Source organism: Macrotis lagotis, chromosome 7 (genome assembly GCF_037893015.1).
Source record: "Macrotis lagotis isolate mMagLag1 chromosome 7, bilby.v1.9.chrom.fasta, whole genome shotgun sequence".
NCBI classification, from domain to species: domain Eukaryota; kingdom Metazoa; phylum Chordata; class Mammalia; order Peramelemorphia; family Peramelidae; genus Macrotis; species Macrotis lagotis.
Genome location: NC_133664.1, coordinates 201,792,767 through 201,919,677, shown reverse-complemented (window position 1 = coordinate 201,919,677; position 126,911 = coordinate 201,792,767). Strand labels below are relative to the sequence as shown.

The 126,911-nt window shown below is 38.0% G+C and overlaps 1 protein-coding gene and 1 long non-coding RNA gene across 7 annotated transcripts; both read right to left on the bottom strand.

Annotated features, from left to right (window-relative positions):
• Positions 1-11,237: 11,237 nt before the first annotated feature.
• Positions 11,238-102,248, bottom strand: PEX5 (peroxisomal biogenesis factor 5). 6 transcript variants are annotated; one of them, XM_074194531.1, is made up of 17 exons: positions 102,151-102,248; positions 101,697-101,899; positions 101,571-101,606; positions 101,028-101,160; positions 100,681-100,812; positions 88,982-89,087; positions 88,003-88,093; positions 85,469-85,579; positions 85,150-85,242; positions 84,694-84,813; positions 73,582-73,725; positions 72,945-73,015; positions 71,516-71,728; positions 70,770-70,935; positions 66,186-66,343; positions 65,844-66,022; positions 11,238-11,446 (listed from the first exon to the last, which is right to left on the bottom strand). In XM_074194531.1, exons 2-17 carry the CDS (start codon positions 101,838-101,840, stop codon positions 11,253-11,255), a joined length of 2,091 nt encoding a protein of 696 aa, XP_074050632.1. In that variant the 5' UTR covers positions 101,841-101,899; positions 102,151-102,248; the 3' UTR covers positions 11,238-11,252. The 6 variants fall into 6 exon arrangements, with proteins under 6 accessions (XP_074050632.1, XP_074050633.1, XP_074050635.1 ...); XM_074194534.1 differs by lacking the exon at positions 11,238-11,446 and adding an exon at positions 59,778-62,064 and having other exon boundaries at positions 65,802-66,022; positions 102,151-102,247; XM_074194535.1 differs by lacking the exon at positions 11,238-11,446 and adding an exon at positions 59,778-62,064 and having other exon boundaries at positions 102,151-102,247.
• Positions 45,318-46,822, bottom strand: LOC141493961 (uncharacterized). The gene is made up of 2 exons (XR_012470365.1): positions 46,370-46,822; positions 45,318-45,616 (listed from the first exon to the last, which is right to left on the bottom strand). It is a non-coding gene; the product is annotated as an uncharacterized LOC141493961 (long non-coding RNA).
• Positions 102,249-126,911: the final 24,663 nt, after the last annotated feature.

The window sequence follows — 126,911 nt, the reverse complement described above, 5'->3', positions numbered from 1 at the left end:
CGGACGCCTCAGACACTTAATAATTACCTGGCTGTGTGGCCTTGGGCAAGCCACTTAACCCCATTGCCTTGGAAAGAAAGAAAGAAAGAAAGAAACAAACAAACAAACACAAAAAAAGAGGAGAGATATTTGGTTGAATCCCATTCTTGGGGATGACCGAGATTAACCTTTCTAAGAGACAAGGGGTCCAAATTGCTCCTGAACTTTGGGTGACTTCTGTGTCTGGGGTGTTATATTAAAATTGGAAGAAAGGTTTTCCTGGCAAATCAGTTAAGGTCAAAGTCACATACATTTTTTTCAATAGCACGCCAAGGGAAATAGAAACTACATCTGTGTTAAAGGAATGAGAGGGAAGGAGGGAAGAAAGAATAGAGGAAGGAAGGAAGGAAGGAAGGAAGGAAGGAAGGAAGGAAGGAAGGAAGGAAGGAAGGAAGGAAGAAGGAAGGAAGGAAGGAAGGAAGGAAGGAAAAAAGAAGGAGAGGAAGGAAACTTACTACATCTGAAAGGTAGAATAGGTACAAGAAGGTCCAATGAGAGCACATCCCAAGGTTTTTTCGTCCTGTAAAAGATAAGTACACATCAATAAGTCCTTGCTTCATCAGCACATATACTTTAGAACAATGTAAAAAAGAATTAGCATATTCATGAAATGTTCCATATTTTTGAGCTTTATAAAACAGATGAAAGAATATATCAATAGGGAAGAAAGGGTGATGAGATAGACTGGCATAGAATAGATGTGCTTTAGTACAAAGTAGAGAAATGAGTTGGTTGGTATCAGTCTGGGAATTAAGACAAGACATTAGAAGTCAAAGAGAGGAGAAACCATGGGTATTGGTGAAAATAAAGACTTGTAATCATAGATCCACCTGATAGCGAATTGACCAAATTGTCTTAATGTACCAGAAGTGGGAATGAAATTTGTAGACCAAACCAAAAAATGCAAAATCAAAGGGATCTGTGGGACAGGATAGGAGACAGTTTGAGGAAAGAAGAGAAGCCAAGATTAAGTTAGCAAAGAGAGCTTCCTAGAAGTATTGAAATGTACAAAATATGATGAAAGACCAAGGTATTCTTACTGAATTTGATCGCTGATTATAGTAATGATTAGAACACTGGATTTTGGAAAGAACAAATGATATGATTCTATTACCAAAAATCCCATAGAAAAGAACCAAGTGACAGATATTTATTATATTAGGTTTGAAATCTATCATTTAAGAAGTTCTTTGCTTCTTCTTAAATAATTTGCATGAAGTGAAGGAAACTCCTATCAGTTGGGTAGTGATTCTTTAGTTACAGCTTCATGGTTTCAAACAACTGATCTTCTCATGATCATTCTCATAGCTGTGACTTAGACAGCTTAATATCATTTTCCAACCAGTTATCCATTTTTTTACAAAAATTACTTATTATCAAGTTGTGCTTACAAAAATTTTTAAATGCTATTTTAAAAGTTGATACATATTTTAACCAAACATAGGGAAAATTTTGAGATACTGCTTGGTGCTCCCCTATTTAATCATTAATGATTATCTGTCACTAACCTTGAATTTATTCTTCCATATTGCATATAATGCTTCTTTCTTTAAAAAAGGGAAAAAAGTGTCTTCCTCCTAGGCCAAGTTTGATTATTTCAATTCCACAGCATTCATTTTTAAAAATTTTAGTAAATAGTATTTTTTCCAATTACATATAAAGATGTATTTTTATAAGATAGATATATTTTGAGTTTCAAATTTTTTTCTTTCCCTCCCATTCCCCCTCCCCCAAATAGTAAGCAATCTGACATATGTTATATATGTGCAATTCATATAACTATATTTCTATATTAGTCATGTTGTGAAAGAAGAAACAAAACAAAAAGGAAATGTCACAAAAAAACAAAAAGCAAAAAAATGAAAATAGAATGTTTTGATCTATATTCAGACTCCACAGTTCTTTCTTTGCATGTAGATAGCTTTTCCATCATGAATCTTTTTTTTCTTATTTCAGATCATTTATTTTCTTTTTTCTTCACTTTTTAAAAATTTATTTACACATTACTAAAATAATCTTGTTGTAAGAGTAAACATAATCTCCCTCCCCCCACAAAAATAAAAAACTTCACAAGAAATAAAATAAAAGAGAAAAAAAAAGTCCGATACTACCAAGCTCTGTCACATTCTTTATCATAAGTCCATCAGAGAAGTTACTTCCATATTTTTTCACATATTTTTGCTGTTGCTGCTTGTAATTCCCTCCATCCATTTCTCCCCACTACCAATTATTATATTTTCTCTCTCCTTTCACTCTGTCCTTCTTGAATAGTGTGTGGGGGACAGCCAAATGGAGCAGTGGACAGAACACCAGCCCTGGGGCCAAGAGACCCCAGGTCTACATTCCCCCCCCCTCCCCAGAGGACCCAGCATCCACCCAGCCCCCATGGTCCTGGACAGGCCATCCAATCCCACCACTGTGTAAAAAGTAAAAAAGAAAATGTGTTATATCTGAGCATCCACTCCCATTATCTACCCTCTCCTCTATCCCCTACACCTCCCCTCCCCTCCCTTGTCCCCTTTCTCCCATCCCCTTTCTCTCTTTTCACTTTCCTCTTCCATACCATTGCAAAAGCTATTTCTTGACTCTTTTACAAGAAATATCTTGGTCTATTCTACCTCTCCTTTCCTTTCTCCCAGTGCATTTCCTTTTCACCCATTGACTCCATTTTAAAAATATATTATTACCTTCAGTTCAGCTCCCTCCTGTGCCTTATCTATCTAAGCTCCTAACTGCTCTAATAAATGAGAAGCTTCATATGAGTATTGTCAGTATCATCTTCCCATACAGGAATACACACAGCTCATCATCATTAAGTCCCTCATAATTTACCCTTCCCATTCACTCTCTCTGTGCTTTATCTGAGTCCTGTACTTGTTCATCAAACTTTCATTTCAGCTTTGGTCAATTCAAAAGGAACATTTGAAATCCCCCTATTTCCTTGAAAGTCCATCTTTCCCCCTGGAAGAAGATGCTCAGTTTTACTGGGTATTTGATTCTCTGTTGCATTCCAAGCTCTTTTGCATATTCCAAGACCTACAATGCTACTAAATCCTGGATAATCCTGATTGTAACTCCACAATATTTGAATTGTTTGTTTTGACTGCTTGTAATATTTTCTCTTTGACTTGGGGAGTCCTGGAACTTGGCTATAATATTCCTGGGGGTTATTTTTTTTTAATCTCTTTCAGTAGGAGATAAGTAAATTCTCTCAATTTCTATCTTGCCCTCTGCTTCTAGGATATCAGGATAATTTTCCTGTAGAAATTCTTTAAAGATGAAGTCAAGGCTCTTTTCCTGATCATGACTTTCAGGCAGCCCAATAATTTTTAAATTGTCTTCTAGTTCTGTTTTCCAGATCCATTGTTTTTTTCAATTGCGTTTTCTTTTGGTTTTTCATTCTTTTGATATTGTTTTATTGTGTCTTGATTCCTCACAAAGTCATTGGCTTTCTTTAGCTCCATTCTATATTTGAAGTATTTGTTTCCTTCAGAGGGCTTTCCATCTGTCCAATTCAATTCTGCTCAATTCTGCTACTTAAAGTATTTTTCTCCTCATTAACTTTTTGAACTGTTTTATCCATTTGATCTAAACTGGTTTTTAATACTATTTTCTTCAGCATTTTTTTGGATCACCTTGAATAAGCTGTTGACTTGGTTTTCATGTTTTTCCTACATCTCTCTCATTTTTCTTCCCAATTTTTTCTTTACCTCCCTTTCTTGATTTTCAAAATCATTTTTAAGTTCTGAAATAACCTGAGGCCAACTTCTATATTTCTTGGGGGATTTATATGGAGAAGCTTGGACTTTTCATCTTCTGAGTATGTGGTTTTGTCCTCCATGGGACCAAAGTAATTGTCTATGGTCAGGTTCCTTTTTTCCTGTTTATTCATTTCCCCAGCCTGTGCCCTGGTTTTGGGATGCTTCCTGAGTTTTTGAGTATTATTGGGACACCCTTGCAAGGACCTCAGTTCCTTGAGGTCTAATGGGAGGCTCTGACTGCTCTCCTGCCTGTGCTCTGGTCTGTGGATGACCACAAAATTATTCCTCTGCCCTGGGGCTGTGAGGAAGGTCCTTGCACTATGGTAATGTGGGTTCCAGACTGCAACCAGGGTCTGAATATGGACAAAGCACCAGAGTCCTCTCCCAGAGCCAGAGGAGAGACTTCAACAGTCTCCCCCCACCCCCTTATCTTCCATGGCCTGAGCACTCTGGAAGCAGCTGCCAGGCAGCTCCCTATTGAGTGGTTCTGTGTGCCTGCTTCCATTTCCTGGGATCTGGGCTGAGCTGATGAATGTGAGTATTCTGAGGAGGACCTGGCCTAGGCTTTGCATTTGCTCTGGCAGAGATTTCCCCACTGATCTTCCAAGTGGTACTTGGTGTTCCCTGGGTTGGCAGGTCAGAAAACTGCTCCTGCTGCCAGGAGCTGGTACTCCCTGGGACCCAGGCACCCTGCAGGCTGTTCCCAGAAGAATGGAGCTCCTTCACTCTGGCAATATTTCTGGCTGTGCTGCTGCCACCCTCCACCTCAGTGGAACAGAGCTTTCCCAAGATTTTCCAGGTTACCTTGGGCTGGAGAATTGCCTTACTGGATCTTTCTGTGGGTTCTGTCTCTCAAAAATTTAATTAGAGACATAATTTTAATATTTTTGTAATATTTTGGAGAGAGCTTCTAGAAAAGGCTGTTCTCATGCCACCATCTTGACTCCACCCTCCATCATGAGTCTTTTGGAATTGTCTTTCATCACCGTATTGCTGAGAAGAGCTAAGTATCATAGTTGATCATCACAAAATGTTGCTATTACTATGTATAATATTCTCTTAGTTCTTCTCATTTAACTCATCAATAATTCATGTAAGTCTTTCCAGGTTTTTCTGAAATCTGCCTACCAATCATTTCTTTTTTTTTCCTGGTCCATCTTTTTTTTAATTTATTTTTTTATTCTCATTTTATACAATTTTTTTTACATTAATAAAATATTCTTGTTTACAAGTAAACAAAATACCCCTCCCCCCATGAATATAGATAGACTTGCTTGGGCGAAAAAAGTAAAGGGGAGAGAAAAAAAATTAAAATTAAAAAAATAATAGTAATAATTGTAGGTATGGCCAGGTGGGCGCAATGGACAAAGCACCAGCCCTGGAGCCATGAGCACCCGACTCTCACATCCAGCCTCATAAACCCAACAATCACCCAGGACATGTGACATGCAAGCCACCCAATCCCCACTGCCCTGCAAAAACCAAAAAGAAGAAAAAAAAAGATCCAAAATAAAATAAAATAGTAATAATAGTAGGGGTGGCTGGGTGGCAGACAGAGCATTGGCCCTTGAGCCAGGAGCACCTGGGTCCAAATCCGGCCCCAGACACCCAAAGATCGCCCTGTTATGTGGCCCCAGGCAGGCCACCCAGCCCCACTTGCTCTGCACCCTCCCCCAAATAACAATAACAAAAAAATGTGCTTCAGTCTTTGTTCCAACACCAACAACTCTGTCATGGGTGGATCTCATTCTTTATGATAAGTGCATCACAAAAGTTACTTCCATATTTTTTCCAACGTTGCCATTGCTGATTGCAACTCCCTCCTTTCTTATTTCTCCACTACCATGTACTCTATTTTCTCTCTCCTTTCACTCTGACTCTGCTGTAGGGTCGCTGAGTGGTGCAGCAGACAGATCCCTGGTCCTGGGGTCAAGAACGCCCTGAGCCTCCATACCACCCCTTAGGCCCAGAATCCACCTGGCCCTGTGGTCCTGGGCAAGCTTTCCAATCCCAGCCCCTTGCAAGAAGTAAAAAAGAAAATGTGTTATATCTGACCACTCTCCCCCCATGGTCCATCCTCTCCTTTATTCACATCCCTCCACCCCTTCCCCCTGCTCCCCCCTCCTTCTTACTCCAGATGTCTATACCCCATTGAGTATATTTGCTGTTTCCTTTCCTAGCCATCTCTGATGAGAGCAAAGGTTCCCTCATTCCCCCTTGCCTTCCCCCCTTCCATATCATTGCAATAGCTCATTGTAATGAAAAAAATCTTATTATGTGGAATATCTTGGACTATTCCCCCTCTCCTTTTTCTTTCTCTCATTCCATTTTCCTTTTTTCTATTGACTCCATTTTTACACCATATTTTATCTTCAAATTCTGCTTTCTCCTGTGCTTCAACTATAAAAGCTCCCTCTACCTGCTCTATTAACTGAGAAGTTTCATATGAATATTATCAGTATCATTTTTCTATACATGCAGTTCATCCTCATTAAATCCCTCATATTTCCCCCCTCTCCTCCAATCTCCATGCTTCACCTGAGTCCTGTATCTGAAGATCAAACCTTCTGTTCAGCTCTGGCCATTTCAAAAGGAACCTTTGAAATTCCCCTGGTTCACTGAAAGTCCATCTTTTTCCCTGGAAGAGGACATTCAGCCTTGCTGGGTAGTTCATTCTTGGCTGCATTCTAAGCTCTCTTGCCTTCCGGTATATTGTATTCCAAGCCCTATGAGCTTCCAATGTAGCTGCTGCTAAGTCCTGTGTGATCCTGACTGCAGCTCCACGATATTTGAACTGTGTCCTTCTAGCTGCTTGTAATATTTTCTCTTTGACTTGGGAGTTCTGGAACTTGGCTATAATATTCCTAGGGGTTGGTTTTTTGGGATCTCTTTCTCAGGGGGATCGGTGGATTCTCTCCATTTCTATTTTGCCCTCTGCTTCTAGAATATCAGGGCAATTTTCCTGTAGTAATTCTTTGAAAATGATGTCAAGGCACTTTTCCTGATCATGACTTTCAGGTATTCCAATAACTTTTAAATCATCTTTCCTAAGTCTGTTTTCCATATCAGTTGTTTTTTCAATGAGATATTTCACATTTTCTTCTAATTTTTCATTTTTTTGGTTTTGAAGTATTGATTCCTGATTTCTGGTAAATTCATCAATCTCCCTGAATTCTATTCTTTGTCTGAAGGATTTGTTCTCCTCAGAGAGTTTTCTTATCTCTTTTTCCATCTGGCCAGTTTTGCTTTTTAAAGCATTCTTCTCCTCAACTGTTGAACTGTTTATCCATTTGACCTAAGCTGGTTTTTAGCATGCTATTTTCTTCAGCATTTTTTTTTGGATTTCCTTGACTAAGCTGCTGACTTCATTTTCATGTTTTTCCTGCATCTCTCTCCTTTCTTTTCCCAGTTTTTCTTCCAACTCCCTCATTTGGTTTTCAAAGTCTTTTTTGAGCTCTGTCATAGCCTGAGCCCAATTTCTGTTTTTCTTGGAGTCTTTAGATGAAGGAGCTTGTGCTTCCTCATCTTCAGACTGAGTATTTTGATCCTTCTTGGGCTCATTTGCAAAATATTTCTCAATAGTCTTCCTCTTATTTCTCTGCTTGCTCATTTTCCCAGCCTGGTCCTGGTTTTGGGGTGCTTCCTGAGCTTTTGGGACACTCCCACAAGGGTCTCAGTGTGTGAGGCTCTGTCCTCCCTCCTGGTCTGTGAATGACCATAAGCGCCCCCCTCTGCCACGGGGCTGAGGTGGGGGGCCCTGTTGTTCTATGGGGGGGGGGTGTAGACTGGGATCAGGATCTGAATGTGGTCAGAGCCCCAGAGTCCTGTTCCAGAGGCAGAGGACAGAGCTCAGCAGTCTCTCTTCACTCCCCTCCCTCAGCTCAATGGGCTCATGCCCTGGGGGCTCCCGCTTACTGGCTCAGCCTGCTTCTGTTTCCGGGTCTGGACTGTGGAAAGACCAAGCTGCTGGCTGTGTGCCCTAAGGGCTGGGCTCCATGTGCTCGCTCTGGCAGAGGTCCCCCGCTGTTCCCCCACTTTGTGCCTGGTGCTCCCTGGGGTGCAGCTCAGGAGACCCCCCCCTGCTGTGAGCCTCGGCTTCCAGCACCCTGGGGCTGCCTCCAGGAGGCTGAAGTTCTTTCGCTCTGGCAGGCCACCCCTCCGGCGGGCTGCTCCTCTGACCCGGGAGCAGAGCCTTTCTGCTCTTTTCCAGGCTACCTTGAGTAGGAGAACTGCCTCACTGGGTCCCTTTGTGGGTTCTGTCTCTCGTAAGTTTAGTTAGAGTCCTTAGCTTATGAGTTTTATCAGAGAGCTCCTAAGACTCGATCCCTTCTTCCTGCCAATCATTTCTTATAGCATAATAGTATTCTAATATATTCATATACCACAATTTGTTTAATTATTTCCCAATTGATGGACATTCCCTCAATTTCCAATTCTTTGTCACACAAAAAGAGCTGCTATAAATATTTTTGTACTGATAGGTACTTTCTCCTTCCTAATGATCTCTTTGGGATACAGATCTAGTAGTGGAATTGCTGGATCAGATCAGCTGCCCTTTATGTATAGTTCCAAATTGCTCTCAAGAATATCAGATTAATTCACAACTCCACCAACAGTGCATTAGTGTTCCAGTTTTCTCACACCCCCTTCAACATTGATAATTTTCCTTTTTTGTCATTGTAGCCAGACTGTTAGGTATGAGAGGTTCCAAGAATTTTTTATTTTTTATCATTTTAGTCACTGTGGTACCTCAGAGTTGTTTTAATTTGCATTTCTCTAATCAATGGTGATTTAGAATATTTTTTCATATGACTATAGATAACTTTAATTTCTTTATCTGTAAACTACCTGTTCATATCCTTTGTCAATTGGAGAATGACTTTTATTCTTATAAATTTGCCTCATTTGTCTTCATATTTGAAAAATTAGGCCTTTATCACAAACATACAACATCCATTTTTGTTTTGTTTTTCTTCTTTACATTATTGTAGTCACTGGTTATATTCTTTTACTGTTTTGTTCACTTTAGTCTGTCTTAATTCATATAAGTTGCCCCATTTTTCCTCTATATTCACCATATTCATTGTTTCTTGCAAAGCAATATCATATACATTCATATGCCAAAGTATGTTTAGCCTTACTCTAATCAATAAATATTCACTTTGTTTCTTATATTGTGCCACCATAAAAAGTGTTGCTACAAAAATTCCAGTGTTTATAGGACCTTTTTATATTTTACCTTCTTAAAGGTATGCTCATTAGTATGATCTCTGAGTGAAAGGGCATGGACATTTTAGTCAATTTTTTTTATCATAATTCTGTATTGTTTTCCAAAGTATTTTGGTCAATTTTCAACCCCAGTAACAGTGTAGTAATGTTTTTGTCTTTCTATATCCCTTATGATATTGACTCTTTTCATTTTTTTTTGCCAACATGCTTGATATGGGTTGAAATTTCCAAGTTGTTTCATTTTCACTAGAACACTGTAATTCACTTTAAGTTCCATCCTTTCATGGCTTTATTACTTTCCCAGAGATTATACTTAATCTCTGAGATTTTAGGACACCTTAAATTAAAAATCACTGGGTTGCCCCTAGAATTGAGATTTGAAATGGACCTTAAACCATTTGACATTCTTTTCTAAAAAGAAGGAATTTTCCAATATTCCTCCTCCTGACTCCATTCTCATTCCTGAAATAAATTTCCCTTTCACTTCCACCTATTAAGATCCCTTGCTTCATACAGTTCAACTTTCTCTTCATACATGACCTTACTTCATACAGTTCAAAATTCTCATCTTATATATGAGGAAACTGAAACCTAGACCCAGGATCACACAGTAAAGTAGCAGACTTGGAATTTAAGTCTAGCTCATATGATTTCAAGTCTAGCACTATAACAATTACACCATGCTGCCATGTCTTGCTTCTCTTGTAACCATAAGTGGCCTTCTGTGCTCTTAGGGCAAAGAGATGGTTTTTGTTATTTTGTTTGGTATTTTACTATCTTCTCTTGCTTCTTTCCTCACAAGATCAGGAGAAGAATAAATATTATAGTCTAGTAGTAAATATTTACCCATACTGGGTTAGACCATTTGGCATTCTCTTTTCAAAAGAAGTAATTTTCCAAAATTCCTTCCCCTAACTCCATTGTCATACATAGAATGAACTCCCTCTTCTCCTCCACCTATTAGGATCCCTTGCTTCCCTCAAGGCTCATCTTAAGTGCTTTTGTTCAGTCATTTTTTTCAGTCATGTCCAATTCAACATGACCCCATTTAGAGTTTTCTTGGCAATTTAATGGAGTGGTTTGCCATTTCCTTCTCCTGCTCATTTTACACATGAAGAAACTAATGCAAATAGGATTAAAAGACTTGCCTTGGATCTCACAGCTAGTAAGTGTTTGAGGCTAGATTTGAATTCAGGAAGATGAATTTTCCTAATTCCCATTTTAGTCTCTCTCTACTGAGTCACCTAGCTGCCCCATATACTATCTATATAAACTGATTCCTTCAACTGCAGGGACATTCCCATCCCAAATTGCCTTATATTGACTATATACATATTTTGCATGTATCTATATGTTTTCTGCAATAGAATGTAAAATCCTTGAGGAAAGGGGCTACATATAATATTTATGTATTTGTATCCACAATGTCTGGCACAAAAATATTATCAATTCTCAATTGACAGATTGATTTACAATATCACCCTTACATGTGATCAGAAACCAAAAGGAGTCTGATTGTTAACTATAGTATTGACTACCCTGTCAATGGAGACTGCAATCCTTCTGTGCCTCAGCAGATAGTCTCCATGAGTTGCTATGTGCAAAAAAAAATTGATCACCAAGTGACCAACTTTCTAGGGATGAGCTGCTGCTCTTAGCTAGGTTTTTCCATTGATGACAGTAAACAAAGTCTTGGAAGCTTGGTTGTATTTCCCAGAGCTAACACTGAGTTAGCCTAGTCTTAGAGAACCCTCTTATCACCATATTAAGATCAAGCATTGAAATAGGACCTTAGTGGAAAACATTGTGTTTATTTAATACAATGGTTTCCTTAGTAACCAAAAACTTTAATAGTTAGCCCAGATATAAATTTAAAGGTTAAAAAATCTCAGTTTATTATATATCATACACTCTCCTAAAGGGTCAATCACTTATCCAAAACAAATAATCTTAAGTCAATGTTTAAAGAGGAAACTTAACAAGTTTTTAAGCAGAGATTAGAAAATGACTTCACCACACATCTAAAACAGAGTAAAGGAATATAACAGTTGGTGTTCTCCTCTAGACCTCTGACTAAACAAAGCTAAACATAGTAAAAGAGTCCTATTCATATCTGAAATAGCAAGAGACCAAGGCTAAATTTATTGTGGAACCTTGTCCTATCCTGTAATTTTTAAGATACATTAAGAAAGACATAGGCAAGAAAAGTGTGATCAAACATACCTACCCTATACCATGAAAAGTATTATACCTTTTGCCAAAAGATAACAAGTCATTTCTAAGAAAATATAATAAAGTTTCCGTACTTACTTTGATATTCTTAAGAACACTCAAGCCCTCACAGGTGCTACTAGTGCAGTCATTTACCACAGCAATTGGAAGTGTGGAGTAGTGGTATTTGATGGTCACATTTATTTCTGTCATCCAGAAATGGGGAGAAAAAAAGCCAGAAAATTAATGTCATTTCCAGTCACTAATATTTGAAGACAGCAAAGTTTTTGCTGGCCAAAATACAACACCAAAGCTAATGATTTTTATTAGAGGTACCAGCCAGATGAGTAGAGGGAAAAAGATTTTAACCTGGTTCCCTAAGCTTTTATTAAGACTCAAATACATTTGAACATCAAATAAAGCAGATAACTGGTTGGGACAAATGACTGATTCAGGTCTAGAAACAGGTAAATAAAAAGATTTAAGCTTTAGTCTGTGGATATTTTACCTGAATTTTGTTAGCTGTCAGAGACAAAGAGACCTATATGTTGCCCTTATCAGAGAGGCTTTCTAGTCCTTACACCCTAGTAGACTGGAGTTAAGAAGACTGGCAGAGGGTAGACATAAAGCCAATAATATGATACTGAGAAGCAATCTATGAGCCCACTAGAGTGATATATGTAGAGGAGAAAAGAGATGAAAGAGACAGAGACAGCCAGATGTCCAAAAAAACTGCACAGTACCCACCTAGGAAGGAGCAAAAATTCAACATAACACCTAGAAGCAGGATCAGCAGGTAGCTATCTGAAAGCAGTACGATGGCATCACCAAAAGATATCTGCTGCTTTGCAGTGTTAGAGGTCTGAGCCTTGTGTCCTGGCCATGTGTGATCTTTATGGATATAAGTCTTTCGTGGTTTTTATGAAATCAGCCTGCTCATCATTTCTTATAGAACAATAATATGTCTCTAGGTTGGTCTAGTTAAAGTAAAAACACTGATAGGGACTTGTGAGCTTTGGTTTTAAGTAGATAACAAACCATGATATAACTTGAACTTGGGGGACCCATATATGATTGAAAGTATACTCAGTGTTAATAGTTCTAAGATTTACTACTTGGTCAATAATCCTGGGGGAAAATGGGTGTCAACTATAAAGATTAGGAATCAAGACCATAGACAGAGGAATTATTTGTAGATAACAGTTACTGTGGAAAATAATATGGAAATTTAATGGACTGAAAAATCAGTATGAGTCAACAGTTTAACATGGTGTATAATTTTTTAATAGCATTAGCTTAGTTCAATGTCTCTCTGAAAGATACATAGTGTCTCGAATAATAGAGGATAGTTCCATACTTTGCCCTATTTGAACTGTATCTGACCTAAATATCTTAATTTGTAAATTATGATTCTTACCTTCTACAAATCTCTTTACTAACTTCCTTGCATGTCATAGGCACTTAATAAATGATAACTGATTCTCTGGGCACAACTGATAATTACATAACAATGTTAAAATAAAAAAGGATCCTAAAGTTGGCATCAGAATACCATTTTGTAACTGTGTCATAATTCCTTCCTATAATAAAAGATCTGTAAAACACCTTTATCAGAAAGAGGTTTTCTATTCACTATTCCCTAGCAGAACAGAGTTGAGATGGCTGGAAGCACAGAAATGTGAAGACAATAATATGGCAGTGGAGGCAACTACAGCAACAATACACTTCAGGTAATGTAGTAGAGAACAAAGGAGAAAAAGGAAGAGAGGGAGAGAGAAAAACACACAGAGGGAAAGAAACAGAAACAGAGAGGCAGACAGAGACTCAGACAGGTAGTTAATGATGTTTACTAGCTGTGTGACCTTGAATAAGTTATTTCATCTCTCAGGTCATAATTTCCTTATCATAAATCTACCTTAAGAAAATGACAGAAAAATCTTCCCCGTAAGTGGCATTCTTTCTTTGCAATTCCATTTCCATTCAGCCTTTGTACAGCCTGTCTTCTATACATGGTGTACTCTCCTTCCTCATCTTTGCTTTTCAGGTCAGATCAAAATCTTTCTGGTCCCCTCAAGATATTAGTTCTCCCTTAGCCCCCATAAATTATTATGACTTTACTTTGTACATATATTTATATTTATAAAGTAGGGTAAAGTTTCAATCCAGCAAGGGTTGTACTCTAAAGCCTTCATATATTGTCTGCTCTTTGTAGGAGGTCTCCAAAGTAAACAGATCTGTTCAAGTTATAGGTATAAGGAAGAGATATCAGCAAACTGGGTATGTTTCTTTGAGGTAAAGATTGCCTCCAAGGGCTGGACTGATTGGGCTAAAATTCCACAATGGGGATTGTTGCCTCTTCTTTTGTAGACTCTCTCCACTATAGTTTCCTCTACGATCCACATACATACCTCCCCTTCATTCTGTCCTGAAGGGGGAGGGGCAGCAAGAGTCATGAGGATGAGAAGGGAAAAGGAGGGTAGATTCACATTTCTCCTCTTATCTATCTCATGTTCATGTCTGTTTACTCAATGGAATAGTGGGCACTAATTATATTATTATTTTTTCTATTTTATTTTTATTTTTTGCCAAATGCCCTGTATTTGAATTGTCTTGTTAATTTAGTGAGTATGATGCTATTCCACTTTAATTGTCCAAGTATATATTGTTTCCCCCAATAGAATGCAAAACTTTTGAGAAAAGGAATTATTCTGTTTGTTTTTGCCACCCCAGCTCATGAGTATATATCCCTGGTCCTGGGACATCATGGGCATTTAATAAATGCAAATTAAAATGAACTTCTGGGCATATTCAAGCTAAAACCCAATAATTACACAATAATCAATAATTCAGGATGTACAGTTATCTCAAAACTATAGAAAGTGCATTCAATGCTATAAAAATAACAATAGCAAATGAATGAAGTTTCTTTATATCAAATGTTCAGCCCCCAAGGATAAAAAATACAATATCTTTTACCAGTAAATATCTAAGGAAGAGTCCCAAAGAAAAGGATATTTTGTACCCTTGACTGGTACTTGATTTTTCTTGATTGATCTACTGAACTCAACAGGTAACCATGTATACTTTATCTTCAAAATCAAGCCACAGATTTTTTTTCTTCTCTAAAAGAACACAACATCTCTCTCTCTCTCTCTCTCTCTCTCTCTCTCTCTCTCTCTCTCTCTCTCTCTCTCTCTCTCTCTCTGCCTTGTGGGGGGAAGCCTATTAAGATCTTTTTTTCTTTTTTTCTTGAAGAAAAAGTTTTGGTATATGGAATGTCATTCTTGGAGAAGGGAGGGGAGGGATACAGGAGCAAATGTAGGTGATATAAAAACAAAGACTATCAAAATAGATTATTCTAAAAAGGAAAATATCTATAAAGTCAGGCATATCATGGTCATGTCTCTACTGTACTATTTCTTAGAGCATCTTGTTACCTATGAATAGGTCTTTTTCAGATAGAACTTATATGATCAGTTTTTTTTTAATTAGCCTTCCCCTATGGGTTTGCTATGTTGGGACAAAAATATCATCAGGGATTTAGAAAAATTAGCGTAAGAAAAAGAATAGGTCAGACATAATTCTTGGGAAGTTACTTACAGCCTAGATCATAATGCTAATAAGGGAAAAATGGAACAGATTCTTTCATTGTATATTTACCGTCTTTAAGAAGTTCTTGCACCTTTTCCATGCTCTTGTCCATAGCTGCAATTAAATTTTCCAGTGGTTCCGGGAAGGCTGAGTTATTCATCATCAATACACTGATACTAAATTGGTCTGGCCCACAAGTTTCAGGTAACTTCCACCCCCATCCCTGGAAATAAAGGAGGAAGGGCCATAGAGCCAGACCCAGCATTAATCTCTTCATGACCCCCTCACCTCAAGCCCATTTCTCTTGCACTCAGAATTTTTGGACTTCTAAAGAAAAATGGAAATCTAAAAGGATGATTTCCAACTGGTTCCCTCAGTGAGCTTTACTCCACCCACCTCTCTGGCACTGCCCAACATTCACTCCCAGGGCTCAGAGAACACATATATTAGCAAACTAGGAACAGGAGACTCAGAATGGAAGAAGACAAACCAAAGTCCACTCCATGTGTTTGCTCATAAAAAGGTCAGAATCATAAAACAGAACAATTACTTGGGCCCCATCCAATAAACTTACACTATATCAATAGTAAGTGGGAAAAGGGAGGGGAGTATATGATGAGAAATGCAAAAAGGGAGGGAAGGAGGGCCTTTTACTTTGGAAAGGAAATAAAGGTCAGTGGACTTGATGGAAGCATAAATATATTAACTTCCTAAGTCTGGTCATGGATCCAAGCCTAAATCTTAATTTCATGGTGTCAAATAGGTTGCTTATAATAGAGATTTTCTTGCCAAGATATAAAATATGCTGGTCCCTGTCTCTTAACTGATATAACAGCAAAAGGAGAAAAATATGATTCAACCAATGTGAAACAAAGGATGATGTAGTCAGAGAAAAGCTTAAAATCTGTACTTTCTTTTCCCTTGAAGTATGATAGTTTTCCTTTAGACAGATCTAATTCTTCAAAAAATATTTTCTGGGGGGTGGCTAGGTGGTGCAGTGGATAGAGCACCAGCCCTGGAGTCAGGAGTACCTGAGTTCAAATCCGGACTCAGACACTTAATGATTACCAAGCTGTGTGGCCTTGGGCAAGCCACTTAAACCCATTTGCCTTGCAAAAACCTAAAAAAAAAATATTTTCTGGAATGTTGAACTAAAATATGCCTTTCTCAAACATCTACCTATAAGTTCTTCCTTCCACTGATAAGCAAAATAAATCTAATACTCTTTCAGAATAATCCTTCAAATACTTATAAATTCATATTAATCAAGAAAAATGCTGGACCTGGAGTCATACATATAGCTTCAGATACTAATAGTTGCAGGACCCTGGACAAGTCATTTAACTTCTGTCTGTCTCAGTTTCCTCAACTGAAAAAATAGGGATAATAATAATAATCCCTATTTCCCAAGTGATTATGACATTTAATAAATGCTTATTTCCTTCTTTGCTATCCTCAAGCTATATATTCTCCTGCTTAATGTACTGATGTGTGAAAAATAATAACTAATAAGACACTGTATGGTTTGCATAGTACTGTCCTCACTGTAATCACATGTCACTGACATTAACCTCCTCACCTTTATCTCTTGCCTTCCATCATTTTCTCTGGTTGTCCCCTATGTCCAGAACACTCTCCTTTTTAGCTCTGCCTCCTGAATTTCCTGACTTGTACTCCTTTACAGGAAGCCTTTTTTCAATGCTTCCAAATTCAAGTGCTTTCCTTCTGTTAATTATTTCCTATTCAACCTATCTTGTTTTGCATATATTTGGTTGCATGTTGTCTCTCCCATTAGATTTTCCTTTCCCTCTTTGCCTCCTCAGTCCTTAGAATAAAAAAAAGTTTATTAATTTATTGATGTGATTGGTAAAAGATGAAATGACTAAGGAAACAAAGGTTCAATGTTCCTATCATGTCAACTTATTAATCAATACATGGCAATTGTCCAGCAAATCAACAGTGCATTGTCCCAATTTTTCCAATCCTTTCCAACCTTTGTCATTTCCCCCTCTATCATTTTAACCAAACTGATAGCTGAGAAATGATATCTCAAAGTTGTTTTAATTAGCATTTCTCTAATCCACAATGATTTAGAGCATTTTTCATATGAATATATATATATATATAGTTTTGACTTTTCCTTGAAAAGCTTACATGTTCATATCCTTTGACCATTTATCAATTGGAGAATGACTCATATCTTTATAAATTTGACAGGTCTCTTTAGAATTAATATATGACACTCTTATCTGAGAAACTCTGCATTATTTTCCCCAAATTTTTGCTTTCCTTCTAATATTGTCTAAATTGATTTTATTTGTACAAAAATTTTAATTTGATATTAAAATTGTTCAGTTTTTGCAATGCACTCTATTTCTTGTTTATTCATAAATTCTTCTCAACCACCTGATAGTTAATATGTTCTATGTTCTTGTATTTTTCTTATGTTTCCCTTTATATTTAAGTCATGAATTGATTTTGATCTTATCTTGGTAATTAGTATAAGATAGTGTTCTATACTTAATTTTAGTCAAATTGCTTTACAGTTTTGCCAAGAATTTTTGCCAAATTGTGTACTCTTATCTCAAAAGCTTAAATCTTTACTTTTGTCAAATGCATGGTTACTGTAATCATTTACTATCATATATTGTCTGTTCTATTCCACTGTTCCATCTTTCTATTTCTTAACTGGTAAAAGGTAGTTTTGATAATTACTGACTTTTAATATAGTTTAAGATATGGTACTATTAATCTCCCTCCTTCGTATTTCTTTCATTAATTCATTTTTTATTCTTGACCTTTTTAGAATGAATTTTATTACTATCTTTTCTAGTTCAATAAAATAGTTTTTGGTAGTTTAATTGGGATGGTATTGAATAAGTAGATTAGTTTAGGTAGAATTGTCATTCTTAGTAGCAGCTAAGTGGTACAGTGGATAGGGCACCCATCCTGGAGTCAGGAGGACCTGAGTTTAAATTGAGCCTCAGACACTAAATAATTATGGCTGTGTGACCTTGAGCAAGTCACTTAATCATTTTACCTCGCAAAAAAAAATTGTCATTTTTGTTACATTGGCTCCGTCCACTCTTTTTTTTTTTTTTTAGATTTTTCAAGGCAATGGGGTTAAGTGGCTTGCCCAAGGCCACATGGCTAGATAATTATCAAGTGTCTGAGGCCAGATTTGAACTCAGGTACTCCTGACTCCAAGACCAGTGCTCTATCCATTGCGCCACCCAGTCGTCCCCTACTCTGCCCACTCTATTGTTTAAATTTGACTTTATAGAAAATATTTGATAATTATGTTCATTTAGTTCTTGAATTTGTCTTGGTAGATATACTCCCAGGTATTTTATACAGTCTACAATTATTTTAAATGAGGTATATCCTACTATTTTTCTTACAGTGTTTTGTTGGTGATATATAGAAATGCTGATGATTTTTTTATATTTGGCTACATTACTTAAATTATTCATTTTTAAAACTAATTTTAGTTGAATCATTAGGATTTTCCAAGTATAACATTATATTGTCTACAAAGAGAGATACTTTTATTTCCTCATTGCCCATTCTGATTCCTTCAATTTTTTTTTTTGCAAAAAAATTGACTAATAAGTGTCACATGTCTGAGCCTGGATTTCCTTACATTTCTTCTTCTTCTCTTACTGCTATTGCCAATATTTCTAATACAATAGAAAATACTGGGCATCCTTATTTCACTCCTGATCTTATTGGGAAAGCTTCTAGTTTATGCCCTTAACAGATAATGCTTGCTAATGGCTTTAGGTAAATGCTTCTTATTATTTTAAGGGGAAAATTCCATTTATACTTATGCTTTCAAGTATTTTTAACAGGAATGAGTGTTACATTTTTTTCAAAAGTTTTTTCTGCATCTATTGATATAATCATATTATTTTATTACTTTTGTTTTTGACTTAATCGATTATGTTAATAGTTTTCCTTATGTTAAACAATCCCTGTGTTCCTGGCATAAATTCAACTTGGTTACCATGTATAGCTTTTTTGATATATTGTTGTATTATATTTAGTAGGCAATCTGGCTAGTATTTTATTTAGAATTTGTGCATTCATATTCATTAATTAAATTGATCTATAATTTTCCTTCTCTGTTTTTACTGTTCCTAATTGAGGTATCAGTACCATATTTATTTCATAAATGGAGATTGGGAGAATTCCTTTGCCTATGTTTCAGAATAATTTATTTAATATTGGTATTGAATAATCTTTAAATGTTTGGTAGAATTCACTTGTAAATCCATATTATGTGGATGCTTTTTTCATAGGAAGCTCATTTATGAACTGTTCGATTTATTTTTCAAAAATAAATATATTTAGATGTTCTATTTCCTCTTTTTGATTAATCTAGGCCATTTATATTTTTGTAAATATACATTCATTTCACTTTTAATACTAATAATTTGGTTTTCTTCTCTCTCTTTAATCATATTAACCAATGGTTGAGGCAAATTCCCTGAATTCAGAAAGAAATGGCCCCATCCTTCCTTCAGGAGACTTTAAACAATCAAAGGAGCATGATCAACCAAGATGAAGTCAGTTTTCAGATAAGACATATGCAAATGTGAGAAAATTCCCTGTATCAATCTTCAGATCTGACTGGATTTATGATCAGCATAGTTAATGTCCTTTGTTTAGGGTCTCTAAGCAGCAAGGAGAGATAATCCGTCTTCCTAGCTATGCATAGCTAGATTCAGTTCCCTCAATTGAATAAAGTTTTCTCACAAGACAGAAGTTGTACTAAACCCATAATTTACTAGAAAGAGAACTAAGCTAACTCCAGAACTGAGCCACAAAAGAGAGTCAGCATGGTTCATTCAACTCACATAATTAAGCACTTGCTGTTCTAATTCCTTCAGATTGCTCAAGGTTCAGTAGTAAAGAAATTGAGGGTCAGAGAATGTAAGTGACTTGCTCTAAGTCACACAGATTTAATTGACAAAAGCAATATTTGAACCCAAACCTTCTGTCTCCCTGTTCAGTTCTATTTATAATACAGCAGGTAAAACATAAAAATAGTCTATGGTTCTCTTTTTGGTGGATTACTGAGTATTGTGTTTAGTTGTATAACAAATGTATAACAAATAATTGGTAAATGTATAACAAATAGTTCTCCAAACAAAAGCAAAAAAAAATAATATGCATATGGCACCCTTTAAGTTCGATCTACTTTAATAACATTTTCTCCATTACTTTCTTATGATTAAACAATAAAAACATAATAAGCCAAGCATTTGTCAATTCCTAAGGTGTAAATGTTCACACTGAAAATTCACTATTGATTCTAGGCAGTTGATTTGAACTAACTCCAACACACCTCAACTTTTTTTTCTGTCTTACCTGCTGCCTTCTAGAATTCAAAATTTAGATATTTTGTCACTCTTCTCCTCACCCCATCCTTTTTTTTCAGAGTTCTCTTAATCAGATCTTTCAGACTCCAAACTTCACAGTTCTCACTCTTGACTGTCACTTCTATAGCATAATATAATAAAAATAGAACTAAACTACAAGACAGGGAATCTAACCTCAATTTAATACCTAATGATCTTGAACAAGTCATAAGTCACAGGATCTTCATACTGGAGGGGTCACTGAGGTCAACTCACTACTTAATGGATTGCCTCTTCAAAATCATTGACAAGTGTACAACCATTCTTTGCTCAAACCCTTCCTGAAATTTGCCATTTCATGAGGTATGTAGCTGTCAAGCATATTGGATTTAATTGCTTTTCCTCAAACAGATTTTCATATATGTGAGAATAGCTTTCATATTCTCCATTATAACATTCTCCTTTATAGCATTTTTCACTTTATTTTTCTTGGAGCTTTTACCAACATAGCTAATATGGAAACATTTTTACATAATTTCACATATATAATGGGTATCATATTTGATAAATTCTAATTGGTAAGGGAGGCATTGAACAAAAACAGCATTAAGATCAGCTACTGTACTATTTATCTATTTAAACTGAAAAAACTACAAACCAAGACTAAAGTAGGAGAGTTGGCACACAACTTTTTGTTTCTAGAAGAATGTGCACTAAATGCAGCTTCTGAGGTTGAAATGCAATAGAGTATGGATTGATTCTCTGTAGCTTATGCTAATTTTGACTTAACAATCAAAATCAAGAAAATACTATCCAGTCCCACATCATTCATATGTGGATCCATCAGTTAGAGCAAATAGAGAAATTCTGAATGCTATAGATAAACTCATTCAACTTGGCAGTATACTTTCCAATACACCTAAGTGATGAGGTTGATCCACACATTGCCAGAACAATATCAATGTTTGGGAAACTGGGAAAGATGTGGAAGAGAAGAGGTTTTAGATTGCCTACCAAACTAAAGGTCTACAGAGCTCTTCTGTTGACTTCAATATTCTATGCCTATGAAACCTGTACAGGATACCAGCAACAAACCAGAAACCTGACTGAACCGTCAAGCATTCAAATTCTAGTGCAAGAAAGTGCAACTCCATTGGACTAGCAATGTAGTCTGAATGCCAATGGACCGCTCACACAAGGTAAGTGCTCTCATGAAGATTGAAAAGAGTGATCCAAGGACATCCTCAAGGTCTCTCTGAACAACTTTGGAATCGATTTTGAGAAATGAGTGATGCTGGCACAGGACCAACTAGCATGGCATGCCTGCATCAAATGTATTATGCTTTTTTTTTTAGATTTTTCAAGGCAATGGGGTTAAGTGGCTTGCCCAAGGCCACACAGCTAGGTAATTATTAAGTGTCTGAGGTCGGATTTGAACCCAGGTACTCCTGACTACAAGGCCAGTGCTCTATTCACTGCGCTCCCAAAGGTATTATGCTTTAAGAGCAAACAGAATTGCAACAGCAGAAAGGAAACATTAAGTTGAGCAAACCTAGAGATGTCACCAAATGGACTATTTGTGCCTGACCTGTGAGAGAGCCTTTCATGTTCATATTGGACTGATCAGCCATAGTCAAACACACTCTATCTTGACCCCAATATTGTGATGTCATTGATTTCTTCAAGTACAAAAGATAAACAACAAAGTTTGTTTGTCTATGTCTCACTTAAAAATCAAAGACAAATGAAAGAAGTTTGCACAGACAAGATAGAGGTCATAAGAGAAGAGAAAGAGGGAGGGGTGGGTATAACAAAAATAAAGACACTAACTGTAGTCATCTTAGAGTACACAAGAGAAAAGAACAAATGCTTAGCCCAACACAATGCTTGCCTCAGTATTATTTATATATATATATATATATATAGATATATATATATATATATATATATATATGTTTACTCAGTAGATATTTAATATATATGCATGTAAGACACACAAATAATTGTATTGTCATTGAATGAGAAATTTCAGATCATGGAAATGTTCTTTATGGAACTATTTCAAGAAAAGTACAGAAATCCACATAACCAAATACCAGAATAAACTAACTAGAACAGTGACCTAAAAGTAGTTTTTAATTTAATGGGAACACGGGACAAGGTGAGCCCAGTCCTTAGAGCATGTGCTACCTAGGGCCAATTCAAGTGGAACTTTGGTGAGCCTGAGTCCAGAAACACAGGAGGGTCTTCCCCCACCCATCTTCCATTCTGAGCCTGAAGATAAGCTGTAACTTATTCTTATCAATTTACTGTGGAGTGATAAAAAGTTACTTAATTGTGGGTTGAGTTAAGACTTATATGAAAGGTTCACATATAAACTCTGCTTCCCTGGTGGCAAATGAGAAAAAAATTGCTATAAGCCTCTGAGTTGGAGAAATAAAAGCAGCAAAAGAAGCAGCAGGGGGGTGGCTAAGTAGAGTAGTGAATAGAGTCAGGAGTACATGAGTTCAAATCCAGCCTCAGGCACTTAATAATTACCTTGGGCAAGCCACTTAACCCCATTGCCTTGCAAAAAAACGAAAAAAAAAAGCAGCAGGTAGTCATTGACTCCTTACTTCCCCACCCAAACACCATGTGACTATAAATGCATGATATCACTGCTTCTGTATCTGTTGTGCTTATTCTTTCCTAATCTTAAATGAATGAGTATCAGAGTTACAACCATGTGAACTTCATGGGCTTGGAAGAGCTGTCAGAGTCTATAACAGTTTGCCCATAGCCATAAAAGCCAAACCTGATCAGGAGAAATGTAGGATGATAACTAATCGAGATGGGCAGATCAAATAAGGGTTTCAGGGAAATGGGAGAGACATAGTCATGTTTCTAGGCAGTAAAGAAGTAGGTAAAGAGATGGAATATTAGGGAAAGAGTAGTAACTTATTGGAAAAGGTGGGATGGAATGGGATCACTGGTACACATAGAGAGTTTGCCATGGCAAGGAGAAGGGCTACTTCTTCATGTGCTACAAGGATATAGGAGGAAATAGTGGGGAAAAGGCTCTAAGTGATGCTAATTGAGTTTATGTAATACAAATTTGTAGTTAAACCATTTAGCATAGTTTCTTCATTCAGGAGAATGTGGAAAGCCTACCCTTATTTTGAGGATATACTTCAGTTCTTGCTGAAGCTGCTTAGTAAATATACCTTGGTTAGAGCTAATTGCAGGACAGGTAGGTGGCACAGTAGATAGAATACCATGCCTGGACTCAGGAAGACTCCTCTTTCTTTGTTCAAATATGGCCTCAGATATTATTAAATATATAAGAATATAAATCATTACTCAATTGATATATGATGATATGAATAGGCAGTTTTCCAATGAAGATTCAAAATTATTTATGATCATGTGAAAAAAATGCCCTAAATCATTGTTGATTAGAGAAATGCAAATTAAAATAACTTTGAGATTTCATTTTATATCCATCAGATCAAATAAAATGATTGAAGGGGTAAGTGACAAATATGGAAGATGATGTGAAAAAATTGGGACAATAATTCATTTTTGGGAGAACTGTGAACTGGTCTAATCATTTTGGAAAGCAATCTGGAATTATGCCCAAAGAGTCATTAAACTTCCTATGCCCTTTGGCCCAGCAATACCTCTACTAGATCTGTTTCCCAAAATGACTAGGGAAAAAGGAAAAGAATGTTCTAAATTACTTATAGTAGCTCTCTTTGTGGTGACAAAGAAATGGAAATTGTAGGGAGATCCATCAATTGGGGAAGGGATAAAAAATTGTAGTATGATCATGATGGACTACTGTGCTGTGAGAAATGATCTTAGAAAAACATGAATAGACATGCATGAAACGATGAAGAATGAAATGAGCAGGATCAAAAAAACATTGTATTACTAGTATCATAAAGTAATAATTCAGAATTATTTTTCCCAACTATATGTATTTGATAATCTAAGTGAAATGGATGAATATTTACAAAAATATAAGTTGCCCAGGTTAAATGAAGAGGAAATTAAAAACCTAAATAATCCTAGCTCAGAAAAAAAAATCCAACAAGCCATCATTGAACTCCCTAAAAAAAAAATCCAGGGTAAAGGGTTTCATAAGTGAATTCTATCAAACATTTAAGGACCTATTGGTTCCAATTCTATTTTGGAAAAATAGGTAAAGATGGAATTCTGTTTAACTTCTTCTATGACACCAATATGGTGCTGATACCTAAACCAGGAAGAGTCAAAACAGGGAAAGAAAATTATAGATCAATTTCCCTAATGAATATGGATGTAAAAATCTTAAATAAAATCTTAGCAAAACAATTACAGTAAGTTATCACTAAGATAATACACTAGAACCAAGCAGGATTTATCCCAAGAATGCAGAGTAGTTTCAATATTAGGAAAACTGTCAGTATAATTTGACTATATCAATAACAAACCTAACAGAAAACATATGATCTTATCAATAGATGCTGAAAAAGCATTTGACAAAATACAGCACTCATTCCTATTAAAAACACTAGAGAGGGGGTGGCTAGGTGGCATAGTGGATAAAGCACAAGCCCTAGAGTCAGGAGTACCTGGGTTCAAATCTGGTCTCACACACTTAATAATTACCTAGCTGTGTGGCCTTGGGCAAGCCACTTAACCCTATTTGCCTTGCAAAAACCTAAAAAAAAAAACCACTAGAGAGCATAGGAATAAATGGATTGCTCCTTAGAATATGAAGCAGTATCTATCTGAAACCATCGATAAGCATTATGTGCAATGGGGATAAGCTAGAGGTATTCCCAATAAGATCAGGGGTGAAACAAGGATGCCTGTTATCACCACTAGTATTCAATATTGTATTAGAAATGTTAGCTTCAGCAATAAGAGAAGAAAAGAAAATTGAAGGAATTAGAACTGGGAAGGAAGAAACAAAACTCTCACTCTGCAGGTGACACATTGGCTTGCCCAGAGAATCCTTAAAAATCATCTAAAAAACTACTAGAAACAATTACTTTAGCAAAGTCACAGGATATAAAATAAACCTACATAAATCCTCAGCATTTCTATATATTACTAGCAAGATACAGCAGCAAGAGGACTTCTGGCCAAGATAGCGGAGAGAAGACAGGCACAGTTCTAAAGTTTCCTGATCTCTTCCCCATCTATCACATGAAACAAACCTCTTAAAAGAAATCTGACTCACAAAACCCAGAAAGAAAAGCCAGGAGAAAGAACATCTACCTCAGGATTTCTCTCGGGCAGCAGCTTTGGCCAAATTTGGGTGGGTGAATCTGGGCTCAGAAGGAGGATCAGCCCCGGATCAACCAGATTAACAGCTGCATTGAAACCAGGAGTCAGAGGGCCCCAGAACAGGACCTGCTGGATGAGAGGTGGGGCTGGACGACAGGGGCTTGGGTTGGCGGGGCAGCAGAGGCGCTGGTGGTGGTGCTGTCCCCCTGGAGCTTGGGGACAGGGCTGGGGGGAGAGTTCTGGTGCAGGAGAGCTGTGGACACCATCCCTGGGCTCCTCTGCTCTGAGGAACTCTGAGTCCCTTTACAACTCAGACCTCTTCCCAGAGCAAACAAATGCAAACTACTTCTGCCTCAGGCCCAGGTGTGTGAGCAGAAGAAACAGCCCAGCTGAGGAATGACCTCAGGCCAGGGTAAAGCCCACCATTGATTGAAGGCAAAAGAATTCAATAGCTCCAACTCCTCCCTTCAAGCAAAGGGAGAAGGCCTCAGCCAAGGTCACAGAGACATTCCAGAGAAAGCAGCCAACACCTCCTACTGGCCAGGCAGAGAAACTGCACTCAGGGAGTAAAGCCTTTAGCGATCCCAAGCCCCGGTGAACCATCCCACCCCCCCACAACTCAAGGTCTTAGCAAAATGAAGAAGGGTCAGCGGAAAGGTGGATCCATAGAAAAATTCCTGTAAGGGAAAGACCCTAACTCAGAAAGACCTGGAACCTCTGAGGAGAATACAATCTGGTCTCCAGCACAGAAAGACTTCCTTGAAGAAATAAGGAAAGAGCTTAAAAATTTGGGAGAGACAATTAATACCTTGCAACAAGAAAACAAAACCTTAGAAAGTACAATTGGACAAATACAAAAGGAGAATAAATCTCTCAGATCATCAATTGGACAACTACAAAATGAGAATAAATCTCTCACAGCATCAATTGGACCAATACAAAATGAGAATAATTCTCTCAGATCCTCAAATGAGCAAATGCAAAAAGAAATTAATTCTCTCAAAACCTCAATTGGTCAAATGGAAAGCTCTTTCAAAAGTAGAATTGACCAATTGGAAAAGGAGTTGCAAAAGGTTAATGAAGAAAACTCCTCCCCCCAAAAAAGAATGGAGTCTACAGAAACTAATGACTCCATGAGACAGCAAGAGTCAGTTAAACAAAATCAAAAAATAGAAAAAATAGAAGCAAATGTAAAATACCTCATCAACAAAACCACTGACCTCGAGAATAGATCGAAGAGGGGCAACCTGAAAATTATAGGACTTCCTGAAAACATTGAAGAGAAAAAAAGCCTTGACTTAATATTACAGGATCTAGTGTTGGAAAACTGCCCTGATATCATGGAATCGGAGGGCAAAGTAGTCATTGAAAGAGTACATCGATCCCCACCAGAAAAAGATCCTAAAATGAAAACACCAAGGAATGTTGTGGCCAAACTGCAGAACTATCAAATAAAAGAGAAAATGCTGCAAGCAGCCAGAAAGTAATAATTTAAATATCAAGGAGCCACAGTAAGGATCACGCAGGACCTGGCTGAATCAACTTTAAGGGATCAAAGGGCCTGGAATGAGATATTTCGAAGAGCACAGGAGCTTGGAATGCAGCCAAGAATCTACTTTCCTGCAAAGCTGAGCCTACACTTCCAGGGAAAAAGATGGACATTTAATGAAATGGAAGAATTCCAAAAATTTCTGATGAAAAGACCAGAGCTAAACAGAAAATTTGGACATCAAACAGGAGGTTCAAGAGACACATGAAAAGGTAAAAAAAGAAAGGGGGGGTGGTAAAAGGGAAAAAAAATGCAATCCAGTGAGTTGAAACTGGCTAAACCCCAGCATGGGGGTAAAAAAAAAAGATTCTCATAAACCTTGAGAAATGTAACTCTAACAGAGAGAATACACCTAGCCAGAAATGATGGACATTCATGACCTATCCATGAGACTGTTATCTAATGGGATGTAATTGTCTTTAACCCCACTTGGGAGAAAGACTCTAATAACTCTCAGGAATTTTGACTTTATTCGATAGAATATACTGAACTAGAAGGGACAGACACTCAGAATTTTCTATGACTTAGAATGATCTTAAAAAACACTACCTCCTTAAAAAGGTGGACAGAAAAGAGACTGGAGGAGGGAGGGGATTGAATGGGGGTAAATCTCATTACGCTAAGAGGTACAAAAAACCTATGGTAATAGAGAGGAAGAAGGGAGCAGAGGAGAAACACCTGAATCTTCTTCTCATCAGACTTGGGTTAAAGTCAAACTACACATACTCAGTTAACTTATAAAACATTTAACCTTTCAAATACTAAAAGGGGAAAAGGGGAAGGGGGATGGAGAAAGGGAAGGGGAGTGGGGGGAAAGGGGGGGAAATAACAAAAGGAAGGGAAGGGAAAAAGGGAAAGGGGAAAGAAAGGGGAGGGTGTGATATAGGAGGGCAAACACACTGAAGGGGGTGGTATTCAAAAACAAAATACTGGGGAATATGGGTGGAAAGGGGGAAATATACAAACAGAGGGAAGATAGCACAGAAGGCAATAAAGAATTAATAATCATAACCTTGAATGTGAATGGGATGAACTCTCCCTTAAAACATAAGCAATCAGCAGAGTGGATTAAAAACAAGAATCCTACAATATGCTGCTTACAAGAAACTCATTTGAAGCAGAGAGATACATATAGAGTAAAGGTAAAAGGTTTGAGCAAAATATATTTTGCCTCAGCTGAAGTATAAAAAGCAGGGGTAGCAATCCTTATCTCAGACAAAGCAGCAGCAAAAATAGATAGCGTTAAAAGAGATAAGGAAGGAAACTTTATCCTCCTAAAAGGTACCATAGAAAATGAAGTCATTTCAATATTGAATATATATGCACCCAGTGGGATAGCACCCAAATTCTTAGAGGAGAAGCTGAAAGAATTACAGGAAGACATAGACAGCAAAACTCTACTAGTGGGAGACCTCAACCTCCCACTCTCAGATCTAGATAAATCGAATCATAAAATAAACAAGAAAGAAGTTAAGGAGGTAAATAGTTTGTTAGAAAAATTAGATATGGTAGACTTATGGAGGAAACTGAATGGGGATAGAAAGGAATATACCTTTTTCTCTGCAGTACATGGAACGTATACAAAAATTGACCATGTACTAGGACATAAAGACCTAATGATCAACTGCAGAAAGGCAGAAATAGTGAATACATCTTTGTCAGATCACAATGCAATAAAAGTCATATGCAATACTGGGCCAAGGAGATATAGACCGAGAACAAATTGGAAACTGAATAACCTCATTTTAAAAAATGAGTGGACTAAAAAACAAATTATAGAAGGAATTAACCATTTTATCCTAGATAATGATAATAATGAAACAACATACCAAAACCTATGGGATTCATTCAAAGTGGCTCTCAGGGGATATATTATAGCTCTAAATGCTTACATGAATAAATTGGAGAAAGAGGAAATCAATGAACTAAACATGCAACTAAAAAATTAGAGAAAGAACAAATCAAAAATCCCCAATTAAATACCAAATTAGAAATTCTAAAAATTAAAGGAGAAATTAATAAAATCGAAAGCAAAAAATCTATTGATAAACAACTGGTCATTTTGATTTAAAAAAGGAAGAAGAAAACTAAATTGCTAGTATCATAAATGAAAAAGGTGAACTCACCACCAATGAGGAGGAAATTAAAATAATAATTCAAAATTATTTTGCCAAACTCTATGCCAATAAATTTGATAATCTAAGTGAAATGGATGAATATTTACAAAAATTTAAGTTTCCCAGGTTAAATAAAGAAGAGATTAAATACCTAAACAACCCTGTCTCAGAAAAAGAAATTCAACAAGCCATTATTGAACTCCCTAAAAAAAATCTCCAGGGCCTGATGGATTCACAAGTGAATTCTACCAAATATTTAAAGAACAATTGGTTCCAATCCTATGTAAACTCTTTGGAAAAATAGGGAAAGATGGAACTCTGCCTCTTTCTATGAAACCAATATAGTACTGTTACCTAAACTAGGAAGAGTTAAAACAGAGAAAGAAAATTATAGACCTATTTCCCTGATGAATATAGATGCAAAAATCCTAAATAAAATCTTAGCAAAACAATTACAACAAGTCATCACTAGGATAATATGTTATGATCAAGTAGGATTTATTCCAGGAATGCAGGGTTGGTTCAATATTAGGAAAACTGTTAGTATACTCAATTATATCAACAACAAACCTATCAGAAACCATATGACCATATCAATAAATGCTGAAAAAGCTTTTTTTCAGATATTTAAATTTATTTATTTATTTTTTTATTCTCATTTTGTACAAATTATTTTTACATTAATAAAATATTCTTGTTTACAAGTAAACAAAATACCCCTCCTCCTCCCCCCATGAATATAGACTTGTTTGGGTGAAAAAAAGTAAAGGGGAGAGGAAAAAAATTAAAATAAAAAAATAAAAGTAATAATTGTAGGTATGGCCAGGTGATGCAATGGACGAAGCAACAGCCCTGGAGCCATGAGCACCCGAGTCCACATCCAGCCTCGTAAACCCAAAAATCACCCAGCCGTGTGACATGCAAGCCACCCAATCCCCACTGCCGTGCAAAAACCAAAAAAAAAAAAAAAGAAAAAAAAAGACTCAAAATAAAATAAAATAGTAATAATAGTAGGGGTGGCTGGGTGACAGACAGAGCATTGGCCCTTGAGCCAGGAGCACCTGGGTCCAAATCCGGCCCCAGACACCCAAAGATCACCCCACTATGTGGCCCCAGGCAGACCATCCAGCCCTACTTGCCCTGCACCCTCCCCCAAATAATCATAACAAAAAATGTGCTTGAGTCTTTGTTCCAACACCACCAACTCTGTCATGGGTGGATCTCATTCTTTATGATAAGTCCATTACAAAAGTTATTTCCATATTTTTCCACCATTGCCATTGCTGATTGCAACTCCCTCCTTTCTTATTTCTCCACTACCATGTACTCTATTTTCTCTCTCCTTTCACTATGACTCTGCTGTATGGTTGCTGAGTGGCACAGCTGACAGATCCCTGGTCCTGGGGTCAAGAAGCCCTAAGCCCCCATACCACCCCTTAGGCCCAGAATCCACCTGGCCCTGTGGTCCTGGGCAGGCCTTCCATTCCCAGCCCCTTGCAAGAAGTAAGAAAGAAAATGTGTTATATCTGGCCACTCTCCCCACCATGGTCCATCCTCTCCTCCTTTATTCACATCCCCACCCCTTCCCCCTGCTCCCCCCTCCTTCTTACCCCAGATGTCTATACCCCATTGAGTATATTTGCTGTTTCCTCTCCTAGCCATCTCTGATGAGAGCAAAGTTTCCCGCATTCCCCCTTGCCTACCCCCTTCCATATCATTGCAATAGCTCATTGTGATAAAAAAAAAAATCTTATGTGAAATATCTTGGACTACTCCCCCTCTCCTTTTTCTTTCTCTCATTCCATTTCCCTTTTTTTTTCTATTGACTCCATTTTTACACCATATTTTATCTTCGAATTCAGCTCTCTCCTGTGCTTCAACTATAAAAGCTCTCTCTACCTGCTCTATTAACTGAGAAGGTTCATATAAGTATTATCAGTATCATTTTTCTATGCAGGAATACATGCAGTTCATCCTCATTAAGTCCCTCATATTTCCCCCCTCTCCTCCAATCTCCATGCTTCACCTGAGTCCTGTATCTGAAGATCAAACCTTCTGTTCAGCTCTGGCCATTCCAAAAGGAACCTTTGAAATTCCCCTGGTTCATTGAAAGTCCATCTTTTTCCCTGGAAGAGGACATTCAGCCTTGCTGGGTAGTTCATTCTTGGCTGCATTCTAAGCTCTCTTGCCTTCCGGTATATTGTATTCCAAGCCCTACAAGCTTCCAATGTAGCTGCTTCTAAGTCCTGTGTGATCCTGACTGCAGCTCCATGATATTTGAATTGTGTCCTTCTGGCTGCTTGTAATATTTTCTCTTTGACTTGGGAGTTCTGGAACTTGGCTATAATATTTCTAGGGGTTGGTTTTTTGGGATCTCTTTCTCTGGGGGATTGGTAGATTCTCTCCATTTCTATTTTGCCCTCTGCTTCTAGAATATCAGGGCAGTTCTCCTGTAGTAATTCTTTGAAAATGATGTCAAGGCTCTTTTCCTGATCATGACTTTCAGGTATTCCAACAATTTTTAAATTATCTTTCCTAAATCTGTTTTCCATATCAGTTGTTTTTTTCAATGAGATATTTCACATTTTCTTCTAATTTTTCATTTTTTTGGTTTTGAAGTATTGATTCCTGATTTCTGGTAAATTCATCAATCTCCCTGAATTCTATTCTTTGTCTGAAGGATTTGTTCTCCTCAGAGAGTTTTCTTATCTCTTTTTCCATCTGGCCAATTTTGCTTTTTAAAGCATTCTTCTCCTCAATAACTTTTTGAACTGTTTTATCCATTTGACCTAAGCTGGTTTTTAGCATGCTATTTTCTTCAGCATTTTTTTGGATTTCCTTGACTAAGCTGCTGACTTCATTTTCATGTTTTTCCTGCATCTCTCTCCTTTCTTTTCCCAGTTTTTCTTCCAACTCCCTCATTTGATTTTCAAAATCTTTTTTGAGCTCTATCATAGCCTGAGCCCAATTTCTGTTTTTCTTGGAGTCTTTAGATGCAGGAGCTTGTGCTTCCTCATCTTCAGACAGAGTATCTTGGTCCTTCTTGGGCTCATTTGCAAAATATTTCTCAATAGTCTTCTTTTTGTTTCTCTGCTTGCTCATTTTCCCAGCCTGGGCCTGGTTTGGGGTGTTTCTTGAGCTTTTGGGACACTCCCACAAGGGTCTCAGTGTGTGAGGTTCTGTCCTCCCTCCTGGTCTATGAATGACCATAAGCGCCCCCCTCTGCCAAGGGGCTGATGTAGGGGGTGCTGCTGTTCTCTGGGGGGGCCTAGACTGTGGTCAGGATCTGAATGTGGTCAGAGCCCCAGAGTCCTGTTTCAGGGGCAGAGGACAGAGCTAGGCAGTCTCTCTTCACTCCCCTCCCTCAGCTTAATGGGCTCATGCCCTGGGGGCTCCTGCTTACAGGCTCTGCCTGCTTATGTTTCCTGGATCAGGGCTGGGGAAAGATGATGCTGCTTGCTGTGTGCCCTGAGGGCTGGGCTCCACATGCTCACTCTGGCAGAGGTCCCCTGGTGTTCCCCCACTTTGTGCCTGGTGCTCCTCAGGGTCCAGCTCAGGAGACTCCCCGGCTGTTGTGAGCTGAGACCCCCAGTGCCCTGGGGCTGCCTCCGGGAGGCTGAGGTTCTTTGACTCTGGTGGGCCACCCCTCTGGCGGCCGCCTCTCCGACCCCAGGGAGCAGAGCCTTTCTGCTCTTTTCCAGGTTACCTTGAGTAGGAGAACTGCCTCACTGGGTCCCTTTGTGGGTTCTGTCTCTCGAAAGTTTAGTTAGAGTCTGTAGCTGATGAATTTTATCAGAGAGCTCCTAAGACTCTATCCCTTCTTGTCCTGAAAAATCTTTTGACAAAATACAGTATCCATTCCTATTAAAAACACTAGAGAGTGTGGGAATAAATGGACTGTTCCTTAAAATAATTAGCAGCATCCATTTCAAACCATCAACAAGAATTATATTCAATGGGGAGAGGCTAGAGACACTCCCAATAAGATCAGGGGTGAAACAAGGGTGCCCATTATCACCACTACTATTCAATATTGTATTAGAAATGTTAGCATCAGCAATTAGAGAAGAAAAAGAAATTAAACGAATTAGAATTGGGAAGGAAGGGACAAAACTCTCACTCTTTGCAGATGACATGATGGTCTACCTAGAGAATTCCAAGAAATCATCCAAAAAACTACTGGAAACAATTAGCAATTTTAGCAAAGTTGCAGGTTATAAAATAAACCCTCATAAATCCTCAACTTTTCTATTTATGTCTAGCAAGAAACAGCAGGAAGAGCTAGAAAAAGAAATCCCATTCAAAATAACCTCAGACAATGTAAAATATTTGGGAGTCTATTTGCCAAGACAGACTCACAATCTTTTTGAAAACAATTATAAAACACTTCTCACACAAATTAAATTAGATTTAAATAACTCGGCAAATATCAACTGTTCATGGATAGGTAGAGCTAATATAATAAAAATGACAATTCTACCAAAACTAAACTATCTGTTTAGTGCCCTACCAATCAAAATTCCAAAAAATTACTTTAATGAGTTAGAAAAAATTGTAAGTAAATTTATATGGAGAAATAGAAGGTCAAGAATTGCCAGGAGCTTAATGAAAAAAAGTGCAAAAGAAGGTGGCTTAGCCCTACCTGACCTAAAATTATATTATAAAGCATCAGTCATCAAAACTGTTTGGTATTGGCTAAGAAATAGAGTGGTGGACCAGTGGAATAGACTAGGTGTAAAAGCATGAGACGATTATAGTAATCAGCTGTTTGATAAACCCAAAGAGTCTGGCCATTGGGATAAAAACTCCCTCTTTGATAAAAATTGCTAGGAAAATTGGAAGTTAGTATGGAAGAAACTTAGATTAGACCAACACCTCACACCCTTTACCAAGATAAGATCCAAATGGTTACAGGACATAGACATAAAAAAACAATCCTATAAGCAAATTAGAAGATCAAGGACTAGTCTACCTGTCAGATCTATGGAAAGGGGAGCAGTTTATGACTAAGGAAGAGTTGGAGAACATCACCAAAAACCAATTAGATGATTTCGATTACATTAAATTAAAATGGTTTTGCACAGATAAAACCACTGTAACCAAGATCAAAAGAAATGTAGTAAATTGGAAAATAATCTTTACAACTAATGATTCTGACAAAGGACTCATTTCTAAAATATACAGAGAACTGAGTCATATTTTTAAAACAAAAAGCCATTCCCCAATTGACAAATGGTCAAAGGATATGCAAAGACAATTTACAGATGAGGAGATCAAAGCAATCCATAGCCATATGAAAAAATGCTCTAAATCATTAATTATTAGAGAAATGCAAATTAAAGCTTCTCTGAGGTATCACCTCACACCTCTCAAATTGGCCAATATGACCAGGAAGGATAATGATCATTGTTGGAAGGGTTGTGGGAAATCTGGGACACTATTACACTGTTGGTGGAGCTGTGAACTCATCCAACCCTTCTGGAGAGCTATGGAACTATGCCCAAAGGACAACAAAAATGTGCATACCCTTTGACCCAGCAATACCTCTACTGGGTCTATACCCTGGAGATGAGGAAAAAGAGTAAAAACATTACTTGTACAAAAATATTTATAGCAGCCCTGTTTGTGGTGGCAAAGAATTAGAAATCAAGTAAATGTCCTTCAATTGGGGAATGGCTTAGCAAACTGTGGTATATGCATGTCATGGAACACTATATTGTTCTATTAGAAACCAAGAGGGACGGGATTTCAGGGAAACCTGAAGGGATTTGCATGAACTGATGCTGAGTGAAATGAGCAGAACCAGAAAAACACTGTACACCCTAACAGCAACATGGGAGTGATGTTCAACCTTGAAGGACTTGCGCATTCCATCAGTGCAACAATCAGGAACATTATTGGGCTGTCTGCAAAGGAGAGTGCCATCTGTATCCAGATAAGGAGCTGTGGAGTTTGAACAAAGTGCAAGGACTATTCCCTTTAATTTAGGAAAAAACAGATATCTTATTGTCTGATCTTGTTACCTCTTAGACTTCTTGTCTCTTCTTTAAGGATATGATTTCTCTCTCATCACACCCAATTTGGATCAAGGTACAACATGGAAACAAAGTAAAGACTGACAGAGTGCTTTCCGTGGGGGAGTGGGGGGAGGGAAGCAAGATTAGGGGGAAAATTGTAAAACTCAAATAATATCTTTAATAAAAATAAATTTAAAAAAACAAAAAAAAGATGCAGCAGCAAGAGCTAGAAAGAGAAATCTCATTTAAAATAACTTCAGACAATATAAAACACATGTAATCCCTAGGGTAAGGGGGGGAGGAAGAAAACAAAAAAAAGGGGGGGGAGAAAGTTACATGATAACTTTATTATATATTTAAAAGGAATAGCAAATTATACATGATAGATTGATAGGTTCATGTGCAAACATCTTTTTTTTCCTATTCTACTATGTTTTGGGAATGCTTACTTTATTTCTTAAGTTCAGAATAAAATTTTTAAAAATCCTTAAAAAAAAAATGAAAGAAAGAAAAGGAAGGAAATGGCACACCACTCCAGTATCTTTGTCAAAAAAAAATTCTCAATGCAATTCCAAAGAGTTGGACAGAACTTAATTAACAACAAAGCTAATTGATGTCAACTGATTTGTTAAGTATAATGAGGAGATATTAACTGAGCAGATTGATATAGGGGAAAATATACTGGACTGAAGCTAGTAAGAGTCAAGTGTCTGAGGCTGGGCAGCTAAGTGGCACGGTGGATAGAGCATTGGTCTTGAAGTCAAGAGGACAGGAGTTCAACTCTTACTAGCTGTGTGACCTTGGGCAAGTCACTTAACCCTGATTGCCTCACATCCAGGGCAATCTCCACTCATCCTGATGCATAACTGGTCACTGGACCCAGATGGCCCTGGAGTAGAAAATGAGGCTGGTGACTTTGCACAGTACCCCCTCACTCAAATCTAATACATGTGCTTGTCATGGCATCACCTCCCTGATGTCATGGTCTTCTTTGAAAATGAAGGACAAACATCAATTTTCCACAAATCAATCAGAGGGAAAGGACTTATATGTACAAAAATATTCATTGCAGCATCTTTTGTTATAGCAAAGAACTGAGGTTCTTTGGGGGTTTCCATCAAGTGTAAAATGGATGAACAAAATGTGGTATATGATGTAATGGAATAGTATTGCACCATTGAAATAAATGAAGTCCAAGAAACCTTGGAAGAATGGTATGAAATGGTACAGAATGAAATGAACAAAACCGGGAGAATCATTTATATAATGAAATTATTTTTAAAAGCTAGGAATTTTGAAAGATTTAAAAACTGTAACCAACTATAGCTCCAAAACACTGATGGTTAAGTATACTTCCCACCTTCATAGCTCCAAAACACTGATGGTTATGTATGCTTCCCACCTTCAGACAGAGAGATGATGGCCTATAAGTGCTGAATGAAACATTTTCAATTAGGACCAGTGTACAGATTTGTTTTGCTTGATTGTACTTGCTTGAGATAATGTTTTGGGGAATTTTTTGGTAGGAGAGGGGGGTCATGGAGGAAGAGGCACTGTCTTAGAGTCATCTTAAAATTCAATAAGCATGGTATCTCTGTCTTTATCTGTCACCAATAATGATTTTAAACATCTTGGCAAGAACAGATTTCTCAAGGCACTCCAGTAGAGATTCTCCCCCTGCTAATTTATTGTTGTCCAGTCATGTCCAACCCTTCATGGCCCCATTTGGGGTTTTCTTGTCAAAAAATAGTAGATTGGTTTTCCATTTCCATCTCTAGTTCATTTTACATATGAGGAAACTGAGGCATTAGGGTTAAGTTATTTGCCCAGGGTCACATAGCTAGTAAATATCTGAGGCCCTGTTTGGACTCACAAATGAGTCTTCCTATCTTCAGATTCAACATTCTATCTACTGTGCCTCCTAGCTGCCCCTAATTTCTATTGAACCACTAATAGCTACTCTTTGAATTTAGTCATTCAACCATTTCTGAATCCATCTGATTGCATTTGTTAGGGCTTATTTTGTATTGGGAAATTGCCTATTTGCCTAACTCAAAAGACACAACAGTATATGAGGTACTGAGCAAAAGGCCCACAATAAATGTTAACCTGTTCACTATACCTAGAAGTCTGGAAATTGAGTCAAGAGAATTAAGACTTAAATTTAGAAATTCAAACAATGAATAAACTTTGGGACCCTTTTCTTGATTTTGCCATACTAGTTATCTGTTATGTATTGATGCTCTTAAAAAAAAAGAACAGAGTTAAGAAGAGAAATTCTCTGGGTATAAGGAAGGAAAAGAAGAGGGGCAATGGGGAAAATTATATATTTGTGATTAATAAGTAGAAGTATATACAACAAAAAGAAGGGTATATAGGGGAGGGAATGGCACTTGAACTTTATTCTCATCTGAACAAGCACTCACACAAACGCAAAATTATATACAGAAATATATTTCACCCAATAGGGAAACAGGAAGCAAAAAGTTTTAGGGAAAGGGAGGAGAGATTAATCAGAAATAAAACTAATTCTTAAAGAGGGAATCAAGAGAACAGGATAGAAGCAAATACACAGTCAACAATTATAACTATGAATCTGGGTTTTTTTTGCAAGGCAAATGGGGTTAAGTGGCTTGCCCAAGGCCACACAGCTAGGTGATTATTAAGTGTCTGAGACCGGATTTGAACCCAGGTACTCCTGACTCCAGGGTTGGTGCTTTATCCACTTCGCCACCTAGCCGCCCCATAACTATGAATCTTAATAGGATGAACTCACCCATAAAATGGAAGAGGATAGCAGAATGAATCAGAAAACAGAATCCAATAATATGTTGTTTAGAAAAAACACATTAGGGGGCGGCTAGGTGGTGCAATGGATAGAGCACTGGCCCTGGGGTCAGGAGTGCCTGAGTTCAAATCCGACCTCAGACACTTAATAATCACCTAACTGTGTGGCCTTGGGCAAGCCACTTAACCCCCATTGCCTTGCAAAAAAAAAAAAAGACAGAAAAGAAAGAAAAAACACATTAGAAACAGAAAAGCAAAAAGTTTAAAAAGGTAGAAAGTCTAGACCAGAATGCTTTAGCAGAAGTAAAAAAAAAAAAAAAGTAAGAGAAGTCATTGTAAGTTCAGAAAAAAGCAAAAATAGACTTAAATAAAAGAGACAAACAAAACAACTGCAGTTTACTGAAAGGTACCATCAGTAATGAATTAATGTTGATTCTATGGCATGGCACATATATTCTTTTAATTTTAATTTTTTTTTATTTTTTTAGATTTTTCAAGGAAATGGGGTTAAGTGGCTTGCCCAAGGCCACAAAGCTAGGTGATTATTAAGTGTCTGAGGCCGGATTTGAAACCAGGTACTCCTGACTCCAGGGTTGGTGCTCTATCCACTGTGCCACCTAGCCGCCCCACAGCACATATATTCTTAAAAATTAAATGAGTTACAGGGAGAAATATAAATAGAAATGAGAAGAGGAATCTCAATTTAAACCACTCTGAGACATAGATAAATGTAACAACAACAATAAAAATATAAAAATATTTGAATAGAATCTTTTAAAAACTAAATATGATATAGATCTTTGGAGATAATTGAAGTCAGTATACTGATTTTTCAGGTATGTATGACACTTTCACAAAAATGGACCATATATTAGGACTTTAAAACATCACAAACAAATGGAGAAAACCATAAATATTAATTACATCATAAATATGAAACACCCATCAGAATGCAATAAAACAATATTCAATAAAGGACCTTTAAAGCAAAGATTAAACATTCATTGGAAATCATAAAGAATGAGTAGGGAAAGAATAAATCATAAAATAATCAATAATTTGATTATTGAAAACAATAATGAAATGACACGACATATCAAAATTCAACCAAAGCAATACTTAGAGGAAAATTTGTAGTTGCAAAAATTTTATCAATAAAAAAAGAGCAAATCAATGAATTGGTCATCCAACTTAAAAAACTATAAAGCCAAGAAATTAAAAACCTCTAATTAAATATCAAACTAGAAATCCTGAAAATCAAAGAAGAGATTATCAAAACTAAAAGTATAAATAATTATAATGCATAATTCTAAGATCTGAGTTTTTGGAGAAAATAACTACAATAAAATAGATAAGCCTATAGCTAATTATTTTAAAATGGAATAAAAATAAATTACCAATATAAAAATGAGAAAAGTGAGGGGCAGCTAGGTGGCTCAGTGGATAAAGCACCAACCCTGGAGTCAGGAGTACCTGGTTTCAAATCCGGCCTCAGACACTTAATAATTACCTAGCTGTGTGGCCTTGGGCAAGCCATTTAACCCTATTTGCCTTGCAAAAAAACCTAAAAAAAAAATAAGAAAAGTGAACTCACAACCAATAAGAAGAAAGAAAAACAATTATTAGATCCTATTTTGCCTAATTATATGCCAAGAAAATGCAATTTATGTATATATAGATGTACAGCTAGGTGGCAGTTAATGTGAGTTTGAAAATGTAAAATTTGATTTAGTGCTAATTTTAAATGATTAGCAGTTGGCATGTAAAATGAACCATAAATCAATTACTGTGAATCACATGAGCTTTTTCACTGTTTTAATATGTTGATTCTTGATCAGTCAGCACTTGCCTATCATCTTACATGGATATTAACACAACCAACAGTTGTTTTATTTTTAAGAGCCCTTACTTAACAAAATAGGCAAAAGGAAGAATGTTTTAGATAAAAACATTGAAAGCACAAAAAAAGAAGAGACTTATAATTACATTAGAACAAAAATGTGACATGCAATTGAATGGCAAAAATGTAGTCATAGTAACTCTAAAATAAAATGAGACATTGGAACACTTAAATCTACAGTACAGAATATAATAAAGCTTGTAGATGAGGTTAAAAAAGATAAAACTGTATTAGCTTTATGTAGTTTGCAAACAACTACAAGAAATAATGTTACATCGATAAAAATGGAGCATCTTTTACCTAGATGTATTGAAGACTGCAATCAAAAAACACTTAGCAGAGCAGTTATTCTAGCAAAAGCTTCAAGTTGATTTAAGGCAGTGAAGGAAAACAGAAATGAAGAAGATAGGGAAGAAATATTTTTCTACAAGTATTGGTTGATTTGATCACATTAAAAATCAAGTTTAATTATATAATATTAAAGTTACTAAAGAAATGGCCTTGGCAGATGAGGTTGTGGCAGCTAAAATATTCTGATGTTTTGAAGAAAATAATAAAAGAAGCTGGATACCCTGACCAAAAAAATTTTTAGTGTGTATGAAATAGGATTATTCTGGAAAAGAATGTCTTCCAGAACTTATATTTCTAAGAAATAAAAAACTCGATCTGGATGTAAAGTGTCAAAAGATTGCCTAGCACAGTTATTGGGAGATAATACAAAAAAGGATTTTAAATGGAAACCAATGTTTGTTAATCAATCTCAAAATCCTTGAACTCTGAGAGACTATAGGCATCAATCACTTCCAGTTCTTTGTAGACAAATAGGGAAAGCATGGATGATTAAAGCTATATTCAAAAGACTAATTTTTTCCCAGTTATTTTATCTAAGTCACTGAAAAATATTCAAGGACAGTGGTATTGCATTTAAAGCACTGCTGATTTTAGATAATGCTCCAGGTCATTCAACTATACTTGGTTCATCATGTGAAAATGTGAGCATGCAAATTCACAAAGATGTGAAAAAAATTCTTTACACCTACCAGTGTATGTATGAAGATTTAAAGAAAGAAAGAAAAAGTTCAGTCTACATAGCTAAAATATTTTTAGTAAAAATAATGACATATTTTATTGTCAGTGTAGGCTTATTTTTAGGTATGGCATTCAGTAATTTTTAAAATTTTGCTTTTTGTAGTTACTTTGTTACTTTATAACATACTGGAATTAGAAATACATTTTTCTCATTTTTTACTATTCTATTAACAAACAAAAACATATTAAAATCTTTTCAATGTATTTTTTCCATTGGGTTGGAACCTATTTTATATATAATTAAAATCTGAATAAATCACATTTGAATTTACACTAATCCAGTTCTAGTAATGTGCAATAAGTTCTCTGTTCTCAATTTTCAACTACTCCTGAAGATTCTAGGGGTAGCTGTGACTGTATCTTCTTTAATGCAATTAGCTCTGCCTACCATTCTGAAGTGGTTCCCCCCACACACTGTTAACTGCCAGTAACCATTACCCCAATTCCATTAACCAATAAAACTTAGCTTTCCAAAGGGACATTTATTTTGAAATATTAGCAAGAAAAGAAATATAAACTCACCACCATCATGGTGTATATATCTGAGAACCATCTCCAACTCCATGAGAGTTGAAATCACTGAGAGACAGGAGAGAGCCTGAAGGGACAGTTGCAGGATGGGCAGGAAAGTGATACAAGGAAGATGACAGAATCTGAGCAGATAGATAAGTAGGAAGAAAATCAAGAAAGATCAATAACATGAAAATTCAAGGAAGCAAAACCATTGGAAGAAATTGCTGCAGAAATGAAGAAGGATGAAAAGAGTGAAAATGTGTCTTGGTAAAAATTTGTGACGAAAAAAATCTAAGGCAAAAAGGTCTGAGCTTTATTTATTATTAGCAGGGCCAGAAGTTGTAATAGAATAGGTCAATAGAGTTTCAGTGACTAAGTGGCTACAGAAAAATCTTACAATCAAAGCAGTTTTTTGCACAATTTGGTAATTGCATAAGGTCCAGTGACACAAACAGATCTATAATATTGGCTTATAAGAGAGGCAAAGATAGACTATGCATCACACTGATTGGAAAGAGGGGCCTCCAGCATACAAAAGCAATGGGAAAAACAGAGTTGAACAACATTCTTTGGAAAGTCCCAAGATGCCACTTGTCTTGCCTGAAAACCCCTATAGTGAGATATTCAAGACTCCTTCAAAATGATACCAAAGAAAGGAGCCAGAAAGCTCCAGATTGATAATATAAGTAGTTTAATAATCAAAGTGGGATACTCACATTGGAGAAGTATGGTGGCAGCAATAAAACAACATACTCATGCAGACACCCTTTCCCAAAAATACCCATGGTAATTATAGAAAACAAAAAAAAAGAGAGGAAGAGGTATAACATATGTTAGTGTGGATTGACTGATATTTTGGAGTTTAGTCTGCTCAGCACTGGGCTTGGGTCCCAGACATCCAGGTGCCATATCAGTGCTGTTTGGTCTGGAGTCCCAGGCATGCAAGACATTGTTCTGGTCACTGTGGTCATGCTCCAGTCAGTGTGTTTTCTTTTGATTAATATTAATCTTGATTTACATTATTCATGGTTTTCACTATTAGAGATTTTTGCTAGGAAACACACATTATTCTTGACTTTTACTGCTTAAGGAATTCACATCATGGTTTTCACTGACAAAGATCCCATGCTACTCAATACTGGAGAAACCTAGTGCTGAACAAAATATCTCCTGACCAAGTTGATTCATTCACTAATTATCTTCCTTATCTCCTTAAAGAGAAAGGACCACCTTGTAGCCTCTAAAATTAGGGTTCCTAACGCTTATAAATTCTACAGCTGAGGTCTTAACAAGTAAATCCATAAACATTAATTTCAGTGATTATTCAAAAACTCAACAATCAGTTTCACAAAATGCTTTGGCATTGGTCAATGACCTCATTGGTCATTAGGAGTGAACAGTTTCAGTCCAGTGATGAGGCTGGAGACCAGATTACAAAGGATTTGATAAGGGAGGGACAGGAAGTGAAGGCAATGAGTGTGTATAAAGCTTTTTCCATGAGTTTGGCTATGAAAAGAATAAAGTTCTAGGTAATAATTAAACGGAATTGTCCAAGAAAGAATTTTTAAGGATGGAGGTGATCTGGACAGATTCATGAGCATCAGTTGAGAATGTACTAAAAACTGAGAGAACTGAGACAATATGGAAATGGAGATGATGGGGGGGCAAATTGACAAAGGAGATGGAATGGGATGGGATGATGAACACAAGAAGAATAGCATTACTGATGAAGATCATATCCAATACTGGGATGAAAAAAGTGTTGTTGTTGAGATGAAGTGAAATGTGGAATGGGGGTTGGGGTCACATTGTTGTAAAAGGATCTTGAAATGGATGGTTTCAATTTGTTCAGTAAAGTATATGAGGTGAAAGAGTCCTGAGAGGGAGGAGAAAGGAAAATGTGAGTGGCTTATGGAGAGAAAAGAAGGTTTGATACAGCTATCATGGGGACTAAGAAAGAGAATCAATTAAGAAAGAGTAAAAGAAGTCCCTGAGCAGTGGAAATCCAGCTCAAATTCAATGACATGAATTTGTAGCGAACCACTTTTTAAAACTTCTTTTATGGGGGGTGGCTAGGTTGCACAGTGGATAGAGCACTGGCCCTGGCGTCAGGAGTACCTGAGTTCAAATCCGGCCTCAGACACTTAATTATTACCTAGCTGTGTGGCCTTGGACAAGCCACTTAACCCCATTGCCTTGCAAAAAACTAAGAAAAAAAAAACTTCTTTTGTTTTCCCTTTCTTTCTTATGTTTTTTTCTTTCCCCTTAGTTCCTTTTTTTAAACAATTTTACTTATTTAAGACAATGGGGTTAAGTGACTTGTCCAAGGTCACACAGGTAGACAATCATTAAGTACTGAAGCTGGATTTGAACTCAGGTCCTCCTGACTCCAGGGCTGGTACTCTATCCAGTGTGCCACCTAGCTGTGTCCCCCTTTCCCCTTAGTTTTAATTCCTTTTTTATAACTTGACCACAGTGTAAATATGTTATACAGAAATGTATATGTACAATTTTGACCAAACTGTTTGCCACCATGGGGAGAGGTAGCAAAGGGAGAATGGTGGAAAAACATGGAACTCATCAATTTGCAAATGGATGAATTTTGGAAAACTACTATTGCATGTAATTGGAAAAATAAAATAAAATTTCGATTAAAAAATTTTTTCATTGATCCTTAAATAGGATTGTAGTAAACCCTAATGTGTGACTTCATTCAGCATTATTCAGCAGCAAGAGCAGAAGAGGCAGATAGTGGATGTGATTCAGGGTTGAGGGTTGGTAAGGCATGAGGAGTGAGTTGTAGGACAAGAAGGCAAGATGTGAGGGTAGAGGACATTATGAAACCAAGTTGTCAAAATTAGGAACAACTTCTCCAGTGCCTTGTCAGGGATTCTTAAATGCTGTCTGTAGAAAAAAGAAAATGCATTTTAATTTTTTTTTTAGATTTTTGTAAGGCAAACGGGGTTAAGTGGCTTGCCTAAGGCCACAGAGCTAGGCAATTATTAAGTGTCTGAGACCAGATTTGAACCCAGGTACTCCTGACTCCAGGGTTGGTGCTTTATCCACTATGCCACCTAGCCACCCCTGTTTTAATTTTTAAAGGTCCTCTAAGGCTAGTTAGGTTTCAAGTAAAGCCCAGATTGTATGCTACCTATTTGGGGATCAGACTAGCTAAATTCAGAAGGGTTTATTATCAAATTGGCTACAGGATGGTCTATTATTTGGCAATAGTTGGCACAACAATTCTTAAAAATCTATCTACTAATGTTTAATTTGATTAAATATATTTGTAACAGGTGTTTTGTTTTTCTTCCTTTCTCAAACTGATGGAGAGATGGAGGTAAAGAATGTATATCTGAAAATAAAATAAAATTTATTTGATAAAAAGAAAACAATCTACTAAACCAGAATGTTTTTAAATTTATTTTTGTTTCATTAACTTTTTTATCTATCTGACAAAAGACAAGAAGAAATCTTTATTTCCTCTCAGTTTATAATTTTTAAATGCATAAAATACATAGGATTATGAAGGAAAACAATTATGTTGACATATAATTATTAAACTTTAAAAAATTCAAATATCCCAAATTAAGAATCCTTTATAGAATAGAGTTGTGTTGACCAAAGGAAACAGCCTCATATCATGGATCCTTAAAGCATTGAAGGAAGTATAAACTATTTTGACTATCAGTGATGAAATCAGGACAACTCTGCAGTAATTGTAATATGGGATATTTCTGCAAGTTCCAGGTGTTTTAAGATATGGTCATTATGAGTTTATCCTGTCCATTTTACTTTCTAAATGTGGTAGCAAAGGCATTCCTAAACAAGTGTTATGGAATAAATTAGCATCCACAAGAGGGAGAAGGAAAGAGAAAACACACGTAAAAATATGTATATATGTATAAATTTATACCTATAATGATTAAATAATTTTTTTTCTGAGCTTCTAAACATCAAATAATTGAATACATAAGATTAGCATGAAGAAGATGGCAAACAATATCTACAGCATTTATCAGTCTAGATAGTCTTATCAAAAGAAAATCAGGTTAGTCTAGAATAACCTGCTCTTGAGGATACCATGATATTTCTTCTGCTCTCTTCAAGTCTGTGTTCACTACTGTGTGATTCTTTAGCAATAGAGACAAAGGCTGAATTCTTGAGAAGCTTAATCTTGCAAGTTCTTGCAATCTTAGAGAAGTAAGATTAAAAAACATAGGAAACAAAAGTGAATAACACAAGACATTATGTAATTACATACTAAATTTTATAGTTGAAAGTGATATGGAGGGGCGGCTAGGTGGTGCAGTGGATAGAACACTGGCCCTGGTGTCAGGAGGATCTGAGTTCAAATTCAGCCTCAGACACTTAATAATTACCTAGCTGTATGACCTTGGGCAAGTCACTTAATCCCACTGCCTAGCCAAAAAAAAAAGTGGTATGGGAGATCAAAGAAGGATATAAATGATGAAAAGAACAATGAAGAAAACATCACAAAGACAAAATTTGAACATCAACAATAAAACTTAACAAGTTAAAAACAGAAGTGGCAACAAAGTCATCTAATTTGACTTTCTAGCTGGCAGATTTAGAAATAAATATTATAGACATATATATTAAATAATTAAGGAATTAATTTCTGTTGGTCAAACATGAAATAGAACTGTTATAGACAGTTCAAAATTTTAATTATACTCACTAACCCCCTTATATTTTCAACAATGGGCATATTAGAAAGGGAAAAACAGTGTCATCTCCCTATAATTCTAAGGGAATAATAGGAATAGGAGAAACACTGAGGAAAGAAATAGATGTGAACTAGGAAAATGCAATTCCTATGTCCAATCCCAAAATATCTCCCTCTGGCCACACCTATGTCATTCTTCCCCCAAGAACCTTTTTCCTTCCCCAAATACATCAAATAACTGTCAAACAGGGATATACCAGAGCCAGCTTGAACCTTCTGGAGAGGTGATTGTCAAATTTTTTCAGGATGAGTATTTACACCTCATAAATTTGTAAAAAATGTTAAAATCAGGACTTGATTTACTGCTTTGCTGATTGCCTAAGAAAGTGATAAAGAAAATGTTAACAATGTAGGCTAAACTTGAAAGCATGTATCTTGTATGTAATTTTTGTTCCTGAGAAGCTGATTTTTAAACAACTATTTACCAAAATACCCTGCTATCAGGTAAAGAGGGGAAAAGTCCGAAGATAGAATGAGAGTCACAGAGAACACATAAGTAGCACAAAGGATTGTAAATTCCATGAGGGATTATGTCTCATCTAAACTATGCATTTCCTCCAGCATCCACTACTTTTTATCCCAATGGATTTAAACACTTCTCAACAAATAAAATTAGATTTAAATAACTGGGCAAATATCAACTGCTCATCGATATTATGAGCTAATATAATAAAAATGACAATTCTACCCAAATTAAACTACTTATTCATTGCTCTACCAATCAAAACACCAAAAAAAATCACTTCAATGAGTTAGAAAAATTGTAAGTAAATTCATATGGAGAAATAAAAAATCAAGAATTTCCAGGGATTTAATGAAAAAAAGTACAAAAGAAGGTGGCTTAACCCTACCAAATCTAAAATTATATTATAAAGCATCAGTCATCAAAACTGTCTGGTATTGGCTAAGAAATAGAGTGGTGGATCAATGGAATAGACTAGATACAAAAGAGAGAGCAGGAAATGATTATAGTAATCTGCCATATGATAAACCCAAAAAAATCCAACTCTTGGGATAAGAACTCTCTCTTTGATAAAAACTGTTGGGAAAACTGGAAGTTAGTATGGCAGAAACTTGGATTAGACCAACATCACACACACACTATACCAAGATAAAATCTAAAGGGTACAGGATTTAAACATAAAAGACAATGTTATAAGCAAACTAGGAGATCAAGGAATAGTTCACCTATCAGATCTATGGAAAGGGAAGCATTTTATGACCAAGGAAGAGATACAGAGCATCATTACAAATAAACTAGATAATTTTGATTACATTAAATTCTGTAACCAAGATCAAAAGAAATGTAGTAAATTGGGAAAGAATTTTCACAACTAATATATCTGACAAAGGACTCATTTCTAAAATATATATAACTAAGTCAAATTTATAAAAAAAAAGTCATTCCCCATTAACAAGTGGTTAAAAGATATGCAAAGGCAATTTACAGATGAGGAAATCAAAAGTCATCCATAGTCATATGAAAAATTGTTCTAAATCATTACTGATTAGAGAAATACAAATTAAAGCATCTCTGAGGTACTACTTCACACCTCTCAGACTGGCCAATATGACCAGAAAGGACAATGATCAATGTTGGAAGGGATGTGGGAAATATAAGATAATAACATTCTTGGTGGAGCTGTGAACTCATCCAACCTTTCTGGAGAGCAATTTGGAATTATGCCCAAAAGGCAATAAAAATGTGTATACCGGGGCGGCGCCAAGATGGCGACAAGAAGGGATCAAGTCTTAGGAGCTCTCTGATAAAATTCATCAGCTAAGGACTCTAACTAAACTTTCAAGAGACAGAACCCACAAAGGGACCCAGTGAGGCAGTTCTCCTACTCAAGGTAACCAGGAAAAGAGCAGAAAAGCTCTGCTCCCTGGGATTGGAGAGCCCCCCCCCCCCCCCGCCTGAGGGGGTGCCTGCCAGAGCCAAAGAACCTCAGCCTCCCGGAGGCAGCCCCAGGGCGCTGGGGGTCTCAGCTCACAGCAGCCGGGGAGTCTCCTGAGCTGTACCCCAAGGAGCACCGGGCACAAAGTGGGGGAACAGCGGGGGTCCTCTGCCAGAGGGAGCTCCTGGAGCCCAGTCCTCAGGGCACACAGCAAGCAGCATCATCTTTCCCCAGCCCTGATCCAGGAAACAGAAGCAGGCAGAGCCCGTAAGCAGGAGCCCCCAGGGCATGAGCCCATTGAGCTGAGGGAGGGGAGTGAAGAGAGACTGCTGAGCTCTGTCCTCTGCCCCTGAAACAGGACTCTGGGGCTCTGACCACATTCAGATCCTGACCACAGTCTAGGCCCTGCCATAGAACAGTAGCCCCCCCCCCCACATCAGCCCCTTGGCAGAGGGGGGTGCTTATGGTCATTCATAGACCAGGAGGGAGGACAGAGCCGCACACACTGAGACCCTTGTGAGAGTGTCCCAAAAGCTCAAGAAACACCTCAAACCAGGCCCAGGCTGGGACAATGAGCAAGCAGAGAAACAAAAAGAAGACTATTGAGAAATATTTTGCAAATGAGACCAAGAAGGACCAAAATACTCAGTCTGAAGATGAGGAAGCACAAGCTCCTGCATCTAAAGACTCCAAGAAAAACAGAAACTGGGCTCAGGCTATGATAGAGCTCAAAAAAGATTTTGAAAATCAAATGAGGGAGTTGGAAGAAAAACTGGAAAAAGAGAGAGATGCAGGAAAAACATGAAAATGAAGTCAGCAGCTTAGTCAAGGAAATACAAAAAAATGCTGAAGAAAATAGCATGCTAAAAACCAGCTTAGGTCAAATGGATAGAACAGTTCAAAAAGTTATTGAGGAGAAGAATGCTTTAAAAAGCAAAATTGGAAAGATGGAAAAAGAGATAAGAAAACTCTCTGAGGAGAACAAATCCTTCAGACAAAGAATAGAATTCAGGGAGATTGATGAATTTACCAGAAATCAGGAATCAATACTTCAAAACCAAAAAAATGAAAAATTAGAAGAAAATGTGAAATATCTCATTGAAAAAACAACTGATATGGAAAACAGATTTAGGAAAGATAATTTAAAAATTGTTGGAATACCTGAAAGTCATGATCAGGAAAAGAGCCTTGACATCATTTTCAAAGAATTACTACAGGAGAACTGCCCTGATATTCTAGAAGCAGAGGGCAAAATAGAAATGGAGAGAATCCACCGATCCCCCTGAGAAAGAGATCCCAAAAAACCAACCCCTAGGAATATTATAGCCAAGTTCCAGAACTCCCAAGTCAAAGAGAAAATATTACAAGTAGCCAGAAGGACACAGTTCAAATATTGTGGAGCTGCAATCAGGATCACACAGGACTTAGCAGCAGCTACATTGGAAGCTCGTAGGGCTTGGAATACAATATACCGGAAGGCAAGAGAGCTTAGAATGCAGCCAAGAATGAACTACCCAGCAAGGCTGAATGTCCTCTTCCAGGGAAAAAGATGGACTTTCAATGAACCAGGGGAATTTCAAAGGTTCCTTTTGGAATGGCCAGAGCTGAACAGAAGGTTTGATCTTCAGATACAGGACTCAGGTGAAGCATGGAGATTGGAGGAGAGGGGGGAAATATGAGGGACTTAATGAGGATGAACTGCATGTATTCCTGCATAGAAAAATGACACTGATAATACTCATATGAACCTTCTCAGTTAATAGAGCAGGTAGAGAGAGCTTTTATAGTTGAAGCACAGGAGAAAGCTGAATTTGAAGATAAAATATGGTGTAAAAATGGAGTCAATAGAAAAAAAGGGAAATGGAATGGGAGAAAGAAAAAGGAGAGGGGGGAATAGTCCAAGATATTTCACATAAGATTTTTTTTATTACAACAAGCTATTGCAATGATATGGAAGGGGGGAGGCAAGGGGGAATGTGGGAAACTTTGCTCTCATCAGAGATGGCTAGGAGAGGAAACAGCAAATATACTCAATGGGGTATAGACATCTGGAGTAAGAAGGAGGGGGGAGCAGGGGGAAGGGGTGAGGATGTGAATAAAGGAGGAGAGGATGGACCATGAGGGGAGAGTGGCCAGATATAACACATTTTCTTTCTTACTTCTTGCAAGGGGCTGGGAATGGAAGGCCTGCCCAGGACCACACGGCCGGGTGGATTCTGGGCCTAAGGGGTGGTATGGGGGCTCAGGGCTTCTTGGCCCCAGGACCAGGGATCTGTCTGCTGTGTCACTCAGCATCCATACATCAGAGTCATAGTGAAAGGAGAGAGAAAATAGAGTACATGGTAGTGGAGAAATAAGAAAGGAGGGAGTTGCAATCAGCAATGGCAATGGTGGAAAAATATGGAAATAACTTTTGTGATGGACTTATCATAAAGAATGAGATCCACCCATGACAGAGTTGGTGGTGTTGGAACAAAGACTCAAGCACATTTTTTGTTATGATTATTTGGGGGAGGGTGCAGGGCAAGTAGGGCTGGATGGCCTGCCTGGGGCCACATAGCGGGGTGATCTTTGGGTGTCTGGGGCTGGATTTGGACCCAGGTGCTCCTGGCTCAAGGGCCAATGCTCTGTCTGCCACCCAGCCACCCCTACTATTATTACTATTTTATTTTATTTTGGGTCTTTTTTTTTTTTTTTTTTTTTGGTTTTTGCAGGGCAGTGGGGAACGGGTGGCTTGCATGTCACACGGCTGGGTGATTGTTGGGTTTACGTGGCTGGATGTGGACTTGGGTGCTCGTGGCTCCAGGGCTGTTGCTTCATCCATTGCGCCACCTGGCCATACCTACAATTATTACTATTATTATTTTTTATTTTAATTTTTTTCTCTCCCCTTTACTTTTTTCGCCCAAACAAGTGTATCTATATTCATGGGGGAGGAGGGGTATTTTGTTTACTTGTAAACAAGAATATTTTATTAATGTAAAAAAAATTTGTACAAAATGAGAATAAAAATATAAATTTAAAAAAATGTGTATACCCTTTGATCCTGCAATACCACTACTGGGTCTATACCCTCAAGAGATCATGAAAAAGGATTAAAAAAATCACTTGTACAAAAATATTCATAGCCTCCCTGATTGTGGTGACAAAGAATTGGAAATTGGGTGAATGTCCATCAGGGCATATGTACATTGTGGAACACTATTGTCCTATTAGAAACCAGGAGGGATGGGAATTCAGAGAAGCCTGGAAGGATTTGCATGAACTGATGCTAAGCAAGATGAGCAGAATCAGAAGAACATTGTACACCCTAACAGCAACATGGAGGTGATGATCAACCTGAATGGACTTGCTCATTTCATCAGTGCAATAATCAGGGACAAGTTTAGGGTATCTGTGATGGAGAATACCATCTTTATCCAAGGAAAGAATTGTGGAGTTTAAACAAAGACCAAAGACTATTACCTTTAATTTTTTTTAAAAAAAAGTTATCTTATTATGTAATTTTGCTAACTCTTATATTTTATTTTTTCCTTAAGGATATGATTTCTCTCTCAATACATTCAATTTTGATCCATGTATAGGATGGAAACGATGTAAAGATTATCAAACTGCCTTCTGTGGGGAGTAGGGGAAGGAAAGCAAGATTGGGGGGGAAATTGTAAAATTCAAAAAAACAATTTAAAAAAAGAAAAAGCACTCAACTTGGTGTCAGAAGAAATGGGTTTCTATCTGAAATGCATCCCTAACTGATCCTGATCTCATGGTTTGCTTTATTACCTATTAAAGAATAATAAATTCTACTCCAACTCTTTTAACTCTGTGTATCTCATTTTTAAATGTGTTTCTTGTAAACAGCATGCTGTCAAATTCTTTTTTAAATCCATTCTGCTGTTCATTTCTTTTTTATGGCTTCATCCTATTCACTTGCAAAGTTATAATTACTAGTTCTGTATTTCCCTTTATCCTATTTTTATCTCCATTATTCTTCTCATGCTCTCTTTTTATTCAATCCCTCTTCATGGACTTAATTTACTTCTAACCACTACCTTCCTAATCCACACTCTTTTTAAAGAAGCCCTACCTTATCCTTTCCCCCAACCCTTATAAAATTCCCTTCCTTATCACATCCCCTCATCCTCCTATTTCTTTATAAATTTAGAAGTCTTTCATACTCTTCCAGATGCATATGTTATTCCCTCTTTAACTTAGTTACAATGAGAATAAGATTCTAGTACTACCAGTCTTCCAATCCCAACTACTTACAGTGTAAATTTTTCTATTCACATCTGGTTGCTCATTTCATTATCACTACTCAATTTTAATTTTTTAGATTCATCCCATCCTACTCAAATCAATCCCAAGCCTTCTAGCTATCTTTCAAAATACCCATATAATAATATTTTTAAGAGCACAGATAACATTTTCCAACATAAGTCAATAGTTTGACCTTATTGAGTTCCTTATAATTGGTCTTTATGCTTACATTATGTTTCTTCTAGAAATTATGTATCAAATTTTCCATTGAGTTCTGGTGTTTTTGACACAAATGCCCAAAAGTCTTTCAGTTCATTAAATATTCATTTTTTTCATTCAGGATTTTAAAGTGGAAGCTACTAGATTGTGTTATCCATAGTGCAATAGTATTTAAATTGATTTTTTTTCCTTGTTACTGGTAGTTTTGTCTCCTTGACCTAGGAGCCTTGAAGCTTGGCTATGGTATTCCTGTTGCATTTTCATCTTTGGATCTCTTTCAGGTGGTGATAGATGGATTTTCTTTTCTATTTCTATTTTACCCCCTCATTCCAGAACTTCAGGAAAATTTTCCTGAATGATTTCTTATAATATTATATCTAGACACTTTATTTTAATCATAACTTTCAGGTAGTCCAATAATTTTTATATTGTCTGCTCCTTTGATGACTTGTTTTTGGGTTTGTTTTTTTTTTTTTAGGTTTTTGCAAGGCAAATGGGGTTAAGTGGCTTGCCCAAGACCACACAGCTAGGTAATTATTAAGTGTCTGAGGCCAGATTTGAACTCAGGTACTCCTGACACCAGGGCCAGTGCTCTATCCACTGCACCACCTAGCTGTCCCATGACTTGTTTTTCTAATGAGATATTGTCTTCTCCTTCAATGACTGTTTTTCTAATGAGATGTCTCACATTCTCATTTTTTTTGTTTTTTTGATTTTGTTTTATTATTTCATGGTATTTTATAATGCCAATAGCTTTTTCTTGTCTAAGTCTAGTTTTTATGGAAGTATTTTCTTCCTTGAGTTTTTGGATCACTTTTTTAAATTGATTGACTTTCTTTTTCCTTATTTCCTTTTATTTTTTTCCAATTGCATATAGGTTTCAACATCTATCTTTTGTAAGATTTTGTAAGATCTTATTGTAAGATACTTCTCTTTCTTCCTTTCCCCTTCCCCTTGACAGTGAGTAATCTAATATAGGTTATACATGTGCATTATGTTAAACATACTTCCGTGTTAGTCATGTTGTGAAAGAAGAAAAAGAAAAAAGGGGGAAAAGATGATGAGAAGGAAAAAAACAAGTTTTAAAAAGTGAAAATATTTCTGTTCTGCAATCAGATTTCATAGTTCTCTCTCTGGATATGGATGGTATTTTCCATCACAAGTCTTTTAGAATTGTCTGCAATCACTGTATTGCTGAAAGGTGCCAAGTCTATCACAGTTGATTAACACATAATGTTATTAATGTCCACAATGTTCTCCTGGTTCTACTTATTTCACTCAACATCAGTTAATGTAAACCTTTCCAGATTTTTCTGAAATCTACCTACTCACGGATTTTTTAAAAATTTAAATATTTTGTTTTCCAACTACATGTAACAGAACCATTTTTAGCCAATCTTTTTTTTTGCAAGGTTTTGAGTTTTACAATTTTTCTCCCTCCCTCTCTTCCTTCCTCCCTTCACCTGAAAGAAAGAAATCTGACATGGGCTCTATATTTATAACCATGATAAACATAGATCAATATTGAACATGTTGCGAGAAAAGAATCAGATCCAAATGAAAGAAAGCATTAGAGAAAAAAATGACATAATTGAAGATAATTGTTTTGGTCTTCAGTTAAACTTCACAGTTCCTTCTTTGAATATGGATAGTATTTTCTATCACAAGTCTTTTAAAATTGTCTTTGATTATTGTACTACTGAAATAAAAAACTCCATCATGGTGGATTATGACCCTATGCTGTTGTTAATATTATAATGTTCTTCTGGTTCTGTTCATTTTACTCAGCATCAATTCATGCAAATCTTTCCAGGCTTTTCTGAAATCCTATCCCTTATGACTTCTTATAGAATAGTGTTCCATCACATACATAGATCACAATTTGTTAGACATTCCCCAACTGATGGACATCCTTTCAATTTCCAATTCTTTGCCACTACAAAAAAGTTGCTATATTTTGTACATGTGATCTTTCTAACGATCTCTTTGGGATGCAGATCTAGTAGTGGTATTGGTAGATCAAAGAATATGCAGTTTGAAAGTTTCCAAATTGCTTTCCAAAATGATTGGATCAGTTCACAACTCCACTAACTGTCCCATTTTTTTCCTCATTCCCTCCAATATTTATCATTTTCCATTTTTGTCATATTAGCCAATCTGGTAGGTATGAGGTGGCATGTAAGTATTGTTTTAATTTGCAGTTCTCTAATGAATGAGAATTTTTTCATATGACTATAGTTTTAATTTTATCATCCAAAGATTGCCTATTTGTATCTTTTACTCATTTTTTTTAGTTTTTTTTTTTGCAAGGCAAATGGGGTTAAGTGGCTTGCCCAAGGCCACACAGCTAGGTAATTATTAAGTGTCTGAGACCAGATTTGAACCCAGGTACTCCTGATTCCAAGACCGGTGCTTTATCCACTGTGCTACCTAGCCGCCCTTGATGTTTGTTTTTCATTCTGTTTTTTTAGATTTTTTAAGGCAATGGGGTTAAGTGGCTTGCCCAAGGCCACATGGCTAGGTAATTACTAAGTGTCTGAAGTCGGATTTGAACCCAGGTACTCCTGATTCCAAGGCCAGTGCTCTATCCACTGCGCCACCTAGCCACCCCTTCTTTTACTCATTTATTAAGGAATGACTTATATTCTTATAAATTTGATTCCTCTACATATTCTAGAAATGTCTTTTATCACAAACACTAGCTGTGAAAATTGTTTCACAGCTTTCTGCATTCCCTCTCATCTTAGTTGCATTGGTTTTATTTTTACAAAACCTTTAATTTTATGTAATAAAAATTATCCTAGAATTTTATAATGTTCTCTGTCTCATCTGGTCATAAACTCTTCCCCTCTCCATAGATCTAACAGATGAACTATTTGTTCTCCTAATTGGCTTATGGTATCACCTTTACCATCTAAATCATGTACTATTTTGATCTTATCTTGCTATAAGGTATGAGATACTATTCTATACCTAGCTTCTGCCATATTTTCCTGTTATCCCAGCAGTTTTTGTCAAATAGTGAGTTCTTAGCCCAGAAGCTAGAGTTTATCAAACAGCAGATTACTATAGTCATTTACTGTTTCCTTTATGCCTAATCTATTCTACTGATCCAACACTCTATTTCTTAGCCAATACCAGACAGTTTTGATGATTGTCAATTTATTGTTTTTATATCTGGTAAAGCAAGGTCACCTTCCTATGAATTTTTTTTTATTAATTCCCTCAATGCTCTTGACATTTTGTTCTTCCAGATGAACTCTGTTACTTTCTGTTCTAGGTCTATAAAATAACTTTTTGGTAGTTTGATTGATAGGCACTGAATAAGAAATTTAATTTAGGTGGAATTGTCATTTTTATTAATTTGGCCTACCCATGAGCATTTTTCCAACTGTTTAGAACTTTGTGTAAAAAGTATTTTGCAATTGGGTTCACATATTTTCTGGATTTGTCCTGGCAGGCAGACTCCCAAGTATTTTATGTTGTCAAAAGTTACTTTACCTGGAATTTCTCTTTCAATCTCTTGCTGAGCTTTGTTGGTAATTCATAGAAATGCTAATGATTATTTGATTGACCTTCTTTTAATAACAGTCTTGATTTTATTCACTTATTTTTTTCTAATTTTTTCTCAAACTGCCATTTGATTTTTGAAATCCTTTTAAAGTTCTTCCAAGAACCCTTTTAGGGCCTGTGATCATTTGATGTTTTTCATTTGAAATAGGAGAAACATTTTTTTTAAAGAGAGGCTTTTTTGATGGGGGGGCGGAGCCAAGATGGCGACAAGAGAGGATCCTCTCTTAGGTGCTCTCTCTTAAAACTTGTAAGCTGGGCAGCTAGGTGACACAGTGGATAGAGAACTGGCTTTGGAGTCAAGAGTACCTGAGTTCAAATCCAGCCTCAGACACTTAATAATTACCTAGCCGTGTGGCTTTGGGCAAGCCACTTAACCCCATTGCCTTGCAAAAAAAAAAAAAAAAAAAAACAAACAAAACTTGTAAGCTAAGGACTCTAACTACATTTTCGAGAGTCAAAATCCACAGAGGGACCCAGTGAGGCAGTTCTCCAACCCAAAGTAACCTGGAAAAGAGCGGAAAGGCTCAGCTCCACAGGGTCAGAGGGGTGGCCCACCAGAGCAGAACAAAGGAACTTCAGCCTCCTGGAGAAAGCCTCAGGGTGCTGGAAGCTGCAGCTCACAGCAGCAGGGGCAGTTTCCTGATTTACACCCCAGGGAGCACCAAGCACAACTTGGGGGAACAGTGAGGGACCTCTGCCAGAGCGAGCACGTGAAGCCCAGCCCTCAGGGCACACAGCTAGCAGCTTGGTTGCAGCAGCCCAAATCCAGGAACAGAAAGCAGAAGCCAGTAAGCAGGAGCCCCCAGGGCATGAGTGAAGAGCTTAGGGAGGGAGTGGAGAGAGACTGCCCAGCTCTGTCCTCTATCCCTGGAATAGGACTCTGGGGTTCTGACCATATTCAGATCCTAATCACAGTCTAGGCTCCCCATGGAACAGCAGGGCCCCTCCACCTCAGCCCCCTGGCAGAGGGGGGAGCTTATGGTCATTTACAGACCAGGAGGGAAGACAGAACCACACACACTCAAAAGCTCAGGAAGCATCCCAAAACCAGGCACAGGCTGGGGAAATGAGTAAGCAGAGAAAAAAGAACACCACTGAGAAATACTTTGCCTGTGATCCCAAGAATCAAAACACTCAATCTGAAGATGAGGAAGCACAAGCTCCTGCATCTAAAGACTCCAAGAAAAACAGGAACTGGACTCAGGCTATGACAGAGCTCAAAAAAAGACTTTGAAAATCAAGTGAGGGAGATAGAAGAAAAATTGGGAAAAGAAATGAGATGCAGGAAAAACATGAAAATGAAGTCAGCAGCTTAGTCAAGGAGATCCAAAAAAATGCTGAAGAAAATAACATGCTAAAAACCAGCATAAGTCAAGTGGATAAAACAGTTCAAAAAGTTATTGAGGGGGGTGGCTAGATGGCGTAGTGGATAGAGCACTGTCCCTGTAGTCAGGAGTACCTGGGTTCAAATCTGCTCAGACACTTAATAATTACCTAGCTGTGTGGCCTTGGGCAAGCCACTTAATCCCATTTGCCTTGCAAAAAACCTAAAAAAAAAAAACAGTTATTGAGGAGAATGCTTTAAAAAGCAGAATTGGCCAGATGGAAAAGGAGATAAGAAAGCTCTCTGAGGAGAACAAATCCTTCAGACAAAGAATAGAACTCAGGGAGATTGATGAATTTATGAGAAATCAGGACTCAATACTTCAAAACCAAAAGGATGAAAAATTAGAAGAAAATGTGAAACATCTCATTGAAAAAACAACTGATATAGAAAACAGATTTAGGAGAGATAATTTAAAAATTATTGGAATACCTGAAAGTCATGATCAGGAAAAGAGCCTTGACATCATTTTCAAAGAATTACTACAGGAAAATTGCCCTGATATCTCAGAAGCAGAGGGCAAAATAGAAATGGAGAGAATCTACCGATCCCCCAGAGAAAGAGATCCCAAAAAACCAACCCCCAGGAATATTATAGCCAAGTTCCAGAACTCCCAAGTCAAAGAGAAAATATTACAAGCAGCCAGGACACAGTTCAAATATCATGGAGCTGCAGTCAGGATTACACAGGACTTAGCAGCAACTACATCAAAAGCTCGTAGGGTGTGGAATATAATATTCTGGAAGGCAAGAGAATTTAGAATGCAACCGAGAATCAACTACCCAGCAAAACTGAAAATCCTCTTCCAGGGAAAAAGATGGATTTTCAGTGACCAGGGGAATTTTAAATGTTCCTGCTGGAATGGCCAGAGATGAACAGAAGATTTGACCTTCAAATACAGGACTCAGGTGAAGCATAGAGTGGAGAAAGGGAAAATATGAGGGACTTGATGATGAACATGTATTCTTGTATAGAAAAAATCATACTGATAATACTCATATGAACCTTCTCATTTAATAGAGCAGGTAGAGGGAGCTTTTATAGTTGAAGCACAGGAGAGAGCTGATTTTGAAGATATGTGGTGTAAAAATGGAGTCAATAGATAAAAAGGAAGTGTAATTGGAGAAAGAAAAAGGAGAGGAGGAATAGGCTAAGGTATTTCATATAAGATTTTTCTTTATTACAATGAGCTATTGCAATGATATGGAAGTGGGGAAGGCAAGGGGGAATGAGGGAATCTTTGCTCTCATCAGAGGTAGCATATATACTCAATGGGGTATAGACATCTGGAGTAAGAAGGAGAGAGGGGGGGACAGGGGGAAGGGGTGGGGATGTGAATGAAGGAGGAGAGGATGGCCATGGGGGGAGAGCGGTCAAATATAACACATTTTCCATTTTACTTCTTGCACGGGCTGGGATTGGATGGCTTGTCTGGGACCACAGGACCGGGTGGATGCTGGGCCTAAGGGGTGGTATGTGGGCTTGGAGCCTCTTGGCCCCAGGACCAGGGATCTGTCTGCTGAGCCACTCAGCTACCCTACAGCAGAGTCAGAGTGAAAGGAGAGAGAAAATATAGTACATGGTAGTGGAGAAGTACGAATGGAGGGAGTTGAGATTAGCAATGGCAATGGTGGAATAATATGGAAGTAACTTATGTGATGGGCTTATCATAAAGAATGTGATCCACCCACGACAGAGTTGGTGGTGTTGGAACACAGACTGAAGCACATTTTTTATTATTATTTTTGGGTGGGTTGCAGAGCAAATGGGGCTGGGTGGCCTGTCTGGGGTTGCATAGCTGGGTGATTGTTGGGTGTCTTAGGCCAGATTTGGACCCGGGTGCTCCTGGCTCAAGGGCCAGTGCTCTGTCTGCCACCCATCCACCCCTACTATTATTATTACTATTTTATTTTATTTTGGGGTTGTTTTTTTTTTTTTGGTTTTTGCAGGGCAATGGGGTTGGGGTGGCTTGCACGGGGTCACACAGTTAGGTGATTGTTGGGTGTATAGAGCTGAATTTTGGCTCAGGTGCTCCTGGCTCCAGGGCTGGTGCTCTGTCCACTGCACCACCTGGCCATATCTAAAATTATTACTATTTTTTTAAGTTTTTTTAGTTTTAATTTTAATTTTTTTCTCTCCCCTTTATTGTGCATGGGGGGGGTATTATGTTTACTCTTAAACAAGAATATTTTATTAATGTATAAAAAACATTATTTGTACAAAATAAGAATAAATAAACACATTTAAAAAAAAAAGAGTGGCTTTTTTAACTTCTCTATCTTTATCCAAGTATAAACCCAGGTCTTTTCTAACCCCATAGTAGCTATCTATGGTCAGGTTCTTTCTCCTCTACTTACTCATTTTTTAAAAGTGATTTATTAAGGTCAGGTTCCAGTCCCAAGTTGGGGTGGGGGTGATACCTCAGGCTTCAATTTTTTCATACCGTTATTTTCTAAGCACTGTCTGGGGCCAAACCTTTGGCATCTCTCTGCCCCGAGTCAAAATTCGTCGAATCATTCCTGTTGGGCATCCCCTCAATTTCCAATTCTTTGTCACCACAAAAAAAAAGCAGCTATAAACATTTTTGTATATGCGGATCTTTTTGGAATGTTGATCTCTTTGGAATACAGTTCTAGGAACCCCAGTCATGCTGTCACCACAATTGCTCCCTGTGGTCATCAGCTTATCCCTGTGCATTGGAACTGAAACAAGGACTCTGCTCTCCTGCAAGTATCCATGGTTAGCAGGGTCTCTGCCCCTCTGCTACCACACTCACTGGGCTTGTGATTAATACTTTTCGTTGCCCACAGCAAGGAACCTCATCTGGTCAGCACAAATGGGCCTGCAATAGCAGATAGTCCTTCAATCTTCTCCTATTCACCTGTCCAAGCCCCATGCTGTTCAAGAGGTGTAAATTTCAGAAGCTGAGGCTACCGCCAGACCCATTTGCCCTCAGGGTTTATTTGTTGATTCAGAGGTGTTTCCCTGGGGGTACTAGTATTTCAATTAGGCCAACCTTCACCCCTGGAGATCAGGTCTTTCCTAAATGCCTCTCAAGTTATTTTAAGAGAAATGTTTTCCCTAATTCTTAATTCTGTCACTCAAAGTTCACTTTGAGGAGATATTTTATATTGTTTGTGGAAAAAATTTGGAGAGTTTGTCCTTTCTACCATCTTCTGACATCTCAGTTTTTTGAGACAGAAAAAATAAGAATGGGAATATTTGCACTCTACAACTCACACGGTTGAAGTTTTGTTTAGATAAAGAACTTACTATACAATAACCCTGTGAAAGACAGTTCCAGGTGCTCTTACTGAGATGCCATTTAATATAGGCACATCATTATTCCAATTAGATACCTTTCAATAACCAAGCCGCTTTCTATTTGCAACCCTCATGTGTGTGACTCTTGAAGGATCTGTGTAGATTCTGAGGGATTTTCTATTCATTAGGCTCATTTATTCCTCCCCAGACAACTTTTAGGTCTGATGCCACTCTTCCAGCAACTATACAAGTTTGCAAGACTAAAGTTTCAATGAAAGAATGTCAAAGAACAGAGCTCATTTCAGAGTCCGTAGGAAATTACAATGTCGGCCAGGACTATAGTCTTGGTCACTTATCATATTGCCCTGGGAAGGTATCTTCAGAGATACCCAGCAACATTTCCTTTCATAGCTCCTCTGGCTAATCAACTGGCAACATTGCCTCACATTTCTACAGTTTTCTTCAGCTCTTATCATATGGCTCCATCATTGTCCCTCCGCTCGTCACCCATGTAGTACTTCATTCTTCTCCACACTGCTTTGCAGTTTCTAACGGACAGTGTCAGATATTTTCTGCTGCTCTAGTAGGAACCTAATTGTATGCTCTCAGCTCCAAGATATCACTGGTCATTCTTTTTCCCAGGGAACCAGTTTTCCATCAAGCCTTCCCTCTTTGGGGAAGAGCACAACAAAACTTCTGTGATTGTTGGATGCATTTAAAATTCAAAATCACCTCTAGAACAAAAATGGAATATCTCTCTTTCCAAGGAGGAGTTGCCTCAGAGATACATGCCCAGCTACTAGGATCACAGATTTAGAGCAGAGAAAGGCTTTAGACATGATAAGAATCTTTACCATCTTACCTTCCAGGAGTGGAAGGGAATATGCAGGTAGCCTATGGCTTTTTAGATCATTGCCTGGGTTTCATTGAAGATAGTAACATCAAACTGAATATACACAGTAAAGTTTTTTAGGGTTTTTTTTTGCAAGGCAAATGGGGTTAAGTGGCTTGCCCAAGGTCACACAGCTAGGTAATTATCAAGTGTCTGAGACCGAATTTGAACCCAGGTACTCCTGACTCCAGGGTCAGTGCTTTATCCACTACTGTCACCTAGCCACCCCTATACACAGTAAATTTGAGAGTTCAGTTCACAAAAGCTATAAATCACAAAACTATCTTCTAACTTTAGTATCAGAAGTATTGATATTAGATAAACTGTAGAAAGAGTACAATATTCTTATGGGAAGTCTTGGAATGATAATACTCCTGATCTTGTCCCCTTATGAGCCTTCCCCACCTAAAAAAAAAAAAAAGAAAGGGGTAAAGTGTGTGAAAAGAAATATGAATTATCCTCCAAAAGATACAACCAGAGACCCCTGTTCCAAGTTGTAAATGCTCCTACTGTAACCATGGTAAAGGAAACCAAACCTTGAAATGAAGGCATTTTTATGTGGCCAATGTAGCTTGCTTCCTAGGTCCACTGTCAACAATATATATAGCCAACAATACAGATGGTTTAGCAATGGAAGTTATTATCAAAGTCTGTGGACAAAGGTCATATGGAAAAGTAAATACCTATAGGAGAAACTATATATAGATATTTAAGGTTCCTAGGTAATCATTTTTCTCTCAGGTGACCAACAGGTTTTTTGTCTTAGCTTGTCTGAATCTATGAATCTGAACTATGGTGTTTCTCTTTCCTTTTCTTGTGTTTCCTGAACATTCCTTCAATTTATATGTTTGTATGTATGTATGTATGTATATCATTAAATATTTCCCAATTTCACCCAAAGAAAGTTTAACATTAATTTTTTAAAATCTGGAGTGCCAAATTCTTTCCCTCCCTCCCCTCCCATTTCCTCTCCTTAAGAAGACAACGTATCAATTACATATGTGATGACTTCGCTATGTCTTCTTTTACCTTATGGGTTCTGCCTGAACCCATAAGGTAATCTCTGTGATTTAGACTTCAACCTGGTAACCTAATCCCAATTCCTGATTTTCAAGCAAAGGGAACAATTTTAATTTTTGACCCAGGACTCTATAGCAATTCATCTTAATCCTGTTATAGTAATTCCCTGACAGCAATATTTTTAGAAAGAAGGTGGCAGTAAATGAACCTGCAGACCCTTAGTCAAAAATGTTAATTTAGGTCATGCTGATGACCAAAGGAAAACTAATGCCATGACTCTAGGTATCTGCTGCTGCTTAAAGTCAGGAACTGTTAAGGCTTTTTTCTTTGTTTCCTCAGGGCTTCCCATAGATCCTGGCAAATGATAAATGCTTACTGATTAACATTGCTTTCCCCATGGCAAGAAACCCAGAGCAACTAATTGGTCATCTGATAAGCAACAGATCTTTTGAAAGGAAATTGTTTTCCTACATTTTACATATTAAAGAACTTGTAGAAAGCCTATTTCCTTTTAAGAAGGTTACAAGAAAATTAAAAACACTAGTGTGCAGTAAATTTGAGAGCTGAAAGCATTATTAGCTTTGTTGTTGGAGTTATAGGGAGGGGGACCATTAGGGAGAGATACTGCTTTCCTGAAAGTACATGGTCCCAGGCCTTATGGATACAGTTTTCCAAGGCTTAGTCAGTAATCAGCAACACAGGTTGACACTTTAATAAAAGAAGTTATTACTTTAATAGAAGTATATCAGTCCACTGGGGCCTGTTCTGCCTCTTTAAAAAAAAACCCATTCCATTTGTGTTTTTTTCTAAAATGTTTTAAAATGTTCAGAGTATCTAAATCCCAGTTATGCAGCAGGAAGATGACCACTGTGACATAATATAAAGAACCATTGACAGAGTCTAGATCTTTGAGTTCTAAGCTCAGTATCTGCTATTAAATTAGGTGTGTAACCTGAAGCAATTTAGATCACTTTGATAAAATTCAATCCTTTTCTGTAAAATGAAAGGATTGGACTAGATAATATCTGAAATATCATCTAGTTCTTACCATGCTATTAAATGAAAACAAATCTATCACTACCCCTCCCCCCAACAGACCAAAATATTTATAGCAGCAATTTTTGTGATAACAAAGAACTGGAAATAAAATAGATCCCTAACAATTAGGGAATGGCTAAACATGAGGTATACAAATGGAATGGAATATTACTGTGCTAGAAGACATAGCCAATGGGAATAGTCAGTAAATATTTAAGAGACTACTGAGGGTGGGGGTACTGTGTCTGGGAATACAAAGACAAAAGAGAATTTCTGCTTTTAAGGGACTCACAATCTAATGGGAAAGACAACATGCAAACAACTATGAACAAAAAAACCCCAACTAGATACCAGATAAATAGCAAATAGTCAACAGAGGGAAAGCACTAGAATTAAGAGAGATTGAAAAAGGCTTCCTGTGAGAGATTGGATTTCAGGTAGAACCTGAAGGAAGCCAGGAAGATGAAATAAGGAGGGAAAGCATTCCAGACACCAGGGATAGTCTATGAAACTAACTGAAGACAGGAAATGGAGTGTCTGGATCTAGGAAACAGCAAAGAGCTGGTCATGAATCAAAGTATATGAGGGAAGGGCAAAGAGAAGATGTGAAAAGACTTTCCATTACACTTGTTAGAGCCAAAACTATAGGAGAAAACAGCTAGAACAGCTTTGTCAGTTGTACCAGCTGGACCTTCAGGATTAACCCTCCTTTGGGAAATACTATCCAGATCAATTAAGTCTTATTTACTCAAGGACTCAGTGGATGACCTTAGAGAAAGAGAGCATTCTAGGACTCACAAACCCAATCTTTCCCTTGACCCAAAAACCCCAAGAAGTAGGTAGAAATTAAAGTTGCATTAATTTCATTTATTCTTCATACAAATATTTTACAATTTTATTTAAAAACATTTTTTGACAAAATCATATACACATATTTATACAAAGAAAAATAAAATTCTGGGATAGAACCTAGAGAGCAAGGTGGTTTAAAAAAACAAAAAAAATTAAAATGTCCTTTTTCTGATCATTAAGTCCTAATTAGAGGGTTTTAACCATCATTTCAGGGTGTGGGGATTGTTGCCCTACCCAAGGGGCCTTCCAGGAGCCTTCCAGACTTTATCTCATAAAAATGTGGCAGGGGTAGGAAAGGAGGAAGGAGGAGAAAGTTGCTTTTCTTCCCCACTCCCAGAAGCAACCAATGAAGTGAGAAAATGGGAAAACAGTCACAGAAATATACTGCCACACCCACACTTTCTAGGAATTTGGCAAGATCTCTACTCCTAGAACCTGTTCCCAGGGAAATTGCCAAAGCCCTTCTAACAACCAGGCTCTCCCTGGCAGCCCATAGAGTTGGACCCAAGTCCAAGCACTCCTCCCAAATGTCTGCCTGCCCCTTCTCCCACACCCACTAAAGTGCTCTTATTAGAATCCATTTTATACCTAGAATGAAATCATTTTACAGGCCTACTCAACCCAGAGGACATAGGAGCCTGAGGTTTGTTTTTTTTAAAGCAGTCTTACTATGAACAAACCAGTGCATGCAATCTCATGCTCATTTCCCCTCAGCCAGGGTAGCTCAAAAGGAACACAGCTGCAGAAAAACCATACAAAAACTTCACCTCCACTGGGCCAAACATAATGGGAACACTATCCCAGAAATATTTAGAGATTGATGGTAGAGGGAGAACCCATTATTCAAGGTCTGCAATGCTACAAACTCCCAGTAAAAGAGACAGAAGTTGGTGGAAGGTCATTTCACCTTTGATAGATTCTACAGTAAGTAATTGCAGGTAAGGGGGGGGCCACCCTATTATGATGAGCCCTACCCAAGTGGCAGATCCAAGAAGACAGGGCATGATGATCAGAGAGATATATAGCTTGATATGAAACCTCTAATTGCCAAGAGAATCCAGGAAAAAGACAGGCTCAGTTCCCCACAATTAACTGGAAAAAAAGAATATCTGACAACCTGCCACCTCCTGAGAAGCCGTACCGCATGTGGTTATCAGCCCACCCCCTGGGGAGGCCCTTTGGGAGGGAGGGAGTCACAGCAGGAGCGGGGACCCCTCAGAGAGAACACTCACAGGGCAGCCCATCCCATTGTCACTGGGGCAGGCCAAACGTACGAAGTAGAGTGGGAAGATCCCGAGCATCTGCTGCCCCATAGACATCACTCTGGCCCAGCATAGACAGTGCCATGCGCAGAGTACTCCAGATATTCTCTGACATGGCTCCTCCCTTGCCCCGGGGACCTCGGCTTTTCTGCTGCATGTTCAATGCCTCCAGAAAGTGTTCCACAGCTTCTCTATGAGATAAAGAGCAACAACTGGCAGAATGACAAGGAAAAGAGACCAAACTGACTGATTAATGTTGGCAAATCACACAAAAGAGCTGGTCGCCACCAATTAGAAAAAAATGGAAGTCATGCATTAGGAGTCCAAAAAAGTTGGGTTATGATGGGCTCTTACCGGTGAGCCCCAAGATTAATGCAGCTTATTCCCAAGTTATAGCGGGAACGGATATAGCCAGGTTGTAGCTCCAGGGCCCGGCGGTATGCAGCCACTGCTTCTTCACTCTGATTTCCATTAGCCAGGGTGGCCCCCAGTTTATTCCATAGCAAATAGTCCTATAGGCATGATAAGGTGGGAAGTACAAGGGAGGAGAAAGAGATAGCAAGAAGTCATGAGATCAGAACTAGTTCAAACTCTGCTCACTCTTTATGTAATCTCATTGCTCTCTGTCATTTCCTATGCAATTGCTACCTCCACCCATAGGGCAGAATATAAACACCTTATACTAGCATAGCTAAGAAGATCTGGGACTGGAAATGACCTTAAGGATCATTTAGTCTAATTCCCTAAATTTACAAATGAGGAAACTCAGACCCAGAATTTAAGTAACTTGTCCAAAGTCATGCAATTGAATGTCAGAGTCAGTATTAGAAAGCAAATTTCCTTTCCAAATAGTGATTCTCTGTATTAAAGATTTTTTTAATTTGGGGGGGTTTATTTTATATTATTACAATAATTTTGTTAAAAGAGTAAACATAAACCCTCCTCCCTCTCCAAGAAGATGAGAAACCTAAAGAATAGTGAGAGAGAAAAAAATGTACTTCAGTGTATGTTCAGATTCCAATGACTGTCTCTGGGGTGAGTTGCTTTCTTTATCATATAAGTCTACTGGAGAAATTGCTTCAATATTTTTCCCACAGTTACTATTACTAGCTGTATTCCCCTCCACTCTTTTCCTCCCCACTCAAATTTATTCTTTTCTCTCTCCTTTCATCCTGGCCCTGTGCAAAAATGTGTTGTATCTGAGTACCCTCTCCCACAATCTTCCCCCTTTCTTCTATCACCTATTTTTCCCTTCCCTCCCCCCATTTCCTCCTTATCCCATCCCTTTCTTCTCATTTTTATCTAGGGTAAGATAGCTTTCTATACCCTATTAAGTGTGTATGTTATTTCCTCTCTGAGCCATTTCTGATGAGAATGAAGGTTCATTCATTCCCCCTTGCCTTCCCCATTGAAAAAAATTTTTCTTGACTCTTATGTGAAATATCTTAGCTCCTTCTTCCTCCCCTTTCTCTTCTTCTCAGTATCTCCCTCTATCACCCACTGACTCCATCTTTTTACTGTATTATACCATTATATTCTGCTCCTTCCTGTGCCCTGTCTATATATGCTCCTTCCAACAGCTCTTATAAATGAGAAAGTTCATATGAGTTATCAGTATCTTTTTCCCATGTAGGAATACACAGTTCAATATCATTAAGTTCCTCATAGTTAGTCTTTCTCATCCACCCCCTCTATGGTTTCACCAGAGTCCTGTACTTGAATTTCAAACTTTCTGTTCATCTCTGGTTGTTTCAATAGGAAAATTTGAAAGTCCCCTGTTTCATTGAAAGTCCATCTTTTCCCTTGAAAGAGTATGTTCAGTTTTGCTGGGCAGTCGATTGTAAACCAAGATCTTTTGCCTTCCAGAATAACATATTCCAATCCCTAGGAACCCTTAATGTAGATGCTGCCAGATCCTGTGTAATTCTGACTATGAAGCCATGGTAGTTGAATTGTTTGTTTCTGGCAGCTTTTAGAATTTTCTCTTTGACTTGGGAATTTTGAAATTTGGCTATAACATTCCTGGAGGTGATTGATGAATTCCCTCAATTTTGATTTTACCCTCTGCTTCTAGGATCTCAGGGCAATTTTGCTGTATTATTTCTTGAAAAATGAAGTCTAGGCTCTTTTCCTGGTCATGACTTTCAGGTAGCCCAATAATTTTTAAATTATTTCTTCTGAAACTGCTTTTGAGGTAAGTTGTTTTTCCAATGAGATATTTCACATTTTCTTCTAATTTTGGCTTTTTTTGGAAGTTTTATTTCTTCCTGATTTCTTGCAAAGTCATCAGCTTCCTTTAGTTCCATTTTGCATTTGAAGGAGTTATTTTCTTCAGAGAGCTTTTTTATCTCCTTTTTCAGCTAGCCAATTCTGTTTTTTTAAGGCATTCTTTTCCTCATTTGCCTTTTGTTTTGTTTTTTCCATTTGGACTAAACTGGTTTTTAACATATTATTTTCTTCACTATTTTTTGCTAAATTAAATTGAGTTTTACTTTAACTTTTGGAGCTCCTTTCAATGTGTAATCAGTAGGTTCTGTCTATCTTTTTTTGCCCTCTAGTTCTAAGGCAGTCTCTAAGGTTATTTTTTAAAATTATGGTTTTCTGAGTCTGGTCCTTAAATTATTTCTCCCTGATCTATTTCCTAGATGAATTAATTTTTTATATCAAATATATTTTCTTCTAACTTTTGATCTTGTTCCAATAATTCTTGTCCATATGGAATCATGGTGTCATTGATTTCTGTTTGCTTTAGTCTAGGTTTTCAGGGAGTTTGTTTCTTGCATAAAGTTTATGACTTTCCCCCCTCTAAGCTCCTGCCAATTCTTTCCTTCAAAGTTTTTCTTTCATTTAGCTTTTGTTTCATTTCTTCTAGGTATTTGTGTGGTCCTTCTCGGTCCTTTGTGTGTAATTGGAAATCTCTACATTTGAGATAATTTTTTACACTGAAAGGTATTTTCTCTCATTTATTCAGGTTCCTCCCTTCCTTCCCCTCCCTCATGATCTTCAGGAGGGCTTGTTGGTCTTTCTGCACTGGCACTTGCACTTTCTCACTGGGGTTAGACCACCTTGGATCACTGAACCTTCAAGTTTTCTCTAGTAATTTCATTCCAGTATTAGGGGCTAAATCAAGCCACGTGCAACAGGACTTCCAGAATATGTCTCTCTACAACCTGGCTCCAATCAAGTCATAATTCATCCTATTCTCCCTTCGATTCCAACCAACAATGCCCAAACTTGTCCTGATCTCTCCACACATCAGTCCTCTAAATGAAGAAGTTCATCCCAATGAACTTTTGTATCTTCAATTTTCTTGATCTCTCGACAGTGTGTGACACTGCTGAAAGACCCTCCACTTCTGATATTCTCTCCTCCTGGCTTTTCTGTGATATTATCCATGGTTCTCTTCCTTCCAGCTCATTTACATCTCAACATGTATGTCCCTCAGGGCTCTGACCTAAGGCCTCTCTTCTCCTGGCAATCTCATCAGCTCCATTGGGTTAGACTATTAATAACTAGACAGGTAATGCTTGAACCTACTTATTCTTTCCTTAATTCCAGTTCCAACAAATCAAAGTACCTACTAAATATCTTAACATTCCAAAAACACTTCAACCTCAATATATTAAAGATTCTCTATCTTACCTTCTAAACCTATTCTTCTTTAATTTCTCTATTTCTGTAGAAAGCACCTCCTTTTTCTCAGTCTCTCAGGTTTGATGCTTAGAACTCTTCTCTCTTCCTTAAGCCTCATATCTAACAATTGTCAAATTTTATTAATTCTTATTCCACAATATGTATATATCCCCTTCTCTACTTATCTAGTAACCACTCTAGCCCCTATCACATCTCACCTGGACTACTGCAACAGACTATCAATTGGGAGTCAGTCGCCAGCTCATTCTCCACATAGTTGCCAAACTGATATTCTCAAAGCACAAGTTTGCCTGTTACTCCCTTGTTTCAGCAAGCTTCAGTGGCTCCCTATTGCCTCTAAGATAAAATAAATTTCTTCTGTTTTGCACTTAAAGCTTTTATGATCTGGATCCAGACTACACATCCAGGTTAAGTGCACACTAATCCCCAGTCCTCAGGTGATTTTAAAGCCAAACTGGTCTATTTGCTGTTCTCCATACATGAAATTTTGGCTCCCATCTTCACCTTTGCACAGGCTTGGAATGATTTTCCTCCTCACTCATGTATCTTGGAATCTTCAATTTTCTTCAGTACTCTGTTCAGGTGACTTCCCCATTTATAACTGTGAATATATATGGTATCCTTCCAGTAAAATGTAAGCTTCTTGAGGAAAGGGACTCTTACTTTCTTGTTTGTATTCAATCTAAGCACACAGAAGGTGCTTAATAAATGCTTGCTAATTGAGTTATTTAAAATCCTTGTCCTCTGAGACCCAATTTTAAAGCCTCCCAAGTCCATAAACTCTTCCTCTATTCCCCCAGTGATCTCTCCTTCCCTGAATCTTTTTATGATCCCAAAAAGTACATAGAGACATATTATAATTAGTCATCTCCATGTGCCACTACCTTCTAGCTCCCTAGATCACAGTTTTAGGTCTGAGAAGCACAATGACATTTTTTAAACTTTTATGTCCCCAGTTCTGGCATAACAACTCATAAATGGCAAGTACTTAAAATGTTGGTTGAATTTTATCTTACATACATAATGTTAATATGATAAAGATGAACAATTCTACAAGACTCAATGATCAGTCAGGACTCTAGAACTGAATTTCTTCTCTTCTCCCCCTCCAACTCCGATTCCCAATATGGTTTTATGATTCTGAATGTGCACCTCATTTCTAGCTCTCCCAAATGTGGAACGTGGCAAGTCATACATCATGACTTCAGAATGGTCCCATATGGGTCCAGGGCTGGCCTCACATTGCCTCATACTACCCCCTTTCTCCCCTTGTCCTGGGCTCACATTTGGGCGAACACTGAGGGCAGCAGTAAAACAGTCCACAGCCTTGTCATACTCTCCACTCAGGTTGAAAAGGACCCCCAGACCACACTGCACATCAGGGTCAATGGATGAAGGATCGAGTCGTACAGCTGCTAAGAACAATTCTTTTACCTCCACAAATAAGGAACTGGGAGATGGAAAGAAGAAAGGAAAAATTAGAAGGGCATAGCAACCTTCAGGTAACCTGATCCCATTTCCTAAGCACACCCAAACTGACCAAAAAATTACCCCTCTTTCAGCAAACTCAAAATCTCTTTTCATTCTAGCATCTTAGTATACAAATTAAACTTCTTATTGTTACATCTAAAGTTTCCATTCTAACACTGAGACCTTGGATCTCAATCTCCCTGATATTCCAATTCACTATTACCAACTAGAAGAATCAGAGAATGTTATATATGGAACAAACCTTAGAAATTATCTCCAGGGTCTGTGAACTTTTTAAAAATGTTTTTAAATAACAGTATTTCAAAATATTTCATTTTCTATATAATTCTATACGTTTTGCTTTATGCATTTAAAAATATTATTCTGAGAAGTGGTTCAATACAGGGAAAAAAGTTAATAATCCCTGATCTAGAACTAGACCCTTCCTCATTTAGGTCCAAAGAAAAAGGGCCTGCCTTGTACCTTCTCAGACTCTAATTCATCATTTCTCACCCCCAACCCTAGCCTACCACACAGCTTCAACAGAAGCTCACACTCACTCAGACAGCAAAGAACCCAAGATGCGCTTGCTTGGACCAAGCCCTGCCCCACCATCTCCCTCCTCAACAGGTGTCACCAGGTGAGCATAGGCAGGTGCGTATCGTAGCCAGTCCCGCAGGGTCTCACATGCCTGGCGCTGTAGGGATTCATTGGTGAAGCTCACAGCCAGTGCCATTAATGCTGTCAGATTATCTGGCTTTAGCTCTAGACACCTGTGGTAAGGTGGGGATGGGGAAGTGGGTGGGAGGGGTGAGAGGGGAAGAAGACAGAGAGAAAGCTAAGGGGTTGAAAAAGTAAATTAGCCCAAATATCTTGGTATAAGCTACAGAATTAAGTTTTGCACAACCAATCCATACCAGTGACCACTAGGCATCAAAGCCTGGGATATATACCAACACAGATGCATGTTACCCGACCAACTCAGAACAAAGGGTTCTCTAGATTGAAGACTTTAAGGTATTAAAGAAACATTGGTTCGTCCTCGAGGCACAGGTCTGAGAAGAAACTGGAGCTTTGGAGAGATTAGCTGGGGCCTCACAATGACATGGCCTTATGTGGGAATGGAATCAGTTCCCTTCCAGAGCAATGCAACATTCACATTAAGTGATTCTTTTTACATCTTGAACTATTCCCAAATGGCTATAAGCAATACTATTACTAGGTCAGTATCCCAAAAGGATCCAAAAAAAAAAAAAAAGGGAAAAGGGACTTATTTATACAAAAATATTTGTAGAAGTTCTTTTCTGTGGTGGAAAAGAATTGGAAACTGGAGAGTGGCTGAACAAATTATAGTATATTAATGTAATGGAATATTATTATAGTGAGGAAATAATGAATAGAATGATTTCAGAAAAACCTGGAAAGACTTACATGAACTAATTTAGAATAAAGTGAGTAGAATCAGAAGAACACTGTATATAGTAATAGAAATATTGTGCACTGAACAACTATGATTGACTTAGATATTCTCAGCAATACAACGATCCAAGACAATCCCCAAAGAATTTATGATGAAAAAATGCTATTCACCTCCAGAGAACAAATTGATAGAATCTGAATATAGACCCAAGCATATAACTTTTCACTTTCTGTCCTTCTTTCATTCTTTTTTTTTTTTTGGTTCAAGTTTTCTTACACAAAATATGTAAATAAGTTTTACATGACTGAATGTGTATAACCTAAATCAAATTTTTTACCATCTTGGGGAAGGGGGAAGGGTAAAAGGGAAACGTAGAATTTGGAACTCAAATCTTAAAAAAAAAAAGTTTAAAATTGCTTTTAAATGTAATTGAGGGGATAAGGGGGAGTATTATTTTAAAAAATAAAAAGAATGTAATCTTTTGAAGGACCAGAATTAATTCAAGCAGCTTAGGTCTGGGCTCTCATCATTATAAAGGATTTAAATGGAAGATCATTCATGGTACTCACCTTCGAAGGGCACTGATAGCCAATAGTTCTTGTTCATTCTCTGCTTGGGTGGTACCAAGGTACTGCCAGGCCTGTAGGGAGGTTAAAAAAAGCCCATAATTTTTGGGTCTACCCCTAATATGTGTCTTGAGAAGTAGGTAAGGATTGAAAAACTTTTAATTTTATCATCCTACCCTTTTCCCTTAAGCTCTAGTCCAAATTAGTCATCCATGAACTCTTGAGTGCAGATTGAAGCATACTTTTTAAAATTTTATTTTAATTTCATTTAATCTTTATTTTTAATTTAAATTAATTTTATTGGATTTGTTTTGCACGTGTGTTCAGCTAATACGGAAATATATTTTGTATGATTTCACATGTATAGTAGATATACTGTTTGCTTTTTCAAGGGATGGGGGAGGGATGAGAGGGAAGGAGAAAATTTAGAACTCAAAATTTTTAAAAATGAATGCTAAAAAAATTTTTACAGGTCATTGGGAAAGATTTAACAAAATGAAAATATATTTCAAAATAAGAAAATGTGAAATATATTTCAAAAAAAGAAAATGTGAAAGGCAAAAAAAAGAAAAGAAAAAGAATCATCTACCTGTCACCCTACCATACTCTAAAATAGGGCTCAGATGCACATGTCACTTACCTCCATGTGCTGAGGATCCTGCTGTACTGCTGCCTCAAAGAGAAGGACTGCATTTGGCAGGTCCCCCTCCTGCAATCGCAGCAATCCCTCTGCAAATGGCTGGGGATGGTCCTGAAGTGGGTTCTCTTCTTCAAACTGGTATCCCTAGAAAAGAGGTAGAGGAATGGGATGGAGAGGCCCAACTCTACTGGACAGCTAGAAGCAGTCTTGTGAGGGAAATGCTCTCAGGCAGAGGAAAGAGGTAGAGAATCTAACTGGAAAAGAAGTTTGAAGGTAAGGGCCTTAAAGGAGTCCTGACAGAATAGCCCTGGGAAGTGCTTGCTATATTCCCAAGGTCCTCAAGGAACTGAAATTGCTGTTCTTGGTGAAAATCATTCATGATTGCAGGATCATTCAAATTGAAGAATTTAATTAATTTAATTAAAGAAATTTAGATATGGAGAGAACTCAGTGGTCTCATCTAGTTTTACTCATTTAACAAATAAGTAGACATGCAAGTCTGGTCAGCAAATCACCTATGGATTAATGGATAACATAAAATTATTCTACTAGGGTTATTAGTGCTTGGGTAGAAGTAGATGAACCTCTTTTCTTTACGCCATTTTTATAAATATTAAGAAAGCTTTTAAAAGTTTTCCTCATGTGAAGGCTTTGCAGTGAACAGGCAAGGGTGGGGAATTTTTGATGAATGCAATTTAAGAGGTTTAGTGTAATAATCCACCTAAGAGAAGAGCCTCTAGTAACAGAATCATTAAAATGGCTTATGTGCCTTTGCTGTCATCTGCTGGCCATGAGAAAAAAGCAAGTTGTTTTGTGCAAGTTAAACATTTTGCAGTACATCTGGCTCTACTTCAATGATTGGCCTGAATTTTTTCATCCCTGCCTTTCTACTAACACTGAGACTTGTTTCTGAAACAATGATTTCTGGGTCCAGATCAAAGATTATTCTTAGATTTAAAGTTGGAAAGAACGTCTCAGTGGTAGTTCTCATTTTAAAAATAAGGAAACTGAGACTGAAAGATGTTAAGGAACTTGTCAGTTCAAAGTTAGAAAGTATCAAAACCAGAAAGTGCTCTATGGTACCATTCTGTATTTTTGACAACGGTAGTCTCAAAGTCAGGGAGACACCTGTTCACTGTGTTATGAGCTATGAGCAGAATCATAAAATGTGAACAAAACTTAAAAATCATCTAGTATCAAGCCTTGTTTTAGAGTTGAACTGAAATCCAGGACAATAAATTAACCTTTTAAGGTCACACAATTAGTAAATTTCCTAATGATTATAACAGTGCAAAAGTGGAATGAGCTGCCTCAGGAGACTGCAACCCCTTGTTAGAGATTTTCAGAAAAAAGCTGAATGACTATTTCATAAGTATTTAATAGCAAGGATTTCTTTTCAGGTATGTATTGTATCATATGGTCACTGAGGTTTTTTCCATCTCTAAAGTTCTTGTATGGGTAAATGTTTTCCCCTCTTTTTTATTTCATTAAATATTTCTCAATTACATTTTTAAAAAAAGTATGGTTCAATTTGTGTTTAGATGCCATTAGTTCTTTCTCTGGGGATGAAGAGCATTTTTCCACCTCCAGAGTTGTCTTGGATCATTATAAAAAGATTTAAGTCATTCCCAGTTGTTCATCATACAATGTTGCTGTTACCGTGTACAATGTTCTCCTGTTCTGCTTGCTTTGCTTTGCATGAGTTCATTAAGTTTTCTCAGGTTTTTTTTTTTTTCTGAAACCATCCTGCTCATCATTTCTTATAGTACAATAGCATTTCATCACAATCACATGCCACAACTTGTTTAGCCATTCCTCAATTGATAGGAAACCCCTTTAATTTCTATTCTCTGCCACCACAAAACAAGCTGCTACAAATATTTTTGTACATATAAGTCCTTTTCTTTTAATCTCTTTGGAATACAGATCTAATAGTAGTTTTCCTGGGTCAAAAGGTATTCCCCCCAGTTTTAAAGTCCTTTGGGTATAGTTCCAAACTATTTTTCAAAATGGCTGGACCAGTTCACTACTCTACCAACAGTGTGTTAATGTCCCAGTGTTTCCACACCTCCTCCATTTGTCATTTTCCTTTTCTGTCATATTACCCAGTCTGATAGATGTGAGCTCAGAGTTGCAATTTGCATTTCTCTAATCAATAGTGATTTAAAACATTTTTTCAGATGATGATATAGTTTTGATTTCTCCAAATGAAAATGGCTTGCTCATATACTTTGAACACTTATCACTTGGAGAATAAATGACTTTCATATAAATTTGATTCAGTTCTCTATATATATTTGGGAAACATGGTCTTTTATCAGAGAAACTTGCTGTAAAAAATTTTTTTTAACCAGTTTCCTACTTTCCTTCTAATCTTGGCAGTACTGATTTTATCTGTACAAAAATCTTTTTAATTTGATGTAATCAAAATTATCCATTTTATAAACTGCAATGCTCTCTATCAGTAATGGTCAAACATTTTCCCTGTATCCATAGATCTGACAAGTAAAATTTCCTATGTTCCCCTAATTTATAAAGGGTTATGCTATAACACTTTTAAGTCTAAATCATTCAATTTTGACCGTCCTTGGCATACTGTGTGAGATATTGGTCTATACCTGATCTTTGTCAAGCTGCTTTTCAGTTTTCCCAGCAGTTTTTGTTAAATAGTCAGTTCTTGTCCTAAAAGCTTAGATCTTTGTGACTATCAAAAGCTAGATTGCAATGGTCATTTACTAGGTGGACTGGGAAGCTAATCTATTCCACTGAACCTCTACTCTTATTCCTTAGCCATACCAGATTGTTTTGATGTACCACTTTGTAACACAATTTGAGATTTGACACAGCTAAGTCACCTTCTTTCACATTTCTTCATTGATTCTCTTGATGATTCACCTTTTGTTCTTCCAGAAGGATTTTGTTTGTATTTTTTCTAGTTATATAAAATAATTTTCTGTTAAGTTGATTGGTATGGAACTGAATAAGCAAATTAATTTATGTAGAATTGTCATTTTATCATATTGGCTTGATGTACATAAGAAATTAATATTTCTCCAATTCCAACTCTAAGATTTTTTTAAGTCTATTTTCCATTTTGGGAGGAGTGGTGATGATGGTTCTGTGAAACTCTTCTCCAGAGACTTTTTTGGGGGTAGAATATTTCAATCACATTGAGCAATTAGAGAATGAGATTCTACAAAGAACCTAATAGTTAGGATATCTGGGTTCTAGTCTGAGCTATCTCTAATTAGTTGCCTCACATTGGACAAATAATTTGATCTCAGATAGCAAATACTAATATCACACTATCAGGATTAGAACTTGATGCCAGGCAGTTATCATAAAGGAGAAGTCAGACTCCTTCACAATGTGATAATAATAAAAATACCAAAAGAACTTTACTGTTTATTATGAAGATATGAGCTGCTTTCCTCCTATTACACCATAAAAAACTGTTGAAAAAAAAACTTTTCCTTACATTTTAGAAAGCACTTTTTTGTAAAGAAGTAAAGCCAAACCATTAAACATTAAAATTCCAGGCTCTTTCCCTAGTCTTTCCAACTAGGACCTGTAGAGTGATTTTTATGAGATTCAAGGTATCCATCCTCCTCTCAGGCCAAGGAATTTCAAAACAAAACACCTCTGACAGAAAAATCAGATTCAGTTGAGTGCACACCCCAGGCAAGTTGTCCTCACAGCTCTGACACTTTCAATGACTGGAAGCTATTGAAAGAGAAAAAGCTCATTTATCAACAACTTTTTGTGTACATGGTCAGTCACAATCATCCCTCCTAGTGTATATCTAGTCTCCTTGAGTCAACTTCATTTCCTATTTTCTTTGAATAAAACCAGCTAAAAACTTTGGCAATCTTCCAACTATTTTCACCAATCCTTTAATTTAGTGACCAGTAGCTAAGGGTCCCACAGGAATACATGTCAGAAAACATTCAGCCAAGGACAATGGTGGCACTAATTTTTTTAGGTCTTTCACAATTCCTGAACCTGGTAGAGTATGGGCATTTACTAGGTTTGTCCAGATCATTAGTTTTAAAATACTACCTTCTGCTTGTTTTTGAAAGGTTTTTAATCATTGTATTTTTTCTATCAGGAGACTTCTGGTTTCTAGATTAAGAATTCATGGCCTCGGGGCGGCTAGGTGAAGCAGTGGATAAAGCAACGGCCCTGGAGTCAGGAGTATCTGGGTTCAAATCTGGTCTTAGACACTTAATAATTACCTAGCTGTGTGGCCTTGGGCAAGCCACTTAACCCCATTTGCCTTACAAAAAATAAAAAATAAAATTTAAAAAAATTAAAAATTAAAAAAAATTAAAAAAAAAAAAAGAATTCATGGGCTGGCCCAAAGCACAGAGGTAAAATGAACCAGTAGTCACAACGGAAGAACTCAGTATAATGATGGACATTTCTTGTCATATCCTTGAATACTGCCTGTCCTTCATCTTCCTTCTTCCATTCCAGAAGGATCAGTCCCAATCCTACTAAAGCTTCTCCTACTATCTGACCACCCTTTCTCAGACTTCTTTGCTAGATCTTTATCCAGGTCATGCCCTAACTGGAAGTGTCCAATAGGGTACAGTCCTAGGCTCTCTCTTCTTCCTCTATACTACTTTACTTAGCCAAGTAAACTCAACTCCTATGAATTCAGTCATCTCTATGCTAATGATTCTTTATTTTTTAGGTTGGGTTTTTTTTTTGCAAGGCTATGGGGTTAAGTGGCTTGCCCAAGGCCACACAGTTAGGTAATTATTAAGTGTCTCCAAGGCCATATTTGAACTCAGGTACTCCTGACTCCAGGGCCCGTGCTCTATTCACTATGCTACCTAGCTGCTCCTATGCTGGTGATTCTTAAATCTTCTTATACAGACTGTCTGTTGCTCCAGTTTTGCAGTTTTTTTTTAGGTTTTTGCAAGGCAAATGGGGTTAAGTGGCTTGCCCAAGGCCACACAGCTAGGCAATTACCCAGGCACTCCTGACTCCAGGGCCGGTGATCTATCCACTGCACCACCTAGCCACCCCTAGTTTTGCACTTTCAACTGCCTTTCAGACATTTCAAATTGGATGTCTTAGAAGCACCTCAAACTCAACACGTCCAAAACAGAACTCACAATCTTTTTTCCTAAACCCTCCCTCTTTCTAACCTCTCTATTATTAGTGAAGGTGCCACCATTCTCCCAGTCACCCAAGCTCACAGGTGCCATCCTCAACTACTCATTCTCTCTCACCTTCCATATCCAATCTGTTGCCAAGGCTTATTAATTATCCTTCATAACATCTCTCCTATTTGTTCCCTTCCCTTCTTCAACACTGCTGCTACATGCTGGACCTGTCGCAGTCTAACCCCACTCCACTCAGATGCCAAAGTGATTGTCCTAAAGCACAGAATTAACTGTCAGTCCCTCAACTTAATAAACATGAGTGGCTGTAGGATATCAGCTCCAGGATAAATATAAAATCCTGTCAGGTCAAATCCTTTAAATATGACTCTGCCCCTTCCAGTTTTTCATCTAACTTTCCCTCCCAATGCCCCCACATATACTCTTTGATCCAGTGACTGTTATTTCTCCAATCTCCCCATTCTAAGCATTTTGACTGGCTGCACCCCATGCCTGAAATGCTTTCCCTCATCTTTGCCTCCTGACTTCCCAGGTTTCCTTCAAGTCCCAGCTAAACATCCCTTCTTTCATACAAATCCTTTCCTGATTCTACCTTAATTCTAGTGACTTCCCTCTACTGTGTCCACTATCTATTCTATGTACAAATATCTATTCTATGTACAAAAGAAATGATTATTTCTCTCTTGCATTTAATAAACTAATTACTGAATATGGTCAAGGATTTTTTTCTAACTCTTTTCTACTTCCTCATCCAGAAATCAATCAGTGTGGGAAATCTTTCTCAAAGACTGATCCAAGTTAAGATCTAATCTAAGACAGAAAAGAGATTCAAAGTTTAGGTAAACCAGTAGATTCTTGCTTATTGTGTTTACTCATACAAGTCTGGCTAAAGGTAAATTCTTCCTTTTGTCAAAACAGGTGATATGGAAATGATGTCTCTTCGACAAAGAGTTGGATGACTCACATAACTCCAAGACACTCATCAGAACATTGTATACATTAACAACAACATTGTGAGTTGATCAGCTATGATGGAAGTAAGCTCCCCTTAGCAGCTCTGAGATCAAGGACAATCCTGGGAGACCAATTATGGATAATGAAAAAACACAGAATCTGAAAGTATACTAAGTCCATTTTTAAAAAAAAATTATCTTTTGTTTTTCCTTCTTATATCATAGTTTTCTTTCTTTTCCCTTAGTCCTAATTCCTCTTACCCAAAATGACTAATATGTAAATATGTTAAACACAAATGTTCACATATTAACTTTTACCAGATTGCTCACCACTAAAGGGAGGTGGGGGGAAGGGAAAGGAAGGTGGTAAAAAAATGTTTACCTTAAAAATTTGCAATCAGATGAAATGTTGAAAATCTACCATAGCATGTAATTGGAAATATAAAATAAAATATCAATTAAAAAAAAGAATGAGCTCACATCTCATTATGATAATCCTTTTTTCCCTAATTGTTAATCAATCAGAGTTAATTGCTACAACACCCACTTTTCCAAGAGCATAAAAACTGTGAGTCTGCCACCATGAGGGACCTTGGTGTTTGAGAGTACTACTGACTTCTTTTATAAATAACATGCTAGCTTTACTAATAGAATGATTAATTACCCAGAAACTGTTCTCGAACTTTTAAATCATTACAATTTGTATATTACTGTTTAAATGTTGTCTCCCCCATTAGACAGTGAGTTATAGGAATTGTCTTATGCCTTTCTTCATATTCCCAGCACTTAGCACAGTGTATCAATTGGCTGCTCCTCCTAGAGGGAGTTTATCACTTGTTTCCACCATTAGGGTTCCCTTATATGTCTCTTCCTAAATGTACCTTAGAGTGCCTGTTAATTTAAGCACTGACTATTTAAATCTATTTCTCCTTCGAAGCTGCTGTTTACATGTGCCAGCAACAAAATGTAACCAGACAGGTGGTAGCATTCTGTCAGAGTACCCTCACTGTCTTCTCCTTTTTTTCATTTCTCCTACTTTCTCCCTTATTCTTCCCCTCCTCTTCTTTTTATAGGCCTCTTTCTCCTGAATTTATTCCTTTTTTTTACACTGATGTGGTACTTTACCAAGAAAAAGAAAAGGAATTTCAAGATAGGTCTTGTTTATGGCCTTTTTGATAGCAAGCAACAGCAACTCTTAAAAGTTTTAGGGAAGTAAAGTTCCAGGCTCAGGCCAAGACCCTAGAAGAATGATTTAAAAGCGTAAAGGCTGAGATAAAAAAAAGCTCTCTATAAATGGAATCTAAGACTGTACTTCAGTTTATTTCAGCACTACTTTTAAGTAGAAAGGAAGTTCTCCAGTCTCCAGCCCTCTCAGCTCCTCTTCTGGAGTAGAAACTTGGTACCCTGCTCTATACTGCAGAACCCCTGGTTATCACCCTAACTGAATGAACCATATTAACCCAGGCATCTCCAGAGAAATGGGCTTGAAGACAGATTACTAAAATTGCCAGTGAGGAATGAAATTCCAGGTAAAGCTTCGAGAACAGAGGAGAGTCAATTCTGGCTGCAGTTTTAAGGTGAGGGCAAGCAGGATTGTAAATAAAAACTTCCACTGATTTATTATAAGGAATCTTCAAATTTCCCTTTGAAAGAGGAAGGGATTAGATTTTGGGATTAGATTTATTAGTTTTCCCCCCTCTTCTTTACAACAAAGGAGAGAAGAATTAGATCTATCCTATCTTGCCTTCCTTCCCTGAGCACAGAAAGCTTTGTGCTGCTAATGGCCTCCCATACCTTATTGCTCTGGAAAGTCAGATGAATGTGCAAGTTCCTAAGAGAGGTCTCTTTGAGGGCAAGCCTTTCTACAATAAAACTTAGATGGCTTTCACATTATTTGAATGGCTTTATTCAAGGATTTAAACATAGAGAGAGGTGAGTGCCTTTCTATAAAACTCTTAGTCCAGTGCCCAAGACATGGTATTGGTTTAAAAGAATGGAAGAAAGTAAATAAGGGTAGAGAAGCAACAGTTTCTAAAGTGACAATGTGATGAAGTGGTTTTTTTTTTTTTACAAGATACACTAACAGCTAACAGGTCTTAAAAATGTTTCAGTCAAATACTTTGTAAGTCCTCTAATTCTGTATCTGTGTAAGAATATCAATGTTACTGTTTAATCTTTTTTCCTCTCTTGCTCCCAGAGATGTTCCTAGCTCCTCCCCCACATAAGCAGACGGAATGGATCGCTATCCATTTTCAAACAGCAAATATATACATGCTAGAGTTTGGCCATGGTTTGCTTTCTTGGGTTGAACACTTCTGTCTTTTGTTGTTGTTCAGTCATGTCTGACTCTTTGTAATTCCTATGGACCATATTGTCCAAGGGATTTTCTTGACAAAGCTACTGGAGCAATTTGCCATTTCCTTCTCCAGTGGATATTTAGATAAACAGACTTGCTCAGGATCACATAGCTAGTAAGTATCTGAGGCCAGACTTGAACTCGGGTTTTCCTGATTCCAGGTCCAGATTTCTATCCACTGAACCACCTTGCTGCCTCCTAGTCAAACAGGGTTAAGTGACTTGCCCAAGGTCACACAGCTAGTGTTTGATGTCAGATTTGAACTTAGGTCTTCCTGACTCCAGGCCCAGAGCTCTGGTCATCTAGCTGCACCACTTCTATCTCAGAGTGTCAAAATGAGGAGGGAGAAAGGGTTCTAAGGAGTGACACTGGTGAATTCATTTTGGAGGGAAAGATCTGTGTCCTTTCTCTCTACCTTTCCACTGTGAATCCCCACTTGGGAAGAAATATAACCATAAAGGAGCCTCTTCTTAATTGTCTGACCACTCTTTTGCTGGATTAGCATCCATATTCCTCTCCCCAACTGTTATACTCTAAAGTTCTGTCTTGAACTCCTTTTATTTCTGTAAAAAAGGGGTCCTAAGTGAACGTAAAAGAAATTCAAATAACTATTTCAATATAATTGGTTTCCTTTGTGTATTTTATTTATACATTTAACATCATTATTCTGAAAAGGGGTCCATTTGTTTCACCAGATTGCCAAAGGGATTCATAAAATAAAAAAAAGGTAAGAACTCCTGTTCTGCTTTCTCTTGATGACCTCTTATGTGTTTTAATTACATCTGGAGAAGACTCCTGGATTCTCTTATATGAGCTCTAGTTCCATACTATCTCCCATATGTTCAACATGTATTATTCCGTATGTCTTTTGGATGCTTCCACATGGATATCCTATAGGACTCTCAAACTCAACATTTGCAAAACAGGACTTATTAGTTTTCACCGAAGTCTCTCTTCTGAATTTCTCTGTTTCTGTTAAAGGCACCAACGCATAGGCTCACAATTTCTGAGTCATCTTCAGCTCCTTCCTTGAGTCAATTAGCTGCTAAATCTTATCAATTCTACTCCCACAGTATCTCTATCAATAATGCCCTTCTCTCTATTCACAGGGTCACCATCCTAGTCCAGGCTCTCATCACCATTTAGTTAGACTATTACAATCTCCTCCTAACTGGTCCCTCTGTCGAAAGTCTCTCTCTAGAATCTATTTCTAATCTCTTTCTCACACATACACACACATAGATGCCCAAATGACAGTTCTAAAGCATAGGTCTGACTGCTCAATGTTCCTGCTAAGAATAAATAGAAACTCTTCTGTCCTTTCCCAACCTCTTTCCTGACCTTAGCACACATTTTTCCCCATGAAGTACTCTGTCTAGCCTAAGTAAGTCACCTGTCTTCAGTTTTCTCATCTGCAAAGAGGCAATTAGAATACCACCTGCCTTGCAGAGTTGTAGTAAAAACCAAAGAGCTCAAACTCTCCACATATTACTCTCTATGACAGAGATATAGGTAAATAAGGATTGCTCTGAAAATGTCTAGAGGTCTTCATGGATCATAAATGCAGCATGAGTTACCTGGTGATATATGGCAGCCAAACCCAGCTCCTCGAAGCCTGAGCAGCATTGAAGGTCTAGCCTCCATCCAGAGGGAGGCCAGTCCTTCTGCACTGTCATAATCAGACCACAACTAGCCAGCACTGTGCATGGAGGCAAGAGTCATAGTATATGAAAGATGCTAAGATATTTGGGAACACCCAAGAAAGGTGAAGAGCACTTGGACTGTTAAAAGGCTTTGAGAGAAGACAAGAGACATGACAGCTGGTTTTGGGTATTTGAAAAGCTGTGATATAGAAAGAGAATAAGATTTCTTCTCCTTGGTTTCAGAAGGCAAAGCCAGGAGCAGTTGAAGCTATCCCAAACAGGAACGGGCTGCTTCAGGAGGTAGTTTTGTTCCTCATTGGAGTGCTTTCAGTTGAGGCTGAAAGACTACGTATGGGATACATTAAAGTGGAAAATTTACTCTTGTGTGTTGAAGCAGATGACTACTGAGATCCCTTACAACTCTAAACTCTGTTTTCACTGCAACCCTCATTAATTAATAAATACTAGCTTGGTTGGGGAAGCAAGCATCTGAAAAAATGGGATTAGAATGGGGGAAAAAACAATTTTAAGTATCTGGGATCAGAGAGTTAGTTAGATGTCTGAAGACAAGAAGATAAACTATCATCTACCAACCTCTGAATAGGAAGGATTCACACAATTTGATCTTATCATTCCTTCGCTGATAGATATCTGCTACCCACTCCTGTGAGAGGGCCCTCCTCCCCTAAAAGTCACTGGGGTCAACAGGCCATAGATCAAGGCTTCAGTCTTCTGCACATACCTGTTTTGTTTCAAGAAAACTGCATCCTTTCTGAAGCCTGAAACCCCAAACTAGATACCTAAACTGTCCTAAATGGTGCCAAATGCCATATATTGACAGTTTTGATCAAGCAGGATGATAGACTCAAGTGACAATTCAGTATTTGTGATTTTCCATTAACGAATGATTATGAAGATTCACAGGAAAATAGTATTTGCAAAGTATGTACTTGAATAGTTTTCTTTTTATCTCCAGTTTGAAGAGAAGACCAAAAGAGAAAAGGACACCAGAGAACAACTGTTCTTACTTTATCATAGGAGGAAGAAGTGAGGTCATCATAGTCAGAGAGCCAAGGATGGGCCTCAGCATCCCGTTTTGCCATCTCTTCCCATTCTGCCTGCAGCTTGTCCCAGAAGTCAACATCGGACTATAAGAAGGTAGGTGAGGGGAGAAAAGGAATCAATTATGATGGTCTACTGGAAATCTATCTTCTAAGATTATTTCCTAGGAACCATCCTATTTGGTCTTACCTTCCCACTGTCTCAGTTCTTATCCACAGAAGAATTCCTCTAGTAAAGGTCCATGGACTTTTTAAAAAAATATTTTCTGTTTCTCTATAATTGGTCTCCCTTATAAATTATGTATTTTGATTTTAATTTAAAAATTGATTTTAATATAAAAAGTTAAAAACATTCTAAGAGAAGGTCCATGGGTTTCACTAGACTATAGCATAAGAGGCCTTGCTCCTGGCCTCTGCTCTCACCTCTACAGCTGACTTAGCTCTTTCAAATTCTGTATCAAGGGCAGGTACATTCGCTGGCCGTGTAAACTGGTCCACCCAGGCATCTGATGTGCCCTGTGAGAAAGAAAGGGTAGAAGGCCAATCAATGTTCTACCACACACAATTCTTTAACTTCTCAAAAGGCCCTTCAAGCTGAATACTATCAAGTCCCACTGCCACCCACGCTGGGGGCAGGCACTGACCATCCTCTTCCCACCTGGGCTAGAGAACACTGAGTGGAAAACCATAGCTTGGAGTAAAAGCTCATTTGGAGCTGGACTGGGCTGTGCCGGGGGCCTACCTGCTGCTGTACAAACTCTGCTGCCCACTGTTCTGCCTGCTCCTGGCTGGACCCCGAATTGGTATCCAGGGACACCCGCCCCTCTCCGATCTGCCGCACGAATCGCAGGAACTGGGGCACAGAGACACACACAGGCCACTAGGGAGAGGACTGCCACGTGTGTGCCCTCAACCATGGCTGAAAGGACCCTGCTCACTTCCTTCTCCTGGAATACACCCAGCTCTAGGCAAGTTATGATAAACACTCCGAAAGGCCACTAAGAACAGAAAGGAACCTCAGGCTCTAAGGCTGGGGGAGAGCAGGGAATAGGGGCAGTGGAGGGAGCTCCAGCCCAGAGGCAGGGCCTGACTTTGTTACTAGTGGGACAAAGCACCAAACCCCTATTGGGGGGGGGGGGGTCAGTAGGGTAGGTCTCAAATTCAATCAACAACCATTCCTGTCCCAAGAAGCTGACATTCTTCTGTGGGAATAGAATGTGAATTCAGGCAAGAGATAAAGATGATCCAAGGTGAAGGAAGGTCCTAATGATTAGAGGGAGAGGCATTTCAGCTGATACTTAAAGTGAGGGACTCTATTAAAGAGGTAAAGCTGAGGAGACCATGAAAGTTCCCAGTCTAGGGCTGCCTGGAAACAGAAGAAGGAAACTTTAGTATGGGGAAGAGCTAGCAGGCAGAATACATGAGAGGATGTGATACAAAAGGAGTTTGGAAACAGAGACTGGAGAACAATTTTGGAGTCCTTTAATGCCAGGCCAAGGAATCTGTTTCTTATCCTAAAGGAAATAGTTATTACCTGAAAAATGGTCACCCCGTGCCTTAGCAATAGTAATTTGACAGCAATGTGAAGAATAGATCAGAAAGGAGAACCTGAATGGGAGTCTATACCAATAGTTCAAAGGAGAAAGTATGAGAGCCTGACCTAGGTCTGTTGCCACCACTGAGAAAAAAACAAACAAAAAACCACGACAGAAGTGAGAGGCTTTGTCAAAGTAGAACTGACCACACTCAGCAAATGTCCACACTCAGCAAATGGGGGATGCTGGACAGAGTCAACTATGGGGCCAGCCGGTGGTGCAGTAGATAGAGCACCAGCTATTAAGTCAGGATTACTTAAGATGTGTGACCTTGGGCAAGTCACTAAACTTCAATGCCTGGAAAAACCAAAACAAACCAAAAAAAAAAAAGTCAACTATGACTCTGATGTTGCAAACCTTGGTGATGCGCTCGAAAATAAGCACATAAGGAGCTAGGTGGCACAGTGGATAGAGCACTGGCCCTAGAGTCAGGAGTACCTGAGTTCAAATCTGACCTCAGACACATAATAATTACCTAGCTGTGTGGCCTTGGGCAAGCCACTTAACCCCATTTGCCTTGCAAAAACAAACAATAATTTATTTGAGGCAATGGGATTAAGTGACTTGCCTAAGGTCATACAGCTAGGCAATTATTAAGTATCAGAGGTCGGATTTGAACTCAGATTCTCCTGACTCCAGGGCCGGTGCTCTCTCCAGTGCTGCCACCTAGCTACCCCCAGTCTACTGGTTTTAGCAGTTATGAATCTGACCCTGAGATCCAACTGCTAAATAGAGTGGCAAAATAGAGCACTAGACTTGAAAGTAAGCAAGACACAGGTTCAAATTCCACCATGGAGGGAAGGCAAGGGAATGGAAGTGATAAGAAGCCAAAGTTGAAAAATTAGTGGAAATAGAGTCAAGAGTGTGGGCAACTCTTTCTGAGTGTTAGGCTATGCAAGAGAGAAGAAATATGTGATGATAGCTTGAGATAGCAAGGTTTTTAAGGATGGAGAAGACTTGCACACATTTGTAGCAAGCAGGGAAAGAAACAACAAAGAGACTGATGATTACAGAAAAAGAGGGTATGATTGAGAAGGTAAAATTCATGGAAAGGAAAGAAGAGGATCAAGGACAAAAATAGAGGGCTTTGCTTTGACAAAGAGTGACCTCTTCCTCAAAAACTAGAGGAAATGAAAGACTAACCTAGAGGAATTTTAAGGGGTCAAATAGAGAAGAAAAAGAATACCTAAATATGGGATCTATTTTCTCAGTAAAGTGGGAGATGAGGTCCAAGGGTTCTCCTATGGGCTTGAGGAAAGAAAAGGCCACTGTAGGGAAGTATGAGAAAATCAATTAGAGAAGAATAAAAGTATTGCTAAGAACATGCAGCCATGAGAGCACAGTTGTGATAAGATAAAAGATCCTTTTGGCATGGTTGTATAGCTATCTACTAGATTCCTTAAAGAGGAGGGAAGGGATAAGCTAGGCTTGAAGCCCAATAAGGGATGAGTGAAGACAAAGGATCCAAGCTGAATTGATCAACTATAGGCTCAAGGCTGAAGGGAAAAGGTAAGCCTAGAACAGGGTTGATAGAAGACAGAAGAACAGAGAGGAATGGAGACTACAGGAGAAGACTTGCTGATACATCTCCCTCCCCCAGAACAGAATACTGTTAAAGAACTCACTCCCTATGTTCCAGACTCAGCTCTCCAGAGCAAAGAAACAGCAGGCTGAGACTCACCTCAGAATTGGCTAATTTAGGGTCATCCACCTTGGCAACAAAGTCATTGGCAGTGGATTGCAGATCTTCATCAGGAAGATATTCCTTGTACCTAGGCCAGAAGAGGACAGAATGATCTGATGCTTCACAAAATAATCACTTTATGTATACCCATGCCTAGCCCTGAGCAACATCTTTCTCCTCTCAGCTGAAGAGGAATGTATAGGTATATTAAAAGGGAACAATGAGGGATGAAAAGCATGTCCCATGTTCTATGTTCTTCTCTTCCCTAAGGCTAGGTGGTGTAATGAACAGAGCTCTGGACCTTAAGTAAGGAAGACCTGAATTCAAATCCAGATTCAAACACCTACTAGTTCTGTGATTGTTGGACAAGTCAATTGACCTGTCTACTTCAGTTTTCATAATAGTATAATTGAGATAATAGCAGCACCTACCTCCAGGATTGTTCTGAGGATCAAGTGAGACTATATTTGTAAAATGTCTAACATTGTGCTTGGCATATATAGGTACTTAATCCTTCCTTCCTCCCCTAACACACACCTTTTGTTTATTTATATTTTGTATTTTTTGTTTAGGTTTTTGCAAGGCGAATGGGGTTAAGTGGCTTGCCCAAGGCCACACAGCTAGGTAATTATTAAGTGTCTGAGACTGAATTTGAACCCAGGTACTCCTGACTCCAAGGCCAGTGCTTTATCCACTATGCCACCTAGCTGCCCCATAACACACACCTTTGAAGAAATTAGGAATCACAAATGATGCAAGAAAGACCTTAAGGCAATTACAGACAGAGTAGGCTAAGGGCAGTTCTTACAGAGCTTTTATGTTGAATGTAATGCAAGTAGGAAAAACTAAAGAGGCTAAGGAGGATCAAGAAGTTGAAAAAGACAGCATGTAAATATAAATGAGAAATGTTGGAAAGGACACAAATACTGCCTGAAATATTTCCTTTCAAGTACAGGAAGGAAAAGCCAGGACTCACCAGTGGTCAGTGGTGGTTGTTCCCTCAGGCTCTCCTAGCCAGAGTTTCTCTTCTGACTGTTCCAGGTACTCCTCAGCCCAGCGGGCAGGGGACACCGATGAGGGGTCTGCAGACATTAGGGGAAATTGGAGAACCAACAGGGTCAGCCTGAGAATGGGGAAATGAGGAATACTATGTATAGACTAGATGGCTTCCCTGTTCCTAATATCTCAAAAAAACATGTTCACTTCCCTGGACTAATCATGCTAATGAATTTCCATTTTCAGAAGTCAGAGGAAAAAGGTTTCTGAAGGTTAAAGAACAAGTCATGAGCTCACACAGGGAGATCAGGCCCAGAGAAGCCATGAGCACTAGATATTGAGCCAAGAAACCTAGGCTCAAATTCCAGCTCTGATATTTTTCAGCTGTACAGTCCAAAGCAAGATATTTAATTTCCCAAGTCCCAGTTTCCTCATTTGTAAAATGTGAAGAGTAATCGTTATACTACTTACCTCACAAAGGAGTGATAAAGTGCAGAAAGAAAAGCAACTTAAGAGCCCCCATAAAGAGAATGACTCAAATATATGACAAGAGTCAACCCCAACAGAGAGGGGGGCAGGCAAGGAAGGTCAACAGTTTTCAAAAAAATTGCAAACCTCAAATAACCCCATAAAAACACTATGAAATAATCAGAGAAATTCAGACTAAAATAAGATTTTGCGTCATATCATGAAAACTATCATGTTAAGAACAGTCAATACAGTATTGGCAACTGCCAATACTGAAGGGGCTGTAAGAAGACACAGGCTGAAAAGGAGTATTTAATTTGGAATTATGTGAGAAAAGTGACTAACTATCCAAACCCTTTGACTCAGCAATGCCAATACTAAAGGATGCCAAAGACAGAATCAAAGATCCAACATACACCAAAACGTTTATAGTAGCCCTCTTTGTGGCTACACAGAACCAGAAACAAAGTGAGTGTCCATCAACTAGGGAATGAAAAATGTTGATATATAAATGTTCATGCAAGGGAATAATTATGCAGGAAGAAATGACAAATAGGAAGAATTCAGAGGAATGAGCAAGGTTTTATATGAAATGATACCAACTTAAGTAACCAAAACAAGAGAATAATATACAGCATCTTAAAAAATGTGAATAAAAAGACAACTAAAAGGAAATCAAACTCTTGAGTAATGGAAAAAGTGATAGTCCCAGGGAAGGGAGAAATAAACATACCTTCTCCTCCTGACAGAGGAGTAGGAAATTACGAGAAAACATTATTAAGCCTTTTCTGTATCAGATTTGATTGCTTTTCCTTGTGGTAGATAGACAAAATACATCACTAAAACATGTTTAGGGGAAGCTAAGTGGTGCAGTGAGAGAGCACTGGCCCTGGAGTCAGGAGTACCTGAGTTCAAATCTGGCCTCAAACACTTAATAACTACTTATTTGTGTGGCCTTGGGCAAGCCACTTAACCCCACTGCCTTGCAAAAAAAAAAAAATGTTTAAAAACCCAAAGTTCTATAAAAATAAAAGATACCATTATAGTGAACATCCTCATTAAGGAGAAAAGGATTGTGAGGTGGAAGAATGAGAGAAGTTGAGGCACAAATAGAAGACTTATTACACAAACAGAATTCCTTATTACCAACTGCCTAACCTGCCTTCCCCCTACCCAGTCTCAAGAACTGATAGAAAGTCATTATCTACCTCTTGTCTTCTCAGTGGTTTGTGGAGTACAAAGACACGATCTCATTCCTCATTCTGAACACTCAAAGCAGAAACTACATACCCCCAGGAGGAGGAGCTGTGTCAGACCGACCAGTTAATATTGTTCCCAGACAATCTGAGCAGCAAAGAAACTACCTGACAATCAGGCTATCTAGACTGTTATCCCTGCATTGCAAGCATTTATTCTAAATTTTTTTTCATCTAATATATTTTCTTGGAGAAAATAGTACCCAAGATCCTGGTGAAAAAGGAAGGGGAATGCTCTTACAAATCAAGACAGACTGCAAGTAGAATGTGACACTGCCTGCCACACACTTGGACTTTCCTCATGTCCAGAAACCAGTACAGCTGGATGAATACCCTGAAAAGGTCAAATCAGCAGAGACATAAAGCTAGGGAGTTATCCTCTAACTAGGGGAAGTCCACCCCTCCCTAAACCATCAACATCAGTAACTGGATTATCAGAAAAACATGTTCAACATCTAATTTTCAAGTACCATCAAAGATCAAAAGAGAATTTTACCACACACACACACACACACACACACGACGAAAAGCAACCACACAGACGATAGGTGTAAAAAGCAAAGTAGTACTTATATACCAGAAAATGAAAACACAACTTCCATGGAACTTCTGCTATCCCTTTAAATTTACTGGACCATCAAGTAATATCTGACATAAAAATTGATGTTCCCCAAACTTTCAGGTTTGTTTCAGGTACTTTTTTAAAAAATTAACATGAAGGTTCTCCTCCCAAGATATTACAGGCAACATTTCCTTATACTATTTCCAACTAAAATTAGGGAAATTTAAGTGGCCTTTAGATAGTCATTAAAGTCACTTCTAGCTCTATATTTATGATTTTATAATCCAAAATGGTTCTTCAAGGCCAGATCCCATTCTTTTGAGTTGTGTCCCACCAATCTACCCTCAGTGCCCAACATGATGAGTATATAATAAGCATATAATATTTACACTATTAATTTCCCATCATTTAACCACTTGGGCTCCATTCTCACTGATGAGTAAAATAACCCCCAATCCTTCCCCTTCTTGCTTTCTAGTCAAGTCCTACTCAACATTCCACTCTTGTCTCCTCCTTGTTATTAAGTTTCAAGAAGTCTTAATAAAATTAGAGAATATACCACTTTTGAGAAATAAAATTTTATAAACATTCAAAAGAACTAGTTGGGGAAGAACACAATATAACTTGTCTTAGAAGTCTATAGGAAGCAGGCCCTATTTGTTGTATTAATTTTGAAAAAGTCACTTCCAAGTTCCTCTGATCTCAGGGCCAACATTGTGGATGTGGGCTGTCGACAAGAGTCAGCAAGGGATCTGCTATATACACTTCATATGTCAAAAATAGAGAGGATAAATATTCTTTCTGCTTTTGAAACACTGACCACTTATAACAAAATCACAATGATAATGCAAAAAAGTATACAAGCTTTCTTTAGCCTTCCCTAGATCAGCCTTCTTCTATTGATGGCTCTCCTTACAACTCAACATGCTTTCTGTAAAAGCAAATAAGATGAGAGGAAGGAGTTACAGTAGGGAAGAAAGAGTGCTGAAAAAATTACTAAGAACCAGCTTCCTTCTACTTTTTGATGCGTTTCTTCCAACATTTATTGAATATCTATTATGTGGTACAAAAAGACCAGTTCCTAGATGGGGAATATTCAAGAAAAGGAGAGACCAAACAACTAAGTTCCTCACCCCTATCTATTTTAATGCTTTCCAGGAACAGCTGGAAAAGAAATAAGTATGCCACAAATCACTAGCAGTCTAAGAGATGTAAACTAAAACAGATCTGAAACTTTACTTCACACTAAGCAAACTGGCAAAGATGAAAAAATATGGGTACAGTCATTTTTGAAGGGACTAGAGGAAAACAGGTGCACTGATAACAGATCTGGGAAGTGCTCCAATAATTTTGGTTTTTGGTTTGGAATTATGCAAGAAATATATTTAAATCACAATGACCCATTAATTCTACTACTAGGCATATATCCCAAGGAATAGAGAGCAAGTTTCAATATACTCAAATGGATCTGTGCTCTCATCAATTTGTAATTTACAACAGTGCAGATCACAACCCATCTACACCTGCCTATACTATGCTACTTTTGACAGGTTCAATCAAAAATTCAATACAAGAAGTTCAAACTCAGTAAGATTTCCACACTTCTTCCTGACATTGTAAGAATACAAGAGGTTGGCCACCTGACATCCCTTGCTCTTGTCATGTGAATAATTCATCTTCTTTTTTTGTCACTTAATTTCTTGATGACAATATTTGCTTGTGTTCATCAGTATTTCTCATTGGTTATAAGGTACAGCCTTCTGACTCTCCAAGGCGAGACTCTCCAAGGCTCTCTGTGTGATATTCATCCTTAGCTCTTAAGAGGCACTAACATTCCATGTCTTGCTGCCATCACCTGCAAAGTATTAGTACTGAAAAGATGAGCCATGGCATGGAAAATCTGGGATGAGTAAAAGAGCTCTACGATTTACTAAAAGTAATCAAGCCTGTTGTTATTTTTCAATTCTAAAAACAGCTCAACGTATATCTGTATTATTTGTCCTATATATTAGACAAGTTCAATACAGAAATCTGGTCATCTTTCATCTATTTTGTCACATACACAGATAAGCTTTTGAATGACTACAGATGTCTTTGAGAATGTCCTGGGTCTTGATGCAACCGGAACATACATCTGCAAATAAGAGTATCTGAAGGTTCTTAACATCACTAAATCTGTGCTACATTTCCTCCATCTTTGGCAAGAGTTAGGTGTGGTGACAACTAACAGGAATCCAGGCTGAGACTAATGAATCACTTAAGTTTGGAAGTTCTGAGTTTCAGCTGGATAGCTACACTAAGTGTGGCATTAATGTGGTGAGCTCCCAAGAGCAGAGGGCCACCAGGTTGTCAACCAATGAAGGGGTGACAAAGCCCAGGTCAGGAAACAGAGACAATTAAAATGTCTATATAGATCATCATTGGCATCCTATCTGTGAGTGGCCATACACTCACTTTCAGCCCAGGCAAGAAAATCTCAAAAACAAAACAAAAACCTCAAAAAAGTAATAGCAATAAGAACTAAAAATCCTTTGGCAAACATACATTTTTGCTTTGGCGCATATTTATTAGAGTCACTGAAGACTTTCCCTTCTGGTAAATCTTCCAAGGATCTTGAATGATTCTGAGATACCTTGAGGTAAAATTGAGTTCTATTGGATCAAATGCTTTTTCTTTGTAATCATTACTAAGAATGGTGGTATATTCTCTACACCTTTCAGTTAATTGAGATGGTAAAGATGTGATCCATTGTTGAACAGTTTGCAAAAGTTTACTTGTTCCCTACTAATCCCCTCACTGATGTTCCTCATTTGTATAGAGATGACTCTCTTAGAATTTGAACAGATAGAAAAGTAGTAATTAATGTTCTCTTGGTCATCTTTTCTTCTTAATTCTAAGATTTTTTTTCCTACACCTTTGGTATCTTCTCCTCCTTTGGATACCTTGCATTTTGGTCAATGTCCTCCAAATCAGATTTCCTCCAGGATGGATCTTCTTTAGCTCTTTACTTAGTCCAATATGGCTGCATCATTATTCTCTTTATCATATTTGCTACATCCTCTATCAGTACCCAAACTGTGGACTGTGATGTTAGGGTTTCCAGTATGGTGGTTCCACTCACTATTCTTGAAGAAGAAAACTAATTCGCTAAAATGGCTTTTGCAAATAGTTTTACTTTTTTTCCTGTTTGTAGAACTTCCATTTTCCTTCTTGGATACGTCTGAAATGACTTTGCTTAGTTGGATCTCTTGCCAAGCTTTCAATTAAACTGATTTTGCCTTTCAATGCTTTATTTTATGAGGCAATAAGGGTAATAATCCTCCATCATCTTACTTTTTTTAAGATTTTACAATTGAGCTTATATTCTAATCCACCCTTGTTATTGGCAGCTAAGAAATAACTCTTTTTGGCAGGTTACATAGTTGCTGACAGAGGCCCTTACTCATTTTTTTTGGTTTCTTTGTGCCAATTCACTTAACACTGGTTAAACTTCTGGACAAAACTATTATAGTTGATACTGATATATGTTCTATTGTACATTTCCTAATTTTTAACTTTCAATTACATATTTAAATATTTCAGGGTTGGTTAATCACTATAATTACATTCCATTTTTGTATTATTATTCTTTCTTTTCTTTCTCTCTTTACAAATTCTGATCTTACTCTGATGAATCAATAGCTTACTTGGACACACACACACAGCTGACTCAGGGATAACTATAACACGTTTCTTCTTATTATATTAAAAAAAGAAAAACAAAAACATTGCATTCTTTATGGTATTACTTAGTGCTCACCATGTCCAGTACCTACTAATCTTTTTTAAAAAAAAATATATGGATGACATAACAGTATGAGGCTTCCAAGCAAGTAATACATCTTTGGCCTCTCTAATATCTTTCTCCTAAACCACATTTTCCTATGTATTTCTCTCTCTCCTTACTTTTCCCACTTTTGCACTTGTCACCAATATCATAGTGGTTAATTTTATTTGGAGGATATTATCAAGGTCTTTATAGATATTCTCTATCATCAGCAAAATAATTTCAGTGCATAAAGCTACAATTATCATGATGTTATTTCAGCAAATATCATTAGAACTGCACTACATGATGATCAAATGTCTCATGAAATGCTTTTTGTAGCTATAGGAGATATAAATAAACTTACTCCATCAACTTATTTTTTGTCTCTTCAAAAACTATTTCTTCTTTCTTCTTCTTTCATGTGTAGCAAGAATATCCACATGGATGTGATTTGGCATGTCTTACAATACATCACTGGACAAAGAGCTCACATTTAGAATATTAACAAACTGAAGTTTATCACTGATCTAAAGACCAAATGATTTGTATCACCTTTACATTTTTTCTAACACTCTACTAACAGAATCACTACAGGAACAGAAAAGGGTCACACATGACTTGAGAGTCACTTAACAATTTTGTCTCAAGGGTTGCCATAGCCAAAAATATTTCATCACCAGGTGGCCAGCCTACTAGTGATGTACTTCTCCATCACAAACCAGCTTGGTCCTTAGAAAAAAAGTCACAGTCTGTTACTAGTACCACATTCAAAATCTTTCCAGCTTGGGAGAAACTGCCAGAAACCTTGGGCTACCTCCACGAATAGACATCAGAGTAGGGTTTTGTGGAGGAAAGTTCTAGTATATACCAAAACATCCAAGCAGCACTCGTAGTAGTAGTAAAAAGAGGGAAACACCAATACATTCTACTGTGTGCCACAAAGAAGCTCAAAACAAATTTGTGACCTGAATATTAAATAAAGGTCCTAGGGATAGGGACTAGATTTGTGATGTCACTGGCACAGAGAATTTTCTAATGAAGAAACTTCTCTAGCTATGTGGGTCAGGAACTTCTTCACAATTTAAGTCTTCAAAAGGTGTCTAGAGCATTAAGAGGGTCAGTGACTTGCTCAGGATCACACAATCAAGTATGTGTCAAGGGCAGGACATAAACCCAGGTCTGTCTGGTTGCAAGGTCAGTTCTCTATCTACTATACCACACTATGCTCTCTAAAATAGAAGAGGTCCAATTCAGCTGTCAAGAGACAGCCAAGTAAGGGATTACAGTTCTTCTGACAGTTATTTGCTTATGTCCTTTGACACTAATAAATTTGGGAATGACTTCTGACATTATATATTTCTATGAGTTCCCTTTATGACCTGAACCAGATCCCTAATATAAACAACTGATACAAAAATCAACCACTTTCCTTCTTATCCTAGTTGTATCACTTTTTTTCTTACAAAAAGTTTTTCAATTTTATGCTATAAGATTTACCAAATTTTTCTTTTGTGATTGCCTCCAATCCTTGTTTGGCTATCACCACAAACAGAAGTAAATACTTCTATTCCATATTTTATAGTTGAGTATGTCATGACTTATAACCCTGTCCTAATATTACACAGATAGTCTTTGCTTCCTTTCCCATCCATTTCTACATAATGTCCATTTATTTTTGCTCATTCTTAATATATACCTGGCTTACCTCCTTTTCTGCATCATACACGTGTCTTTTGCATCGCTTCTCACATGCTGCAGGCGGCTTACATCTACCAGCTGTCTGTAACCGTGATTCTCTCGAGATCAAAGTATTCTTCTATTTGTAGCCATATAGTATCACCAGGATAAGATTGGTGTTAGTGAAAAGATGGGCTTTTGAGGCATGAAGTGGTTTGGGAGCATTGAAAGTATGCATAGTCAAATTCAATTCAGCCTAATCTCCACCTGGTGCCAATTCTGGATTCAGCTCACTAACCACCTGCAGTGTTGGCCCAGGATACATATATTGTTAGAATAATTCAACAGGTTGTCCATCCGATTGTATGTTATAGTCCAGGTAAAATGTTATTTAAAAGCTTCCTTGGTTGACTTCTGTGACATAGTACTGTCTTTCTCTATTTGTTTTAAAGTCTTTATCCATTTGGCATCTTAGTGATGAGGCCCCAAAGAGTTTTGGCATTCAATGCAATCAGCATAATGTCACTCACAGAAACATTTAGAAAACCTCCCCATCAAATTTCTCTTTTATTTAAGAGTCCAACAAAGGCCATCTTCCATGATGACCCTGGCAAAGGCTTTTGGTGAACATAGGACTTGTGTCTATTGAGTGTCAATATCAAACAAAACTTAAAAGTACAGAGCAGCATTTGACACAGAGTCTTATGGTCTTATGGGACATTACTGGTCCTTGTTCCAACACCTTTTCCATTTCTTTTAGCATCTTCCCTTTGTTAAGTATCTCGTACAATTGCTGAATATTTTTTAAATGGGATCAGCTTCCAGCCCAGATCGTTTGTATGAATTAGCCTAGCTCCGGCTCTTCTTACCCCTTTCACCAGTGCTCACACACTGCATCTAGTCCTGTGGTGACAGAGTTCAAATCCAGGCAGTCCACCAGCACTGTTATTTGCTGACCACCACCCCCCTCCAGCTTCACCTACAAATATTCTCAGGTAATTAACTTAACTGAGTCTCAAGACTGGAATTATTTCCCCAAATGAGGAAAAGGGAATATCAGAAATTTGACATAAAATAGCAGAAAGCTAGAAAAGATTTCCCATACCAGCACAGGTAGCATTTTTGTGGGGCTTTTTTTCCCCAGATGGCTTACTGCCAATCAAATTCTGATCCTTTCAAAAGAAAATGACAACCTCACAGATATGTTGTCCCAAAGTAAGATAGGGAAAAAAAGCAAACAAAAAAACAACAGGCAAAGAGAGTTTTCTAGTCCCACTCTCACAATCTAGAATTAGAGGGCAGCTGTGGAAACTTAAACTACATAACAGAACCCTGGCACCTACTTCCACAAATCCCTCAGTTCTCCAAAGGGCAAGAGCAGAATGAGAACTTTCTGGGCTACTACACTACTCAAGAAATCCCTGATCTGTTACTATACCACCAAGCACCCGGGCAAGAACAGGGGATGCAGAGTCTTCCATACTGCTTAAACTTCCAAAATAAAGAATGCCCAGGGCTTTCCTGTCACTGTCCTGATCCCAGGGAGCTTTCTACCTCAAGCTGGAGGAGGTCCAAAACATATTCAAGGTGAATAGGCACCATAGCATTATAACCTCACTAGAGACGGCTAACCACTCCTGACTTTGCTGTGTAAGTAAACTACAATGATGAAGTTCTAAAACTGAGGCCAATGTCTAGTTCTCTATAACCTTATTTTATGGTTGGTCCCAAAGAACAACAAATCATCACCTTTACAGACACCAATACAAAGCAGTTTTCTTGGTCCAAGACCAGTGTCACTGCCCTGCTATTTCTTAACTGTTTTGGGGCCATGTATTCCTCTGGCAATCTGGTAAAGCTTATGAACCCCTTCTTAAGATGTTTTCAAATATTATAAATATGTGTTTTTTTAAGTTTTACTAACTATAAAACACTCTTTGCAGAAATAAAGACAGACCTAAATAAGTGGGGAAACAATTGCTCATGAGTAGGTCAAAGCAACATCATAAAAATGACAACACCATCTAAGTTAATTTTCTGTACTGCACAAGACCTGTTGGAATATTTTACATTTCATATAATATTTTGTTAAAATAATAATGAAATTCATAAAGAACAAAAACTCATAATCTCAAGTAATAATGGGAAAAAATCAGGAAAGTTGGGGATGGAGTCATCAGTATCAGATTTCAAACTACTATAAAGCAGTAATCATTAAAAAGATTTTGTGCTGGTCAAAAACAAGAGGTCTATCAGTGAGGCAGATTAGATATACAAAATAAAGAAGCAAACAAACACAGCAGCACACTGTTTGATAAACCCAAAGATCCAGTTGTTGGGAGAAAAACTCACTATTTGACAAAAACTGCCGGGAAAACTGGACAGAAGCTTGGCAGAAATTAGGTTTAGACCAACACTGCACACCATACACCAAGATATGCTCCTTACAGAAACCTGACCTAGGTATAAAAAGTCACATCATGAAAAAATTAGAGGAGCAAGGAAGAAATTACCTTTCAGAACTATGAATAGGATAAGAATTCATAACTAAAACAAGAATTAAAGAGGATCACACAAGATAAAATGATTTTTGATTAATTTTGATTAAGCAAAATTTAAAAATTTTTACATAAACATATATAACGTGGAAAAGAAACAAGTAACTGGGGGAAAAAATCTTTGTAGCAAGTTTCTCTGATAAAGGTCATATCCAAGATACATAAAAAAACTGATTCAAGTTTATTGGACTAAGAGCCATTTCCCAATAAATAAATGGTCAAAGGATATGAACAGGAAATTTTCAAAAAAAAGAAATCCAAGTTCTCAAAAAGTATATGAAAAATGCTCTACATCACTAAGAATTTAATGTAATTTGATGTAATGTAAAATCAAAATAATTTTGAGGTTCCATTTCATACCTAACAGACTGGTAAAGACAACAAGAGTAAAATGACAAATATTAGAGGGGTTATGGGGAAAAAAAGTAAACTGCTTTTACTTTTTATCCTGTTCATTGAGTTGTGAATTGATTCAACTATTCTGGAAAGCAATTTGGAACTATGCCCAGAAAGTTACCAAACTGTGCATGCCCTTTGACCAAACTATACCACTACAAGGTCTAAATCCCAACAAAACGAATTGTTTTTTTAAAAGCAGCTCTTGGGATATTCACAAATGGAAAACTAACAGGATATCCTTCAAATAAGGAATTACTAAACAAACTATGGTATATGAATGAATGGAATATTACTGTGCCATAAGAAATGATGCAATTAACAATTTCAGAGGAAAGTAGGAAGATCTCTGTGAACTAATGCTGAGTGAGGTAAGCAGAAATAGAATAATTTATAACAAAATAAACATCACAAAGAAAAACAACTTTGAAAGGTTCATCCCAATGCAATGATAAATGATTAGTTCAAAAGAATACTGATGAAACAAGCCACACACTAACAGAGAAGTGATGAACTTAAAATGCAGAGTAAGACATACCTTTTCAGACATGGAAAATGCAGCAATTTGTTTTGCTGTACTATGTAGGCTATGTATTGAAAACTTTGAAAAATTTATAATCAATGGAGGGGTAAGTGGTAGAGAGACATTGATTTTTTAAATTCTTGTTAATTTAAAAGATAAAAGTAATGATAAATTCTATTTTTAAATTATTTTTAAAAATACAGTTATCAAAGTAGTTTTTAAAAACACAGTTTATGGTCCACAGGTTAAGAACCCTTGATTTAGATGGAAGTCAGAGGCCCATCTTCCTATAAAATGAAGCCAGTGGACCTAAGGACAGAGTTGTTGTAACTGCATTATATCCTGACTGGGGAGGAATGAGAAGAGAGAGGGGAAATGAAACTAACTGCTTCACTGAAGGGGGTTACAGACTCCTTCATTTAAAGCCTCACCTGCAACTTCAGATATGAATTCTTGAGACCAGTCAGCCTCATTATAATCCTGAGCTATGTCCACTGCTTCTCCAGCTGCAAGGAACTCTTGGGCCCAGTTCTCAGATAGTGCCAGGTCAGCCACACCCGGAGCTAAGAGAAAGAGATGAATAAAAAAAAAAAACCCCAAAAAGATGAAGGAAAAAAAATCAAAAAAGGAAAACAAAGCTCAGCAACCCAAGTTGAGTTCAACTGATTATACCATATCTCTGTCTCTTCTGTACCTCAAGTCCTCTGTCTAACCAGGGTTTCTCCCAAAAATGGCACAAAAATTGGCCATCTCTCCTCTCATCAGGTCCTGGACCCACCTCTCTGGGGAGCCTGGCGGAAACTAGACTGTTCAATTTCTTGCATTTCTGCCAACAGGTCATCCATCTTGAAGGTCTGGGGAGCCCGGGACACAAGTGGGGCATTCTGGTCCTGAAGGAATTCAGCCACCAACTGTCAGGGAAGACACCATTAAGAAGCAATGGGAAACTCTTGGGCTCAAAGTGAGAAGGAGTCATAAAATTTGGGGAGACAGGCCTGCAAACTAGAACTACAAAGGAGAGAAAAGAAACAAGGAAATATAGAAACTCCAAAGTCAGAAGGATACAAAAGGGTAAGAGAAGGAGGCGAGTCATTTTAGACTGGTGAAAAAGTGTAATGAGATAGAAAGAGGTGAAAAGGTATCGTGGAATCAGATTTGGGGCTACGAAGGACCTTAGAGGTCACCTACTCCTACTCCCTCTACTTGGCAGTTGAGGAGGTAGAGGCTGAGACCCAAGGTCACACAGGTAGGAAGCGGCTGAGGCAGAACTTGAACTCGGGCCCTGTAATTCCGGCTGGGGCAAGGAGGCTCGGATGTTTACCTCATTTTCAGAGGCCGCTCCCAAGGGCTTGGAGACCTGGCAGAGAGGAAGGGAAGGCAGTTACGGGGGGCCCACAACTGCCCCCCATGCGCACGGCCCGGGGCTCCCCGCTCCCAGGGCGCTCACCGCTTCGGGTGCCGGGGTTCCCGGGGGCCAGGGCGGCTGCAGCCCCTCCTGCTGCAAGGCTTTGTCCTGGGTGAAGTGCCCGGCCAGCTTCATGAGCGGGTTGGCCCCGCCGCACTCCGCCTCCACCAGCTCCCGCATGGCCATGGTCACGGCGGGCCTTCCACTGGGGCCTCCCGGCGGCGCCCCCTACCCCACCTTCGGCCCTGCGGCGGCGGGAGAAAAGGGGCCTCTCGGTATCCCGGCGGGCGGCCGCGGCACCCCCCGGGCACCCGCGCAGGACCCCCCCCCCGGCCCGGGGCGCGGCAGGGCTGCCCCCGGGACGCCAAGGCCGGGACGTGTCCGCGGCGGAGCCGGGGAGCCCCCCCCCGCCTCTCCCCCCGCTGCAGCCCCGCCCCCGGGGTCCCGCGAGGGCACGGAAGGGCGCGAGGAGGCTCCCGCGGGGCCCCGCGCTCACCGCCACGCGCCGGCCGCCGGACCTGCTCCGGGCGCGGGGGCGCGGCTGCGGGGCGGAGGAGCGGGAGCCCGAGCAGGGGCCGCCCCCGGCGGACGCGCGCTTAGAGGGCCGAGAGCGGAGGGGGCGGGGCGGGGGCGGGGCCCCGGGGGCGCGCGCTTAAAGGGGCCGCGGCGCGGCCGCCCCGAGGGCCGGGCTCATCCAGGGGGTGGCCCTTTAACGGGGAGGCGCCCCGCCCCGCCCTCCGAGCCCAGGCCTTCCGGGAGCGGCTCAGCGTCAGTTACCGCTTCTCGGCCTCCGCCCCCTCCCTCCCGGCTGCCGCGTCCTTCCGTGCCAGCCCCTCGGGCCTTGAGCTCCCCCTGGCGTGGCGGCGGGCGCGCTGCAGGGGCTGGCTGGGCCGCCCCGCGGCTCCTCCCTCGCGGCCCGAAGCTGGCTTCTTAGCCCGCCGTCCTCCAGCTGTTTTTATTTTCGTTGCTGACTGTATTTCCAAGCCTTCGGCGTCCGTTGTCCTGGGGTGTATCTCTTTTCATGCATTGAAAAAGCATTCTGAGCGGCGGCCGGGTGGCGCAGTGGACAGAGCACCGGCCCTGGAGGCAGGAGGACTCGAGTTCAAATCCGACCTCAGACACTAATTACCTAGTTGCGTGACCTTGGGCAGGTCACTTATCCCCATTTGCCTTGCTAAAACCAATAAATAAATAAACAAACAAATAAATAAATAGGACAAATTCAATGGTCTTCCATGGTCAAGGTCAACCACACCTAAAAAAGTTGGAAGTATCCTCCGCAACGTCTGATTGTCATCGCATCTCTGCTCAGAGACCTACCTCCTCATCCTGTTCATCTCTAATTGTTAGAAGTTGCTCCTACTTCTCATCTATCCATCACATTTCCTAATGTGCTATTATGCTGCACAAACTCCACCACCGTCCCCACTGAAGCTGTTCTTCTCTGTGCTAAACTTCCCCAATTCCTGTATAAAAGCATAAGTATTAGTCTGAATATCTATTCTAGAGAATTCTAGAGAACAGCAAGAAGCTATAAGGTTTTCTTAAATGAGCAATATAAAGACATAGAAGAAAACTAATACATTGGGAAAGATAAGAAATCTCTTCAAGAAAATTACAGACATCAAGGGAAAGTTTCATACAAAAAATGGACATAATAAAAGAAAAATGGTAGGGATTTGATAGAAGCAGAAGAGATTAAGACAAAGTGCCAAGAATCCACAAAAGAACCCCACAAGAAAGATCTTAACATCACCCATAACCAAGATGGCGTGGTTACTGATCCAGAGCCAGATATCCCAGGGTATGAAGTCAAGCAGACCCTGGGAAGCATTGCTAATAGTAAGACTAATGGAGGTGATGAAATTCCAGTTGAGCTATTTAAAACATTGAATGATGATACTGCTAAAGAGCTTCATTCAATATGCAAGCAAATTTGAAAAACACAGCACTGTTTGGATTGGAACCACTGGATTGGAAAAGATAAGTTTACATCCCAGTCCTAAAAAAAAGGGCCAATGCCAAGGATTGTTCAAATAACTGAACAACTGCACTCATTTCCCAAGCCAGCAAGATGATGCTTAAGATTCTGCAAGCTAGACTTTATCAATATGGGAACCAAGAACAGCAGGATAGTTTTCAGAGAGGCAGAGGAACTAGAGACCGAACTGCCAACATTCTCCAGATTACAGAGAAAGCAAGGGAATTCTAGATCTGCTTCACTGACTACTCTAAAGCCTAACAAAAGAGATGGGAGTACTAGATTATTTTACATGTCACCTGAGGAATCCCAGTTCAGAAACATCAATTAGACCTGAACAATTTGATAGGTTTAAAATTGCAAAAGGAGTATGACAGTGATATATTATCACCTTATTTAACTTACATGCAATACATCATGTGAAATACAATGCTGGATGAAACAAAATTGGAATTAAGGTTGCTGGGAGAACTATCAACAATCTGATAGGCTGACAATACCATTGTGATGACAAAAAATGAAGAGGAATTGAGAAACCTCTCAACAAGGTTGAAAGAGGAATGTAAAAGGCAGCTTGAAACTCAACATCTAACAAATAAGATCTTGACAACTGGTCCCATCATTTCCTGGGAACGAGAGGGAGAAGAAGAGAAATAGCGTCAGACTTTACATACTTAGGTTCAAAGAATACCGCAGATGGTAACTGCAATCATGAAATTAAAATGAGACAGGTTAAATGGAAAAAGGAAAGCTATGATAAATCTGGACAATATGCTAAAAAGTAGAGACATCACCTTGCCAGCAAAGGTACATACAATCATAGACGTATAGACAAAGACCATATACACAAAGGTCTATATAGTTTTTTCCAGTAGTAATGTATGGCTGTGAGAGTTGAAGTGTTAGAAAAGCTGAGTGCCACAGAATACTTTTGAATTGCTGTACTGGAAAAGACTTTTGAGAGTAGCTTGGAGGGCAAGGAAATCAAATCAGTCAACACTTAAAGAAATTAGTTCAGATTGTTCACTTAAAGGTCAAATACTGAAGCTGAGGCTTAAGTACTGTGGCCATATAATGAGAAGACAGGACCCACTGGAAAATATTGATGTTGGTAAAAGATTGAAAGCAAAAGGAAAGGGGAAATGGCACAGGATGAGATTGATAGATAGGATCATGAAAACAAAAATGAAGATGAACTTGGACAGATTTCAAGAGACAGTGGAGGATAGAAAGACCTGACATGCTATGATCCATGGGATCACAAAGAGTCAGACACAACTAAATAGACTAAACTAAACAACAGATATGACCTTTGATGATTTACCTAACCTCCATCTTCCTCATCTATAAAATGGAGATTGTTGTTGTTCATCCTACATTCTTGAAGAGGACTAATGACAACATGTAGCACTTAACTTCCCAGAGTTATAGTGAGAATAAAGTAAAATACTATTTGTAAACTATTAAATATATAAATATTTCTGAACTAAAAGGTTTTGCAAAACTTTTAGTACTTCTACTTTATATATATGTACATATATATAATGCTAGCTTTTATTATTATCCAGCAATAACATTGCATATATTTCTCAAAGAGATCAAAGAAAGAAGAAAAGGACCCTTAAATGTATTCATATTTTTATAGTAATTCTTTTTTTTTTTAGGTTTTTGCAAGGCAAATGGGGTTAAGTGGCTTGCCCAAGGCCACACAGCTAGGTAATTATTAAATGTCTGAGACCAGATTTGAACCTAGGTACTCCTGACACCAGGGCCGGTGCTTTATCCACTGCACCACCTAGCCGTCCCTATAGTAATTCTTTATGACAAAGAACCAAAAAACAAGAACATCCATCAATTGAAAGTGACTGAGCAAATAAATTATGATGACATTCATGTATACCTATATATACATATATATATATATATACATAATTGAATATTATTGTTCCATAAGAAGTAGTGAAAGGAATAGTTTCAGATGTTTCTGGGATGATTTATATGAATTTCTACCAAATGCGGTGAACAGAATCTGGAGAACAATTTTTTTTTTCAGATTTAGAGTCATAGAGACCAATGTGTGAATATGGACATATCACTTAACCTGTCTCAGCATTAGTTTCTTTCTTTTCTTTTTTGTTTTATTATCTCTATTTTTATTGAGGATTTTTCCCAGTTACATGTAAAAACAATTTTTTTTTAGATTTTTTCAAGGAAGTGGGTTTAAGTGGCTTGCCCAAGACCACATGGATAGGTAATTATTAAGTGTCTGAGGTCGGATTTGAACCCAGGTACTCCTGACTCCAAAGCCGGTGCTCTATTCACTGCGCCACCTAGCCGCCCCATAAAAACAATTTTTAACATTTTTTTTTAAATTTTGAGTTCCAAATTTTGAGAACAATTTTTATACAATAGCAACTTTATAAAGAAAACTAACTTAAGGACACTGATCAAAGCAATGGAGAGCCCCAATTCCAAAAAGGTAAGTGATTAGAAAGGATTTTTCACCTCTAGACAGAAAAATGATGAATTCAAGATAGATTTGTAAAGACAGAGGATAAGACCAAAACAGAGAATGCTATAACTTGAATATTTCAAAGCAATATTCCATTTTTTTTACATAAATTATGAGATAGAGAGAAATATCCCTGACTTCGGTATTAACCCTGACCAGCATCTCTGAATGGAATTTTGTATATTTATGAGAAATTAGCACCTTTTAAGTTGCATTTATAGATATCTGTATACATGTCTTTTATACAAGTCAGCTACTTGTGCGGAGTCATCCATTTTAGAGATTCTGTGCCCATTTTAGTCTTGTTTAGGTTTTGGACAGCCAGCTGGCAAGAGATGATGTCCAGAAATATCTCTACAAATCTGCCCTGATCCAAGCACAACCATTTGAGAGATGGATAGAAGACACTAGCCAGACTCCTAAAGGACTTGACATCCCTTCTAAGCTACAGCTATATGGATTTCTTTATTCATCCCATTATAATTGTACTCATTTTATTAATTTTGTGTGTATAAACGGTTATCTTTTCTTTAAGCTCCTTATCAATTCTGCTTGAATTGATATCGATTTAGGATCTGAGGCCCTTGGATTATAAGTTTGCTGGTCATGATTTCCATTGATGAAAGACTCATCATATGGTCTCTAGCAACCTTATTTTGTCAATAGTGGAAAACACTGACAGAAGTGATGGATGGTGGAGAAAATGGGTGACCCTACCATTTTAAATACTTGCAGATTGACTTTATTATCTCTACTATTTGAATATCCACAGACTTTCTTTATTAAACTGCCAGTCTATGACACACAGATATATTTTAGTGTTCAGAAATTAATTGAGTCATTGGGTAAAGGCTTTTCCAGGTTCTGTTGACCATTCATATAGCCACCAAGGTTGACAAGTGGACAACCTGAATACATCTTTCTCATGTGAAGTCTGCTGTGATTGACCTGATCCCAGCAAAGGACACAACCCCTGAACAAGCCCTGGACCCAGTTAAACTAAAAAGGACAACCAGTGGTCCTTAGCCATCTGTTTATTGGTCCTTCACAATGAGAATCTTATCCATCACCTGTAACCTGTCTATTGTGCCTTCGTGGTTTGTGTTTTAAGCCTTGTTTTGCCCCCTTGGAGTAGAGAGAATAGGAGAGTCTAACACTGATGTGTATCTGAACCAACATGACAGCCATACTTAAACTAAACCAATTGTCTTTGCATTGGGGGAAGGGATGCTCCTGTTGGTCATGGGAGCAGATGTATGGGACTCATGTGATTATTTTTGCAATCAGTAAGCCAACTTAGGTACAAATCAAATTGTATTGCCAAGGGCTAAAAAAATGACCCCTCCCACTCATTCACTTTAATTGGGAAAAGATCATTAATTTTTCACAATCCCAGGCCCCCCCCCCCAATTCTTCCTACCCCCTACCCCCTTGAGCTTATGATATATAGTCAGGTCACCAGTTCTGTGTTATGATCACAAAATGAGATACAAGGTCAGGAAATAGCCTGACAAATGGGATCTAATTATATCCTCGCCCTGAACAAAATGTGACCATTCAGAACAGAAAAGACCTACTGAGAATTTTTCTTAAGCCAGGAGAGCTGGGACACACAAGTGGATTTTTCAGGATACCCCCACAGAGATTTATTTCCTGTGTAACAAGAAAACTTATTACTGGCTCCCCTCAAATTGGGTGAGCAGGTGAGGGTTGGGGCGATGCTAGTTGGTCCCCAGCCCACATCTACCCGGCCTCCTAGCACACAACAAAGAAGCAAGGATACAGCCATCCAAGTTTGTGCTGTGATTTCCCCTTTAGTGAATGAGACTGAATGAGCTTTTTCCATTCTATTACCCATGTATGGGACCAGATGCAGTTTGGCATTCCTGAATAAAATGAACACATTTTAACAAGTATTTGCTAATGAAACCATAGACCCAGTGGAGAACCTTAATAACTAAGATCCTAGCACTCAGTACTGGAGCCCAACTAGATAAATTGGCTCTAGATTCCTCCTAGCAGAGAGAGGAAAGTTGTCAATTCTCTTAGATCAAGAATGCTAAACCTGGTTCCAGACAGCCTGGATGACACCCATAGCCATATGGACCAGGTTTGGAATGCCTGGAACAAGTTCCAAGAGGATAGGAAGAAACCCTTGTCCCCATGGGAATGACAAACCCCTTGGCTCCCCAGGCTCTCCTGGCCAAAGGATATGTTTGTGGGTTTCCTCTCATATGTCTTCATAGGGATTGTGTGTTTGTGTTTGCAATATCTTCCTTGGTTCAAAGAACTGATTCCCAACTTGAGTCCCAAATGACAAAGCACAGAGATTGAGATGATGAGATTGATGTTGGAGGATCAACATTTGGTGCTATACCTTACTGTGGTTAGGATGGAAGAGAAGATGGTACAAAGTCAGCTCCTTGAGCAGAGCTGGTCTGAGGGTCTCCACTTTAAAACCTTGTTTAGACTTTGGGTGTGTGGCAGCCAACCTGCAGAAGATGGCGTCCAGAAATACCCTTGTACGTGGGCACATCTCCTCATGATTACATGCACCAATCAAAGAACTTTTTCTCTTATTTGGAAGTTGTTTACTCCTATCTATAAAAAGCAGTTTGCTGTTTGAATCTGAGCCAGCAGCACCCTACTGCTTACTGCCTTGGCATACTAAATAAAATACATTTATTTTTCTTTTCCTGAGTTTGCCTCATTGACTACGAACAGACCCAAAGCTAGATGTCTTTTAACACTTGCCTCCTGTAATAAACTGTGGACTTGTTCACTGCACTGATACAATAAATCTTATTTAATTTTTGTAATAACGGCCTTTCTCTCCAATACCTAGCATATAGATTCTGCAAGCAGGTGTTTGTTGAATGACAAGTGAATGCACTTTAATTTCGGGTACATCCTGTTATCCCACTTCCCTTTTAGAAGGGGCCTCTCTGGAAAGGTAAGCATTTTATCTAAAAGAAAGAATTGCTGGTGAAATTTCAGACAACTGAATGAATGGGATATTTGGAAATGGTGTGGTCTTTCCAGTACCTCTTAAAATTGTACCCCTTGGGATAACAACCTTCATTAGGCAACCCAGTGAATATGGTGATTGAAATTAGAAAATAAGTATTCTATATCCAGGATTGCTAGACACTTTGGAGGGATGTGGGGGGGGGGAGATAAGGTTTTCAAGAGCATGGACTCCCATAAATCTAAGTGAGAAATTATAGCAGTTCAGAGTTTTGCAAATAAATTGTAAATCAAAAGTTAGATTTTTACAATTGAATGTGTACAGTAGCAGGGATTCTTGTTCCAGTTCTTTTCACTAGTTATAACAAAAGGTTTATTGAGGATCCCTGATCAATTCAATTCAATTCAATTCAATTCTCCCAATCCCCAATCCACTGGATATTTTAGAATAAAAGGGAAAAGTAACCAAGTCTAGGGCATGTAAGGGTATGCCTGAATTTCCAGATTATAAGTGAACTTTCTAAAAGATTTTAAGTTATTCATTTGTATATAAAGGGCAGAGGGTTATTAAAGGCTTAAAGATACCGTTTTTCCACACTATTCACTGTTGTGGGTGACCTAAAGAGACCTAGAGTTTTAACAGGGAAGAGTTAACCCTGTTAGCAGTCTGTCTTTGAATTTAGTCAAGAAAAGAGCTAGTTATGGAGGAAGAACTCAGCTGCCGAGATTTTACTTTTCACCTTTTCCCTGTGCTTCTTAGAGATTGAAGCAAACAGGAATAGGAGTGATTGGATTTCTTTTCCCTCTCCCCATTAAGGGTAGTGGCTTGTGGCCATCATGGAACTCCCTAAGAAAAAATCTCCAGCACCTGATGGATTCTCAAGTGAATTCTATCGAACATTTAAGGCACAATTGGTTGCAAGTCTATATTTTGGAAAAATAGAGAAAGACAGAACTCTACCTAACTCTTTCTATGATACCAATATTGTGCTGATACACAAACCAGGAAGAGTTAAAACAGAGAAAGAAAATTATAGACCTATCTCCCTGATGAATATAGATGCAAAAATCTTAAATAAAATCTTAGCAAAATGATTACAAGTTATCACTAGGATAATACATTATGACCAAGTAGGATTTATCCCAGGAATGCAGGGTTGGTTCAATATTAGGAAGACTGATAGTATAACTAATTATATCAATAACAAACCTATCAGAAATTATATGATTATATCAATAGATGATGGAAAGGCTTTTGACAAAATACGGCGCCCATTCCTACTAAAAACATTAGAGAGAGTGTAGGAATGAATGGACTGTTCCTTAGAATAATAAGCAGTATCTATTTGAAACCTTCAACAAGCATTATATGCAATGGGAATAGGCTAGAGGCATTCCCAATAAGATCAGGGGTGAAACAAGTATGCCCACTATCACCACTATTCAATATTGTACTAGAAAGTTAGCTTCAGCAATAAGAGAAGAAAAAGAAATTGAAGGAATTAGAATTGGGAAGGAAAAGACAAAACTCTTACTCTTTGCAGATGACATGATGGCATACCTAGAGAATCCCAAGAAATCATCCAAAAAAACCTACTGGAAACAATTAGCAACTTTATAGCTAGCAAGATACAGAACAAAGAGCTGAAAGAGAAATCCCATTCAAAGTAACCTCAGACAATATAAAATACCTGGGAGTCTATCTGCCAAGGCAGACTCAGAAACTTTTTGAAAACAATTACAAAACACTTCTCACACAAATAAAATCAGATTTAAATAACTGGGCAAACATCAACTGTTCATGGATAGGTCAAGCTAATATAATAAAAATGACAATTCCACCAAAACTAAATGACCTGTATAGTGCCCTACCAATCAAAATTCCAAAAAATGAATGAGTTAGAAAAAGTGGTAAGTAAATTCATATGGAGAAATAAAAAGTCAAGAATTTCCAGGGATTCAGTGAAAAAAGTGCAAAAGAAGGTGGCTTAGTCCTATCAGATCTAAAATTATATTATAAAGCATCAGTCAACAAAACTCTCTAATATTAGCTAAGAAATAGAGTGATGGATCAGTGGAATAGACTAGGTGCAAAAGCAGGAGATGATTATAGTAATCTGCTGTTTAATAAACCCAAAGAGTCCAGCTATTGGTACAAAAACTCTTCTTTGATAAAAACTGCTGGGAAAATTGGAAGTTAGTATGGAAGAAACTTAGATTAGACCAACACCTCACACCTTATACCAAGATAAGATCCAAATGGATACAGGATTTAGACATAAAAAGTAATATTATAAGCAAACTAGAAGATCAAGGAGTAGCTTACCTATCAGATCTATGGAAAGGGAAGCAATTTATGACTAAGGAAGAGATGGAGAACATCACTAAAAACAAACTAGATGATTTTGATTACATTAAATTAAAAAGCTTTTGCACAGACAAAACCACTGTAACCAAGATCAAAAGAAATGTAGTAAACTGGGAAACAGTCTTTGCAACTAACATTTCTGACAAAGGACTCATTTCTAAAATATACAGAAAAATGAGTCGAATTTTTGAAAAAAGCCATTCCCCAATTGATAAATGGTCAAAGGATATGCAAAAGCAATTTACAGATGAGGAGATCAAAGCAATCCATAGTCATATGAAAAATTTCTCTAAATCATTACTTATTAGAAAAATGCAAATTAAAGCATCTCTCATACCTCTCAGACTGGCCAATATGACCAGAAAGGACAATGATCATTGTTGGAAGGGTTGTGGGAAATCTGGGACACTAATACATTGTTGGGGAGCTGTGAACTCACCCAACCTTTCTGGAGAGTAATTTGGAATTACACCCAAAGGGCAACAAAAATGTGCATACCCTTTGATCCAGCAATATCACTACTGGGCCTATACCCTGAACAGATGATGAAAAAAAGGGTAAAAACATCACTTGTACAAAAATAATCATAGCAGCCCTGTTTGTAATGGCAAAGAATTGGAAATCAAGTAAATGTCCTTCAACTGGGGAATGGCTTAACAAACTGTGGTATATGTATGTCATGGAACACAATTGTTCTATTAGAAACCAGGAGGGACGGAAATTCAGAGAAGCCTGGAGGGGTTTGCATGAATTGATGCTGAACCAGATGAGCAGAACCAGAAAAATACTGTACACCCTAATGGCAACACTGCGGGTGATGATCAACCTTGATGGACTTGCTCATTCCATCAGTGCAACAATCAGGGACAATATGGGGCTGTCTGCGATGGAGAATACAATCTCCAGAGAAAGAACTGTGGAGTTTTAACAAAGACCAAGGACTATTACCTTAAATTTAGGGGGGGAAACCTGATATTTGATTGTCTGATCTTGCTATCTCTTTTACTTTATGTTTCTTCCTTAAGGATGAAAACAGTGTATTTATTCTGTGGGAGGGGGAGGGAAGTAAGATTAGAGGAAAGTTGTAAAACTCAAATAAAATCTTTTTAAAATTTTCTTAAAAAATAAAGTGGCAGTAGTGTAGATGCATATATTTAAAAAAAAAGGAGTAGTGGCTTGTGGCAGAAGCACATGAAGACAAGTTGTGAGAAGTCCAAGCAAGGAGAGAGTCTAGGACTCAGAATGAGGTCCTCTGTTGGTCCTAGAATATGGGCTCTCAATCTTTCTGAGCCACCAAGAAGCTTTTCAGCTGAACCCTACATTAGACTCAATAAAGACTATTGGAATACATCAGGTTTACCTAGCAGAGACATCACCACCCACAAAAGAATAGCATGAGACCATCATAAGAAAACATCCAGGGACCTGGAGGTACCAATTGCTTTGGCCATATGTATCTGATGAGTTTTTGAACTCTTTACTGAACTCTTCATGTATCTATTCTCAGATTTTGTGGGAGATGGAAACCTAGGTTTAATGGGTGAGATGTTTTGTTGCTGCCATTGTTAATATGCTATTTTATTAAATGCTTTTGATATGTGCTAAATGTGGCCTCTGGCTGACTAGAGAAGCTCATTAGTTATTATTTCAGGAATATAGACCCACAGAATACTGTTAGTACTGTTTGTAGTTATTCTTCAGTGATTCAACCTTCAAGTGCAAGTTAGGTCCCTATATAGTTGAGCCTAGACATTGCCAACTCACAACTAAACAGCTTCAGCTCCCTCATTTGTAAAGTGGTTAGTATTATTTACACTATTTAGCTAAGGGTTCTTATGAGGAAAATAACTACTACAAACTATAAATATATAATCATGAGCTATTCTACAATGACTATCTTTCGATCACAGAAAGTAGTCACCACAAGCAATGATAATCTTCAAATGTGAGGAAACATTTTGTAATAAAATCACCAATTTGGACATATGTAGATATACTTAGGTAAATCCCAATTACTCTTAAAAGCTAATATTTGCTGGTCATGTGGATAATGGATGACAGCTTCACTGGTGTCTTCTCAAGTTTAGGAGAAATTGAAGAAGGCTCTCATTGTATTGTTGAGCGGACCTCCTATGTCAAACTGAGAGGCCACGGAACAGGCATGGATGGGTTTTGCTCTGCAATATCTGAGAGAATTTTGAAATATATGCGATCTTCTGAATGTTCAAACCAGGCACATCTAGGCATAAACCTAGAGTTCATAAGCCAGTTTGGGCAAATTGTCCCTGAAAGTCAGAATGTATGCCCATATCCTATAAGATAATAGACAAGAAGACAAGTAGTAACCACCCTGGAACCATGCAGAGGATTTCCACATAATAATCGCAGTAGCTTCCTTGTCCCTTGATCCTTGCTAAAGTAAATGAATTAGGATGCTCCACACTTTACTTCTATCCAGGTCCAACTACAAGACTAGGGAATCACAAAGATTTGAGAATTGCCCTCATTTGCTCAAATTCAGCCAAGTACTCTAAATGGGGAAAGAAATTTTTTTGTTTTTTTTAAATATCTTTATATTTAATACATTCTAACGCATTTTTTAAAAATTTTTATTTATTTAAGGCAATGGGATTAAGTACATTCTACATTTTAATATTCTAATACCCTGGTAAGTAGAACACAAATGGGCAAAGAGGAATTTCCTCATAACATTATCAACAATATACAAGATATAAAGATAAAGTATTCAATTATTTTACCAGTCAAATACAAAAGCAGTTTTGTAACATTATAATCATATATTTATGTGTGTCATTTATTCACATTATCTTCCAGGAGTTGACTCTCCCCATTCTTAGCCTTTCTCTCTCCCATGTATTTCTTTGCCCTAACCTGTCCATTTGGGATGAATTCTCCCTACCCATCTCTCCCAGTTTCCCATTCTTCCCCCCTCCCTCACTACCACCATTTTCTTTGTTTTTTCTTCCCTCAAATTTATTGCTTCCAAAGAACCTTCTTGGTTTTTTTTTTTCAGAGGGAAGTGGAATTGGCTTCCTATAGCTTGTCTGCCCTTGGCACTGTCCAGTTCTCAGTACCAGTTAGTTTTTCTATTTTTCTCTACAGCTGTTTTTATCAACATAAAAGATGAATTATTTCATAAAATGGTATTCACCTATTCTGTATTCTTTAGACACCAGGTGACATCTGGGTGCCCAAGTTCTTAGATCTTGGTGACAGCTTTAGACAGCTAAGTGACATAGTGGGTAGAGCACTGGCCTTGGAGTCAGGAGGATAGGAGTTCAAATACAGCCTCAGCCACTTACCCTTTACTAATTGTGTGACCTTGGGCAAGTCACTTAATCCTGATTACCTCAAATCCAGGGCTATCACCAGTCCTGATTCATATTTGGCCACTGGACCCAGATACCTCTGGAGGAGAAATCCAATGCATGTGTTTATCATGATCTTCACGAATGAAGGACAAACATCATCATCATGATTCTTTAGATATTGGTTATCTAAATTGATTTAGACATTGATTTAGACATGGTTGGTGAAATTGGGGTATTTGTTGATAATTACATTTATAATCCCTGGGTACATGCATGATTACAAAGATGATAGTTATTATTATATGCTAATAAGATAAATAATCATAATGGATCCTATGATCAAACACACTTTCTGTTTTCTGCCTTCTCCTACCCTTACAATGAAATCCAAGTATTTCCCTTTATACTAAAGACCCCATCAAATCTGGTATTGCAATTGTTTTTTATCTTCTAATAAAAGCAATCTTTTAGAAATTCTTGAGAACAAGAATAAAGTGAATTATAAATGGAAAATAGCCTATGAAAAAAGGGAAACTCAATTATTGGCTGATCTTGTGACTTTCATCACTCAAACCCTTGGGAATTCTCAGTGCCCAAAATCTCAATTAGCTTGCAACACAATAAAGTTTTACAAGGAGTGCATACAACCCAAGGGAACACAAACACAAAGGAAAAACCATCCAGGATTTCCATGCTCCCAGAGCTGCATTGCTTTACCTAAAATATCTTACTTAGTTCTTCCACTCATTCCATTCAACATGGACTAATTGTTCAGTTTGTGCAAGGCACTGCCTTGTCCTTCCAACACAGACAACTCTGCAACTGGAGTATAATAGGTCTGCCTATTGCATCCAACCCACCCTTTAGATTTACAGAAACATACTGCCTTTTGCATCCCCTCTGATCTTTCCTTTCTTTGGATGTATGGTGAAAGAGAAACCAATCCTCCTCTAGCTTGTTTCAATAACACATTAAGTTCTATTGAATATAATGTGAGAGGGTTTTTTTTTACTGTATTGATTGCTTTTATTGTTTTTTTCCTTTTTTTTCTTTTTAAAGAAATTCTCCCTTTAGGAGGGAGGGAACTGGATACAAGGGAAAATGAACATTGTGAAAACAAAAGATAGCAATAAAAATGTATTTTTTAAAATACATTAAGATCTAAGAACTTGGGCACCTTGGCTGATATACATCAGAGATCAGCTCAGCTATTTCTTTCTCCACTATTAATACAACCAGGAAGATAGGGTAGTTGATCAGTGAGGCAGGAAGGAAAATAAACCCTGTCAAGGGCATCAGTTTCTCCCCATTCAGAAGCTGCCTGTGCTTCCAATGTGATGCCCTATATGTCTCCACAGTGGGGTTCATGGTTCTACCATGAGCTATGTTGTGACCCCAAGGATTGTGGGATCTACAAGATCAATCCTACTCTTCATTCATTAGTCAATAATAGGACTTGTCTCCAACCTACCTTTCATTCATTTCACTCCAACCACCCCACTCAAGCCATTCCAATCTGTTCTACTACTTTGCAAGTTCCCAACCTTTCCCCATTCAATTCTCAGAGTATTTTTAATCTAACTGTGATTAGTACACCCACAGCAGAAGTCATCAAGAAAATCACTCCCCTATTCCCCACTCCCCCCATTAAACACAATCTCCCTAAATCTTATGACTTCAGCAGGCACCCCTTGAATATGGGCTCTGCACTCTGGGTCAGATATAACAAGTATTGAGTAAGAGCCCTCTCCATTTTCATTTTGAATGGGATTGATTCTCATATGATGAGTACTCTGGAATTGAGTTTCAATCTAACATAGATTTCAGCACATTATATTTCCTACATTCAAAATAGGATACCAACATCTTTCCAGTCACCCAAATTAGCAACCTCAGGCTTATTCTAGACTCCTCACTTTCTCTCACTACACATATCCAATTATTTGCCAAATCTTGCTATTTCCATTTCCACATTTTTCACTTCCATACCCTTCCTACCCAAGTTCAGACAGTGTTGCCTGGACTATTGTAATGGTTTCCCAATTGGCCCCTGATCATCACATTTCTCTTGGTCAATCCATTCTCCATTCAGCTGCTAGAATGATTTTTTTTTGTTTGTTTTTTAAGTATGCTTCAATCTGTATTCACACACCATCATCTCTGTCTTTGGGATGGATAGTATTATTTATCATAAGTCCTTCAGAATTCTCTTGGGTCACAACACTGCTGAGAAAATGTAAGTCATTCACAATTGATCATAGGATGATTTTTATTAAAGTTCAGATCTAACCTTATCACCTTGCTTCTCTGTAAGTTTTTGTAATACCCTATTGGCTCAAGGCTTAAATAAAAACTGTTTTAAAATCCTACAAAACCTGATCCCAAACTACCTTTTTAGCCACATCCATAGTATTCCTCTTCTTGAATTCTATAGGCCAACCAAATTTTGTTTTTATCTTTCATAAACACACAGACTCAAACAAAACTAAAATACTAAAACACAAATGGGAAATTAAATGATGATACCATCCATTAGAACCATATAAAAAAATAATGGATTTATAATGAAAATTTTCTGCTGAATTAAAAAATCAGAAACAATTTTTCCTTGTTTTTTCATCATATATGATGAATTTCTACACACAGAGAAACAGTAAAAATACTTTGTTTACTCATGATGACCTGTTACTTGAATGTTGTATAACTTTCAATAATAAAAATAATTTTTTAGAAATATTTCTCTCATTATTGAAAACTACTGTTGCATGTTGGAAAAATAAATTAAATATTTAAATTTAAAAAAAAATTTCTCCCAGGGCGGCTAGGTGGCATAGTGGATAAAGCACTGGCCTTGGAGTCAGGAGTACCTGGGTTCAAATTCGGTCTCAGACACTTAATAATTACCTAGCTGTGTGACCTTGGGCAAGCCACTTAACCCCATTTGCCTTGCAAAAACCTAAAAAAAAAAATTCTCTCCTAGACCAGCTTCACTAATCAATTTAACTGAATAACATTAATAAACAATGATTATTTGTGAGTTCATCCTATCCCCTAAGACAGTAAAATCAAACTCAAATGGAAAGGTCACTAAAACATATTTAAGAATTCCTACAGGTTAGAAATCCACATATTAACATTATATTTTATTGAATTTTTGTTAATTTTATTATTACATTTTAATCTAGTTGGGGCAGGAACTAAAGGAAGGCTTGTGAGAAGAAGATCAGTATGGCAGAAAATGTCCACTGATTTCCAAGTAGTTTTTGGGACTGGTGACATGACCTAAATAACAATAGTATCCTAGCTACAATGACTCTTCTTGCCCTGCCTCAACTAGAGCCCTGGTCCATTTACATTCCCTATGCTTGACTCATAAACCTAAGTCAATATTTAGCCTTTCCCAAGATTCTCCTATAGCATCAGAAACCTTGAGTCAAGGTCATAAATGCAACAGGGGTGATCTTTTGGAGCTAGGCATTACTTTAACTTTTTGTTGAAAATATATCTTGTGGGGCGGCTAGGTGGCATAGTGGATAGAGCACCAACCCTGGAGTCAGGGGTACCTATGTTCAAATCTGTCCTCAGACACTTAATAATTACCTAGCTGTGTGGCCTTGGGCAAGCCACTTAACCTCATTTGCCTTGAAAAAAACCATGTATATATATATATATATATATATATATATATATATATATATATATATATATATATCTTGCTAAGATGACCCACAAGCTCTTTATTGGTAGTTCTTATGACTGCAGGTTTGAAGATGATTCACAACTGCATCAGAAGGAGCTACCTTTTCTTTGGACCTGAGAAAATACATGCTGGACTATTTGGAAGCCTGTTTCTTCTCGTTCTCATTCAGTACTTTTTCCTGAGAAAATGGCCATTTCTACCTTTGGGGATGCCTCATGTTTTAATTCCAGCATCGGTTTCTGGTTGTCAAGAGGGAAAGCACCATCACCCCAGGAAAATGCTTTGGTTGAAAGGACCAAGAAAGCCTGGCTGGTCAGATAATATGCACCTTGTAAGTTGCCCAGATAGAGCAGATCTGAGATGAAAGGGAAATATCTATTTCAGCTGATTCAAAAATGTTTTCTTTTTCAGAAGAGTATGATGTATGTGATGAGTTGTTTTATGCTTCTATATTTGTCAATGAACTTTTCGCATTTTTTGTGGGTTCAGCATTTTCTATGATGGAGGAAATAAACAGCTGTTCTAGATCTGATATATGTATTATATATTAAGAACTCTTTTTATAAAAGGTAGTGTTTCTCACTTTTGGTGGAGAACCCTAGATTTTTTTTAATTTTGCTTTGTTTTGCTTAAAGTTTCAATGGTATAGTAGCGGTGAAACAGACAGTGAGAGAAAAATCTTAACCTTTTCTTTTGGGGGTCAAACCATCCCCTCACAATAAATTTGGGGTCTGTAGAAACCAGAACCCTTGGACAACTAGTTATACCATTTTTAAGCTTTACTAAGCATTTTACATACATGATCTCACTTGATCAATCACCACAACTAGTATTGTCTTCATTTTACAGGTGAAGAAACTGAGTTTTGGAAAGGTCATATAACTTGCCCATGGTCACATTAAGGTAGTATCTGAAAACAGGTTTCAAAACCAGTTCTCTCCTGATTCCAAATCCTGCCTTCATTACCATTCAACATTGCCCTTACTATGAAAAATGGCTGTCCAAGAAATTTTGTTTATAAGGATAAAAAAAGTCCCGAGGGGACAAGACTTTTAGATTTGTGCCAGTGCCTTGAGTTTAGAGTCTTTAAGGAGAAAGAAGAATGTGGGATCAATGTGTTCATCCTTCCTAGCAGAAATCTGAAAATAGAGCAGAAGCAGGGGGAGTAACTGGGAGTAGTCATTAGTCCAAAAGACTTTAGTAGGAAAGCAAGATTTGCGGAAAGAAAAAGTCCAGAGCACTGGACACAGACAGAGACATAAGACAGACCAGAAAGGCCTTCTGGAGAGACAGCCAATGGCTTAGGAGAGGCAGACCAGTCACCAGCCTCTCAATTTAATAAAGAGCCAGTTTGTGGGCTCTGGGTCTTTTCCCAGGAAGGGTATATGGTGAGTCAGGACTGTTTGTCCTCTTGTGAGCAGGCATTAGAAAGGAGATTTTGTTAAGAAAATCCAGAAGGTTAGGGGTTGATCTATGGGGTCAGTGAGGCAGCAGCTGTTGGCACCCTAGTAAAGGGTAACAGTTTTTCTGGCACACTGGAGCTAAAAACAGAGGCAGATTGTCCACTATACTATGACTGGTAGGGGAGAGGCAAAATATGAAAGTCACATGAGATTTCTTTGTATTAAAACATTTATATTTCCTGTGAAGCCCATCTACCTGAATGGTCATCCCTGGATGTTTATATTGTATGTCTCTAGGGAAAGTTTTGTGAAAGGAAAGACAGAGACAATAAAAAGTCAGAGAGATGAAAACAGACAGAGAGACAAAGAAAAGGGAGACAAAGAAAGTGGGAGAGAGAAACTGAGAGCAAAAGCCAAATATATGCAGAGACTGAGAAACAGAAACAAAGAGAAAAAGGGAGAGAGCCTGAGAAAGCCAAACAGAGACACAGTGAGAGGAGAAAACCAGAGAGAGAGAGAGAGAGAGACAGAGAGAGAGACAGACAGACAGACAGACAGACAGACAGACAGAGACACAGAGACAAAGACACAGACACAGAGAGACAGAGAGAGAGAAGAGAGAGACAGAGAGAGAGAAGAGAGAGACAGAGAGAGAGAGAGAGGAGAGAGAGAGAGAAAGAGAGAGAGAGAGAGAGAGAGAGAGAGAGAGAGAGAGAGAGAGAGAGAGAGAGAGAAGGAGAGGGGGAGGGGAGAGGGGGAGGGAGGAGAGAGAGAAATAAATCCTCTATGTACCCACCACTATGCTAAGTGCTGAAGCTATAGATACAAGCAAGATAATCAGACTCTACCCTCAAGGAGTTTAAACTCTAATGGGAGAAGACAATACATAAAGAAGAGCAGGAAGGAGGTTCTAGATACATCATCTACTCAAAGGCTAGAGAGTCATCCTACAGTATTCCAAGTTCAGTGGCAGCCATGTCCTTGACCCTTGGTCAGCATCTTCTGAGCCTTTCCAAAGGCTTCTTGTATCAGAAGTTACAGGACCCTCAAACTAGTATTCTGTAATAATAATATAATATAAAATAATAATATAAATATATAAAATAAATATCTATTTATATATTATATATTTATAAATATATAAAATAAATATCATATAAATATAATATAAAGTAATAATGTAGACATATCATCTTGGAACTAACTGTAAGTCTACACCAGGGAGGGAGAGCAATGGAAACATATTAATAGCTTCCTCATGTAAGGGAAGACAAATAATCAGGAGGAGGAGGATGATGTTTGGAGGGTCCCTGCCAGTGACTGGGAAAGAGGTATCCTTATCCTAGGAAGCTCTTGTCCCTACTCTTAGGAATCTACAGGCTCAGACTGTATATAAATACCTTCTTCTCTGGAAGGGGGGGGGCTGCCAATCTGAGAAGTGGGCCTTTCACTGAGACTAAGACAGGTCAGTGGGTGAAAAAACTCCAGGGGCAGCTAGGTGGTGCAGTGGATAGTGTGGCCTCCAGACTGGCCCTGGAGTCAGGAGGACCTGAGTTCAAATCCAACCTGAAACACCTAGCTATGTGACCTTGGGTAAGTCACTTAACCCCATTACCTTGGAAAAGAAAAGAAAAGAAAAGAAAAGAAAAGAAAAGAAAAGAAAAGAAAAGAAAAGAAAAGAAAAGAAAAGAAAAGAAAGGAAAGGAAAGGAAAAGAAAGGAAAAGAAAAGAAAAGAAAAGAAAGGAAAAGAAAAGAAAGGAAAAGAAAGGAAAAGAAAAGAAAGGAAAAGAAAAGAAAGGAAAAGGAAAGAAAGGAAAAGGAAAGAAAGGAAAAGGAAAGAAAGGAAAAGAAAAGAAAAGAAAAGAAAAGAAAAGAAAAGAAAAGAAAAGAAAAGAAAAGAAAAGAAAAGATTCTATCTCCCACCCTCAGCCCCGAAGGGGTTGTGAATTCAGTAGATTTACATTAGAGCTCTCCATGAGGCAAAGGGGTTGATTCTATACAGTCAACTCACACAAATACAATTCACATGCTTGTCATGGCAATACCCCCTTATGTTGTGGTCTTCTTTGAAAATGAAGAACAAACATTAAATCCTTTCATCTTTTGGTGTAATGTATTGATGGGTCTTCCTCACTCCAGGTTCAGCATTCTATCTACTATGTCACCTAGCTGTCTCCAAGTAAGGTCTTAAAAAGCCAAACAGAAACAGAGAAAGAGGAGAGAACCAGAGAGAGCGAGTGAGAGGGGGGAGATTGGGGGAGGCAGGGAGAGGGAGAGGGAGAGGGAGAGAGAAGGAGAGGGGGAGTAGGGTGGGAAAGGGGGAAGGAGGAGAGAGAGAGGAGAGTAAACTTTAATAGGGGTTCTTAACCTGGGGGTCTGTGAATTAGTGGCTTTAAATATATTTGATATTTAAGTATTATATTTAAATTCTATTCTATAATATGTGCTATATAATTGTTATATAATACATAACATATTTAAATTGTATATATATATTTTTTAAACCACCAAACTTATAGAATGCCCCTATGTTAAGAATATTTAGATATAAATATCAATATAATAGATTCCTTTTATAATTCTAGTATTTTATATTATGCACTTGAAAACATTATTCTGAGAACTCCATAAGCTGCACTAGCCTGCCAAAGAGATCTATGACACACACAAAAAAGGCTAAGTGAAATTCCTGCTCTAAGGGGCACATGGAGTTACAATAATAATCTGGGTATGTGCTTTGGGGCATCCTAAAAGGTACACCAAGTGTACAAGGTCTGTGATCATTTTCCTTCATTAATTTCTGATTAAGCATAATCATCATCTCCCAACAAACACTGTAGGTTGGGACTGCAGGAAGTGAAACCTATGAGAAAGCCTTCCTCAGTGCCATTGATTAGACCCTGGGCGAATTGCATTAGCTGGACCCAAGCAATATAAAAGCAAAGAAGCAAAATACTCCTTATTTTCAAGGAGCTCACACATACACATTCTCACATGTACACACACACAGGCATGTGGGTGGGTGGGTGTGCCTCTGTGTGTAAGTCTGTATAATTTTTACTTTTTTGAACCTAGGCTGGAACCTAGGCCTAGGTTGGAAGAGCAAGGCCACTCACAAGATGAGCAAACTGAAGGCTTTAACCTACTCTGATTTAGAGCTGGACTAGTTTATTCCTCCCTAAGCATTGTTCCTCCCAACCCCTATTCCCAAGGGCTCACCATGTTTAATGTGTCATTTTTAATGTGGACACTTTTTGGATTTTAGCTTTTCTACATTAGGATTAATTCAAATGTCTCACAAACTTTTGCCTCCCTTAGTAATAGAAATAACAGGTGTGTACCACCATGCCTGGCGAGGAACTTATATTCTAATGGGCAAATAAAGTACATTAAAGGAGTTTCTGGGTATATCATATTTATATCTATAAATTTACATCTATATCTCTATATATGTAAATATATATATATATATATATATATATATACATATACACCACATCAACACACATTCACCTAGCATACATCTTGTTCTATATGCTTGTGTTTCCAGGATTTGTAGCTGTTATATTAAAGAAAGAACTCTTATTATTGCTGCAGAGGATCCTGGTTGAACTCACAATACTGAGCATTTTTTTTACCATAATGGTAGATATTAGGTACCTAAAAGATGCCTAATTAATGTTTGATGATAAAGACTAAACTAAGGAAATGGATTTGCATTGCTCAGAAAGAATTTGAAATTGATAGAGGAAAATATGCCTGAAGGGAAAATTGAACACAAGATCAGGAGGGTGATATAGTAGAATGGAGAAAGTACTAACTTATCTCTAGTTATCTAGAATTCTCTTACCTAGAATCAGAAAACCTGAATTCTAGAACTAGCAAAATCTTAGTCATATTAGGTTGTCAGTTCCATTAGGACAGGACTATTTTGTATCTCTCTTCCCCTAAGCCTAACCTAAACCTCTGCCCATAATAAGCATTTCACAAATGGCTGTTGAACAGTCTAGATTTTAGTTTCCTAAATTATAAAAGGAAAGATTGGACAAGAGGATCTCTAAAGATTGCCCAGACTACTTGCATCCAAGTCCCCTTTCTTCATCATACTTGCAATTAATATCTTATGTCATTCCCTAATTCTCACCTCAAAATCAGGTGTGGGTGTTACTGCAGTCTTTGTATCTGTAATTTGGGGTAAGCAACAAGATGAGGCAATATTTACACATTACACAAGAAGTGATAAAAGAATATCCTGGAAAAAGTTGCTAAAGAACCATGACAGGAATATCTGTGTAACATTAAAAAAAAAAATAGCATTCCTTGGGCTTCACCACTACAACGCCCCTAAGAATCTAAATAAAAACTGAGGAAATGCCAAAGAAAGCAAAAAAAGCCGAGGTCATTACAAAGAGAAAGATTAGCTATTACTGATTGCAAGGCTGTTGGTGAGGAACATCTCCAATCCTCCTGAGCTATATCTGAACCCAGATGGTCTCTGGAGGAGAAAGTGAGGTTGGTGTTGCACAGCCCCCCCTCACTTAAATCCAACTCTCACATGTCATGGACTCATCTTCCTCATGTCATGGTCCTCTTTGAGAATGAAGGACAGATAACAAAAACACCAAGTCTGTTGGTATATGTATTCCAACTGGGGAAGAGTCATGTTGTCTACTTTTTTAATCCTTCTAGTTCTAGAACTTGGGAGGGGGAAGATTTAGGCACCTAACTCTTGGTCATAAGACTGAATTTAGGGTTTAAAGCACAAAAACAGGAAAGAAATAGACCCCTTTGATGCTCTGTGAGGCATGGTACCCATGCCATTACCCACAGTAACCCCAAAATTAGAAGATTTCCTCCTGGTTTCTGAACTCTCATTCTATTTTCCATCTTCCTGTAACAGGCTTGAGCTTCAGGGTTTGGAATGTATTCCCTCACTATCTTTGCCATTTAGAATCCCTAGCTTCCTTTCAAGACTAGCTCATGGGAGAAATCCTACAGGAAGCCTTTCCTGACAAATTAGTGGTCTCTCCCTCCTCAGATTGTCGTATTTGTGTATGTGTGTATCTCTTCACATGTTGTATCCTCCCAACCTTCTCCCCTACACCCACAAGAATATAAACTCCTTGAAGGGAAGCACTATTTTTTTTATATTCCCAGTGGCTTCTTCATATTTTTAAAAACTAGATCATTGTAAGAATCTCCCAATAAGGAATTTCTCCACTGAGCAGGGAAGCTGAGTAGGGAGGATAGCAGAGCTAAATGAAGGCATGAGGAGATCTTCTTGGGATATCCACTTTGTGCCATCACTATTTTTCTGTTTTCTGCCATACAAACAAACACTGGCCATATCACCCACATCTCCTGATTTTAGAAGTGAGTGTTAGGGACTTAGTTCCTTCTGTTGCCCTTCTCATGCAATTTGGAAACTTCTCTGCAATTTTCAATGGTAAGAGAGTTGCCTAGGGCCCCAAGAAGTTGTGACTTGCCCAAGTCACACCACCAGCAAACGGTAGGAGCAGAATAGAACAAAGGTCTTTACAATTCTGAGGTCTGCTCTCTATTCTCGGTGGCACAGTGTTTTTCATGTTATGGACCTTACATTTAATAGACATTTAATAAATGCTTGTTGGATGAGTTGGAAGAAACATAGATAATCCATCCTTTGTCTCCTGTTCATTTTGGACCTATAGAAATTCAAACCAGAAAACTGGAAAGTTGTTCATCTACATATTATGTTGCAAAATGAACTCTCAGGTCTTAAGCCTGGATGAAGGACTCTTACTCAACAGTGCCCAAAGTCCCTCAGGGAATTTAGATGTAAGAGCTGAAACTTCTACTCACATAGGATTGCTTCAGACATTGAAGGTTTCTCCCAGAGTCAAGGACTAATATGTTTTCTTAGAACAGTGTAGGAAAGTCTATTTTCCACTTTTGGTCCCTTGATATCCTTCCCTCCCTTCCCCTAACAGCTTCCTCTCCCAGAATCTTTGAATTTTGGTGCTTGGAAAGGATCTTTGGATCATGAATTTCCAACACTCTTTCTTTACAGATAATCAAAAAGTCATCTATTTTGTCAAAAAATGACGTCCTTGCTTCTGTAGTGATTGCAGAAACCAGAGCAAAATTTTAATTCCATCATCCCAAGATGTATTGAACCACTCCCAACTTCTTGCTCCCTCTGTCAACTCTCTGGCAGACTCCTCAGTGCAGAGGTAAGGTCAAGAGGAAGCAATCAAGAGGAAGCTTGCATGGTGAATTGAGAGTGTGGAGTTGGGAAGAGTTCATTTTGAATCCCACCTCAAATCCTCACTAGCTACGTGATCTCTGGGACTCAGTTTCTTTACTAAGTCATGTCTCTGAATCTCTTATTTCACAATCCATGACAAGAAGGACTGTGTTCCCAAGTTACTTAACCTCTGTGCCTCAATTTCCTCACTGAGTCATATCTCTGAGTCTTGGCAAAGTTATGTATCTAAGACAGCAGTTCTCAAACTTTTTGACTACAGAGTCTTTTGCATTCCTAAAACTTATTGATGATCCCCAAAGAATGGGTTACAGCTTTCAATGTTTAACCTATAAGAAATGAAAACATCTTAGTATTATAAAAATATCCCTTGGGGGACCCTGGATCATGCTTTGAGAATCAATGGTCTACGGTATTATTTTAGTTGATGAAAAAGAGGAAAATAGTAGATTTCAAAATGACATAGCTCTTAAAAATCATCTAATCCCTCAACCTTCATTTTACAGATAAGGAAACTGAGACCTAGAAATGCTAGTGATTTGCCTATAGGCATACAGATAGTATAATCCAGGCCCTCTGACTCTAAATCCAAAATTTTCTACCAAACAAAACTATCCCTTTGGAAGGTGAGATCAGGATGAAAAAATAAAAACTCCTACCTGTCACTATGAAATGGGCAAGAAAAGAAGGAAAAAAACTCTTCTATGAACTTCCAGAATATCAAATCTATTGGACATGTGCCTAAGAGT

Excerpts from the sequence above, each read along its gene's own strand:
- PEX5 (XM_074194531.1), bottom strand. The coding sequence starts at position 101,840 with ATGGCCATGCGGGAGCTGGTGGAGGCGGAGTGCGGCGGGGCCAACCCG. Across the intron at positions 85,580-88,002 it reads CTAAATTAGCCAATTCTGAG|TTCCTGCGATTCGTGCGGCA; the intron begins GTGAGTCTCAGC and ends TCTGTGCCCCAG. Across the intron at positions 73,726-84,693 it reads CTTCTTCCTCCTATGATAAA|GGATACCAGTTTGAAGAAGA; the intron begins GTAAGAACAGTT and ends CCTCTTTTCTAG.